General features: G+C 42.7%; 1 long non-coding RNA gene across 3 annotated transcripts; it reads left to right on the forward strand.

Annotated features, from left to right (window-relative positions):
• Nucleotides 1-22855: 22855 nt before the first annotated feature.
• Nucleotides 22856-104181, forward strand: LOC140735101 (uncharacterized). Of its 3 annotated transcripts, none has more exons than XR_012100688.1 (3): nucleotides 22856-23194; nucleotides 102437-102533; nucleotides 103902-104181. It is a non-coding gene; the product is annotated as an uncharacterized lncRNA (long non-coding RNA). The 3 variants fall into 3 exon arrangements; XR_012100689.1 differs by lacking the exon at nucleotides 22856-23194 and adding an exon at nucleotides 30775-30912; XR_012100690.1 differs by lacking the exon at nucleotides 22856-23194 and adding an exon at nucleotides 31409-32084.
• The last annotated feature ends 20237 nt before the right edge of the window (nucleotides 104182-124418 follow it).

Raw genomic sequence — 124418 nt, forward strand, 5'->3', positions numbered from 1 at the left:
TTTCTACTCCCATGAAGCTGCGACTGGTGAAGCACCCAGACAACAGTTATTGTATGCGCAGTCCCTTCCATCTCAACCACGGAAATGTGTGACTCCACCAGAGTTGTCATAGGTCGCTTGGTGGCCTCCCTCACTAGTCCCCTTCTTGTACAGTCACTCAGTTTCTGAGGATGGTCTGCTCTAGGCAGATTTACAGCTGTGCCAAAATTTTTTCTATTTCTTGATGATTGACATAAGTGTATTCCAAGGGATGTTCAGTGACTTGGAAATTTTCCTGTAACCATTTCCTGACTTGTGCTTTTCAATAACCTTTTCGGGGAATTCCTCTGAGTACTCTCTTGTCTTCATGATGTAGTTTTGCCAGGATACTGAGTCACTGGCAGTTGGACCTTCCAGATACAGGTGTATTTTTACTAGTCAATTGAAACATGTTGACTGCACACAGGTCTGCAAAAACAGATCTCCATTTAACTAATCATGTGACTTCTAAAACCAATTTGCTGCACTAGTGATGATTTGGTGTGTCATGTTAAAGGGAGGGGAATGAATACTTATGCAGTCAATTATTTTGTGTTTTATGTTTGTAATTAATTTAGTTAACTTTATAGAAATCTGTTTTCACTTTGACTGGAGACTCTTTCTGTTGATCAGTGTCAAAAAAGCCAAATGAAATCCACTGTGATACATTGTTGTAAAACAATATAACATGAAAACTTCTAAGGGGGTCAATACTTTTTATAGGCACCGTATATTAACCACCCCATTTCTCTCCAACCATTGAACAGCCCACTCTAGATGAAGTTTTGGACGTGTATCCAAGATACATTGGTACTATCAACTAGAGCTGAATAATTGATTCTAATCACTGCAGGTCTGAACATTTCCAGAGCAATTTGTTTAAGGTACATGTAATCTGGTGAAACCTATGCTTGCTCATGGCCCATTTTAATTTTTCATTGGTAGAAATGTACAGGAAGATCCTGTATTTTAATTCCACATTTTTGTTCAAGTGCATTTTGGGTGCTGGATGCATTTTAAAGGCTGAAGCTTCTTGTTCCCAGAGATTCGATTATCCTGGAATGACGTAGTGCAGTCTTAACCACTTTGGCAACTTAAGACCGTAAGATATAGGAGCAGAATTAGGCCATTTGGCCCATCAAGCCTGCTCCACCATTTCATTGTGACAGATCCATTTGCCTCTCAGCCCCAGTCTCCTGGCCTCTCCCTGTAACCCTTCATGCCCTCCCTAACATTGCGCCTCCCTTTCTCACCACCCACTCGGCCTGCAAATTAACCTTTAGGGAATCCTGCACGATGACTCCCGAGAATCTTTGCACCCCAGATTTTTTTTGATTTTCCCTCCATTTAGAAAACAGTCAACACTTTTATTTCTTCTACCAAAGTACACCACCATATCTGCAAATTAACCCTTTTGTACAGGTTGTATCTTCCCCAGAAGAGAATCCAATGATCCAGAAATTTAAACCCTTGCCTCCTGTGCCACTTGCTCAGCCATCCATTCCTCTGCCTTATTCTTACCCTCACTGGCATGTGTCACAGGCAACAATCCAGCGATCATTGCTCTGGAGGTCCTGCTTTTCAGCTTTCTACCCAGCTCTCTAAGATCTCTTTCTGGACCTCTTCGCCATTCCTATCCATGTCATTGGTGCCAATGTATGCCAAGACTTCTGGCTGCTCACCCTCCCCCTTTAGAATGCTGTGGATGTGATCAGAGACATCCCTGACCCGGGCACCTAGGAAACAGCATGCTGTCTGGGTGTCTATTGCGTCCACAGAATCTCATCTCTATTCCTCTATGGAATCTCCTATCACTGCTGCAGTCCTCTTCACCTGTCTTCTCTTCTGTGCCAGAGACCCATTTGTTGTGCCCCTCTCCCCAGTAGGTCATCCCCCTCAACATTATCCAAAACAGTATACTTGTGCCGTTCTCTCAATAATTAGGTGTGCTCTGCACTGTCTGCCCATTTACCTTACTTCTCCTGACAATCACCCAGTTACCTGCCTCTTGCATCCCTGGGGTGACTACCTCTCTGTAGTTCCTATCTATCATTTCCTTGGCCTCGCATTAGGGTTAGCTACAGCTGCAGTTCCTTAACACATTCTCTGAGGAGCTGCAGCCTGGTGCAGCAGGTGTAGATGTGGTTGTCTGGCAGGCTGTAGGTGACCTAGAATTCCCACTTCTTACACAGGGAACATAACACAACCCCAGCATCAGTCTCATTCCTCGAACTATGCCGTAACGTAAGAGGGAGAAGAAACTTAGCAGATACTTACCCTGCACTCACCTAAACCTGATAAGTCAAAGCCTCCCAACTCTACCACTGGCCCAGCCCAACAATGGCTGCTCTGCTTGACCCTGCCCTTTTGTAGTTCACCCTTCCTAATGAATCCCGTTCACTGGCTGGTCACTGTTCAAACTCCAAACACTGCAAAGCGCTGCTGTTTTAATCTTGCATCACAGTTGTGTGTGAAGTTGCCTCTTCTCGTGCTCCTGTTCACAGGCTGCAGTTCAAACTTGACTAATATTATGGTAATGATGTCAAAGAAAAAGGTATTTTGGCACCATTATTTATAAGTTTTTAACCTTTTTACATTACTCTATTTTTCAAAGTCAAAGTAAGTTTATTAGCACAGTACATATATGTCATCATTTACTATCCTGAGAATTTTGCGGGCATTTGCAGTAGATGAAATATACACAATAGAATTGATGACAAACTACTCAAAAAGGCAGACAAACAACCAATATACAAAAGACAACAAATTGTGCAATTACAAAAAAAAAAACAAAATAACGATAATGGATAAATTATATTGAGAACATGAGTTGTAGAGTCCTTGAAAGTGAGTCCATGGTTGTAGAATCAATTTATTGTTGGGATGTCTGAGGTTATGCACAGTGCTTTAGGATCCTGATGGTTGAAGAGTAATATCTGTTCCTGAACCCTGTGCTTTGGGACTTGAGGCTCCTGCACCTCCTTCCCGGCAGTGAGAAGGGACCATGGCCTGGATAGTGGGGAATGATGAATGCTGCTTTCCTGTGACAGCACTCCCTGCAGATGTGCTCGATGGTGGGGGTGGTTGGGCTTTACCTGTGGTAGATTGGGCTGTATCCACTATTTTTTGTAGACTTTTCCATTCAGGGGCTTCAGTGTTCCATATCTGGCCACTGGTATTTCCTCACCACAGTGGTCCCCAACCACCGGGCCGCTGACCAGTACCGGGCCGCAAAGCATGTGCTACTGGGCCACGAGGAAACAATGTGATTTGGCGATATGAAACGATATGAGTCAGCTGCGCCTTTCCTCATTCCCTGTCACGCCCACTGTTGAACTTGAATGCACGCAAGGTCATGATGCAGGTGAAGTCATTACCTACGCGAGGTCATCAGTCGCCTAAACGCAGTGATGTGATACCCTCACACCAGGGATCACTGGTTGGCTTCGGGTAACCGGCCACCTCGCGCGTCTGGTGGGAAGTGCCGTTGCTACTGACCTGGAGAGCGGACAGATGGGAGCCACCTCTAAACCTGTTTAGCACACCGAATGTTTGTGGGGAACTTGGTGCTAAAATATTCGCAGATGACCTAATTCGGGCTCAGGATTTCGTAAGTAGCAGAGCAGCTACCTCGCTGCAATCTACTGAAAGTCATCCCTCGAGCCAAACTTTTGTTGGCCGACAGATCCTACCGACCTACAAGGACGGGGTGGGCGGGGGAGGCGCCCTGTCGCAGTCCTCGCTCGGTCGCTTTCTCAGGACTGCAACAGCCGTGGCCCCGGCACAGGGACCTCCGGCCCTTACCATGTCCTCTCACTGGTGTATTGCAGTGACTTTGTGTGCATACAAGGAAAGTATGTGCTGTGTTCAATATTAAATTTGTTAGATAAACCCTTTTAGAAACAAAATTGAGTGTATTAGCCACTTATAAGTGACTTATAGTTGACTTAATCACCTATATTCTGGTCATGATTAACACCACCCCCCACACCCCCCCCCCCCCCCAAGTCGGCTGGTCCACAAAAATATTGTCAATATTAAACCAGTCGCGGTGGAAAAAAGGTTGGTGACCCCTGCCTTACCAGGCCATGATACCACCAGTCAATATAGTCTCCACTGTGCATCTGTAGAATTGTACAAAGTTTTGGATGACATAAAGAATTTTATGCTATTCCTTGAAAAAGGCTAATTAATGTTGCCATTAATTTTGCTGTAGATATTATACTTGTTACATTTACGTATTATTTCTTTCAATAATCTGTGTTCCCGGTAATATTTTCAGCTTCTGCCACGCGAACAGATGCACCTCAGTAAGAGATCTGTGTAATCGGTGCTCAAGTGTATGAAAATTAAAGGAATATGAATTAGAGTGAAGAATTTGCTCCTATTTTAACAATTGAGCTGAAGAAAAATGTATTTGTTTTTCCCAAATCAGATGAACAGCAGGATTTTCATCCAGAAGAGTATTTTTCCCTATTAACATTACAAATATAATTAGTATTCCCTTTAATTGGAACAGTCTGAGATCAACAGCAGAAATTAATAAAAACCTATACATGGAAAGTGACAGTTACTTTTGGTCTGTAGGTCATGAAGTTTACTTCCTGAACGATAACACTATTTCTGTTGCTATTCTTCAAAATTCTGTTAGAAGGCACATGTGTGGTTTAAATTTGCCATGTTGTTTCAGATTTGCCATTCAAAACTTTTGGGTCAAATAGGACGCTCTTCTGTGAAGCCTCGCATGACACTTTTCTGAGAAACCTGAACCTCAATTTCTGCATTCCTCGATGCAAATATTTTTAACTTGCGAGTATTTGGTTCCGGGGAAATTCAAGCAAACATAAGTAGAATTCTGTGTTCATCCCAGGCTACAGAGACAAAGGTGGTACTGTGTAACCTGGCAGAGTACAGTGACCTTGCTAGTATTGCAGAAAATTCAGCTTCAATGTAAGACCTTAATATATAGAACACCATCAGGCCATTCAGGCCATTGAATCTGCTCTGCCATTTCCCTCAGCCCCACAATCAATGCGTAGGACCACAATCTTGCAGAACTTAATGCTACTATATAAAATTGCAAGAAGCATGAGGTTGTTATTGTAGGTGATTTTAACTTTCCATATACTGACTGGGCCATATTGTAAAAGGGCTAGATGAGATGGAGTCTGTCAGATGTGATGGGGAAATTTTCCTTCATCAGCACAACGAGAGAGCATGCAATACTGAATCTGCTATTGGGGAATGAGACAGGGCAGGTGACAGAAGTCTGTGTAGGGGAACACTTTGCATCCAGTGACCACAATGCCATTAGTTTCAAAATAAATATGTAAAGGGACAGGTCTGGTCTGTGGGTTGAGATTCTAAATTGCCAGTTTTGATGGTATCAGAAAGGATCTGGCAAGTGTGGATCGGGACCGGCTGTTTCCTGGCAAAGCTGTACTTGGAAAGCGGGAGGCCTTCAAAAATGAAATATTGAGAGTACAAAGCTTGTGTGTGCCTGTCAGAATAAAAGATTAAGTTAACAAGCATAAGGAGCCTTGGTTTTCAAGAGATATTGAGGTCCTAGTTAAGGAAAAAAAGAGGTGCATAGCAGACATAGACAAGTAGGAAAAAAATGAGTTGTTAATGGAGTGCAAGAAATGCAGGAGAACACCTCAGGAAGGCTAAAAGCAGGCATGAGGTTGCTCTAGCAGACAAGGTGAAGGAGAATCCGTAGACATTCTACAGGTATGATGAGAGCAAAAGGATTGCTTGGGACAAAAATGGTCCTCTGGAAGACCAGAATGGTAATTCTTGTGTGGAGCCAAAACAGATGGGGGAGATTAAGCACATTCTTTGCATCTGTATTTATTCAGGACATGGATAACAGAGATTATAGAATGAGGCAAAGCAGCATCAACTTCATGGACCCTGTGCAGATTACAGAAGAGGAGGTGTTTCATACCCTGAGGAAAATCGGGTTAGATAAATCCCAAGGGCCTGACAAGGTGATCCCTTGAACCTTACAGGAAGCAAGTGCAGAAATAGCTGGGGCCCTAGCTGAGATATTTAAAACATCCTTGGTTACAGGAGAGGTACCAGAGGATTGGAGGATAGCTGATGTTGTTCTGCTGTTTGTAAAGAAAAAAGCTCTAAAAATAAACCAGAAAATTATAAGCTGGTGAGCCTGACATCGGTTGTGGAAAATTACTGGAAGGTATTCTAAGGGACGGGATCTATAAGTATTTGGATAGACATGGACTGATCAAGGATAGTCAGCATGGCTTTGTGCATGGTAGGTCATGTCTAGCCAATCTTAGGACACTGAGGTGTGTGGTAAAACAAGGGGATCTGGAAATACAGGTACATAATTTGTTGAAAGTGGTGGCACAGCTAGGGTCGTAAAGAAAGCTTTTGGCACGTTGACTTTCATAAATCAAAGTATTGAGTACAGAAGATGGGATGTTATGCTGAAGTAGTATAAGACATTAATGAGGCCCAACTTGGAGTATTGTGTGCAGTTTTAGTCTCCTACCTACAAGAAAGATGTAGGCAGGTTGAAAGAGTGCAGAGAAAATTTACAAGGTTGTTGCTGGGTCTGGAGGACCTGAATTATAAGGAAAGGGCTGTATTCTTTAGAACAGGGTTTCTCAATCGGAATTCCGTGGAAGACTGAGGTTCTGTGAGCAGTTGCTAGGGGTTCCATGAGAGATCCTGATTTTTTTTTTAAACAAAACATCGTTTTTTGAACTTTGCGCAACGCACAATGCTAGCGCTCACAGTGGTGGGCAGTGACCAAGCAGTCCTGTTAGCAGTCTCTTAGCCCAGTATGGCAGTGCGCAGTAGGGCCGTGTTTATTTGCTTGAGTCCATTCTCAGTTTTTGACATGAGATAGGGGAGGCCGCTGATAATTGAGCACTGTATTGCGCGGGGGGCGGTCAATCAGCTGATGAGGTTAAAGTGCATTTTCCAAGCATTGAACGGACTCCCCCAAACTTGGGCTGTGACGTCAGCCTCTCCCTTCCAAACTACCTCCCCCAACTTCCCCTTGCGTGCTGTGGACTGACTTCACTATTCAACGTTGTCAGTAATTTTTCATTTTAATTAAAATCAATTTATAACCTTTATTTAAATTAAATCTGCCAAGCCTACCTTTGGAAAAATTGAATCCCAGTTTTGCTTAAGCCAGTTATTTAACAGAAATTTATTATGTTTGCCCTATGAGTTTTTAAAATTTACAAAGGGAAAGAAAGAGTAATTTCAAGAAAAATAAACTAAGCTTAACTACCTTTTTTTTCAAGAAAGGTTGGCTAAAAATCCATTCTCTACTCAAAAGTGTTGACAATTATTTTTGGATTATATCTACAGTTTACCGAGGACAATAATGTACAGTAAGCTGTAGATATACTATTTTTTACACAGGGGTTCCTCGAGACCTGAAGTTTATTTTGAGGGTTCCTCCAGGGCAGAAAGGTTTAGAACTTAGAAGATTGAGAGGAGGTTTTATAGAGGTAGACGAAATTATTGAGGTATATAGATAGGGTGAATGCAAACAGGCTTTTTCCACTTTGGTTGGGTGGGACTGCAACCAGAGGTCATGGATTAAGGGTGAAAGGTGATAAGTTTAAGGGGAATATGAGGAGAAACTTCTTCACTCAGAGTTGTGAGAGTGTGGAATGAGCTGCCAGCACAAGTGATGCATGTGAGCTTGATTTCAACATTTAGGAGAAGTTTGGATAGGTACATGATAGTAGGGATTTGGCATGCTATGGTCCTGGTGCGGGTCGATGGGAGTTGGCAGTTAAAATGGTTTTTTTAGCATGGGTTAGATGGGCCAAAAGGCCTGTTTCTGTGTTGTACTTCTCCATGACTGATTCTAAACTATTTAATGAAAAAAATAGAGAAAAGAGAACAGGATGACTTGTCTGCTAGTTTTAATTTTATGTGACCTACAATATATTTATATCGCATTTTCTCCTGACATAAGGTCAGTTGGCCCATGAAGTTCTGTGCCAGCACTCAAAGCAATCTGATCAATATAATTTTTTATTCAGTTAACATAATTTTATACTTCCCTGTGCTTTTCACAACTTTTCCTTAATCTTTTCTATTCCATCTGGAAATAAAGTGTCTTAGTCTTGGATGTCCGTCAGTTGCTTAGTTGGTTTAAAAAAAAAATCCCATCAATTCCATTTCTTCACTTATGTCCATCGTCTCTCCCCGATTGTCCTACTACCCATCTATATTAGGAGTAATTTTACAGTAACCTGTTAATCCAACAACTAGCACATCTTTGGATTGTGGGTGGAAACCTGAATACCCAGGGCAGAAACCCCCTCCAAGGAAAATGTGCAAACTCTACACAGCTTGATTAAACTGGGGTCACTTGAACTATGAAGCACTAGAGTGAGGAGTGTGCAGAAAGGATTCAGGCTAAGCAAATGGGTGAGGGCAGGATGATGAAATATTACATAGTGCCTTTAGTAAATATTCACTCCCATTGGAAGTTTTCATAAAAACATAGAAAAACGACAGCAAAATACAGGCCCTTCGGCCCACAATGCTGTGCTGAACATGTGCTTACGTTACGGATGACCTAGGGTTACCCATTTTTCATGTTTTATTGTATCACAGTAGATTTAATTTTGCTTTTCTGGCACTGATCAACAGAAAAAGACTATTTCGTGTCAAAGTGAAACAGATCTCTACAAAGTGATCTGAATTAATTACAAATATAAAACAAAGTTGGCTGCATAAATATTCATCCCTTGACATCAATATTTCGTAGATGCACCTTCGGCAGAAATTACAGCCTTGAGTCTGTGTGGACAGGTCTCTATCAGATTTGCACATGTGGACACTGCAGTTTTTCCCCATTCTTCTTTACAAAACTGTTCAAGCTGTGTCAGATTGCATGGGGATCATGAGTGAACAGCCATTTTCAAGTCCAGCCACACATTCCCAATTGGATTGAGGTCTGGACTCTGACTTGGCCACTCCAGGACATTAATTTTGATGTTTTTAAGCCATTCCTGTATAGATGTGGCTTTATGCTTGGGGTTATTGTCTTGCTGGAAAACAAATCTTCTCTCAAGTTGCAGTTCTCTGGCACACTGCATCAGGTTTTCCCCCAGGATTTCCCTGCATTCACTTCACCCTCTCTTCACAAGCCTTCCAGGGCCTGCTGCAGTGAAGAATCCCCAATGTGTGGTGCAGCTACGGCCATGCTGTGTTCTTGATGGTATGGGGTGTTGGCTTACACCAATCATAGCACTTAGTCTGATGGCCAAAAAGCTCAATTTTGGTTTCATCAGACCATAGAACACTCCCTCTGACTTCAGAGTCTCCCACATACCTTCTGGCAAACTCTCGCCAAGATTTCATGTGAGTTTTTCCAACAGTGGCTTTCTCTTTGCCACTCTACCATAAAGCTGAACTGTTGAAGCACCCGGGCAGCAGCTGTTGTATGCACCATCTCTGCCATCTCAACCACTGAAGTTTGTAACTCCTCCAGAGCCTTCACAGGTCTCTTCGTGGCCTCCCTCACTTGTCCCCTTATTGAACGGTCACTCGGTTATTGAGGATGGCCTACTCTAGGCAGATTTACAGATGTGCCATATTTTTTCTATTTCTTGATCATTGACTTATCTGTACTCCAGGGGATAATCAGTGACTTGGAACTTTTCTTTTCTCCATCTCCTGATTTGTGTTTTTCAGAGTTGCTTGGAAGTGTTCTTGTCTTCATGGTGTACTTTTTGACAGGTTACTGACTCACCAGCAGTTGGACCTTACAGATAGAGGTGTATTTTTACTACAGTCAGTTGAAACACCTTGACTGCACAGAGGTCTCCAAAAACGGATCTCCATTTAAATAATTATGTGACTTCTAGAACCAATTTGCTGCACCAGTGATGATTTGGTGTGTCGTATTAAATGGGAAGGGTTAATATTTATGCAATCAATTATTTTGTGTCTTATATTTGTAATTAATTTAGATCGCTTGGTAGAGATCTCTTTTCACTTCGACAGAAGAGTCATTTTCTATTGATAAGGGTCAAAAAAGCCAAATTAAATTCACTGTGATTCAATATTATAAAACAATAAAACATGAAAACTTCCAAGGGGTGTGAATTCTTTTTATAGGCACTGTATCATTTTGTATGAAAAAAAATAGGTGAATTATGCAGTAATTTTGAGAGATTCAATGTTGATCAATGTTAAGAAAAACCAGAGTTTTCTTGTACATTACTTAATTAAAGGAAACATTCAGATATATCAAGCGGTTAGTAGAGATAATGGCTTTTATTTCAAGAGAAAATTAGTACAAGATTAAGAAACATCTTGCTTCAAGTATATAGGGTTTGGGAAACAGCATCTGGAATATTCTGTACAGATTTAGTCTCCCCCACACCTGTTTGTGACAGAAGGTATTGCACATTGATCCTGGGATGGCTTTTTTGGTGCATCAGGGTGAGTAGGCATACTAGGCCTCTGTTTTCTTGAGCTTAGAGGAATGAGAATTGATTTCACTGAAGCATCCAGAAATTCCTTAGGGCCTTTAATAAGGTACATGCAAAAGTTGATTCTCCTGGTTGTGTCTAGAACTAAAGGTCAGTCTCAAACAAAAAAGTCAGCCATTCAAGACAGAAATGATGGGAAATTGTTCATCCAGAGGGTATAAATTCACAATTCTCTGTCCAAAAGTGCTGAAGTGTATCAATTGCACAGTATACTTAAGATGGAGACTGATGGTTAATTGGATATTAAAGACATCAGGTGATATGGAAAATTGCACTGTGGTAAAAGATCAGCTGTATTCTAAAGGAATGACAGACCAGGCTGTGGTGAACTACATATACCTGTCTGGACACGCCCCCCTGCTGACTGCTCCTGTGGCTCCTCCCACGGACCCCGGTATAAAGGCGATTGGGGACACCGCCTCGGCCTCAGTCTCCAGGATGTAGTGTGGTGGTCAATTGCTGCTTGTTCTTTCTTCCAGCCAATAAAAGCCTATATCTCGCCTCACGTCTCCGAGAGTTATTGATGGTGCATCAATTTTATTGGCTGAAAGTTTTAAAACATGGAAAGTATTTTATGTCCGGAAAAATTAGACTTGGACCCCCAAGCTCCAGAAGCAGCTCTTGCCTTTGAACTCTGGCTTGCATGCTTCCAATCATACTTGGAAGCGATTCCAGTGACTGAGCCTGCCACAATGTACAAAATCCTCCTATCCAGAGTAAGTCCGAAAGTATTCTCCCTTATCAGAGACCTGCCAACCTACCAAGGGGCACTGGACGCCCTCAAAAGACAGTACCTGCGGCCAATGAACACCGTCTACGCAAGACATCACTTAGCGACGTGGCGACAGTGACCCGGCGAGTCGAGCGGGGAGTTTCTCCGAGCCCTGCAGACACTCGTGTGGGCATGCAACTGCAGAGGACTGACGGCGGAACAACATGCAGAGCTGCTAGTACGAGATGCCTTCGTTACGGGGATCAGGTCAGTGTACGTGTGCCAGCGGCTGCTGGAAAATGCCGATCTTACGTTACGCTTGGCGATCGAGACGGCCAACACACTGGAGGCTGCTCTGCACAACGCTGATGCTGTCCAGCCGCACGATCCCCTGCCGGTTCCATGGACGCTGCAGACCCCGCCGCCGCCAGTTCCCGCGAGCGAATTCACCACCGCCGCTGCCAGTTGCGAGTCCACGAACTCCCCGAACCCGACCACAGCTGCTGCCAGTTGCAAGTCCGCGTGGTGTTACTTCTGCGGACTCAAAAAGCACCCCCGAAAACGCTGCCCGGCCCGAGAAGCTACCTGCTCCAGCTGCGGGAAGAAGGGCCATTTTGCCAAGGTCTATAAGTCGGAACCACGAACGGGGTCGGGCAGCGCTGCGTGTGAGGCATGGGGGCCGCCATCTTGCCTGCCCACTTCGTGCGAGGCATGGGGGCAGTCATCTTTGTCGGTGCCGCCACGCCCCGCCTCCGACCCGCTGGTGCTTACCGGGCACCAAGACGGCGGTTCAACTCTGGCCTCCGTAACCCTCGACCAAAGCGCCCCACACCAGCTTGCAAGGTCAATGATGGACATCCTGGTGGAGGGGCACAGGACTAGCTGCCTGTTTGACACGGGCAGCACTGAGAGTTTTATTGACCCGGACACGGTGCAACGCTGCGGACTCGTGACACGGCTGGTAAGCCAGAGGGTCACCATGGCTTCTGGGTCGCATTCCACAGACATCCAGGGGGGTTGTGTAGCGACATTGGTGGTGCAGGGCACAGAATATCGGGACTTTGCGCTACTGGTCATGCCTCAACTGTGCGCGCCTGTGCTATTGGGGCTGGACTTCCAGAGCCATCTCGAAAGTGTGACTATGGCATATGAAGGGCCCCTCCCACCACTCTGTCAGGAATCCTCAGTTTTGTGGGACTTCGTCATATACCCCGTTACCGCACACACATACACACCGAACCACACATCCCACCCAGCACCATGCCAACAGCTGCGCTACTGACACCACTTGCAGCCTCTCCACCCTCAAGATCCCTCCCCCACCGCTGTTCGCCAACCTGACCCCCGACTGTAAACCTGTGGCAACTAAAAGCAGGAGGTACAGCGCTGGGGACAGGGCCTTCATTCAGTCGGAGGTGCAGCGGCTGCTCAGGGAGGGGATCATTGAGCCAAGCACAAGTCCTTGGAGGGCCCAGGTGGTTGTTGTTCGGACCGGGCAGAAAATTAAGATGGTCGTGGACTATAGTCAAACCATCAATTGGTTCACGCAGCTTGACACGTACCCCCTACCCCGCATCGCAGATATGGTCAACCAGATAGCTCAGTACAAGGTGTACTCGACAATAGATTTGAAATCCTCTTATCAGCAGCTCCCCATCCACCCAGAGGACCGCCCCTACACCGCCTTCGAGGCGGGCGGCAGGCTCTATCACTTCCTGCGCGCCCCCTTCGGTGTCACAAATGGTGTCTCTGTCTTCCAGAGGGAAATGGACCGGATGGTGGACCAGTGCCAACTGAAGGCCACATTTCCCTATCTGGATAACATCACCATCTGTGGTCACGACTGGCTGGATCACAACGCCAACCTCCAACGATTTTTCCAAGTGGCCAAAGCCCTGAACCTTACTTACAACAGGGATAAGTGTGTGTTCGGAACCACCCGACTCGCTATCCTTGGGTATGTCGTGGAGAACGGGGTCATTGGCCCTGATCCTGACCGTATGCGCCCCCTGTTGGAACTCCCTCTTCCCACCACCCTCAAAGCCCTCAGACGGTGCCTGGGCTTCTTTTCCTATTACGCCCAATGGGTCCCCCATTACACAGACAAGGCCCGCCCCCTGGTCAAGTCTACCACTTTTCCCCTCTCTGCCGAGGTCCGCGCAGCCTTCAGCTGCATTAAAGGGGACATTGCCAAAGCAACGATGCATGCGGTGGACGAGACCATTCCCTTCCAAGTAGAGAGTGACGCCTCCGACTTCGCGCTGGCTGCTACCCTCAATCAGGCAGGCAGGCCAGTAGCATTCTTCTCTCGTACCCTTCAATGCCCTGAAATTCGGCACTCCGCGGTGGAGAAAGAAGCCCAGGCCATAGTGGAAGCTATTAGGCACTGGAGGCACTATCTCGCCGGCAAAAGGTTCACCTTGCTGACCGACCAGCGCTCAGTTGCGTTCATGTTCAGCAACCAACAGCGGGGCAAAATCAAAAATGATAAAATTTTGCGGTGGGAATAGAACTCTCCACCTACAACTATGATATCCTGTACCGGCCTGGAAGGCTCAATGAGCCCCCTGATGCCCTATCCCAAGGAGCTTGCGCCAGTGCGCAGCTCGACCAGCTATACGCCCTCCATGCAGATCTTTGCCACCCGGGGGTCACCCGATTTTACCATTTTGTGAAAGCCCGGAACCTGCCTTACTCCCTTGAGGACATCAGGATGATGACCAGGGACTGCCAAGTCTGCGCTGAGTGCAAACCGCACTTCTACCGTCCTGAAAAGGCGCAACTTATCAAGGCCACCCGCCCCTTTGAGCGACTGAGTGTTGACTTTAAGGGCCCCCTTCCCTCCACCGACCACAATGTCTACTTTCTCAACATTATCGACGAGTACTCGCGGTTCCCCTTTGCCATCCCCTGCCCCGACACCACTGCCACGTCTGTCATAAAAGCCCTGCGCCAGCTCTTCACTCTGTTCGGATATCCCTGCTATATCCACAGTGATAGAGGGTCCTCCTTTATGAGTGACGAGCTGCGCCAGTACCTGCTGGCTAGGGGCATTGCTACTAGTAGGACCACGAGTTACAATCCCAGGGGAATGGACAGGTGGAGAGGGAGAATGCCACAGTGTGGAAGGCCACACTTTTAGCCCTTATGTCAAAAAGGTTGCCGGTCTCTTGATGGCAGGAGGTCCTCCCCGAGGCACTCCACTCTATCCGCTCCCTGTTATGTACATCCACCAATGCCACCCCTCACGAGCGCCTATTTTCCTTTCCCAGGAAGTCTGCCACTGGGACCACCCTACCGGCTTGGCTGACATCCCCAGGGCCAGTGCTGCTCCGGAAACATGGGAGGAGCAATAAATACTCCCCGCTGGTCGAGAGGGTTCACCTACTACATGTGAACCCCCAGTATGCCTACGTGGTCTTACCTGATGGGCGGGAGGACACGGTCTCCGTCCGCGGCCTGGCGCCCGCAGGAGCAACAGACCACTACCCCGAACACTCCACAGTAACTATGAACCCTGTACCCGAGGTGACACTGCGCACACCGAGCCCTACACAGACTCCTCACGACACTCCTATACCGGGCGTCTCGTACGCGTATATACCAGGCGCCTCGCACACGCATGAGGGATCACTGACGCCTAGTGGGCTGACACCTCCAGTCAGGCTGGAACCAGCACAACCACCGTCTCCGGTGCAATCATCACCGACACCTGTGCAATCACCACCGGTGCTACGTAGATCGCAGCAACAGATTCGACCACCTGATAGACTTAACCTGTAAATATACTTGTAAGAAACTTCACCCCATGGGGACTCTCTTTTAAAACAAAGGGGGGTGAATGTGGTGAACTACATATACCTGTCTGGACACGCCCCCACTGCTGACTGCTCCTGTGGCTCCTCCCACTGACTGTGGCTCCTCCCACAGACCCCGGTATAAAGGCGATTGGGGACACCGCCTCGGCCTCAGTCTCCAGGATGTAGTATGGTGGTCAATTGCTGCTTGTTCTTTCTTCCAGCCAATAAAAGCCTATATCTCGCCTCACATCTCCGAGAGTTATTGATGGTGCATCACAGGCATAAGAGGCCAAATGTTCTACTCCTGTTGCTGTGTTTTATATTCTTGTGTTCCTTCTGGTTTGAAGGCATTCAACCTCGGCTCACTTTCTGTCCTGTCAGTATAGTCAGATTCGGGACCCATCTTGTAGGTAAGAGTCCCATCCCTTCAGCTTCCTCCTATTTTTTATTTGATCTGGGTTTTTTTCTGTCTCATTTCTCTTTTTTACCTGTTTTATAATTTGCAACGATTTCTCAACTGTGATGTGGTCAATAAGTAGATCTTGACAAGTTTCAGCACTGTTCATATACCTACACAATAATAAACTCTTTCAATGTAGTATGCAATGTGTCAAGAACAGTAGGTGGATGGAGTTACAGAGGATTCTGGTTAATTGGTCCATCAGTTAATCAAGGTAACTGCTTATTTGGGACAACACTTAAAATCTTATCAAGAAAATGGTTGAGATTCCTTTTGTTTATTTGGGACACTATGCCTCCTAATTTGTTTAACAGACTGTTGCCAAACAATTTCTAACTCATGTCAGTCGTGTGACATGTGTGGCTGTTAGATGCTACACTGTGCTTAGAGTGAACAGTTTTTAAATAGCATCATTTGCGTGTGTTTGTGTTCAAAGAGCAGTGATTTTTATCACTGATAGTTGGCGAGAAATAAGCTGTAAGACAATTTTGAATTAATTTGCTCACTGCGGTTTCAAGCATTCGGGCTTGAAGATGATAGAAACATCTGGGAGTGAAAATGAAACTATTTCACTACCTCAAGTTATGAACTACAAAAAATTTGAAGGTATCAGCAATCATCTTGAATGTTACAATGAAAATGAAGATCTGGGGATGCAATATAAAGCATTGTATGAAGGCAGCCCATTATCTGCACATGGTGGTTGTGCTAATTTTGTTCATCTGCAGTCAATCGAAAGAAGATAGCAGTGTGCTGGTTGTCCATCATACCTGATGATGACAGTAGAGCTGGTGAGGGAGAGTTTTTAAAATGGAAAAGCTGTTGCACGAGGAGAGTTCCGCTCTCTTGACCTGGGAAGTCTGGGTCTAGTGGTGCAAGTAGCCATTACAAACTAGAGTCTTCACTGGTTGCAGTGGATAACCATGACTTATTATGTGCCTTATCATGCCTTTCACTCTCCACGAAGAGCTGCAGAACTGCCTTCTTGGCCATTGGATCTCACTGTTGATCTCATCTGCTCTGTCTGCCAGAGCTGACTTCACAAGCTAGGACAGGCATGTCCCTATTTCACCGGAGTCTTAGAGCCTTAGAAATGCACAGCACAGAATTGGGCCTTCAGCCCATCTATTCTATGCCAAACTGTTTAAGCTACCTACTGTGATCGACCTCCACTGGGACCATAGCCCTCCATACCCCCCTAACATCCATGTACCTATCCAAACTCCTCTGAAAAATAGAAATCAGGTTTGTATGCACCACTTATGCTAGCAGCTCATTCCACACTCTCATGACTCTCTGCGTGAAGAAGATTCCCCTCATGTTCCCCTTAAACTTTTCACTTTTCACCCTTAATCTATGACCTCTGGTTTAAGTCCCATCCAACCTCAGTGGGAAAAGGCAGCTTGCATTTACCCTATCTATACCCCTCATAATTTTGTACACCTGTATCAAATCTCTCAATCTTCCACATTCCAAGGAATAAAGTTCTAGCCTATTCAATCTTTCCTTGACCTGGCAACATCCTTGTAAATTTGCTCTCTATTCTTTCAACCGTATTTACATCTTTCCTGTAGGTAGGTGAGCAGAACTACACACAGTACTCCAAATTAGGCCTCACCAACATCTTGTACAACTTCAACATAACATCTCATATCCTGTGTTCAGTGTTTTCATTTATGAAGGCCAGTGTGCCAAAAGCTTTCTTTACAACCCTGTGACACCACTTTCACTGAATCACGGGCCAGTATTCCCTGATCCCTTTGTTCTACCGCACTCCTCAGTGCCCTGCTATTCACTGTGCAAGACCTACTCTGATTGGTCCTACCAAAATGCAGCAACCCAAACTTGTCTGCATTAAATTCCATGTGTCGTTTCTCAGCCCATTTTTCCAGCTGATCGAGATCCTGCTGCAAGCCACGATAGTCTTCCTTGCTGCCCACTATGCCCCAATCTTGGTGTCGTCCACAAACCTGCTGATTCAGTTAACCACATTATCCTCCAGGTCGTTGATATAGATCACAAATATGAGTGTGCCGACTGCCCTCACCTGTTTCAGTCTGCCTATCAAAGTGGTGTATCGTGGTGTGGCCTGTGTTGCATGCAAACAGCTACTTGAAGCTACAGGTGAGAGCTGAGTGTCTGGTGGGGACCAAAAGGTGAGCAAGCTGCCCCAGAATGGATAAGCCCCTACAGTAGAGGTGCTGCTCCTCCCTTGAACACCTCACGCACGGCAGTGTTCTCCAGAGAAATTCCTCCGTCAACATCTATTAGGAACTAATACACAGTTTTATAGTGCTCTAGTAGAATAGATAGTGCTCTAATTTGTTCTGTATTTCATTTAAATCTACAATTTGTTACTCTGTTAAATGCTTATTCGTCATTTTTGTACCTTTTCAACTGTAGCTAATTGGGGCAGCTACCTGACTGGACCAAAATGTACTGGTCCTGACATCTCCCATGAATCAAATTCACTATGTTTTCCATGTAGGTGACACTCAGAGGAGGGAAGTGGTAAGGATGGAATGCTGACTATTATTAGTTTCATAGTCAACAAATTATTTTAATGTTTTTAATGGTTTCTCCTACTCTAATTGGCAAGGTCATTGGACGAGAAAGACAGTTGCACTTGAATATACAAGAACAAAGAGTAGGTAGGAGGATGGGGAGATATCATAATAGAGTGCAAGAAGGGAGAGGGGTTGTGCCAAAAGATATTAACCCCAACCCTTACAATGATACTACACTCGGACGCTCTCAGCAGGAAATCGCATTAAAAGCACCAACTGGTAAACAGCTAATAACTCAAATGAGACTGTGGAAAAGCTGTGGAGGTTAACCCTCCAGAAAATTGTTTTTCTGTCAGATTAAGTAACCCTGTTGTCACTTTCTTCAGGTTGCAGTATTTCACAAAAAAAAGCGTAGTCAAGATTTCCTTCATATCTTGGCAATTACTTTGGCTGACACCCTGCTAAATGGCGTTCACAGCCTGGTTTTAATCATGAGCTGAGAGTTCACATGCCACACATACAAAAACAATTGAACAGAAAACATCTGGAACTTCTGTGCACTTCATCATCTGACACACTAAATTATCCCAATGGGAGTACCTTCAGCATTAAGCTTACATATCCATCATAAAGTACGACTGCATTTGTGGCAACTGTTTGTATACTCTCTGCTTCCTTTCAGAATTGTTTTTTATTTGAATGAGCTAATGAGTATCAATCAACCAAATGGCATAATTTGGGAATATTAATCCTTCCACAGGTTTACAACATTTGCAGTAGTTTGTTTCATCTGTGGGGTTATGATGGAGCAGTTGCAAAGCTGAATACTGTACACCCCATATTTAGTTTCTGCCATTTCAAAGCGATTGCCCTTAAATTGGCTACAAATTCAGCTTTGCACTTTGTGCATGTCTCTACACATTTCAGTTTTCCAACACTGTCTTAAGGACCAGAGTTATCTGCGAAAGATTTGAATTGGGGGTAGCCATACTATATATTTAAGTAGACAAAAACCCAGATTCAGCTGAAAGTACTGAATAAGGGCATCTTGTCAAATGGAGTTTACATGTTCTCCCTGTGAACACCCGAGCTTCTGGTTTTCTTTCACATCCCAGTGATCTGTGGATTAATAAGCTAATTGACCACTTTAAATTGCCTTTAGTGTGTAGGTGAGTGGTAGAATTTCAGAGGTGCCTTTGGGATGTGGGATTAATGTAATATTAGGGTAACTGAGTGGCTGATGGACCTGTTTCCGTGCAGTTCCTCCATGTGCTTCCATAACTCTGCTTTTCAGCTGCCGATACTTAGCTCTTAGGCCACATAATGTCTCTACAGTCATGGCCGTTTCAACATTGACATGCTCTGCTTTAGCTTTTGGAACTGAGTATGTTGTGTAATTTGTTTTGCGGCAGCATAGACTGCAAGACATTAAAACTGCTACAAATAAAAATAAATAGTTCAAAAGATGAATAACAGATAGTGTTCATGATTTCATGGACAATTCAGAAATTTGATAGCAGAGTGGAAGAAGCTGTTCTAAAACTGTTTAGTATGGATCCTCAGATTCCTGTTCCCTAATGGTAGGGACATGAAGACAGCTTGTCCTGGAGGATGAAAGTCCTTGGTGATGGATGCTTCTTGAGGTACTGCCTCTTGAAGATGCCTTTGATGGTGTGAAGGGTTGTGTGCAAGATGGAACTGGCAGTCTACAATCTTCTGCAGATTTTTTCAGTCCTGTCCAATGGAGGCTCCATGCCAGGATGTGATATCCAGATCCTAGTGTCCGGTTATTGACACAGCAAACAGCCTATAAATAGTTATGAATTGAAAATACTCACACAAAATCCTGAGATGGAGGCTGGATGAAGGTGTGGTTTCAAGAAGGCGCTCTTCCATGGGGTAGACCACTAGAGGGAGCCCAACTCTACTATTTTATCAACACAAGTGCTTGTACGCAGATCAAAACATTTAGTTATGTAAACAATGGGTTTCCACTTTACAATTGGCTCTTCTCTTCGTCTGAGCACTGTCTCCACGATGAGTTTCTGTAGAAATTAGTATTTCATACACCTACTTGAGTGTTCTCGCACAATGGGATAACCAGTTGCAGGAGTGATTGGAACTGAGCGCAAACCTATATTTGCCGGTGAAAAATGCAGGTAACCTTTACTCACTCGGCATTTCTCTGTTCACTGAACCATATTCGCATCCAAGCACTTTAAAATTCTTTTTCTCAAATGCCTCCAAGAGCTCATCCCTCCTGGACTCGCGAGCACCAAGACACCTCTACTTGAGCTCTGATCTGCCCAATATCCCTGATGCCAATCCACCATTTATGGACATGCTTTAAACTTTAGGATTCAATGACTCAGCGTTTCAGTATCTCCATCTTGATGATATGCCACAACATCTGCCACTTTGATTAAGCTTCTTGTACTTAGTCCTGTGGTTTTGTGTATATTGAAACACTTACGATACTCGAAAACTGCAGATAAATAAAAGTTGCTGCTGCTGTTGAAATGGATTGCTCTTGTCAAATAAGAAATTGCCATTACCTTGTGCAAATGATAGACTGCATAAAATACATAACATTTTATAAGACAAGTATTGTTGGGTGTAATTTTCCTTTTAGTCATAATAGGCTAATTTGCAATTACCATTGCAAGTGACTGATTCATTAGTACATTAAGATGCAGCCCATTGTTAATTTAAATTCAGTTATGCAATGGATAAAAGTAGTAATTGAAATAAACGAAACTATGCTCGAGAATTTTACTGTAATTTGACTTTAAATGATGCAGCAGTATGAAGTAAATGACTTTAAATCAACAGAACTAAGCTGTTTATCGACTGGTGTTTCATAGCTAATACGATAGCTTCTTTAACATGTTAAGCGTATGCCTTTTGATCAATGATGATATCTAAGGGCCAGAAATACTAAATGTTGTGAAGGGGGATATTTCGTGCTCACAATGTAGTAACAAGGGTTTGTTCAAACTGGAACAATATAAATATTATGCATTTGCTTTATATCTTGGGAGCTCCCAAGGGACAAAATAACTATCAAAAGTCCTTTTAAAATGCAATCCTTGTCATCATATATGGAAATAGAACAGAGTTAGGGACCAAGTCAGTGAAATTGCTCAGAATTTCTTTGAATAATCCATAAAATTATGTACAAGTAAGTGTGTTAAAGCAGCACAATTAAAAAGCTGTGCACTTGTGCTGTTTTAACTCGGTGCCTGGAATGAACTAAATCCTGGCATTTCCTGTATAACCGCTGCTTTCGCCAGGTAACACCTGGTCAGATTTCTGAAATTATGTGAAACTGAGAAATAGTCCATTGTGGGAAGAGTCAGTTACATTCCCAAGGGTCTGAAATGCACAGAGCTGCATGTTGGGTTACAACTCTGGTAGATATACTTCGTCAACTGAATTTACCAGATGTTAATCTCCTAACCACCGTTTCCTAAACTGGGGACACAGCACTTTCTGTCCTGTTCCTGGTCCCAATCCACGTAGGTCCTGACCTAAATTTTGACTCTTTTTCAAAGACATATGCTAGTTTTCACACCCCAACTACAAAACAAGAGTGCCTTGGAAAGACTGCTGATTTTCATCGCACATTATTATTCTCATAAGAGAAAGATTTTTAATGAAAAAGGATCAAGTGCTTTCTTGGCATTTGTGACAAATGAATTCTCAGGCTTCCAGGCAGGTACAGGTATCAACTTTAACCAACGTTTTGGTGATAAACTCTGCCATCTTCTTCAGGGATGATTCCTAGACGTATCTAGTCCAATGGTATACGAGGGATGATTGTTAAGGTCATGGACTAAGGTAGAAGGAGTCAATTTTAGAAAGCCTAGCACATTTATTTTTCAACATAGTCCCCTCCTACATGCACATGCAGGTCAACTCTTTGAATGATTATGTAGAAAGTTTGAAGTTAATAACTCATCAGGGGTGATTGATAAGTTTGTGGCCTAAGGTAGAAGGAGATGGGTTATTAACTTCAAACTTTATACGTAATCACTCAAAGAGTTGACCTACACATGCATGTAATGAGAGCTTCATCTCCTTCTACCTAAGGCCACGAACTTATCAATCACCCCTTGTATATACCCCTGTTGTCCATCCCTCCTGATTGGTCAGTCCTCATCCTATCAGGTTTCCACTGTCCCACCTTGGTCAAAATCGTTACCTGTACCCAGCTGGAAGCCCGTGAAGAGCTGATAGATTTTAATGCTTCATTAGAATTTTTAAAATTCCTGTCACTGTTAAGATCTTCATGGATATTTGTTGTTTTTCATTCCAGAAAAACATTCCTCATTCGAATGATTGTCATGCTTTTACTGTTGTAGGCACAATAATGTCAAGAACTGCACTTAACAGCTAAAAAGAAAAAAGTTTTAGGAAAGTTCTGGTCAACTAAAAATAAAAGCACTTAATTCCCTAAGAAAGAAAGGCTGGCTGGTGTTTATGTTACAGCAAAATATTGAACACATGCCTGATTTCAATGAGAGGACTGTTCGACTTTTTTTATGCTTCCTCCCTCCAAATCTAATGACAGTTTATTAACTTTAATCATCAAAGTGAAACAAGCAAACCCAGACAGGGAACAGGCCAATGAATGTTTATCTGCTGTTTTCAAGTGCAGGTCATGGAAGGAAAATGCAAATACTATAGCTTCTGAAGCTGCAGCTAAATAGTGGTATGAGTCATATTGTTAATGATATCAAACTAACAGGAGTGACACCCAGGGATGAGGGTATTAGAGGCGGCGCGCGTGTCTAACATTCAGTGTGGGTGATTGCCTTGCATTTTTTTGTTGTGATCGCAAGACCCGAGTGGAGATCGGTGGTGTAGAATACTGCAAGTCTGATTCACTGCTTCATTGGTGAGACCAATGGCAGGGGAGCTGCACTGCCTCTGTTGTTGCACGGACAAGGTTCTTCTGCCTCAGGATTGCCAGAGCTGGCTGTGTTCCGCAGGATTCTGCGCTGGGCTGGGGACTGGGCCCACCCATGGGTGCTGCACTCCAGTGTTCACTCAGTGAAGACAAAGCTGGATCGTCATCTTCTGCAGCTGCACTTGTCTGAGATGAGGAACTGCTATGGGCTTGTTCTGCAGAAACGTGGCTCCTGGAGAAAATCCAAGCACCAGCGATCTACAGGCCACAACACTCAGGGACGGTCTGTATTATGTTTTTCTGCTATCGTGGTTATAGCTGTGTTCTGTGTGCGACTGTTGGTTCTGTGTTTTGCAGCTTGGCCCCAGATGAACACTTCGTTTGACTGTATTCATGTGAATGGTTGAGTGGCAATTAAGCTTGAACTTGAAGTACTTGCAAGTTTTAAAATATCCAAGAGCTTTGAGCAGCTTTATTTACATTGAATGAAGAGAAATCTTTTTCACGTTAATGTATCTTTATTTCATTCATGGTTTGGATGGAATGTTTTACAAGGAGGTATTAAATTCACTTGGTTGACAACCTAAATTTGATTACCAATTTTATATCAATACAATTATTAATGTTGTTCTCACAATTAATGGGGCCCAAGTTTGTTTTCAACCACAGCTCAACAACTTGAAAATATTCATCACAATTATGGTAAGTGCTGGGAAATTAGGTACAGGCATTTGGATCTGGGATTTAGTTTGGTCATAAACTGTTCATCTGGTAGATTAACTGGGTAGAATTAGTCAGCCAAGGTCCAACTCGAATGACCCAAAGCTTTTTTAGTGGGGGTGTAATAAACTCTTAATGGCTTGTGAGTTTAATTAGATAAATTATTGGGGTATGTATGCTACCATTTAACATCTCTGCTGGCAAAAGAAGGGAATGTTGTTTGATTCAGACAAGAAGCATATTGTCCAGAATTCAATTTTCTGGTACTGTTCTTTTCCAGCAGGACATATGAATGTTGATTCTGTTTATGGTGGAGAACAATGATTTGGAAAGCAAATCGTGCCTCTGGAGAAATATGAGTATCCCTGGTTACACACATTTCCAGTCAGTCACAACCCTAATGGCATCATTCCTTGGACAATGTTCCTTTAACCTTCCCTGACTGGAAAATTACTTTATCTGATTCTAAAGCAGACTTGTCATTATATACTCAAGAGTGACAATGTTTTAATCTCACTACTTTCTTTGATGCAGAGTGTTATAAAGGGAACTTCCTTGAGCAGGTCTCTGTCTAACACTGTGAATATGATTCTAGTCATTCTGCATTGATTCTCCCCAAACACTCTTCTCATTCCCGACCTCCCCCAGGCAACACCTGCAATTTCACAGCCATGTACCACAAGTCCTCTCAGTTCCTTGGCTCCAGTCTATACCCCCACCAAGTTCTGATCATTCACTCCCCCACTGGCCCCAGAGCTGTGAATTTTCTTGACCACTAGGCTGTGAACCCTGCACCACTGCAGAGAAGCTGCAGATAGTTCCCAGAGTTGGCCCAGATGGAGCAGATCTGGAAACTGTCTGCAGTGATCCAGTATGAGGATAAATGGTGAAAATCCATGCAAATGGACACAACACCTTGGAATTTTCAACTGTGGGGCCTAGGATCAGAATGGTCACGAACCCAACATGAACCTGTGCAGGTGCCAATGAATTTCTACAGGTTATTCCTAATTTTAAAAGATTAATTCAGTATGATTTCCAGGAAGAAAGAAACACAAAACAGCAGATGCTGGAATCTGGAGCAACGTACAACAAGCTAGAGGAACATAGACAATATCTGTGGACTGCAATGAACAGTCGATGATTAGGGTCAAGGCCCTTCATCTGGACTGAAAGTTAGAGGGTTAAAAGCCAATATAAGGAAGTGATGGAAAGGGGTGGAGAAAGAACTGGCATTTGATAGATGGATCCAGGTGCAGGACGTTTGATAGGCAGATGGAGAAGGGAAGAGTGGAAATGGGGACAGAGGCTGGGAGTTGACAGGTAGAGGCAATAAAGAGTTGCAAATGATGGAATAGGAAGGTGGGACATAACATCAAATAAGGGAAGGGTGTTGGGCTGGTGGGAACAGCGGAGGCTGTGGACCCAGTAGGGGGAGTGTGTAGGGCATGGGCAGCTGGAAGAGCAGAAAGAAATAGAATGATAGGGGTGTGGGAAGAACTGGGTAGATCAGGAGGAGAGAGAAAAGGGACAGAGGACTAGGGGTTTACCTGAGTTTCAGGAACTTTGTGGAGGCATGCTAAAGCACAGTTTCTCAGTATTCCCTTACCTCCACATTTAATGTTTAAATATGAAAGACTGAAATATTTTAAAAATGAAATAGTTATGAAACAAGATTTTGTCTGGCACTTCCTTATTACAGAATTATAAATTTCCAACGGAAATTTACAGTTGAGATTTACATCAGATTAACTGTTAGATAATATATGCAGAGAAATGTAATGTTCTTTCATAAGATTCACTTTGATTTTGGGGGGTCAGTACAAATTGGCAATTTTCATTTCACCATGAATTATAAACTCCCTTAGCTTTCATTATTATCACAAGTGGAGATTATCTAGCGCACGTTTTTAAAGGCTCGAGTCAGGCCAAGAAAATGAGCTGAAAAATGAAAGTCAACTATGTCAAAGAATCGAGAGAGGGCATGAAAAGAAGATAAGCTATAGTCACAGAAGATATTTCTTTGATTTGGGCTACTCAAACATGAAGCGAAGAAAAAATATATATAGTTTAGGAAGCAACATGTTAAAGAGCTTTGGAGAGGACAGTGGGGTTTGAGATGATGTCGACAAAATACATGAGATCTGTGGAATTTTATTTTGAGTGGAAGGTGAATGGGGAAGATGAAAGGTTGGCTGTAGAGAGGAACTACAGGAGTGTTATGTTTGCTAGCAGATGGATGACTAGAACTGCTGTGTACCAGATGATCTTAAATCAGCATCCCTTGTCCTTGAGAGAGTAAAGTTGGGAGAATGATCAGGGTGGGAGAGAGAATGTTTTACAGGGGTCAAAGGTGAACTTGGTATTTTAATGTTTATCGTGAGTTGACATCAGATTTGGTTGAACTAATACCAATGTGTCTGATAGCCTTTGCTTCAACACCATCAATGTGTGTGTCATGCATAAAACAGTTTTCTTTGGCAATACTAATTTTACAACAAACAATTAGTTGTAAAGTCTTCCGTAATTCATCTACACGCAAGAGAGAAATTATAAAACCCAAATTACTGTTACAATGTACAGTTCATAACAGTCAGTGTTGAAGTATGTTGATGAGGGTAGCAAACAGGTTACATATATCTGAAAATGCAAATGAAGCAAATAACAAGAAAAACAATATCTGAACAGAGGAAATGACATTCCATAGCAGAACAGCTCAGAGATGTCACATGCAGACAGCTGCATTATGCAATTACTCTGAAAGGGAAAAAAAATTACAATATGCAGCAGAAAAGGAAATAAGAGAAGTTGCTTGTTAACATGAATCACTGAAACCGGTTTATCAGATAAATTCCATAAAAATAAAACCATTTTACTGTTTGCTCCATGCAAGCAAAAAGTGTGTTTGCACCCCCTCAGCCACTAACATTGTTTTTCAGGGACTGTCTTGAGGAGCATCACTATGGTGCCTGTCATGGGAGAAAGAATGAGGGGAAAAGATGATGGGGTTGCATCTTATGGAAGACAGCCTCAAAATTCAGCCTCTGGGGAATATGTTTAAAACAAAACTGTTCTATAATCATTGTCAGGAACCTATGGTGATCAACAGCACATGGTTAACCAAGAGGTTGTTTCATCAAGTGAAGTAGGGAACCACTATGTAAATTTCCAGGGTGCATGAAGGTGGCTCATTCGATGTCGTACATTTGGATTGCCAGAAAAGATTTAGTGAGCTGTCGGTGAAAGATCTCTACACAAGTGCTCATGCTGATGGGGACAATATATTGGGATGGATGTGTTTGTTGCTAACTAGCAGAAAGCTGAGAGTTGGACTAAGTGAGTCATTTTGTGCTGATGACAAATAACAAAGGGAATGCCAGAGGGATCAGTGCCTATCGTTAAGTAGTTGATAATTTGGATGAAGGGAACGACTGAAATGCTGTTGGCACACAAAAAGCATGCAGAAAGGCATGGATCAGTTAAGTGAGGGGATAAGAAATTAGCCCATAGAGTATAATGGAGGGAAGTGTGAGCTTATCGGCATTGGCATAAAGAAAGAAAAAAAACAAAGTATTAGATAAATGGAGTGTGATACGAAAGGGTCTGAGTGAATCAGTATGGTTTATTTTTCACTGACATTAGTCATGAAATTTGTCCTTTTTCCCCTCTCTCCATAGCAGTGCAGTGCAGTCATAACAAATGACTAAGTTATAATAAAACTAAATAACAAATGGGCAAGTAAATAAATAGTGCGAAAGAGAAGTAAAAAGGTGACTTTTGTGGGTTTGTGGACTGTTCAGAAATCTGATGGCAAAGAGGAAGAAGCTGTTCCTGAAAAGTTGAATGTGGATCTTCAGGCTCATGTATCTCCTCTCCAGTGGTATTAATGAGGAGAGGGCATCAAGATGATGAGGGGGAATAGGGATAATCCCGAGAGTTATAGACCAGTGAGTCTAACATCAATGGTGAGCAAATTATTGGAGAGAATTCTTAGAGATGGGATTTTAAAGCATTTGGAGAAGCATAGTCTGATTAGGTATAGTTCCGTGAGTGGCAGGTTGTGCCACGTGAGTCTGACTGAATTCTTTGAGGAAGAGATAAAGCAAATTGATGAAGTTAGAGCAGTGGATGTGGTGTATATAGGCTTCAGTAAAATATTTGACAAGGATCCTCACAGTAGGCTCATTCATTCTGAAAGTCAGACAGCATGGGATCCAGGGAAACTTGGCTGTATGGATTGAGAATTGGCTTGCCCAGGGAAGACGGGGTGGTTTTAGATGGATCATATTCTACCTGGAGGTTAGTGACCAGTGGTGTTCCATGATGTTCTGTTCTGGGTCTTCTTTGTAAATTTTATAAGTGACTTAGATGAAGAAATGGATAGGTTGGTTAGTAAGCTTGCAGATGACATAGAGGTTGGTGGTGTTGTGGATAGTATAGAAGGAATTATTGTAGGTTACAATGGGATACTGATAGGATGCAGAGCTCAGCTGAGAACTGGCAGATGAACTTCAGTCCAGAAAAGTGTGAAGTGTTACACTTTGAAAAGTTTGACCTGATGCTAGAGTACAATGTTATTGGCAGTGTGGAGGAACAGAGGGATCCTGGGATCCACATCTATAAATCCCACAATGTTGCCGCACAGTTGATAGGATGGTTACGATGTTTTGTCCTTCAGTAGTTGGGGGATTAAGTTCAAGTGTCCTGGGGTACTGATGTGGCTCTATATAATGTAAGATATAGGAGCAAAATTAGGCTATTTGACCTATCGAGTCTGCTCCACCATTTCATTGTGACTGATCCAATTTTCCTCTCAGCCCCAATTTCCTGCCTTCTCCCTGTATCCCTTCATGTCCTGACCAGTCAAGAATCTATCAACCTCCACCTTAAACATATATAAAGACTGGGCCTCCACAGCTGCCTGTGGCAAAGAATTCCAGAGATTCACCACTCTCTGGCTAAAGCTTGGTGAGATCACATTCAGAATGTTGTGTTCCGTTCTGGTCATTTTTAAGAAGGAAGTAGAACATTTAGAGAGAGTGAAGAGGATTTTTGCCAGGATGCTAAATGGATCAGAGAACATGTCTTATGAGGAAAAGTTTAGCAAGCTAGGGCTTTTCTCTTTGGAGTGAAAGAGGATGAGAGGAGACTTGATAGAGGTGTATAAAATAATAAAAGCCATAGATTGAGTGGACAAGCAGTGCCTTTTTCCCAAATTGCCGATAGATAACTTGAGGGGACATACTTTAAAGTGCTTTGCAAATATAGCAGGGATGTCAGAGGTAATTTTTTAATTAGGAGTGGTAAGTGCATAGAACACACTGCCAGGAGTAGAAGTGTTAGATTGTTTTTGTGTTTAGCACATTTCCATCAGCAAATGACTTCAGCCACCAATCTTCAAATCTGAATATAAATTGTAGATTAAATTTAAATGCAGCTGTGAACAATAGGAACCTAAAAGCCTTGAATCGCAGACCAGACAATGCTGATTAAAATTATTTTAGATATCCATGGTGTGGGTGTGAATCGGAAGGTGCGAAGTTTTGTGTGTAGTTTCAAAGAAAGCATTGTGGATATGTTGTAAATATTGAATTGTCCTTTGACGTTTAGTACATAAAATTTTGAGCCCCACGTTGGGCCAGCCAGACCTTTTGACCAAAAGGGCCTCAATAGGATGCTTGTTGTATCTTGCTTTGTTGAATAAAGATGTTGTTTCATATCTACTGGTACTTTTCTCCAGTGACTTCATTCACGCAACAACAGGGGTAGAGAAAGATACATTAGGAACATTTTAAGAGTCTTTTAGATAGGCACATAGATGAAGGAAAAATTGAGGGCTATGTGGAAGGGACAGGTTAGATTAATCTGGGTGGAGGTTAAAGGTCAGCCCAACATTGCTGGCTGAAGTGCCTGTAATGTGCTGTGCTGCACTATATTCTAAGTCACAAGTATTGGAAGAGAACATGAATGTGATTGAGGCCAAGACTGGATCAGCCCTGGTCTTATTAAATAGAAAAGCAGGCTCAGTGAGTCATCTGGCCTTCTCCTGCTCTTGTTTCTTATGTTCTCATGTCCATAATGATCCTTAATCCCCAAGGTGTAGACCAGTTGGCCCCAGAGAAACTGCAGCACCATAAGGTTGCCATTCATGAAAACTCCCAGCCATTTCTCCAAAGAGACAGAGCAGGAGTCTTCTACAGATGCACTAACCATGCACCCTGTTCAACAACATTCACAGCATAATCTTAATTTTCTCAAGCAGCTTTTGCAAATTCTGTGAATGATCACCTAGTGGAAGCGTGCCCAGGGAAGATATGATTATCCTGACCTCAGTACGAGCATTGTTGATACCTTGGGATGTACTGACATGACTTTCTCCTGTCATTATGTTTTTTTTTCTCAGTATTTTGATAGGCTCATGGTGCATGGTGTTTATCTCAGTGTCTCCTGGGAAAGCTGATAAGAAATGTAATTGAAGCTGCCTGTGTTTTCTGTGGCCCCCACATCGTGCTATTGTATCTTTATGCATTTTTGGCAACCTCTCCAGAATATGACAGAGGCACTCTACACACTCACAGAAACACTTATTTGTCTAGAAACTGCCAGGATTTCCCTCTATGTTCTGAAGTTTAAACATTGGGAATTTGCTAAAGAGAAATTCTTGTCACAATGACGTTTTAAAACTTAGAAAGTGTCTAGTGGCTAAAGCACTACAAAGGATGTGGGCTGAAGGACACTATTCATAACAATGTTTTATTGATTAAGTTCAGGGAAGGAACTTCATGTTGCTAAATGATGGGGCTCAATGAGTCAGTAACTGAAATCAGATGGAATAGTTACAAGAAAAATACAAATGCAAGTGGTTCTACAGGACAAAGGATTTCCCCTTTGTATTGAATTTTTGCCCAAATTCTACAATCCCATTCTCTTAGCATAATAATTTACCATAGATCTCATCTCCCTGCCTGACCTGAAAACCTGGGAGCTGCCTGCATACCCCATATGTTGCTTGGAACGTTCGTGTATGTCCTGTTTGAAAATGCAGAGAGTTCACCGACCACCCATGAGAAAGCAGTGAAACGTTAACAGCAAAGAAACCATTTTATTTCCTCCAGCAGCTGTTCAGAAAGAACTGAAGGCACTCACCCTGCCAGACGGGAGGCAGGCCAGTCATTCTGTTATGGCTGGAAGTTGCAGCCATGGCTACATTTCACTTCAGAATACTCGTAAAGTGAACCAAAAGCAAAGCCTTGCAAATGCTGGAGGGGAGAGATAAAAAGGGTAAGAGGCTAATGCTGCCAGTGGGTTTGGAGGACTCTGCAAGCATAGAGATGATAGAATCTGTTGATAGAATGATAGAATTCCAAAACATTAAGCTAATTCATTGGAAAACAAGAGAGCCGAGAGATGCAAGTCTTAGTTTGTGTTTTACTCTAAATGAGGTGTACACATACCACGTGGTAGCATCATGATGTATGTAATTCATTTATTTTTACCTATAACCCCTAAAGAATTAATTAAACAAGCAAAGAATGCTTAATCAATAACATGTTTAAAAGATTACTCAAATGTTACTGAAATATTAAATACATAACAGTCCTCCCTGCTTAGCTATAAACTACAACTCAACACAGAATGCATCTCGACTATATACACACTATACAATATAATACAACTATTATACAAACATCCACAATGTAGAAAGTTTTAAATTGTCCCATTCAGACCTAAAGAATAGGACAATTTAAAAAGTAACTATGCTGTCCTATTCGGAGTTTTTAATTACTCTTGTGGGATAACGTCTTTCCTGAAAGGGGGATCATTCTACTTGGCAGAGGAAACTTGTGGCTGTGAAAACAATCTCAGGTTCTGGGGCCACTCGATAGTAGTTGTAGAAGTTGACTCTGTGACTGCAGGAAGTGGTACTGACAGCTCTGGATACTTTTGTTCTTCTTCCTTTTTCTGCTTCGAGTTTGTGCATCTTTTTCTTGGGAAGATCCATTTAGTTCACTGGAGTATTCTCTTATTAATCCTTCTATTGCTCCCTTTACAATCTGATCTCGCCTCTTGGTTTCCTCATCCACAATATCATCTGATGAATCTTCTGTTTTCACATTTCCTTTGGTTCCTCTCCTTTTGGCCTTCCATTCATCCAGCTGGGCTTTGATCTTTGCATCTACTTTCACAAGCAGCTTTTTGTCTCCCACTTCAAAGTCACGCAATAACTTTAATGCACGCAGAGTAGATTCTGGTTCTTTATACCCACAAAAGCCAAATGTTTATAACTTTCCGGAAGATCCTTGAACTCTCTTCCATCTTAAAACCAAGCCACACCTCACAAGTAACTGCCTGATTAACATATCAGAAACTTTCTCAGATACGTTGCCTACAAAAATTGATCTGGTCAAGATGGCGCCAGCATACAAGTTCCTTCAGTCAACACCTTCCAGATGGTAAACAATTTTTTTTACTTCTCTTACGTCTGTTTTTCACTTTAAATATGTTTCTGGGACTGTTAGTGCCTATGATTTACAGCTTGGAGATTGAGAGATCCAGCACTTTGCTGGCTCTGAGTAGATTCTGGGAAGTAAGTGTGTACTTGGGTGTACATTGACAGGCAGGCAAGCCTCTCTGCTTTGTGTGCTGCCCCTCTCTGTTCTTGAATGTCAATGATAGTGTAGGATGGTATTGTGGTTCTCTGTTTATGGACTGTGGACTTTTTTCAGACTTGTGTTTTTTATATTGTGTGGTTTTTCTCACCAGATCCTTTTCCATTTTCTTGTGCGAGGGGAGGATGTTTGGGGGTTAATGTTCTGTTAGTTTTTTTTTGTGTTGGGGGGTTGGTTTGTGGGGTCAATGTTCCTGTTCTGTTTTGTGTGTGGGATGGGTTTTTTGAGGTGCTAATGATTGGGATGTATGGGGGTAGGGGTGGTTGATGTTTCTCTCTGAATGACTTTCATGTTCTTTCTTTGTTTCGTAGCTATTTGGAGAAGCCAAATTTCTGAGTTGTATATGGATGCATGCTTTGATAATAAGTGAACCTTTGAACCTTTAGTCAGACCACTGCTTTCATCTCTTTCACAATTCCTCTGAGCAGAATAATAACTTCCTTGGTCCAATATGCTTTCCAACTAGGGCACAGAGTTTGGCACCAACACCTGCTTGTCCTCTGTTGAGCAGCAGTTCATGGTGTACAGCATGGAGACAGTTCTGGTATCACCCAGTACCTTTCTTAACTCACTTTCAGCTGACTCTGTTGCAGGGGATGTGGCATGCAAATGGTGGAAGGATCTCCAATCACATTGTAGTTGTCTCAGCCACTCATGTCTCTACACAATGCTGGCCCTCATGTTTTTACCACATACAAGGCTTGTTTTACTGTTACACTTGTTTCACTGTTACAAATGTCATTCCCACAGGAGTTATTTTATCTCTAGTATAAGTTCTTAGTTGGATATCTGCAGACTTCATTTCCATATCTTTTAAATTCTGTTCAAACTAATTCTGTGAAGGAGCCAAGCTAGTGTCCAATTCTGTTTTAATTAATTTGCCGTTCACTTCTGGTGTAAGCCATATTGCTAGTTTTCACATTGGAAATCTCAAGGCTACATAGTCTTCTGTCACTCAACGTTTCAGATTTTTCATCAACAGCGTGCAGATTAGTACGCTTTTTTGAAACTGCAGCTTGACTTTTTAGCTCTTTCTCTTCTCTGTGCAGTCCATTTACTTTTGTCTGCACAACATACTCTTTGTACGCGTCCTACTTTGTTGCATTTCTACAGGTTTCACTTTTAAACCTGCATTGGTCTGGTGTATGTGAGCCCCTGCCAACAGTATCACAATTTGTTCAGCCAGGGAGGCCTCCATCTTGGTGCTGCAATTTTGTTCATGATAACTTTCATTCCTGACTGCAACTCGATTGTGCCTCTGTTTGCTGTTTCCATTGGTACAGCAATTTCAATTGTTCTTTTAAATGTAAGCTGTGCTTCAGTGTAAGATTCCACAAAGTAAACAATCTCTCACAGCATCATTCAGACCATCATTGAACTGACAATGCTCAGAAAATCTCTTCAATTCAGCCATACATGCTGAAATGGATTCCTCATCTTTTTGATTCCACTTTTGAAACCTAAAGCACTCTGCAATCAACAATGTTTTGGTTCTAAATGTTCCTGCATGACCTTCATGATATCAACAAAGCTAATTTCTGCTGGTTTGTTTGGAGCAGTCAAACTCTAAAGCAAACTGCATGCCTTTAAACCCAATGCATTCAGCAAAATGGGTACTCATTTCTTAATTGGTATTTCATTTGCTTCAAAACACTGTTCAGTTAGCTCAGTATAAATGAGCCGGTTTCCTATTGAGCAATCACACATGTTTATCTTTTGGATGTAGCCGACAATCTCTGTTTTTCTTTTATGATTATTATCACCATTTATGAACATGTGAGGTCTTTTGTTTTCTATCTCTGTTTTTAAACTTGATCATGTCTTCCCTTTTGAAGAGAATGTGCTGCGCTGCTTTTTAAAACTCAAACTTTTCACTGTGCTTCAGGAGCCATCTTGGGTTTGTTTTAAAAATATCTTGTCACTGCTGTTACGTTTTGTACCTCCAACACATTAAACTAATACAAAGGAAAACAGGAGAGCTGAGAGATGCGAGTCTTAGTTCATACTGTATTTACTTTAAGTAAAGCGCACACGTATCACGTGGTGGCATTATGATGTATGCAATTCACATATGTTCAAATATAATCCATAATGAATTACTTAGCCAAACGAAGAATGCTTAATCAACAACATATTTACAAGATTACTCAAATAACACTGAAAACCAAATGCACAATATTAAACACTCCAAGGCTTTGAGATACTGTCCACGTACCCAAAGTATACAGAAGGATGAGACTCCTTACTGGCTGCTAAACATTGAGGACTTGTTCGTCAAACACTTTTTTCTATAGATGACCAGATGCTTTGCTGGCATATTGGAGATACAGTTACTGACAGGTGAATCTCAAAATATACAGAATTGTCCACACTTTCAAGGAGTTTTATTATCCATGTTGTAGAGCAAGTTCAGGTTGGTAAAGGACCTTTGTTTTACAGATATTTAGTGTAAGGTTCATTCTCCTGTATGCTTCAATCAATGGGCTTGAGGTTCAGCCTCTGAATGTGCACCAGTGTGCAAACAATGCACGGTGATCAAGTTGGAGCTCCCTTTGTTTGAAAGTGGAGAGAACAGAAGTTTCTGAGTTCTGGGTGTCATTGCAATAGCCAAAGTTTATTGTATATCCCTTATTTGAGGAAAATGCTGGTGAGCCACTTTCATGAACCATCTGATGAAGGTATTGCCACAGTAACACTGGGGATAGATTTCCATGATTTAGAATTAACAAAGACTCAAGATTGTTTATTGCCATTCTTCAGTACAGATATGTAAAGGAAAATGAAACGAATCTTACTCTGGATCCTATGCAGCATAAAATATCACTAAGTATAAATAACAATAAAAACACAATAAATATAAATACATAAGATTAACTTATATACAGTACACAGACTGTATGTACATAAAGTGACGCTAGGTCCAGAAGTATCTGGTCATAAATGGACTAATGAGAAGTGAAAATTAGTGATGGTGGGGAGGGTTAATGTGTGGAGGTGTTGACCAGCCTTACTGCTTGGGGAAGTAACTGTTTTTGAAACTGGTGGTCCTGGTGTGAATGCTGTGTAGCCTCTTCCCTGATGGGAATGAGACAGAGAGTCCATTTGTAGTTTGGGTGGGATCCTTCACGATATTGCTGGCCAGTTTTTGGCACCTTTCTGTATATATGTCCTTGATCATAGGTAGGTTGGTGCCTGTGATGTTTTGAGCAGTTTTAACTACCCATTCTAGAGCCCTCCTGCCCACTTCAGTGCAGTCTCTGTAACACACAGTGATGCAGCGTTTTAGGACTCTCTCAGCCTTGCATTGGTAGAAAGTTGTGTGTATTGATGTGCATAGCCCAGCTCCCTTTAGCCTCCTTGGAAAGCAGAGACAATGGAGAAATTTCTTGACTGTGGAGGATGTGTTCTAGGATGTGCAGTTCATAAGACCCTAAGGCCTTAAGGTATAGGAGCATAATTAGGCCATTTGGTCCATCGAGACTGATCCACCATTTCATCATGGCTGATCCAGTTTCCTTCTCAGCCCCAATCTCCTGTCTTCTCCCCGTATCTCTTCAGCCTTGACTAATCAAGAATCTATCATCCCCTAACTTAAATATACCCAATTACTTGGTCTCCATGGATGTCTGTGCAAGGAATTCCACAGATTCTCCACTCTCTGGCTAAAGAAATTCCTCATCTCCATTCTAAATGGATGTCCTTCTATTCTGAGGCTGTGTCCTCAGGTCTTAGACTCCCCCAACATTGGAAACATCTCCACATCCACTCTGTCGAGGCCTTTCAACATTCAATAGATTCCAATGAAGTCATTCCTTCCTCCCTGCCAGTGCCAGGCGTTTGAAACTGCTCACAGTTTCCACAGCTGTGTGGCCAATGTGAAGATGAGTGTGAGTGGTGCCAGTTTTCCTGAAGTCGATAACCGTCTCCTTTGTCTTGTTGACATTGAGGAAGAGGTTATTTGCCTGGCACCAGGCCCTGAGCTCTTCTACTTCCTCTCTGTAAACCTTCGTATCACTGTAGGCGATGGGCCCCACCATTGTCACATCATCGGCAAACTTAACAATGTGATTTCCAGAGCAAGATGACCCGTGGCTTGGTGGGAACATATGGATAAAGCATTTGCATGCATCCAAAATTTCTTATCTTTCCTGGTGACCAAGGTCACAAGTTTTGGAGGTGCTGTCAGAGTGGCCTGGATGAGCATCAACAGTGCAGTTTGTAATGGGCGCACGCTGCTAGTACTGAATAGGGAATCAATCAGGTCAGTGTCCTTTTTCTTAATGACATAAAGCTTTCTGAATCATGTCCCATTCACTCTACGTGTTACTCTACTCCAGTGGAATGACTGTAAAAAAAAAGGGTTGAAGTTAATACAGCTCAGCCTGACTCTGTACAGGGAAGAAGAGAAAAAGTTCTTGTAGAACTCAATGGAAATTCAATCACTTCATAATGAATGACTGCAGATGTGGCTGAATGGCGGAGGAGTTAATTTCTCAGCTGGTGCTGTGTTGAGATTATGGACCACAATGCCAGCTTCAGATCAGTTTGTCTTCCTGCTTGCACAGAGGTAAAAGACAGAATTCTAGAAACAAATCCAGGAAAGAAAAGTCAAAAGCAGGAAGAGAATGTTGCCCAATTTTTAATGCAAAAATTATAACACTTATGCAGAAAGAAGGTTGGTTTATCAACCACATTGTCTAATTCAGTAATCAAAGTGACAATAATCACAATATTATCCTGAGTTTTTTAATGTGTCACCTCACAAAGATTTTCTTTAAGTTATTTATTCCTGAAGCAGTCTCATTCTGCGGTGTTAACACACATGCAACCAGAAAACTGATCACTCCTTTGGGCATAATCATAGAAATATGTCTTGCAGTGTACTTTACTACATTATGCCTATTAATTCTAAACTCATAAACATGCTTTCTCTCATGGAACCACCCTTCCAGCTATTTACTTTCACAGGAAGCTCTTTGTGCAAAAGCAAATGAAAAACGTTTCACAATTCCAAAAGAAATGTGCTCAAAATTCAGTAATGCAGCCGTTGCTTTTATCATCTCTGCCTTTTGGTGTAAATGTGCTGAAGAGCATAGTGCTTACACAGATAGAGATTGTCTACCATTAAAGACTTTTAGAATCAAAATATTTGCCCAAGGGCACTGAAACATGATGATAATCATATGTCATGACTGTCAAGTTGTTAAGGTGCAGGAAAATGAGGTTGTTGACAACATTTTCAGATGGTGTGACGCTAATCTTTCTGTGGTTAGGAAGATTTGGTGCTAAGGAGTATTGACTGACACATTATCCTTCTTCTCTATTGTCCAATGAACAAGATGCTGGAGGATTTCAACAGGTCAGGCGGCATCCACAGAGGGAAATGGGCAGCTGACCTTTCGGGATGAGATCCTTCACCTTGATTGAAAGATAGAGGGGAGGTAGCCAGTGTGAAAGTGAAGGAAGAAGTTGATGCACTTAACAAGTGGATCCAGGTGAAGCGACAACTGGCCCTTTATCTTTCAGTCCAAGTAAATGGTCCCAATTCAAAATGTCAGCTGTCCATTTCCCTTCACAGATACTGCCTGACTTTCCGAGCTCCTCTGGCAGGTTGTGTATTGCTCCAGATACCAGCATCTGTAGTCCATTCCACCATCACTGAGCCTGCTACCACCTAGTTCCACCCAGATACCAGCATCTGTAGTCCATTCCACCATCACTGAGCCTGCTACCACCTAGTTCCACCCAGATACCAGCATCTGTAGTCCATTCCACCATCACTGAGCCTGCTACCACCTAGTTCCACCCAGATACCAGCATCTGTAGTCTTGCGTGCCTCTATTCCACCATCATTGGGTCTGTAATCTGGTTCCACCCAGATGCCAGCATCTGTAGTCTTGTGTGCCTCCATTTCACCATCACTGGATCTGTGATCACCTGGTTCCACCCAGATACATTGTCACAACTACAGATTCAGCAGCACAGTACGGCGATTGTGCTTGTGAATATGCACGTGTCAGAATATTATTATTAAATCGTGGTAGTATTTAACTCCATACTTGTCATCATAGTGCTTGTTGAGACTTGGACAGAGCACAGCAATGCTCACAGCCTGTTTGTTTTTGGCCTTCCCTGAGAAATTGGACTTTCCAGTCAACTGACTCTGAAGACTAGTGGTATTTGTTTAATGTTTAGACGTTCTTTTCAGCCACAGTGTAGGCTTCATTTTCCATTTGAGAGTTTTAGTTAATGGCCCTGTTTGGCCTAGCGTTTATTGTTTTATTTTCCCTTTAACACTGTTCGTATTAAAGTCTGTGAACTATCAACCTGCTTCAGTGTCTCTCTCTCCGCATTTAGGCCAGATCCGAACCCGGTACAAGCATCTGTAGTCTTGTGTGCCTCTATTCCACCTTCACTGGGTCAGTGATCACCTGCTTCCACCCAGCTGCAGCCAGAGAAGGACCAGCCATGGTTTCTCAGTATGTATTTTTGGAGCCCCCATGGATCTATTACTTCTCAGCTGTACACTACTCCTTGGCAACCTCGTCTGAGAGCACCACATCAGTTTCTGGACGTACTCTGATTCTGCAAATCCACCACACTGCTGTGTCTCTTGGCCTTGTCGCGGTCTCTGAATTCTCTGGGCAAGCAGCAGGATCTTCCAGCTAAGTATCAGCAAGGAAGTCCATTCTCTTTGGTCACCATGACAAATGCTGTCTCTTGCCATCATTCCTGGGCACTAAGGCAGACTTAGAAATGTACAGAGAGATGTTCCTTTCTCTCTTGCTGCATTCCTAATCATAAATAACTCTAGAAATCCTATAACGTAGCTGTGTTAATTTTCTATAAGCCACACAGTGTGGAAAATACAGATCTTTGCATTGATAGTGAGTCTCCAAAGATCTGGATGAACATATTCCGTTACACAGTGACTTTATGCACAGGGTTAACCCATTCATTTTGGTTGTGAATCCAGCTGTACAAGGCAATAGATTTCCATTGTTTTTGGTTCTTTAATGGAAGAAGTCCTTAACATGCATTATCTTATGTGGCTCAGTTAGAGGTTAAATGGCTGGATTGTAGTGCTGACCACCAATGTAAAATCCTATTGTACTAACTCAATCTGGTAAATGATTAAGCAATCCTCAGTCCTAATGTACTATCCATTTGCTTTTTTCACCACATGGAAAGAGTAATATAACAACTGCCAGCAAAAGTGGTAGATACAGGTTTGATTGCAACACTTTAAGAGAAATTGGGATACTGATCGATGGGAAGGGGCAGAATAACAGTTCAACATGGATTAGATGGACCGGTGCTGTGGTGCTGTACGACTCCATGACTCTATTACTGAAAATCTAAACGATTGGAAAAGCTGGAAATCAGAAATACAAACCTTATCTCGTGGATGAATGGTTCTGGCTTTCCATTTGGATGAGGGTGGGGACAGCAGGGAGAATACGCATCTAATCTACAACCTTATAGGATTAAGAGGAGCTCAGATTTATGTCCATGGATTCAAGTAAAATGGAGAATTTCATTTAACCATGTCTGTGTCAGGTCACCCTGTTTCTTCACTTATTGTCCAATCCACTAACTCAAATCAGTTGGTGGACTGGACAATAAGGGATTCATCTTTGAGTCTGAATGAATACGCCACAGTTGTCACTGACTTCAACAAGACCTGTGTGGACGAGTGGGTGCCTCTGAGAACATATCAGACATACACAAACTAAAAGCCATGGATGAACCAGGAGATACATAGTCTGCTGAAGGCTAGATCTATGGCATTCAAGACCGGTGGTCCAGAGCTATACAAGAAGGTCCAGGTACAACCTATGAAAGTCTATTTTAAGGGGAAAAAAAAAACAATTCTGACTGAGGTTAGAGGTAGAGTCAGATGCATGCCAGCTCTGGCAGGGTTTGCAGGCCATTATTTCCTACAAACCAAAACCTCACGTCTTGAGTGGCAATGATGTCTCACTCCCAGATGATTTCTATGCACACTTCGAAAGGGAGAATAAAGCTACACCTGTGCGAATCCCTGCAGCATCTGGTAACCCTGTGATTGCTGTCTCAGAGGCCGATGTCAGAACATTGGTAAACCTTCACACAGTGTCAGACCCTGATGGTGTACCCGGCAGGGCTCTGAAAACCTGTGCCAACCGACTGACGGGAGTTCAAGAACATCTTCAATCTCTTCCTGCTGCAGTCGGAAGTTCCGACCTGCTTCAAAAGATCAACAATCATACCAGTGTCCAAGAAAAGCAGGGTGAGTTGCCTCAACAACTATCACCCAGTGGCACTCACATCTATTGTGACAAAGTGCTTTGAGAGGTTAATCATGGCTAGACTCAACTCCGGCCTAAGCAAGGACCTGGACCACTGCAATTTACCGATCGCCTCAGCGGGATTACAGCAGATGGAATCTCTTTGGCTCTCCACGAGGCCTTGGATCATGTGGACAATAGTAATACCTATATCAGGCTGCTATTTATTGAATACAGTTCAACACAATCATACCCTCAGTTCTAATTAACAAACTGAAAGTGTTAGTAAGATGGCAGCATTCTCAGGCACAGCAGCTACTCTCAGTCCAACCAAAGATGCTTTTGTTCATCTTGTAAGTCTTTTACAATCACAAGTCACTGCTGGATACTAAGAAGAGCAAGTACTCCAGGACTATCCCATCAGCAAGTTGCTCAATAGCAATGAAACTGGACTTATTCAAAGGTACATTTAATGTCAGAGAAATGTATACAATATACACCCTGAAATTCTTTTTCTTTGCAACCATCCACCAAAACAGAGTGCCCCAAAGAATGAATGACAGTTAAATGTTAGAACCCCTGCTTCCCCCTCCTATGCATAAGCAGCAGAAAAGCAATGATCTGCTCTCCCCCACCAGCAAAAAGAGCATCGGTACCCACCACCCACCACCAAGCACTCAAGTGTGCAGCAAAGCATCAATAAAGACACAGACTTGCAGCACCCCAAAGACTACTCGTTCACCCAGTAGTTTGACATACCTAATAAGGGGAAAAATTGGTGTCTCCGTTTCACAGCGAGAGGGGAGACGTAACAAACAACTCACTGATTTATGATGTTAAAAGTCTGTTTTGTCTTTTTCTGAGCTCTATGCCCAAAGAACTCGGGTCTCTTCCATTTCCAATGACACACCAATTTCCTGCAGAGGCACAGACCTCGAGACCGCCCACCTCCAGAGCCACGAAATCCCGAAACTCCAAAGCTGAGCTAATCTTCTAGGCCTCATCGTTGGCACGTCGAATAACTAGGCCTCATCGTTGGCAGGTCGAATAACTGCCAGTCGTGAGACCCCGGGAGCAAGTCCCATTCCCGCAAAGAAGCAAAGTTCAACTCCAAGTTCTTCAAAAGAACCCTGAAAGGGAAAAATAGAGATACTAAAGATAGAAATAGAGCTGTTTCGGAAGATGCAAGCAAAGGAGTCGCTGTTAGTGCCATTGTCTTCTAAGCTCCACCTCTTTTAATTCTGTACTGTTTTTATGTTGTCACCTGGACTCCTATACTGTTGTGCCGAGAAGGTATGAGGTCAAAAAAAAGGTGTGAGTAATTGTCTTGGGCGATTTTATTGTGATTGCAAGACCCTTTTGGACATTGGTAACATAGAATATTGTGAGTCCGATTCACTGGTTCAATGGTGAGACCGACAACGTTGGAGTTGTGTAGCCTTGGTTGTGGCAAGGACTAAGCCTAGACCGAGGCTGTGGTGTCACTTAGAGGAGGAGACTCTGAGGTGATGTTGTCATCTGGTGTTTACTAGGTGGAAGAACAAGCTGAATTAGGACAATCTAGTCATGCCACACAGGGACTTGGGATATTTTTTTTTTCATTTTGTGACTATGTTTTTTCTGAACTGGTAACCATCTGTGCTATTTGCACCGCATACTATGTGCTTTTGGTATTGTGTTTTGCACCTCGGCCCCGGAGGAATGCTGTTTCATTTGACTATATTCAAGTAAGTTTAACGATACTTAGAATTGAACTTGAACTTGAAAACCTAGCCCACTGTAACCGCCCTCTGCAATTGGATCCCTCACTCCTCTCCAGGAGACCAATCAGTGCAGATCAGAAGTAACATCTCCTTCTCTCTGACAATAAACATTCGTGCACCTCAAGGATACATGCTTAACCCACTGCTCTACTCTCCCTACACCCAGATGGTGATGAGGAGGTGGACAGGAGTGAGACAAATCAGCTGTTGAGTGGTGTCACAGCAACGTCTTTGCACTCAATGTCAGTAGAACTAAAGGAATTCTTTGTAGACTTCAGGAAGAAGTCCTCATCAAGGGGATCAGAAGTTATTTATTTTATGAACAAACAACTGGACTACACTATCTTTCAATTCAATATTAAACCCAGTCCCTGTCTGTTTTTTCCTGACCTGGATCCTGATGGTAGGACTGCAGCCTGAAAGGTTCACGTATTTTCTCTCTCCATCAACTAATGTTTCCTTTTCTGAATAACTCCAGCATTTTCTGTATTATTAACAATTCCCAGAGCATGCAGCAGAGTTATCCCTGGTTTCCAGGACAGTATCTGTTCATCAGTCAGCATTAAAGTAGTGAATGTTACATTCCTGTTTATTCTGCATTAATTGATTGGTGTGTTTCACAATACAACAGTAACCACACGGAGGCTGTAAAATGCCCTCTCAAGTGTAAGAGCATAATCTAGGATTAAGGGATATAGCAAATATTAACTCCAGCAACCAATCTTTAGACCTAAACGTGGATTGTAGATTAAATTTAAAATGCAGCCTTGGACAACAGTTTCCTGGAGCCGTGGACCCCAGTTAATTAAAAACCAGACAATGCTGATTAACATTCATTTGGGTGGCTGGAGTGTGGGTGTGAAGAAAGAGGAGGGAAAATTATATGTAATTCAAAGGAAGCACTGTAGATACATTGTAACTATAGAATTGTCCTATGATCTTTAGCATGTAAAATATCATGTAATATTGGGTGGAACAAGCTTCTTCCTCTGAGAGTCTCTCATTCTGTTGCATAAAACACTTCTGGATCCACTAGCTTCAGTGTCTCTCCAGTAACATTAATTTGGGGGCTCATCCGGGATTTGTCCCCAGGACTGCTCACCAATTTTGGTGTTACAGCACCAAAATTGACAGTACAGTAGTTCTGTATAAATGCCACAAGACCTGAGTAACTCAGATACTGGGCATTTTCAAAATTCCTTCACTCCACTCAACCACAATTCCTGTTGATGTATGGCTCCCATTACGATGACCTAAACTGAGGTTCCAAATGGGAATAATCCAGTACTTGATGTAAGGTGACACCTAGTGCCCCATCTGGACAACCCATGCTGTTCCTCATTCACAGGGAATCCTGTAAACACCAGCTGACATGAGTCCTAGGTCATCTTTGACTTGCATAAACTGGGATTTGAGCTTACTTATGTGTTTGTGGATGGTATTAATCTGGTATTCCTTCAGGATCCTGGCAATTCTTCCAGAAACTTCCAGAAACTTGCAGATGGTACAAAGCTAGGTGGAGTGGTAGGTAGTGCTGAGGAAGCAATGCAATTGCAACAGGACTTAGAAAAATTGGAAGAATGGGCAAAAAAGTAGCAGATGGAATACAGTACTGGGAAATGACTGATAATACATTTTGATAAAATGAACAATAGTCCAGACTACTATTTAAATGGAAAGAATGTTTAAACATCAGAGGTGCAGAGGACGTAGGTGTCCTCGTGCAAGGCTCCTAGAAGGTTAATTTACAGGTTAAATCTGTGATGAAGAAGGCAAATGCAATGTTGGCATTTATTTCAAGGGGAATAGAATATAAAAGCAAGGAGATAATGCTGAGCCTTTGTAAGAAACTAGTCAGGCCATACTTGGAGTATTGTCAACAGTTTTGGGCTCCATATCTCAGAAAGGATATGTTATCATTGGAGGGAGTCCAGAGGTGATTCATGAGGATGATTCATGGAATGAAAGGGAATGAGGAGTGTTGGGCAGCTTTGGGCCTGTACTCACTGGAATTTAGAAGAGTGCATGGGAATCCCTTTGAAACCTACTGAATGTTGAAAGTACTAGATAGGGTGGATCTGGAGAGGATGTTTCCTATGGTGGGGGGGGGGTATCTAGAATGAGAAGGCACAGCCTCAAAATTGAGGGGCAACCTTTTAGAACAGAGGTAAGGAAGAATTTTTTTAGCCAGAGAGTAGTGAATCTGTGGAATGCTCTGCCACAGACTGCGGTATATTTAAGGCGGAAGTTGATCGTTTCCTGGTTGGTCGGGACCTCAAAGGATATGGAGAGAAGGCAGGTGTATGGGGTCGAGTGGGATCTGGGATCAGCCATGATGGAATGGTGGAGCAAATGCGATGGGCTGAATGGCCTAATTCTGTTCCTATGTCTTATGGTCTTATGATTCCTTTAATTACGTATGATTTTCACACCTCCTTCTTCGCAACCCCACAGCAGACCTCCAAATGAAGGTTAAATCAGCATTGTTTGGTCTTCCAAACCACTGTGGCTCATAGCTCTTAGGAACCCATCGTCCGTCCAGATATGCATTTAAAATTTAATCCACAGTCCATTTTCAGATCTGAAGATTGGTGGCTGAAGTTAGTTGCTGAAGTTAATGTTTTGTTATACTGTATACCCTAAGTCCAGAATATGTTATAACAATCATAAGGGGAATGAAACTTACAGATAAATGCAGGAGTTCCAGGGTGAACAGCTACCCTGAAACTGCAAGCAAGTCAGGTACTCAGGCACACAGACAACCAAAATTTTCCATGCCTGCTGCCAGATTCCAGCCAATGTATCTGTCTATATACTATGTCACTGCAATCAACACTCCACTCTAAATCTAACACCTCTTCATGTGCTTTTAGTTTAAAGTTCCACACCTGCTTATGTTACTTAGTTTGACTGGACCCTGACTTCAGTCCAGTTTATGTTGCTCTCTGCCTAATACTTCTGCTTTTCCAGTACAATTAACAGAGACCCATAAACTAAGTCCTGGTTACCTTGTTCATCTTAGAGGCCACATACTTAATTCAGATTAGTTTGAACCTAAGTCGTGGCTTGTGCGTGGCCTGGTACACGCGCACACGCGTAATCCTCCATCCTACCCTAACACAGACATAAATGCAGTAATGAAGCATGAAGGTAAACAAAAAAACAGGATCCCTCATTTACAGGCCAGATGAGTCAGAGCCTGGAATCTGAGGCCTCTTTAGTGTCTCCGTGAGAGGGAGTTGCCCATGTGTGTGTTTGATTTCTGCTGCCATCTTTTGCTCTGTGAGTGATAGGAGGACAGGCTGTTTGTTGTTGACAGTCAGGAGTCTCTCCTGGGAAGGAAACCAGGCATATGGAATAAAGGCAGGAAGTACTGGGTTGGACAATGCAACTGAAATCAAGAGTCTTTATTTAAATTGGAGAATTATTCTGACTTTGCGCATGCTCATAAACATTTCTTACTGATTTAAGTTACAAATTACTTCAAAATACTTTAATATGAGTCCTCAGCCCTGCCTGCAAAGAGGCTCCATTAATAATGATCATGAGACCTGATTTGACAATTTTATTTACTACTGCAAGCCCTTTATTGTCATGTGATGGGTGTCGGGGGGAGGAAATACAGTCACTGCTGGATGGCCAAAGATTAAATTAAAGGAAGTGATCTGATTACAGATTTCTCCTGATAAAATAGGAAATAGTCATCTTAACATATTATGTATTGTAGTCATTGTGTCTGTAAATGTCTCCTTAAGAGCCATTGATGACTTTGGAGGCTTTGAAATTGGTTATTTTTATGCCACAAATATTATGAGCAGATAACCGTCAATAGAGCACTTCCTTTTGTTTAACCTCTGGCACTCCTGCCTGTGCCTGCAGTAGAGGGCACTGTCTCACATTTCAGAGCCTGTCTGAGCCTACAAGGAAATTGGGAGAGGTCAACAAACCTCATCGTATTGGAGGTCACACAATGACAGTGGAGGCAAGTGAGTGGCAGTTTGTATGGTGCTGCAGTTGCTGCTGGAACATGGTAAATTTAAATCAGTAAATTGGTTTACCAGGGGTACAATGGAAAACTTTGTTTTGCCTACCATCCATACAGATCATTTCATCATAGCAGGGTGCTGAGGGGAAGAAAGAGAAAAGTATGTATTTAATATTTCAGTAATATTGTAAATATGTTGTTTGATTTGACATTCTTTATAATTTAGAGGTTCACAACTATTTTTATGCCATGGACCAATTCCATTAAGTAAAGGGTCCGTGGACCCCAGGTTGCACACCCCTCATATAATTCATTAGAGATTATATGTAAAAGTATACACATTACACCATCACGTCATATGTGTGCGCCTCACTAAAACTGAACCTAAAAAGCATGCACATTATCCCCAGCTCGGTGTTTTTCTTTCAATTAGTTTTAAGTTTTGGATTTACAAATCAGCAAAAAGCAGTTACTGAATGCAGAATGTAGTGTGGCCATTACGGAGAAAGTGCAGTGTAGGCAGCAATAGGGAGCAGGGTCACAATGAGGTTGATTGTGAAGTGTCCAAGAGTCCATCTTATGTTGCCTGGGGACTGTTCAATTATCTTTCAACACCGGGGTTGACGCTGCCCTTGAACCTGCTGGTGCATGCTTTCAGGCATCTTCTGCCCAATGGAAAGAGGCAGTAGAGAGTGTGAGGGATCTTTGATTACATTGACTACTTTACTGAGGCAGCAAGGCTGATCCCAACCTCCATTCCACCTGCGCGTGAAATGTGCACATGCTCAGTGACTATGTGTGTTTCTATGTTCTGTGTAAATAAGAGTAAGTTTTCAACAGCTCCAAAATTAAAGGGCAGAACAGGTAGAGAAAATGGGATTAGAATCTGCGAAATATAATCAGAACTTTTTTTCCAAGCTACGTACATAAAAGGCTGGAGGAAGTAAACAGGTCATCTGTATCAATGGAAGAAAATAAGCAGTCGATGTTTTGGGCAGAGTCTGGGGAATGATCTTGGCCTGAAACATCGCCTGTTTGTTTCCTTCCACTGATGCTGCCTGACCTGTTGAGTGCCTCCAGAATTTTGTGTGTTGCTCCTGATTTCCAGCATCCGCAGAAATTCTCGGTTCTCCTTCCTAAGTTATGTGTAAGAACAAGGAAAGATTCACCACAGGGTCCACTTATGGGGTGTTATGTTTTGTAACTCTAGAAACTAATCCAAAAATAAAAGTACGGGAGCCTGGGAGAAAGTGCATGCGTAGCTTTACTTTTGTGAGACACACACATAAGACGTGGTGGCATAATGACATTTCCATTCACATACTTTTAGATATAACCCATAATGAATTGTGTAACCAAACAAAGAATGTTTAATCAAAAAAAATTTACAATACTTCTCAAATATTACTGAAATATTAAATATACTTAATGGGGCATGTAATACGAGGGGTGATTGATAACTTCGTGGCCTAAGGTAGAAGGAGTCAATTTTAGAAACCTAGCACATTTATTTTTCAACATAGTCCCCTCCTACATTTACACACTTAGTCCAGCGGTCGTGGAGCATACGGATCTTGGACCTCCAGAAAGTGTCCACAGCAGGAGTGATTGATAAATTTGTGGCCTAAGGTAGAAGGAGATGAGTTATACAGCTCTTGTTACATGCACATGCAGGTCAACTCTTTGAGTGATTATGCAGAAAGTTTGAAGTTAATAACTCATCTCCTTCTACCTCGGGCCACAAACTTATCAATCACCCCGATGAGTTATTAACCAAACTTTCTGCATAATCACACAAAGAGTTGAACTGCATGTGCATGTAACGAGAGCTGTATAATCCATCACCTTCTACCTTAGGCCATGAACTTATCAATCACCCCTGCTGTGGACACTTTCTGGAGGTCCAAGATCCATATGCTCCACGACCACTGGACTAAGTGTGTAAATATAGGAGGGGACTATGTTGAAAAATAAATGTGCTAGGTTTTCTAAATTTGACTCCTTTTACCTTAGGCCACAAACTTATCATTCACCCCTTGTAAAATAAAAGTAGGGAGCACCTAATTCATGGTGATCATATATAAAATAAAAAGGATATGTCAAAGGCAAGTGAACAGATCTAAGAAAAACTGATTTTGAGGGGATGAGACTAAAATGGGAAATGAAATGCTCAGCAGTATTGGCAAACATTGTGGGAGAACACTGGAACGAACCTACAATATTTCCTCTAAACATCTTACAAGATTTATTATTTGTCACTGAGGATGAATTGGAAAGTGTTGTGAGTGTGATTGAACTCACTGAGAGACACTGAAGCTGGTGATATTGAAGTCTTTATTCATGATAACAAGCAAGCATTCTGCTGGAAGCACTCTCAGTAGAGGCTCACAGACCCCAAAATACATCACATTTTTATTCCTTTAAGATCAAAGGTAACAGTAGATAGTTCCAATGACATCATTCACTTCAATGCTTTGGGTTGACAATGCTTCTTTTGAATTGTATACCTACAGTGGAAATCACCTGTGTATGTTCAAATACCTTGGCAGGGACATTTCTCTGAATTTATGTACAATGGTGCAAATTACTTAATCCCATAGTTGCCTAAATTGCAGGGCAGCTAACATCCCCACTGTTGTAATGTTTGGCTGTTGGAAATGCAATCTCTTAGTCTGTGAGCCAATTTAATTTCAAGTAACTGCTTTTAATTTACAATAAGAACTGAAGACAAGTTCTCACTTGAATTATTATCTACTATACTCACATAACTCCAGAATACTTCCGAGCACTAGAACAGGGAGGAAACAAGATCAGATGTCTGGGGAGGTTAAGAAATGACTCAGAAATTAGGCAATATGGTTGTTTTTTCTGGTCCAGTGCTAGGTAACCCAGACCTCAAATTACTGAGCGGTTGGGGTTTTGTTTTCACAGCCTGGAAAATACTTAGTGACCACTTTATTAGGAACATCCTGTGTCTTATGATTGGGTGACAGGGTGGAGTTACCTCTCTACCAAAGGAGGTGTAAGGTGCTCCTTCCCTCTGCTGTAGGTCATCCTCAGGCAAGGCATAGCACCTGCTTAGCCCCCCACCCTCTGATCAAGGTCACACGAATCCCCAGGAGCAGGTGGCAGGTGGTCGTATGAGCAGCCAGTGTATATCACAAGTCCTGGTTATGGGACCACTGGCGCCATGCAGACATTCTCTGAAGAGTATTGATAATGGCTGGGGTCACCCATCTTGTAAAGACACTGCCTAGAAGAGGGAATGGCAAACCACTGTAGTAGAAGAATTTTCCAAGAACATTCATGTTCACAGACAGATGGAAAACCATGATCGCCCATGTAATATGCTAATGATGATGATTATGTACCTCATAAAGGGGCCACTGAGGATTTATTCGTGGTCTTCTGTTTGACATTTGGTGTGTTCATAGATGCTCTTCTGTTGTAACGCATGATTATTTGAGTTAAAGTTGCCTTCCTGTCAATTTGAACCAGTCTAGCTATTCTTCTCTGACCTCTCTCATCAACAAAGCATTCTCACCCCCAGAAACGCCGCTCACTGGATTTTTTTTTCGTTTTTCACACCACTCTCTGTAAACTGTAGAGACTGTTGTGCATAAAAATCCCAGAAGATCAACAGCTTATTGGGACACTCAAACCACCCCATCTGACACCAACAGTCATTCAACAGTCAAAGTCACTAAGATCACATTTCTTCCCCATTTTGATGTATGGTCTAAATGACAACTGAACCTCTTAACCATGTCTGCATGTTTTTATACATTGAGTGGGTGCTGCAAGTTTGCATTAACAAGCAGGTGTACAAGTGCACCTAATAAATGGATCACTAAGTGGAGGTGAAATCGAGCTCTTCCACTAAATGGAAGAATGAACTTTGGCTTCCAGTAGGAAATAAATACAGGTGTTTCTTTAGTTGCTTATATCAACAATATGACGGGAGAAGAAACAAAAGATTTCTTGCTAGGCCTCACTGGAAAGCACACTCTTTCTCTTGGGTTTTCCAGGAGTTAGGATGTTGATGGGAATGACACTCTACTAAAGCATCTATGCCACTGATCTTATCCCTGGGATCTGCCAGTTTTTCTAGTCATGTACTAAGGGAGGCAGGCTTTCCTCTTGTTGATGGAGAAAGGCCACAGGAATTTCCAGGGTGCTTTCCCAAAAGGCTCTGTGACCTCTAGTGAACTGGAAGCTTATCCGAAACTATCCCATTGGAATTCAAACAACAAACAGCATTCAGCCTCCAAACTTCAGGATCAAATCCGTCAAGTCAAAGGGATCCATGTGTCATCTCTCTCTCTCTCTCTCTCTCTCTCTCTGCTTTATACACACACTTAGCAGATGACATGTGTATTGTTCAACAGAGCTGGGAGTTCATAATGCATGTTTCTCTGGGCCCCCTCAGAGTTGCAGTGCTCCCAAGCGTAAAACAGGCTGTGAGCTACAGATGTGTTTTTATCAGAGTGCCAGCTGGTGACTTTGTTGCAAACATTAACAGAGAAGCATTCCAGTCTCTCAGCACACAGAGAGCCTGTGACAACAGCAATATGATCCTCCACGTTAAAACTTCGTATCTAGGAGCATGCCATAGTACTTTCACTGCCGAGTAATTCTTAGTGTCAGCGGTTTTTAAAGATTAGAGAAGGTGGTTGGATGACTGCCTGGAGACAAGGATGGTCATTATGGGACTGTCAGATGAACTCTGACAGGACATGTGCTGGCTGAGGCCTAGGTGCCCATCAGGCTTACCAGGAGAAGAAGAATAAAGTGCTCAAATGTCACCTCTGGTTTCTGGTGCTCGTAGTCAGCATCTATTACATCACCTGGTGGTCAGTCATTTTATTTCCACTCTATATGTCTGTACACGGCCTCCTCCACTGCCAGGTTGAGGTGAAGCATAAATGAGAGGAACAATTCCTCATATTCCATTTAAGCAGTGTCCAATCTGGCGGCAGGAACATCAAATTCTCAAACTTCTAGAAACTGCTTTCCGTCTGTCCATTTCCCCCTTGTTATTTTTCCCTCTCCTCCTGATTCAACTTGCCCCATCAGCCTATTTCTTTCTCCTCTCCATCTGCTCCTCTCCTGTTAGCTACGCTCGGTAGCTCCTTTATTCCATGAACTGCCTTCTTCTCCTCATGTTCCATCACCTGCAGCCCTTTCTCACTTGTTCCTATCACCTCCCAGCTTCTAACAGCATTCCCGTTCCTGCCCTCCCTCATCTGCCAATCACACACCTCATATGGATCCACCTATCTCATTCAGAATCAGAATCAAGTTTATTATCACCGGCATGAGTCATGAAATGTGTTAACTCAGCAGCAGTTCAATGCAATACATAATATTGAAGAAGAAAAACAAATAAATAAATATGTAAATCAATTACAGTATAAGTATATTGATTAGATTAAAAATCGTGTAAAAAAGAAGTAATATATATTTAAAAAGTGAGGTAGTGTTCATGGGTTCAATATCCATTTAGGAATCAGATGGCAGAGGGGGAAGAAGCTGTTCCTGAATCGCTGAGTGTGAACAATCTCTTGCTCTATGCTTTCTCTCCACCTTTTAATACGATTTCCCCAGCCCAGATGAACGACCTCAACCCAAGATGTCAACTGTTCATTTCCCTCCATACATACTGCCTGATCCACTGAGTTTCTCTAGCACCATTTGTGCACTGAGCCGGCACTGCAGCCCCTTGTGTCACCTGTTACACCCTTCACGGATGCACTTGGCAGACAGAATTTCAGCTGCAAGAGGGGAACATAGGGGGGAAGATACCCCAAAGAGAAAGGGTCAGCTTGGCAGTGGAGTACAGAGGTCAGGATGATCTGAAGATTGCAGGCTGTGTTAGTTTGCACAGCTGAAACTCTTTCACCAGGCAGGCTCAGCTGGAAGAAATTAAACTCAGCTCTCCATTCTCTTCATTTCTGAACAGTTCCTGACTGTTGTAAAGTGCAGAAGAAGTCAGGAATTGATGCAGGCAGATATTTGTAGGAAGAATTTCCAGAGGTAGGGAAATATGATGAAGATTACACTTTAAATGGTGATACATTTCAGAATAGGGAAATCAACATTTATATCCATCAACATAAGGACATAGGTCTTTAAACTTTTGGAGACAAAGAAGGTGCCCAGACTGGGCCAGAATTTCAAGTTGAAACACAATGATATAGAGATAAAGCCTGGGGGACACAAGGGACTAAAGATGGTGGAATGTGGAGCAATCAACAATCTGCTGAAGGCACTCAGAAGGTCCTGTTGTAGGGCTTTGACTGAAACATCAACAATACTGTACCTTCCCACCAATCCCCACCACAACAAGTGCTGCTCAACCCCTTGAGTTTCAAAGAATATAGAACATAGTACAACAGAATACAAGTCATTCGGTCTACGATGTTGTGACAATCTTTCAATCTACTTCAAAATCATAGCCTTCCATCATTGTTTCATCCATGGTTTCTTGAATGTTCTAATGTATCTGCCTTTACCACCACTCCTGGTGATGTGTTCCGTGCACCCACTACTCTCTGCATAAAGGACTTAGTTCTGATTCTCCAATCACTTTAAAATAATGTCCTTTTATATTAACTGTTTCCACCCTAGGACAAGATGTTAGCTGTCCACTCTATCAATGCTTCTTATCATCTTATACAGTACACTTCTATCAAGTCTCTTCTCATCTTCCTTTGCTGCAAAGAAAAAAGCCCAAGCTTGCTCAACATTTCTTCATAAGAGATATTCTCTAATCTAGACAGTACTCTTGTAAATCTTCTCTGCACCCTCTATGAAGCTTCAAGTTCTTCCTATAACGAGGCGACCAGAACTAAACACAATATCCAATTGTGGCCTAACAAAAGTTTTATCAAGGTGCAGCATTGCCTTGCAGTTGTTGAACTCAATCCCCTGAGTAAGGAAATCCAACAAACCCAACACCAGTTAACAACCCTATTAATTTGTGCAGCAACTTTGAGGGATCTGTAGATGTGGACCCCAAGATCCCTCTGTTTCTCCATACTGCTAAGAATCCTGCCATTAGCCCTGTACTCTGCTTTTAGGTTTGACCTTCCAAAATGTATCACCTCACACTTCCCTGGATTGAACAGCATCTGCCACTTCTCAGCCCAGTTCTGCATCTTATCAGTATCCTGTTGTAACCTACAATATTCTTCTAAATTATCCACAACACCACCAACCTCTATGTCATCTGCAACCTTACTAACCCACCCATCCACTCCCTCATCTAAGTCATTTACAGTATAAAATCACAAAGAGCAGGAGACCCAAAACAGATCCTTGTGGAACTCTACAGGTTATTGACCTCTAGGTAGAATACACTCCACCTAAAGCCTTCTATGGGCGAGCCAATTCTGAATCCACACAGCCAAGTTTCTCTCGATCCCATGCTGTCTGACTTTCGGAGTGAATGAGCCTACTATGAGGAACCTTGCCAAATATTTTACTGAAGCCCATATACACCACATTCACTGTTCTAACTTCATCAATTTGGTTTATCACTTCCTCAAAGAATTCAATCAGACTATGTTGCATGACTTGCCACTCACAAAACCATGCTGACTATGCTTAATTAGACTAGCTTCTCCAAATGCTTGTAAATCCTGCCTCTAAGGATTCTCTCTGATAATTTGCTCACCACTGATGTTAGACTCACTGGTCTATAGCCCTAATGACTTTCCTGGAAAAGAAAAAAACATTTTCCACCCTCCACTCTTCTGGTGCAACTGTGGTCAGTGAGAAGCAAAAATCATCACCAAAGCTGCAGTAAATCTTCCATCATTTCCTCTAGCACCATGGAATATATCCTGTCCTGCCCAGAGCCTGAGAACTTACCTCTCCTAAAAGTTCTTCCAGCAGATTGTTTGTTACTATTTCCCATAATCCTTTAAATTTCATTTACGAGGCAACTATGGGGGGGGCGGTATTTGTAGCTCTCTATATATATTCCATCATAGTTACCTTGAGCCACAATGATTCTAGAAAATGAATCCAAATCTTTACTTAGGAAAAATAATCTTTTTTGGAGATTTGAATAGACAATAGGTGCAGAAGTAGACCATTCGGCCCTTTGAGCCTGCACCACCATTTTGAGATCATGGCTGATCATCTACTATCAATACCCGGTTCCTGCCTTGTCCCCATATTCCTTGATTCCCCTATCCATAAGATACCTATCTAGCTCCTTCTTGAAAGCATCCAGAGAATTGGCCTCCACTACCTTCCGAGGCAGTGCATTCCAGACCCCCACAACTCTCTGGGAGAAGAAGTTTTTCTTTAACTCTGTCCTAAATGACCTACCCCTTATTCTCAAACCATGCCCTCTGGTACTGGACTCTCCCAGCATCTGGAACATATTTCCTGCCTCTATCTTGTCCAATCCCTTAATAATCTTATATGTTTCAATCAGATCCCCTCTCAATCTCCTTAATTCCAGCGTGTACAAGCCCAGTCTCTCTAACCTCTCTGCGTAAGACAGTCCAGACATCCCAGGAATTAACCTCGTGAATCTATGCTGCACTTCCTCTACAGCCAGAATGTCCTTCCTTAACCCTGGAGACCAAAACTGTACACAATACTCCAGGTGTGGTCTCACCAGGGCTCTGTACAAATGCAAGAGGATTTCCTTGCTCTTGTACTCAATTCCCTTTGTAATAAAGGCCAACATTCCATTAGCCTTCTTCACTGCCTGCTGCACTTGCTCATTCACCTTCAGTGACTGATGAACAAGGACTCCCAGATCTCTTTGTATTTCTCCCTTACCTAACTCTACACCATTCAGATAATAATCTGCCTTCCTGTTCTTACTCCCAAAGTGGATAACCTCACACTTATTCACATTAAACGTCATCTGCCAAGTATCTGCCCACTCACCCAGCCTATCCAAGTCACCCTGAATTCTCCTAACATCCTCATCACATGTCACACTGCCACCCAGCTTAGTATCATCATGTCTTTGACAAGACCCCTCTCCAATGTTAGGTTGACTTACAGCCAAGGTGCCAGTGATTTGTCCTCGCGGGTGCACTGGATTCACCCACACCTATCTCAGTGACATGGTTGGCAAGGTCTACATCCTGATGAAGTCACAATAGAGTCATAAATTATGAAAGCAGACCATTCAGCTCATTGAGTCCACACCAGTCCTCGAGTACCCATTCACAGTAATCTCCTTCTTTATTTCCAACAATTACGCTCCAGATTCTACCATGCACCTACACTCTGGGGGCAAGTTTCAGTGGTCAATTACCTTGTCAAAATGCAAGTCTTTAGGAATTGGGAGTGGAACATTTGAAGAAATGATGAGGTCACAGGGAGAACATGTAAACTCCATGTAGATCTAGCTTGGCACTGAAGTGGAGATTACCTCCTTTGGCTTGAATAATTCCTATGTGCCCTGGTAAACTAAAGGGATTGAACTCTCAAGGCATTGGCTGTCCTTTGTTCTAATGCTAAGATTAGAAAATGACAGCAATCAATTATCTTGTACTTATTCCTGACTGCATAAACGCTTGTGGAAAATAACACTGATACAGCATCAGCTATTGAGATCCAAGAATAATGCTGGAAGTTTGATGGTTTTATTTTGGACAGCTTTATGCAAATGAAACCAAATTTAAACCTATCCAATGGGGAAAAGTCTTGAAAGAGTGCATGTGGAGAGGATGTTTCCTATGGTGGGGGGGGGGGGGGGGAGTTCACACCAGAGGACACAGCCTCAGAATAGAGGGGCGTATTTTTAGAACTGAGATGAGGAGGAATTTCTTTAGCCATAGAGTGGTGAGTTTGTGGATTTGCTTGCCACAGGCCGCTGTGAAGGCCAGGTCTTGATGTATATTTAAGGCAGAGGTTGATAGATTCTTGATTGATAGATGAAGGAATACAGAAAGAAGGCAGGAGATTGGGAATGAGAGGAAAAATGGATCAGCCATGATGAAATGGCAGAGCAGACTCGATGGGCCAAATGGCATAACTCTGCTCCTGTAGTCTTATGGTTTTATGAAATGTGTGTGTTTTGGCCCCTGAAGTTCTTAACAGAGAACTCCTCTATCTGTCTAACCCATGTCCTCTCTCACAATTAGTTCCATGAAAATTGTCATTATGAGTGAACAGATTGTATAATCGAGGTCAAAAACATTTAATGAAAAATGTCAACTATTTTTTCCAATGAAGCATCACAGACCTTAAAGATTGGCTGGATCCCTTTCCACACTTGCTGCCTTTTTCCAGCAGCCTCTGTTTTTGTTTCAGCCGATTTCGTTACCTGGGACACATCATGACTGACAACATTTCTTCTGAACCAGAACTTAACGTGCACTTTGGAAGGACAGCCATCAATTTTGTCCCATCAACAAAACAGACACGGAAAGAACAACAAACCTATTATGGGCCAAAAAGCGAAAAATGGAAAGAATCAGCCAGTCAGTCAGCACCTGTGTAGGTAAAAGCCACATTTTTGGTCAAGAGACAACCAAGAGAAAATTTGCAGAGGCTGGAAATCTGAACAACACACACAAGCTCCGTCGAGCTTGTTGTAAATATTGTTGCTTGAAACAAAAATAGAGGGTATATGATCCATGAACTAGACTAGGGGCAACAAGAAGAGAAGGAATCAAGGTTGGAAACGATGTATGTGAGAATGGAATGGCAGTGAATTGAATGATCTTTATTATCATTATACATAGATACAATGAAACTCTGTTTAGCTTCCTCTTAGGCAATTAAATAAAGCGGTAGATAAAAACAGACAGTAATAAAAAAAAACAGTATTAAATAGATAAGTAGCAGAAAATAAGTTGCAGCAGCACCAGAATGTCACAGTAATGCACAAAGTGCCGTTAGTGCAAGTATTTGAGTCCTTGTGTGTGCATGTGTGTGCTCACAGTTTCAGTCATTGTTCTGTGGGAGTGGTGTGATGGAGGCCACAGCTCTGGGGTGGGTAGAAGCTGTTCCTCAGTCTATTTGTTCTGGCTTTTAGTGTCTTGAGCCTTTTGCTGGACGGCAGTGGGTCAAACGTACAAAGTTACCCATAAAACCAAGAGACAGAGTGGAGTGGAACCCTTCCTGCCGAATGGTTTCTGCCGAAACATCAACTGCTTTTTTCCATAGACGCTGCCTGGCCTGCTGAGTTCCTCCAGCATTTTGTGTGTGTTTTAAGGTCAAAAGCATGCCTCAGGACTGAAAGGGAGGAGGAAAGGTTGCTAGTTTACAGCAGTATGCAGGGGAGGGGGGGAGGTAGGACAAAGGCAATAAGTGGTAGGTGGAACCTGATGGGGAAGGGATGATGGACAAATGGAGCCTGTGAAGGATAGGGGAGAAACAGGGTGGGGGAACAGGAAAGGCGAACATAGAAGAAAAACATTGTATAGGTTGGTGCGTGTATATGGGAGGGGAATTCTGGGGTTATGGGGTAACTGAAATTGGAAAAATAAATTATCATACCATTAGGTTGTAAGCTACAGGTGGAATTGGAGATGCTGTTCTTCCAATTTATCCAAAATAGTGGACAGACAGAGGACAAGGCAAGAGAATAGACAGATCAGTGTTGGACTGGGAAGAAGAGGTAAATTGACACAGCCTACTTCGGATTACAAATAGCTCATACACCATTCCCCATCTAGCTCCTGCCCATGGGAATCCAATACCAAAAACAAGTGAACTATAGCTATGGACTTGCCACCATGATGATCAGTTAAGGTACAGTTGACCCTCCTTATCCGCGAATTCCACATCCGCGAATTCAACCAACCGCGAATCGTGAAAACCCAGAAGTGCTCTTCCAGCACTTGTTGTTCAAGCATGTACAGACTTTTTTTTCTTGTCATTATTCCCTAAACAATGCAGTATAACAAGTATTTTACATAGCATTTACATTGTATTAGGTATTATAAGTAATCAAGAGATGATTTAAAGTATACGGCAGGATGTTCGTGGGTTATTGTGGATCGGGATCGAAAAAAATCAGAAACTCTCTTACTAAGTAAGTCGGAACAGGTATACCCGGTATTATTTAACGTCAGTTAGTCAAACGTTTGCATTAGTATATAATATATATTTTACCTTTCTATGCATATAAAAACACTTAAGAATGTATGATTCAGCACCGGGCTCGGGAAGTTCCCGAGTTCGATCTAGTGACAGATCGCTATCGAGTACACTCTCCACTGTGCTGGGTTGATGTGGAGGATCAAAAACCCAAAACCCCAAAACCCAATAATAAAACCACTGCGTTGCTTAGTAATAATTGTAGCTTTCATCAGGGCAGGGCCTTTCACACTTTATCCTTTAAAATTGTTCCGATCGTTGACCGACGTAGCCTAACGCTTTTCCATCAACCGATGGCGTTTCACCCCTTTCCGATCACTTTATTATTTACACTTTATTTTCAATTGTTATCATGATTATATTCGTGAACAGAAACACTGCAGATTCAGATCTCTGCCGCTGGGTCCTAATGTCCACCGCATTGAGACAGGCTGAATAAGGGACTTGAGCATCTGCGAATTTTGGTATCCGCGAGGGGTCCCGGAACCAATCCCTCGCGGATAAGGCGGGCCGACTGTACTCATAATATCAAGAGGCAGAGTGGAACCTTTTAGGAACAAAGGAGATGATACGCATTTAGAAACACAGGGTAAGGCTGGAGTGATTAATATATATCTGTGTTTATTTAGAGATAGGATGTGAGATGGTAGTAATGATAGATGGGAAAATTGTTGGGTAGGACGGAGGTTTGTGTACTTTGCTTTGTGACTCAGCACTTGGAAGAAAACCAGAGTTACAGCACCAGAGACTGGGTTTGAACCTGGGCCAGTGGAGCCGTACTGGCTGCACCTCTGTGCTACCAGATCCTTGTGGAGGTGAGGAGGAGGATTCACCAGCATGGTTCTGGGATGCAGGATTTTTGACACAAGGCTGGGTTGGGTTGGAGATGCTGAGGTTGCCGCCCATGGTGTGGGGTTGATGGAAGAGTACAAGGCCTGTGCTGACAGCTTTGAAGTTTGGGGAGAGATGTACAGGGCAGGTGCTTTGTGAGGAAGAACATTTTACTGCAGTGAGTCGAGCCTATGGATGTGTCACAAATGGAAATGATCAATGATGTCAAAAGGAATTTAGTGGAGCACTAGAGGGTAAATAACCTGCAGGTTAGTGGGGACTGAGGGAAAGGACTAATTGGATTGCTCTGTGAAGAGCCAAATAGTCTTTTTCTGTGCCTGAAAAAATATATATAGAATTGTTTCAAACGTAGCTAGTTAAAAAGAGCATACTCGCACCTGTTTAAAATTGAAGCCAATGAATAGTTTAGTAGTTGGATCCAGGCCTATGTTTGCAATTCTCCTGCCTAGAAAACTACCTAGTGTAACAAGAATTAGCCTTTGCTCTCTGAAGAACAAAGAACAGGTCACCAATAAATATGGCAAGGTCCTGACATTGGATATGATTATCAGGTAGTAAATAGTGAGCTGTTTGCCTAAAGGAGGAGGAAGGTTGGCCATTAGAGCCAAATGAACCCTTTCACATCTGCCCCACCAATCAGTGAGAGAAAGCCATCAGTTAGGTCTGTGAGCAGGTCGCTGGAGTCAAGTATTCAACCTGAGGGGATTTAACCTGCGGATGAAACATCTCTTTAGCTGTCAGATTTGATGACGTGGAACAACAGAACCAAAAACTTAAAGTAAATGTAGACTGTAACAGAAAAGCAGTAAAAATCTAGTTACAATCTCTCAGGAGTTAAATATTGTCTCTTTATTGTGCGGTTGGCACAGATTAAAACATGTCTGACCTTGGTCTAACAAAGTGCTAGGGTGTGGTAGGCAATTAAAACAGCCTTTAGTAAGGCTAGGAGCCTTCAACATTTATTACAGCTCTGAATTTAACAAGGAATTCAAGGAGTGGTATGCAAATACTCAAAACATTTCCTCAGAATGTAACCTGCCTTTGTTCTAAGCTGAAGTACTGGGGTAGTCTGGTTTTGCAACAGGATCCCCAAGACAAAAACATGTTGAAATTTGCTGTACATGGAGGTTAAGCTAGCTTATATATTATATTTCCCCATTCATTATTACTAATATTGCCAATTTAATCCCGCTGTGCTGCTTGTGTCAACTACTTTCTCACTGGTACCTCATCCTGATCCCTGCCAACATACTTCCACCTCTTGCTCTGCTCCAGCGTCATTTCACAACACTGGTGTTGTTCTCTGTGAATTAATCACACATGCAGTTACTGTATAACATCAGTTCTAGTTGAAATTGTTAATCAGGGTGGGCACACTACCCTCACACCATCACGAAGGTTGGTTATAAACTCCCCATCACGTGAGCAAAGCAGCTGCCAGACATTTTGCGATGGGTGTACGTTCTCGCTGGCCTCAAGAGGCTTATTTAAAGCAAGCTGCACCTCTTCAAAGCACTGTTCCATTTCCAGCTTTTGTCTTATCCAAACAAAGGGGCAGAAGGGAAACATAGGTCTACAGAGTTAAGCCTGTTTATTGACCCTTGGTTTGGGCCAGCATTTTCATACCACTGACTTTGAAATGCTGTTGGAGACAGTCGAAGGAAAGAGTCTTCATTTATCAGCTACATACAAAAATTTTTGGCCTCTGTTTAGTGAATCAATCTATGTGGGAAAATACATGGTAGATCATATATTGTGCTGTAGGTTTTCTATGTTTCTATCACCTCAGACCTGTGGAATGCACGATCCATGTCACCTGGGAACTTTATAATACTTGCTGTGTTTGGCAGTCATGGGTAGACAAGGTGTCATCAGCTGGACAGGCTCGAGCTCTGGGTTTCAGAGCTAGCGCCACTGCTGATGTCACTGTGGTCCACTTACGAGGCGGAGAGTTTTGTGGATCACACATTTCAGAAGGTTGGGATCGCACAGCTCAAGACAGGACAGGCAGAGAGGGACAGGGTGATGCCAGACAGGAACGAGACCAGGCAGGTGGTTCAGGAGATCTCTGAGAGCATCTTGATCATTAATTGATCTGAGTTCTGAGACCAATTGGGAGAGATTCTTCTAGGGAGTGCAGCAAAAACTATGATCATATCTGTACAAGGAAAAAGGACGCAACATCAATAAGTTTAGAGATTCCTTTGCTCGGGGAGCAGACAGTTTCTCTCTTATTCCCATGTGCAGTAAGATATAGGTGGTCTGGTTAGTTGGTTATGTAATGACAAATGGAATATAATCCTGAGAAATTTGGGAAATGTTTTGGGGGATTTTCAGCAAAAACAAAAGAATGGTAGAATATTGAGGGATGGAAGGTTCACAGATCTTTGCAGGCAATTGGACAAGTCAACAAGGTAATTAAAATGATATACAGAGTCCATGCCTTTGTTAGCTGAGGCAAAGAATTTGAGAGCAGAAGGCCCATACTAGACTTGTATACAATTTGCCAGGAGGTCCAGTAGTGCAAGTGGTAGAAATGCTTCCCCACAGTTCTGCTGGGCTGGGTTCAATCCTGACCTCGGGTGTTGTCAGTGTGGAGTTATTCCAGGTCTCTGGTTTCCTCCGACATCCCAAAGCAATGCTGGCTGGGAGGTTAATTAGATACTCTAAATTTCCCCCCTCCCGTGTAGATGAGTGATAAAATCTAGGGAGGAGTTGGTGTGAATGTGGAGAGAATAACGTGGGACAGGTGTTTACAGGTGAAATGGGTACCTGACAGTCGTGCTGACTCAGGGAGCCAAAGGACATGTTTCCATGCCATATGACTCTGTGAAACCTTCTAATCATAGCTGCAGAATCTCATACAGTTCTGGTCAAGTTACAGGAAAGATCTGATCACAAAGGAGAGGGTGTGGAGGAGATTTGTAAGGATGTAGCCAGGATGTGGGAATAGTACATAACAGTACCTAAGTGTCAAGACCATAAGCTACATGAGCAGAATTAGACCCATTGGCCCATCAAGTCTGCTCTGCCATTTTATCATGGCTGATCCAATTTTCCTCTCAGCCCCAATCACCCGCCTTCTCTTTGTATCTCTTCATGCCCTGACCAATCAAGAATCTACCAACCTCTGCCTTAAATATACATAAAGGCTTGACCTCCACAGCCACCACAGCACACACTCCACAGCAAGGAATCCCACAGATTCACCACTTCCTAGCTAAAAAAAAAATTTCTCCTCATCTCCACTATAAAAGGACCCTCTTTTTTCTGATCCTAGACTCTCCCACCATAGGAAACATCCTCTCCACATCCACTCTATCAAGGTTTTTCACCATACAATATGTTTCAATTAAGTCACACCTCATTCTTATAAATTCCAGTGAAAACAGGCCCAGAGCTATCAAACACACTTCATCTGATGAGCCATTCGATCCTGGAATCATTTCCGTGAATCTAATTTGAACCCACTGCAGTTTCAGTGCATCCTTTCTAAGATAAGGGGCCAAAAACTGCTCACAATACTCCAAGTGAGGCCTCACCAGTGCTTTATAAAGTCTCAACGTTATGTCCTTGTTTTTATATTCTAATCCTCTTGAAATGAATGTTAGCATCACATTTGCCTTCCGCACTACAGACTCAACCTGCATATTAACCTTTAGGGAATCCTGCTCAAGGCTTCCCAAGTCCCTTTACGCCTCAGATTTTTGAATTTTTTTCTCTGTTTAGAAAATATTATACTCTTATTTCTTCTATCAAGGTGTATGACTGTCCACTTCCTGACACTCTATTCCATCTGCCATTTCTTTGCCCATTCTCCTAATCTGCCTAAGTCCTTCTGTTGGCTCTCCACCTCATCAAAACGACCTTCCCCTCCACAAACTTTGCAACAAAGCCATCAATTCTGTCATCCAAGTCACTGACATATAGCTTGAAAAGAAGCAGTCCCAATATAGACCCCTTTGGAACACCACGTCACTGGCAGCCAACCATAAAAGGCTCCCTTTATTCCTGCTCTTTGTCTCCTGCCAATCAGCTACTGCTGATAGGAGCAGGACTAGGCCATCTTGCCACTCAAACCTGCTCCACCAATCTAAGAAAGGATAAGACCCAAGGAAAGACAAGATAGGATTGTTCTCTCTGGTACAGTAAAGGCTGAGTAGAGGCTTTTTTATGCTGCATAAAATCAACAAGGGCTTAGAGTAAACCATAAAGATCTATTTCCCCTAGTGGGTTTAAAGTCATGGTGGCAGGATTTAAGGACCGGTGAGGTAAAGTACTTTAAAGTATTTTAAAGTTCTGGGGCTGGAACTCACTGAGAGGGTGGTACTGGTTAATACCCTCATCACCTTTGAACATTAACACACACAAAATGCAGGAGGGACTCAGCGGGCCAGGCAGCAACTATGGAAAAGAACATAGTCGATGTTTCAGACTGAGACCTTTCATCAGGGCTGGAGAAAAAAAAGATGAGGGGTTAGAGTTAGAAGGTGGGAGGAGTGGAGGAAGAATCACAAGGTGATAGGTGAAACCAGGAGGGAGAGTGGTGAAGTAAAGAGCTGGGAAGTTGATTGGTGAAAGGGATACAGGGCTGGAAAGGGGGACTCAGAGAGTACAGAAGGCCATGAAAGAAATAAAAGGGGATAGGAGCACAAGAGGGAGGTGATGGGCAGGCAGGGAGATAAGGTGAGAGAGGCAAATGGGAATGGGGAATGGCGGGGGGGGGGGTCGCAGGGTATACAGTGCTTGGATGTGCCAAATAGTCTAATTCTGATCCTGTGTCTTATGACCTTAAAGAGCTATGACTTGCAGAGCTAAGGACCTGGTGCTTGAAGATGGGATAAGGTGGGCTGTGTTGTAAGTCTTCTATGATACTAGGGATGTTACAAGAATCTTCTTTATTGAGAAATATGATCTGCAATTTATGGGTTTTGAACAGATAAAGCAATATAAAGTTGTCAATCTAAAACAGAAGTGTAAAGGCAAGCAATCTGGAAGCCACAGTACATTTATCCGAATAGCTGCATGGGATTTCTCCTTCAATTAGTCACTTCACTGCCTCCAGACGCCAGGGTTTGCTTGTGGGTCCAGCCCTGAGTAGTCATTCTGCAATTTGTGCTTAAAATAGGATCACGATCCTAACTGCACAATGGGAGCCCAACTTTAACATGTCAGGTAGTTCCCACTAGCTTCCAGTGACACCTTTGCCATGTCTGAGAAATCCATGGTTAAGGTAGCAGCAGGCGTCAGCAGTCTACATGTAACTGTAAAGTTTTGCCGACTAATTGAAACATCGAGCTTCCACTTTGTATTGGTCTAGTGGAGTTTCAATCAGAGCTTGTTTCTGACATGAGAAGGAATCATTTCAAGAACCCCTGGGAGAAATGGAAACATGTGTGACTACAGACAGACATACTTTATTGATCCCAGGGGAAATTGGGTTTCATTACAGCCGCACCAACCAAGAATAGTGTAGAAATATAGCAATATAAAACCATAAATAATTAAATAATAATAAGTTAATCATGCCAAGTGGAAATAAGTCCAGGACCAGCCTATTGGCTCAGTGTCTGACACTCCGAGGGAGGAGTTGTAAAATTTGATGGCCACAGGCAGGAATGACTTCCTATGACACTCAGTGTTACATCTCAGTGGAATGAGTCTCAGGCTGAATGTACTCCTGTGCCGAACCAGTACATTATGGAGTGGATGGGAGTCATTTTCCTAGATGGCATGCAACTTGGACAGCATCCTCTTTTCAGACACCACCGTCAGAGAGTCCAGTTCCACCCCAACAAATTCACTGGCCTTACGAATGAGTTTGTTGATTCTGTTGGTGTCTGCTACCCTCAGCCTGCTGCCCCAGCACACAACAGCAAACATGATAGCACTGGCCACCACAGACTCGTAGAACATCCTCAGCATCGTCTGGCAGATGTTAAAGGACCTCAGTCTCCTCAGGAAATAGAGATGGCTCTGATCCTTCTTGTAGACAGCCTCAGTGTTCTTTGACCAGTCCAGTTTATTGTCAATTCGTATCCCCAGGTATTTGTAATCTTCCATCATGTCCACACTAACCCCTTGGATGGAAACAGGGGTCACCGGTGCCTTAGCCCTCCTCAGGTCCACCACCAGCTCCTTAGTCTTTCTCACATTAAGCTGCAGATGATTCTGCTCACACCATGTGACAAAGTTTCCCACCATAGCCCTGTACTCAGCCTCATCTCCCTTGCTGATGCATCCAACTATGGCAGAGTCATCAGAAAACTTCTGAAGATGGCAAGACTCTGTGTAGTAGTTGAAGTACGAGCTGTAGATGGTGAAGAGAAAGGGAGACAGGACAGTCCCCTGTGGAGCCCCAGTACTGCTGACCACTCTGGCTGACACACAGTGTCACTATAACTTAGAATGAAAAAAGAGACTTAAATTATATATTGTCTTGCAAGACCTCGGGAAGATCCAAAACTGTTTTTTCCCTAATTAATTAGTTTTTGTTTTGCAGGAAGCATTTAAAGCTTCCTGCTTCTTTTGAAATTATTTGTTTTGAACTGAAAAAAATATAGCATCACCTACCTATTCTGGTTAAGGTATAATATTCACACTTTCTGTTATATTTTCTCTTTATGAATCTGCAACTACAAAAATATATCATTGCTGATTTTCTGACTAACTCTTCAATTCCAATAATTCTTCAGCTTTCAATACCAGTTCCTAGAATCAGTTTTCTTTGGTTTTACTCATCCAACTGGATTGTCTAAGTTTGAATACACAACCAAGTAGTCACAGTCCCTCAGTATGAATGTTGACCCATTAAGTTCACGAACATCCCAACTTGTAACTATTCGATGTGCCAAGTCACATAACCCCATTGTGTTGTGTTTGCTAATGCAGGCAAGAAGTCTCTTGGCCCTGGCCACTTTGCAAAGCAGACCTCCTTGCAGGCAGAGCTGCTGAGGGCTAGCAGCCTGTAATCTGCAACACTGTTTGCCAAGCCGTACATCCAACTTCAAGCTGATTGCTGCTTCCAATTTAGAGTCACAGAGTAATAGGAGACTACGGCACAGAAACAGGCTCTTTAGACCACCTTTGGTCCATTCACGTTAAGAACTGGGGGCTGGTTCTTGTTTACAACAAAAAGCTGAGTGGAGAGTATTAAACTTTATCACAAACATCTCTGACCTTTGGAAAGGGCAAGCTGCTCTGTGAGACAGCCGGGTGCTGCAATAAGTCTCTTGAGTCCTGGAAACTGAATATTCATCACAAATGATGATGTCATTTGGAATAAATGTTTAGAGTAAAAATGTCGTAATTCTACTTCTTCTTGAAGTTAAATCGTAGAGATACTGTGTTTGTCAAAATTCTGAAGTCTAAATCACCACAGCTGGGAATACAATGACTACAGAGGGATACAGAGTTAATCTTTCTAGCTTCTTATTTTCCATCAGAACATTCAGAAATGTTAGCTCTCTTTCTCTGATTACAGGTGCTGGCATATTTGCTGAATATTTCCCGAGTTTATAGTTTTAATGTGTTTTTCAAGGCCTCTGTTTCATCGTGAACAAAGTCACCAGAGAGACACTCAGGCTAGAGGATACGGAAGTATTTTATTCAACAAAAATGAGCAACAGGCATCATATCGAGACACTCTTGGAGGAAGAAGCCTCCTGAACCCAAATATTACATAACATTTTAGTTCCTAATGATCAAAGGTAGCAGCAGGACAATTCTATATATGTAACCCTCTCTCCGGGCTCGTATGCAAACTGGGCTCGTTAGCTGACTCCGCTAATAGCCACGTGACTCAGCGGTGAGAAGGCCACCTTTCATAAACAATATACGTCTAGGGCTGGTATGATGTGGGGTTCAACCAAACAGAAATGTCGTGATGTTCTGATTAAAGAAACCTCAATCTGAGCAAATGCTGTGTAAATACTCCCCATCTACAATTATCAGTTGGCAAGAAATAACAGATTGTATGCAGGATAAAATTATAAAAGTGTGTTTACCAATTTCAGTTTTATCAAACAGTTATTAAGAGAAGGAAAAGAATGAAAAGAAAAAATAAAAGGGCTCATTACAGTTAAACCAATCAAAATGTGCACATGACCATTGGAGCTCGTCTCTTCCAACACTGGGTATAACTGTTACTCACTGCGCCAAACCCATGGTCTGCATGAAAGCACACGCTGTAGTCCAAACATCCCTCGATATCCATCTCAAACAAACTGGCTCTGTCAGGAGTATTGGCCCTCATCCTCATAGACATTCATCTGCACAAAGCAGAACAAGGTTAATTCAAAACAAGGTTAATTCCTGGGATGTCCGGACAGTCTTACGCAGAGAGGTTAGAGAGACTGGGCTTGTACACGCTGGAATTAAGGAGATTGAGAGGGGATCTGATTGCAACATATAAGATTATTAAGGGATTGGACAAGATAGAGGCAGGAAATATGTTCCAGATGCTGGGAGAGTCCAGTACCAGAGGGCATGGTTTGAGAATAAGGGGTAGGTCATTTAGGACAGAGTTAAGGAAAAACTTCTTCTCCCAGAGAGTTGTGGGGGTCTGGAATGCACTGCCTCGGAAGGCAGTGGAGGCCAATTCTCTGGATGCTTTCAAGGAGCTAGATAGGTATCTTATGGATAGGGGAATCAAGGGATATGGGGACAAGGCAGGAACCGGGTATTGATAGTAGATGATCAGCCATGATCTCAAAATGGCGGTGCAGGCTCGAAGGGCCGAATGGTCTACTTCTGTACCTATTGTCTATTGTCTATTGTCAAAGCACTTCTTGCAAAGGGGATTCTCCTTCCCATGGCATTCTATGGCATCTTCCCTTCTGTCCTGCTCCACACCTCCTGCAAGAAGACCCAAAACCAGACTACTGTCCATCACCAATCTCTCTCTGCCCCACGGTCTCTAGAATCTTCTCCAAATTCTGATTGGTTGACAAAACATTCCTACGTTGAACAGCAGGGCTCCTTATCTTTAGCTGAAACCAAAACATTCTGCCAGCTGGCCACACTGCTTTTGCAGAAATCTGCTAAAATGAAACACCTGTAGCATAGCAGTAGAAATCTTAACCAGGGCATTGCATAAAGTTACACAGTACCTACAATATTTCCTTGGAATTACATATAGTTTTCACACACTAATTTTTCACACACACACTCCAGACACACAAAATGAATGTTATTCAGTATTGTCTGGTTTGCAATCAACTACAGCCCACATCTCCAGGAAAACTATTTGTTCAGCGCTGCATTTTAAATTCAATCTACAATCTACATTCATGTCTGCAAATTGGTTGCTGGTGAGATTAATATTTGCTATATACCCTAACACGCCCAAGTAGTCCCTCCTCTTGGCCCTCCTGGACAAAAATATCCACTTCTCACAACTCCTCCGTCTCCGCCGCATCTGCTCTCAGGATGAGGCTTTTTATTCCAGGATGAAGGAGATGTCTTCCTTTTTTAAACAAAGGGGCTTCCCTTCTTCCACCATCAACTCTGCTCTCAAAGGCATCTCTCCCACTTCCCGCACATCTGCCCTCACCCCATCCACCCGCCACCCCACTTGGGATAGGGTCCCCTTGGCTTCAACTACCACCCCACCAGCCTCCAGGTCCAACATATTAACTTCTGCCACCTCCAACGGGATCCCACTACCAAGCTCATCTTTCCCTTCCCCCCCCACTTTCTGCTTTCCGCCAGGATCGCTTCTTATGCGACTCCCTTGTCCACTCGTCCCCCCCATCCCTTCCCACCAATCTCCCTCCTGCTACACCTGCCCTTACACTTCCTCCCTCACCACCATTCAGGGCCCCAGGTGAGTCCTTCCAGGTGAGGCGACACTTCACCTGTGAGTCGGCTGGTGTGGTATACTGCGTCCGGTGCTCCCGGTGTGGCCTTTTATATATTGGTGAGACCCGACGCAGACTGGGAGACTGTTTCGCTGAACACCTACGCTCAGTCTGCCAGAGAAAGCAGGATCTCCCAGTGGCCACACATTTTAATTCCACGCTCCATTCCCATTCTGATATGTCTATCCATGGCCTCCTCTATTGTCAAGATGAAGCCACACTCAAGTTGGAGGAACAACACCTTATATAATGGCTGGGTAGCCTCCAACCTGATAGCATGAACATTGACTTCTCTAACTTCCGTTAATGCCCCTCCTCCCCTTCTTACCCCATCCCTGACAATATTTAGTTGTTTGTTTTTTTTACTCTCTCTCTGCCCATCACTCTGCCTGTTCTCCATCTCCCTCTGGTGCTCCCCCCTCCCCCTTTCTTTCTCCCGAGGCCTCCCATCCCATGATCCTTTCCCTTCTCCAGCTCTGTATCACTTTCGCCAATCACCTTTCCAGCTCTTAGCTTCATCCCACCCCCTCCGGTCTTTTCCTATCATTTCGCATTTCCCCCTCCCCCCACTACTTTCAAATCTCTTAGTATCTTTCCTTTCAGTTAGTCCTGACAAAGGGTCTCGGCCCGAAATGTCGACAGTGCTTCTCCTTATAGATGCTGCCTGGCCTGCTGTGTTCCACCAGCATTTTGTGTGTGTTGGTTGGACAAAAATAAATTTGTTCCAGGAAAGGCCAAACTATAAGGAGGATCTAATCAAATAGGGCAGCAAAAAGGCTTTGTACTTAAGAACCCCTTCCCAATTATCTATCTTATCCCTATGTGCATCACGTCTACTCTATCATCCCTAATGGCTACCTACAAGTCTCTAAGCAGAGATTGTTCCAGAAATTTGACCAACTGTCTTTAAAATGCTGCTTCGTCGTTCGTATGCCTGTTGCCTCCTTCCCTGCTGGCCGTTTGCAGGTTGATCACATTCTTTATCTTCACCCTGTCATTCTCTGCTAGCTAGAACTCTGCAGTGGCTTTCAGGCTCACAGGCCCTCTCATTGATGTACAGGCGGGGTTGGGGTGGTCTCTATTTGAATGCATGCAAGAACCTCACCCAGGTGGTACCCCATTCCAGACTGTCCTTTTGATCACTGGTTCAACCACAGAAAGGTCCCAGCTCATTTGTACTCACTCGCCACTCAGGCTGGGCTGACTGCCTTCAGACACTGTGTGTAACTTATTTTCTTTCTCAGTCTGCCACGCCGTTGAAATTGTGGAACCTGATGTCTCTCCTGTAACTTGGATCCCTTCCCATCTATCTCCCCCAAATGTTTCTCTATACTGAGCTCTACAACTAATCATCTGCCTCATCTGCCTTCAGCCTTCATTACAGAGTACAGTTCCTGTTACACTTTAACATGCTGTTCATGGCTTGCAGTCACGTTTTCTTGGTGTCCTCTGCATTCACATTTGTTGTGGGTCTGTTTCCATCCGGTGTGGTCAGGTTTGATGCAATCGGCTGGTGTTCATCACTTCGGTTCTCTGCAGTAACACTTTTACTGGGTACATGCAATCTCTCGCTGTGTCTGTGTGGTTGACAAGAAGGTGAGTCAAATGCTTTAATCTGAGTCCAGTGCGTCCACTGGATACGTTGCTGAATCTGCACACAAACACAAGTGCTGGTTGTCAAAAGTACCATCTGTAGTCCTATCCATCCAGAGGCTTACCTGTCTTTTCGGGCAGTTCCCTCACCATGACTTGGTCACCTGTCTGTGGGAGGACTACCTCTGGCTCTCTCTAATCCACAATATGTCACTGCTGCTCTGCTCGATCCTTCAATGTGTTACCCTGGTTACAGTTGTCCTTCATATCTCCATGAAATCCTACTAAATTGGAAGTTGTACTTTATTCCTGTACACTTATAATTTCTGTTGCTTCTTATTCTGCTGCTGCCCTCCTCACACTGATGTCTGTCCACTCGTTCCCTTTCTGCTCTTACTATCCCCTTTCTGGTGAGCCTTTACTTCAATCACTGCCACCGCCTTAGGCAGCTGCACTACTTCTAACTGCTCCTGACTGTGCTTGGGCCCAACCCTTGGGACCTCCTGACATGACTCCAACACATCGCCATGTCTGTCCTCCCTGCTTGGGGCTGCTGCCTCTCTGAGGGCCATGTTAGCTGATCTGCGGGTCACTCACGTTCACTGTTCCTGTTTTGTCCATGTTATTTCTCCTTTTCCTGGGACAATGATAGCACCTGCCTTACTCAGTGTGTCTATCCCCATCATTGTTTGGGCACACCCAAAAATTTACAGGAAGCTGAACTCCCTCAATCTCAAAAACCTGGGGCTGACTTCTCTCTGCCCACATTGTTTCACCTCCTGCACTGGTAATGGAAATTTCCTCTCCATTCGTGGGCAAGGGTAGATCGGTTACTGAAACCAACAACCCTGTGTCTACTAACATTTCACATTGCTGGCCCCCTAATAAACCTTTTGTGTTGTTACGTACCCGTGACACGTGACAGTGGTACCCTTGTCACGTGACTGGGGTTGAAGCTATATTGGACTTGAGGTAATGGTCTTGTGATGGTGGAGTGACGTCATTTTCCCACCAGTAGAGATCATGTGACAGGTTTTTTTTAAGGGTATAAGAGGAGGACCCCTCCCTGTGAAGTGGGGCAGTTCGTGGCTGGATTTGCCAAGTTGACTTCATGCCACTGCGAGATTTAATGTGATGACACAGTTTAGTTGAAAGATGAAGTTTTATCTAATGCCTAAAGTTTAAAAGGTCATTGCCAGCAGTTTCTTTACAATACTGCTAGTGGAGAGTGAAGATCGGAGTTCGGGAGTTAAAGATCGAGGAGAATCGAATTTCGACGGTGAAACAGGTTCGACCTTGTTTGATCCTTATTCAGAAGGATTTCGTTGACTATTCTCGTGTTAATCCCTGGGAAGTACCAGAAAGGATTGAGAATGGTGATAAAGGAAAGGTCAGTGCCTTTAAGCCGTTACGTTTCATAAAATTCTTCGTGGGAAGAGTTCGACTTTGGAAACTGAAGAAAAACGATGTGGAAGAGAATTTAAATTGCCTTAAAAAGTCTCTCCTTTTAAATGGACTGTGAGCATTTTGAACTTTTGGCAATATCACTTTAAAGAACTGTTTTTGCAACATCGCTTTAAGAACGGTTTGAGCTGCATCGCTTTAAGAACTGTTAAGCTGCCGCACAGCAGCTGATTTCCGGTTACGTTAGTGTTTGTTTACTTTTGGGGGGTTTGTTTTCAGTGTTTAATAAACATGGTATTTGTTATAAAAACCCTTGCCTAACTCACATATATTTATTGTTGCCTGAATACGTAACAGTATACATCTGTGGATGACCACAACTGGCAATAGAGGCTACAGTCAGCCGTTTGACCATCATTTGGAGGCTACCCAGACGGAATATAAGGTGTTGCTCCTCCAACCTGAGAGTGGCTTCATCCTGACAGCAGAGGAGGCCGTGGATTAACATGTCACGAAAGGAATGGGAAATGGAAATAAAATGGGTGGCCAATGGGAAATGCTGCATTTTGTGTTGGACAGAGCAAAGGTTGCTGAACAAAGCGATCGCCCAATCTATGTCACGTAGAGGAGGTACACCGATATACAGGAAGCCACACTGGGAGCACCAGCTAGAGTCGATGACCCCAACAGACTCACAGTTAAGTGCCGTCTCACCTGGAAGGACTGTTTGGGGCCCTGAATGGTACTGAGGGAAGAGGTGTAGCACTTGTTCCACTTGCAAGGATAAATGCTAGGAGGGAGATCAGTGGGGAGGGATGAATGGACAAGGGAGTTGCATAGGGAGCAATCCCTGTGGCAAGCAGAAAGTTGAGGGAGAGAGATGTGCTTGGTGGTGGGATCCCATTGGAGATGGCGGAAATTACAGAAAATTATGTGCTGGACGCAGAGGCTAGTGGGGTGGTAGGTGAGGACAAGAGGATCCCTATCCTTGGGGTAGTGAGGAAGAGGCTGGGGTGAGAGGAGATGTGTATGAATGAAAGAGATGCAGTTGAGGCCAGAATTGATGGTGGAGGAAGGGAAGTCCCTTTCTTTGAAAAAAGAGGACGCTCAGATGATCTGGAATGAAAAGCCTCATCCTGAGAGCAGGTGTGGTGGAGGTGGAGGAACTGAGAGAAGGGGATGGCATTCATACAAATGACAGGCTGTGAGAGTCAGTGGGTTTATAAAATATAACAGTAGATAGACTATCTCCAGAGATGGAGACAGAGAAATCAAGAAAGTGGGGGTAGGAAGTTGCTGAAAATGGACCAAGTAAAATTGAAGACAGGGTGGAAGTTAGAGACAAATTTGATGAAATAGACAAACCCAGCATGGGTGCGGGAAGCAACACCAATACAGTCATTGATGTAGCATAGGAAGAGTTGGAGCGCAATGCAGATGAAGGCTTAGAATGTGGACTGTTCCATGGAGCTAATAAAAAAGGCAGGCATAGCTGAGTTCAGTGAAACCCTCTCTCACTGCTCCTGCTCTGTGGTCTCTGCTGCTCTCCGACTCGTCAACATGTGCTCACCCAGACCCGCTACCACTTTCTTGGGGAACTGTCTTCACTGCCATCTTGTGTCACATGGCTTCCAGATCTGCTTTCAGGTTTCTCAGTGGCTCTGGACACCTCCATACCAGTGACACTTACACTGGTTTCAGTGATCTCGAATGGACTCAGGACCCCAGTTCCAATGACCTCAGACACCTGCAGACTAGTAATTGTGCAACCCCTAACTCCGACTCCATCATTGACCTAGGACTCACAATACCTTCAGGCTGAGTCTTCAGGCACTGCCACTGGAACCCCAGTCTCCCCTTCCCCAATCACCACTCCGCAATCCCGTGTCTCTCAGGCCCCACTGTAGGCTCTTGGGTACGTGGAGCCTCCATCTTTTCGCTCCTCAGACACTACCAACCCTCTTCTCACCTCTGATCCCAGCTCTCATCTGTGCCAGGTCTTCACCATCCCCTCTGAGCTTCCCTTCTCTGAGGCAGAACGTTCCGTCCTCAGTAAGGGCCTCACCTTTGTCACCCTGTGCCTGCATATGTGAGTTCTGCACCTGTCATGATACTGAGCTCTTCTTCCACCACCTCTTCTCTGGGCCTACTTCTTTGGCAAGGACTCTCCAGCCAGCTCTGATGATCCCTTCTCCCTTCTACAATCCTCCTCTTCTTCCTGGACACCCCATTTGGTCTTCTGCCTGCTCTGGATCTTTTTATCGCTAACTGCCGACAAGACATCAACTGTCTCCACTTTAACACTCCTCTCCATAATTCTAACATCAGACCCTCTGAACACACTGCTCTGGATTCTCTCCACACTAATCCCAACTGCACCATCAAAGCCATAGGTAACGGGGGTGCTTTAGTAGTCTGGTGGACTGACCTCTACCTTGCTGAGGCCAAAAGGGAACTCTCAGACACCTCCGCTTACTTATCCCTTGAACAGGACCCCACTAAGGAGCACCAGGCCATTGTCTCCCACACCATCATCAATCTCATTGACTCTGGGGATCTCCCATCCACTGACACCAACCTCACAGCTCCCTTAAGCTTCACTTTCTGTTTCTATCTCCTCACCAATTAACTTCCCAGCTCTTTATTTCACCCCTCCCCCTCCCAGATTCACCTATCAGTGTTGGGGCCTCTTCTTTTTACACTGTATATCGATGATTTAGATTATGGATTAAATGGTTTTGTGGCCAAGTTTGTGGATGACACCAAGATAGGTGGAGGAGCAGGAAGTGTTGAAGAAACGGAAAGGTTGCAGAGAGACTTGGTCAGTTTAGGAGAGTAGGCAAAGAAATGGCAGATGAGATACAATGTTGAGAAATGTACGGTTGTACATTTTGGAAGAAGAAACAATCCGACAGATTATTATTTAGATGGGGAGAAAATTCAAAAATCAGAAGTGCTAAGGGACTTGGGGTCCTATTGCAAGATACCCTAAAGGTTAACCACCAGGTTGGATTGTCATTAAGGAAAGCGAATGCTATGTTGGCATTCATTTCAAGAGGAATATTGTATAAGAGTAAGGAGGTGTTGATGAGGCTCTATGGGGCACTGGTGAGACTCCATTTGGAATACTGTGTGCAGTTTTGTGCCCCCTATCTTAGAAAGGATGTGCTGATGTTGGAGCGAGTTCAGAGAGGATTCACGAGGATGATTCCTGGAATGCAGGGACTAACATATGAGGAGTGTTGTTGGCTCTTGGACTGTATGCATTAGAGTATAGAAGAGTGAGAGGGGATCTCATAGAAACATTTTGAATGTTGAAAGGGTTGGACAGAGTAGATGTGGCAAGGCTGTTTCCCTTGGTGGGTGAGTCCAGGACAAGAGGTTACAGTCTTAGACTTAGAGGGTACCTATTTAAAACAGTGATGAGGAGAAATTTTTTTAGCCAGAGGATCATGGATTTATGGAATTTGTTGCCACACACAGCTGTGGAGGCCCAATCATTGAGGGTTTTTAAGGAGGAAATTGATAGGTATCTATTTAGTCAGGGTATCATGGGATATGGGAAAAAAGCTGGAAATTGGAACTGGATGGGAGAATAGTTTAGCACATGGTGGAGTGGCAGAACGGACTCGATGGCCTGCTTCTGCTCCTTTGTCTTGTGATCTTGTGATCACCTGCCACCTTGTATTTCTTTCACCCCTCACCCACCTTATTACTCTGAATTCTCCCACTCCTTTCCAGTCCTGAAGAATGGTCTCAGCCCAAAGCTTGGACTGTTTGCTGTTTGCCATAGATGCTGCCCGACCTGCTGAATTCCTCCAGCATTTTGTGTGTGTTGCTTTGGGTTTCCAGTATCTTCCGATTATCTCTTGTTTCTGCTGCTTTACGGTTTCCCTGAACGAGTGTACACGCAGCCCACCAGCATCCTAAGTGATCAGTAACCACCCTTCACAACTGGCAGCCCTGTTTCACCAAATTAACACAAAAATGTCTGGTCTTTTACATAAGCACACATGCGCATATACTTCACTAGTTCTATTCCTACCAGTTCATCTCTTTGCCATGTTTGGGATACTTTGTGATCCAGTGGTCACTGACCTGAACAGAACCAAGTGTGAGTGCTAATTTTAAAAAGACTCACCCACTTAGACTGCTGAGATTGCTGGCCACGTGATGGGTCACAAATATATCCTGGACGAGCCCACAACTGTTGTATCTTGAACAAAGTCATCAGAGAGACACTTGTGTGTGAAGAGACTCCCCGACTCAATACTACATGACATTGTTTTATGCTAAAAATCAAAGGTAACAGCAGGGCAATTTCTATAGTTACAATGTATCTACAATGCTTCCTTTGTATTACATATGGTTTTCACACTCTTCCTTCTACGCACCCACACCCAAAATGGATGTTAACCGGCTTTGGCTGGTTTGCAGTCGACTCCAGTCCGCAGCTCCGAGAAAACTGTTGCTCAGGGCTGCATCTTAAATTCAACCTACAATCACCGTTCATGTCTGAAGATTGGTTGTTGGTGAAGTTAATATTTGCTATGTACACTAACTCCGGAATATGTCCTTACATTTTATGAAATGTAAAAGGAAGCTGCATTGTTTGACGAGTTTCCAGCCAATGTTATCTGGGCTATTTTATCTATGATATCTGATAGGAAATAGCTTGTACAAACTGAACCCAAATCTGGCGGGTGGGGCGGTAAGCCCCTCACAATTTCCTTTTTAACTTACTCACTTTCCTAAGTGTTAAGATAAAAAGGTGAGTAGTTCAGAAGGTGTCACATACACACACTATGAGTGTTTTTATTTTACAGCAGTGAGCACTTTAAACATCTATACATCATGAGCATAGGATATTTATATCTGTTATTAAAGACTTGCATGATTCTCACTTGGTGAATTTGTAAATAGTGGCCTCTACTATATTCAGTTCTACGGAGAGACAAGTCTTGCTGATCTTATTGAATGCTGAGAAGTATTTATTACAAGTTATTGGCATCATCAGGCACACCACAATCATTATGCAGTTAAAGCAACATATACAAAATACTGAAGGAACTCAATAGGCCAGGTAGCAACCATGGAAATTAATAAACAGTCAACATTTTGGGCCAAGACCCTTCTTCAGGACTGGGAAGGAAGGGGGAAGATACCAGAATAAAATGGTGGGGGAAGGAAAGGAGGATAGCTAGAAGATGATAGGTGAAGCCAGGTAGGAAAGATAAAGGCTGGAGATCTGATAGGAGAGGAGAGCGGACAATAAGAGAAAGGGAAGGAGGAGGGGGCCCAGATGGAGGTGATAGGCAGGTGAGAAGAGGTAAGAGGCCAGATTGAAGAATAGGAGAAGAGGGGAGGGGGACAGAATTTTTTCACCAGAAAGAGAAATTGATATTCATGCTATCAGGAGGCTACCTAGATGGAATGTAAGGTGTTGTTCCGCTAATCTGATGGCAGCCTCATCTTAGCACAAGAGGAGGCCTTGGACTGACATTCAGCTAAATGTGTTAAGTACAGAATTCTATAAGTTTGTAACTTAAAGTAAGTTCTTTACATACTTAATAATAATTTTAGAGCTTAAACGTTCTGTAATGCCTACAAAATCTGCCACATGATGCCAAGATGGGACTCGGCAATTATTGTACCATCTGATAGCAGGATCGTATACCTAACAGCTACTACTCTAATTACTGTCAGCCAGGCATCTAAGGAATGTCACCAATGCAGAAATTCGAGAAAGAGTATTTACAGAGATTGAAAAGGAAAAGAAAGAAATATATCAATTTGCACGGTTTCGGTTTTATGAGGGAAATAGGACACGACACTGTGCTGAATGGCTTCCTTCTTTGCAGTATCAAGCACTGAATAGGGACAGTCCAGCGCTGCTTGTTAAAGATCATGTCTCACAAATTTGATTGAGTGTTTTGAGTATGTGACTAAGAGAAATAACAGAGGCCAAGAAGTAGATATTGTTTATATGCACTATAGCAAGGCTTTTGAGACAGTAGACTGGTCTTGAAAGATAGAGCACTTGGGATTCAGGATGTGTTAGCAAATTGGACACAAAATTGGCTTGGTGGCAGGAGACAATGGGTGGCAGTGGAGGGGTGTTTTCAAACTGATGATCTGTAATCAATCAGTGGTGAAATGCAGTGATCAATGTTGGGCCCTTTATCGGTAGTCACACTGCATATTATATCTTCATGATTTGATAGAGAATATAGCTGGCGTGATTACAAAACTGGCAGATGCTGCTAAAATAAGAGGTATAGTGGACAGTGAAGAAGGTTGTCTAAGGTTACAGGAGCACCTAGATCAATTGGGAAAGTGGGAAATGAAATGGCCAATGGAATTTAACACAGTTAAGTGAGAAAGGATGCATGTTAGTCAGTTAAACCAGGCCAGAATATACAGAGAGGATGGCAGAGCCCTGGGGAATGTTGTTGAACAATGAGACTTTGGAGTACAAGTACATAGTTCCTTGGAAGTGGTGACTCATGTGGATAGAGTGGTGAAGAAGGCACATGGTTTGCTTGTTTTCATTGGCCAAGGCATTGTGCATAGGAATTGGGATGCTGTCTTACTATTGTACAAATGGTTGGGTTGGCCACTCTTGGAATATTCTGTTCAGTTCTGGTCTCTATTGTAGAATGAAGCCAAAGAGCATGCAGAAATATTCATAGAACGTTCCCTGGTCTGTTCCTGCTCCTGGACCAAAGGAAGTTAAGGGGTGATAGAGATCTACAATGTTACAAGGGGCATAGATAGGGTAGATAATCACAGTTTTTGTCCCTAGGCAGGGGAGTCTAAAACTAGAAGGAATAAGAGGGGAAAGATTCAAAGAGGATCTGAGGGGTAAGTTTTCATACAGACCTTGGTGACAAGCTGCCAGAGGAGGTGGTAGAGATGGGTAAAATCACAATATTTAAAACACTGTATAGTGCATTTAAATTGGTACATGAATAGGAAAGGTATAGAGGAGTGGGCCAAATGCAGGGAAATAGGAGCTGCAGAAGGCACCTTGGTTAGCATGGACAGCTTGGGCTGAAAGTCCTGTTTTTGAGCTGTATACTTATGTATCTATGACCGTAAACATTCCAGAACTTTAAGAATTGCCAGACTGCGGGTACTAACAGTCAAAGAGGAACAAAATATAACTGACTGAAGAGCCCTGAATATAATAATAGCTTCTTTACTAGCAAAAGAAAGCTACGGATTCATTGATACCATAGTCTGAAAATTGAATTTCAAGAGAATTTGAAGATACTTTTGCCTTGTGATACTCAGATAGTATTGTGAGATTTCAAGAAGTACTTTAGCTGTAAAGCCTTCAGCAGTGCATAGTTTTATTTTTAACATGAACTCATTCATAGGATCTCATTACTGGCAGGTTTGTCATTTATTGAGAGACTAGTTAAGAGTTAACCATATTGGTTTGTCTGAAGTCACACATTGCTCAGACAACAACCCCATTACTCCAGATTTGTGTAATTTCCCTCACCGCCAAGGTTGGTTTCACCAGAATCAATGGTTTACTCTTGGATATGCTAATCTGGCCATTTAACCACTCTGTTACAGTGCCACTGTGCAAGTCAATTCGCAAATATTCGAAGTAATTTTTCCAGCTTGATGGTATATTATGATATAAGAATAAAGATATGCATCTGCTGAAGTCTCATGGAAAATGCTGATGGATTCAGCTTTGCCTCAGAGCTAGAACAGGTAAATTATCTTAGATCATTATTTGCCTCTGCACGCCCCATATAAGTGTACACAATCTTTTCCAAGCTTTTAATGTTACATCTGAAAGACATCCAACAATTTTCAGCTAGAAATGAGAAGTTACTTAACAATATAAAACATAAATACATAAGAAATCGAAACAGGAGTAGGTCAAGCTCTATCTTGAAGATACTAAGTGACTGAGTATCCGCAGCCCCCTTGACTAAGTATAGAGTTCCAAAAATTTGTTACCTCCACCCTGAATGACTTTACTTGTGGCAGAGAGGTTCTACAAACTCCAGCCTAGAAAACATTAACTCAGCATTTACCCTTAAGTATTGTGTAGGATTTGTCAGAAATGAATATTCACTTTGATATAAACCAGGAGTCCCCATCCTGGGATCCACAGACCCTTTGCTTAATGGGATTGGTCCACGGCATGAAAAGGATTGGGAACCCTTGATATAACCCCAAGTCTTTAAATCATTAGGAGAAATATAGTTTTCACCTATTTGGCAATTTGCAAATTGACAGACAACAAAAATATTTTTTGGAGACCCTACTTATACTTTAACATCAAGGTTTGTGTTCCCATAATGATAAGATTTAAGCAATTAGTCTGCAGATTATGCGCTTGCTATGGTGAAAGTGATGCACTGAGGAGCACCTGTTACTGGAGGAGTGCAGGCTTTGGTTATCAATGTGCAGAGAAACATTGAGGGCTATCAGTCCGTGTTAGAGAGCTGGGTATTTTAAGAAAGGCCTGTGCTACTGGAGATTAACTGGAATTTACAGGAAAATCCCAAAAGAAGTTTACGGTAAGCAGAAGCATGTGGAGGGAAAGCAAGAAGATCTGAAATACTCTGGCAATCATTGAGATCTCTACGTATTGTAATCCAGAGTCACAGTGTAATACACAAATACAAGAGATTCTGCTGCTGCTGGAAATTTTGAGCAATGCTGGAGGAGTGCAGAAAGTCAGGCAGCATCTATGGAGAGGGAATAAACAGTTGATCTTTCATCAGGACGGGAAAGGAAGGGGACAGAAGCTCAGATAAGAAGGTGGGGGTACAAGCTGGCAGGTGATAGGTGAGACCATGTGAGTGGGAAGGCAGGTAGGTGGGGGGGGCGGGAGAAGAAGTAAGAAGCTAGGAGGGGATAGGTGGACGAGTTAAAGAGCTGTAGAACAAGGGCTCTAATAGGAGAGGACAGTGGACCATGTGAGAAAGGGAGGAGTGGGACAAGAGCGATGTGATGGACGGGTGAGGAGAAGAGAAGTGGTGAGAGGGTAACCAGAATGAGCAATGAATAAAATGGGGAGGGAGGGGGTAGAAATTAGTGGAAGTTAGAGAAATCAATTTTCAGGCCATCAGTTTGGAGGCTACCCAAATGTAGTAAGAAGTGTTGCTCCTCCAGTAGGAGTTTGGCCTCACCTTGGTCATGGACAAGACATGTCAGAATGGGAATATGAAGTCGAATTGAAATAGATAGCCATTGGGACATACTGACTTCTGCGGTGGACAGTGCCAAACGGCTTAACAAAGTTGTTCCCCAATTTGCGTCGGGTCTCACCGATATAGAGGACTCCTCACAGGGAGCACTGATTACAAAAGATGACTACAACAGACTTGCAGGTGAAGTGTCGCCTCACCTGGAAGGGCTGTTTGGGGCCTTGAATAGCGGTGAGAAGTGAGGCATAGGGGCAGATGTAGTACATTGAAGATCAATAGGGAAGGACGAATGGACAAGGGAGACACTTAAAGAGTGATCTCTATGAAAAGCAGAGAGGGTTGGTGGGGAGAGAGGAAAGGGGAGCAAGAGGAAGGGTTACTACAGCAAGATAAAAGGTCCTTAGATCAAACTCATCTTTGCAAACCATGGTGCCCCCAAGGTTGTCCCATTTGCACATGTTTGGCCCATTTTCCTCTAAACCCCCTCTGATCCATGTAGGCATACAAATGTCTTTTAAAGTATTTATTGTCAGCACACCATTTGTTGAAATTGACTAGGACTCCCCTAATAAAATAAGTAAATTTCAGAAGAAATCGAGTGACTGGATGAGGATTATAAATAAACTGTGTATAAAGGCAAGCTCGCTGATTAAGAGCCATGTAATCACTGTCTGATTGGCTAAGAAATTACCCAATAATCTTAACTCTCTAGCTAATTCAGCTTTAGTAACATTGGCCTAGAAATTTAATTAAGTGTGCATGTTTCTAGTGTGTTACAGGATTAAGTTGCTGAACCTAATCAGCAATATATAGCCTGTGTACCCCACACCATGGCATTGGATATCATGCTCCCATGTACGTAATGTACTTCCTTACTGCCCATTATGCCACGGGCGTTCAGGGCAGTAATGAAGGTCTCTGGTAGTATTCAAGGCTTCCTTCATTGTGTTGGTAGCTTGGTTTTCACTACTGTCAGTCATGCAAGTCCCAGGTGGAGACTCTGGAATACTGCTGCATTCAGATATAGAAGGATCCTTCATTGCTGTTTCTGTAATCATTTTGTTTTACCAATCAGGATTATTCACCCTGAGCTGAACCACCCAACCTGGAGGACCGGTGAACCACTCTTAGTCTGGCCTCTACCCTTTGACCTGTTTAGCATGGGTGACCCTACCAAGAGCCAAAGCATAAAGCCCTGACTCCAGCCAACATAGCTCTCCGGGTCATTGAGGCACACAAGCCTCCAAACCACGACAGGGTTGTGGACCTCTTGGAGGATGTACATGAAGTTCTCCATCATCGGTGACCCACCCACCCCCCCCCCCAACCCAATACATGCTCTGTTTTCACTGCTGCCATCAGGAAGCAGGTACAAGAGCCTCAGGACTTCCACCAGGTTCATGAGCAGTTACTGCCCCTCAACCATCTTGAACCAAAAGGATAACTTCACCTGTTCATGCATTGAAAAGTTCCCACAACCAATGGACTCAGTTTCAAAGACTCTTCATCTCATGTTCTCGATATTTATTGCTTATTTATTTATTATTATAGTTTCTCCATTTTGCATAGTTTGTTGTCCTCTGTATTCTGGATGAATGTTCTAGTTGGGTGGTCATTCATTGATTCTGTTATGGTTATTATTCTATAGATTTGCTGAGTGTGCCCACAGGAAATGAATCTCAGGGTTGTATATGGTGACATATATGTACTTTGATAATAAAATTTACTTTTAACTTTGAATTCTGCACAAAAGATGCTGAGTACATCAGTAATAATACAACATATTTTTGCTGCCACATTGGACCACAGATAGGTTACATGGAAATGGTGAAAGCCACAAACAAGAAAACATATCCTGACAGAAGAAATCAGGACCTCTTGTGTGCAATCAAAGGCATACATCTTACCAGTGTCTTGGTTAGGCGTCTGTTACAGACGGCACCAATAGGCTCGGTGTACTGACGGACCAGCTCTCTGATTTCCTTTCCAAAGTGAAGCCCTTTCTCTTTTTCATTTGTGGGCAGAGATGAGCCTCCTGTGGTTCAAATCATTGCTAAAGAGGCTGGGCTCCTATCTGCGTGTGAGCCTCAGATCTTTTTCACAACAGTTCACCTCGAGCAGCCGAGTGGCATCCAGCAGTGGCTGCAATTGATCACGGTCATCTTGGGAGTTCCGCACATGAGCACGGGTTTCTTCATGGCCCATGCACTATTTGTAAAGTGTGGTTATCATATTGAACCTCACAAAAAATTGATAATTGCATTGCTTACACACGTGTGCTTTGCAGATGATTCTGGTTAAAGTATTTTATTTCAAGAGTCTTATGCACCCAACCCAACTACAAACAATGGTATGCTGTCATGATGCACTTTGTGCATTTTGGAAGCACTTTGGACTTTGTGCATCAGCATATTTCAAATGTCCTTGGTTCCACTCCTTGTTGTGTGATCATTTTGTCTTAGACTGTTTAAGCAAGCAGATGAGATGCCACTTCAGCACATATATTTAAACAACCTTGAATTTTTAGGCAAAAGCCTTTTGAATAGTACAAATCAGGAGTTTAGGAAGGAAATGGTAAGGATAACGAAATAGTAGATTTGAAATAGTGCAAATCAGGACAAAAACCTTTCGATATTCATCATCATAAGAATGAGGGGGAAAAGGCATTACCTCTGGCCCCACACCTACACTGTCCATGATAGTCCAGGTACTGCTGTACATGAATTTGAGAGTTTGGCATTCATTGTCATGAAATAACTGGCAAATTGCTGTCCCAATAATAATTTCAACACAAAGTTTAGCTTTACCTGCACAAAGCATATGAGTTATATATATGACAATGGCCCAGTTTATAAAAAAGTTTTGTAAATAAAATTGAATTACCTAAGCAAATCAGAGTGACTTTAGAGATCCTTGAAGTTTGCAGATATTTTAAATGAGTTTATGAAAATCTGTGTAATAACTATTTCAGAATCGTTGATCCTGACCTTAGAGGCGGTGGTGTGTATAGAAGATAAAAGGTTGCTGAAGACTCTGGCAATGTGATGCACACAGGGACCTTGCCAATCTTAAGAATTTGTCTCATCGGCAGTATTTTGTTTGCTATTGTTCCTGTCCAGGAGAAGCCAAATGTAGAGCCAGCCCACTGGCTGTGGGGCTCCTCCATCAGCAGCTCACAGACAATGATCCTCAGGTCAGAGCAGATAAGTGGCTGGGGCTGTGGGTAGAGGATGCAAGTAGTCGGGACTGGGAAGTCTTATGGATCTCTATGGGTTCTTACTCTTCCTGGCCCACTGAGAGTGTTTAATAGAGCAACTTGGTCCTGACTCCCTTTCACACCCAAATTTCCCAAATAGCGGAGACTCCCACAGAAGGTGCTGACTTATTGGACCCACATAAATGAGGGAGTGATTTGTGCAAAACACATCTCTCTATCAATAATTATCTAAGACGTATATGTAAAGAATGAATGATAACATGTATGTTTGTCCCAAAGATATGCCTTCTTCAATCCCATACTTGCTCGGTTAGAAAGGGTTGTTGTCATATGTCTTCTATATTTGCCTTTTCATTGGTCCACTTAACAAAAAGATGGATGCCAGAAGTGACAGGATGATCCACAACTAATGTCATCTCATAGGCTACTCACAACAACCCTGGAACATCTGGGCAGCAAAGGTGCATACATTAGGATGCTCTTTATCGTTTATAGCTCAGCACTTAATACCATCATTCCCTCAAAACTAATCAATAAGTTCCAAGACCTTGGCCTCAATACCTCCCTGTGCAATTGGATTCTTGGACTTCCTCACTTGTAGATCCCAGTAAGTTTGGATTGACACCTCCTCCACAATCTCCATCAGCACAGGAGCACTACAAGGCTGTGTGCTTAGCCCCCAGCTCTGCTTGCTTTGCACCTATGACTGTGTGGCTAAGCACAGCTCCAACACTCTATCAATTCGCATTTCCCCTCTCCCTCCTACTTTCAAATCTCTTACTATCTTTCCTTTCAGTTAGTCCTGACGAAGGGTCTCAGCCCGAAACGTCGACAGCACTTCTCCCTATAGATGCTGCCTGGCCTGCTGTGTTCCACCAGCATTTTGTGTGTGTTGCTCCAACACCAAGGTCCAGTTTGCTGATGACACAACTGTTGTGGGCTGTATCAAAGGTGGTCATAAATCAGCATACAGGAGGGAGACTGAAAATTTAGCTGAGTGGTGTTATAACAACAACCCCTCACTCATTGTCAGTGAGGCCAAGGAATTGATTGTGGACTTCAGGAGAGGGAAAACTGAAGTCTATGAGCCTGTCCTCATTGGAGGATCAGAGGTAGAGACGGTTAGCAATTGTAAATTCCTGTGTGAAACTATTTCAGAAGACCTGTCCTAGACCCAGCATGTAAATGTAATTACAAAGAAATTACAGCAGTGCCTCTACTTCCTTAGGAGTCTGCGGAGATTTGGCATGTCTTTGAAAACTCTGACAAACTTCTATAGATGTGTGGTGGAGAGTATGTTGACTAGTTGCATCATGGCCTGGTATGGAAACACCCATGACTTTGAGCAGAAAATCCTACAAAATGTAGTGGATTTTGCCCAGTACCTCACATGTAAATCCCTCCCAACCATTGAGCACATTTACATGAGACGCTGTTATAGGAAAGCAGCATCCATCATCAGCGATCCCCACCACCCAGGCCATGCCCTTTTCTCACTGCTGCCATCAGGTAGAAGGTGCAGGAGCCTCAGGACTCACACCACCAGGTACAAGAACAGTTACTACACTTCAACCTTTGGCTCTTGAACAAAAGGGGATAAATATATTCACTTGCCCCACAACCACTTATCTTATTTTAAGGACTTTTTAATCTTGTTATTTCGTGTTCTTGTTATTTATTGCTATTTATTTATATTTGCATTTGCACAATTTGTTGTCTTCTGGCTGATCTTTCATTTATCCTATTGTAGTTACTATTCTATAGATTTACTGAGCACATCCACAATAAATGAATCTCAGGGTTGTTTGTGGTGACATATACGTACTCTGCTAATAAAATTTAATAAAACTTTGACAGGAGTGTACCAAAAACTCAATGATCAGACATCCTCGATGCCAGTGTCACCCTGGAGGTCATTGAAATAATGTTCCTTAATGGAACTCAGCCCTCCTCCCCTGCTGTCTCCAAACCCACAGCAGTCAGAGGCTTTCTGAAGGAACATTAGACCTGAACTGAGGCTGCCTGGATTCAGTACTCCTAGGTCCTGGTGTCCTAGTGTTATAGTAGAGGACATTACCCAGAAATTTCTGTCTTGAATTTCCAGTTCAACGACAACTCTAAGATCTTATCTCACCAGTATAACAACCAATAATCCAAAAGTGTATTTCCTCAAGGAAACTTTGTGTTGTGCAATTGTGATATGATTTATAATCATCAGAGGAGACCTGCAGAGGATTACATTTGTGCATTAAGACTTGAGAAAGGTGTAATTGTAAGGAGTCATAGGGAAATACAGTACAGAAACAGATTCTTAAACCCTCTGTCTGAGTCTATACCAACCATCTAACACCCATTTACGCTAATCCTGCATTAACCCCCTTTCCTTTCATTCTCCCACCTACCCAATCACTCTACTATTTACCTACACGGTCAAGGAAATTTGCGCTGGTGAATTTACCTACTGACCTGCAAGACTTTGCAATGTGTCAGAGAGTCATAGAAAAGAGACACAGAAACAGACCTTTTGGCCTGTCCGTTTTATTTATTTATCTATCTATTATGTATCTAAGTATTTATTGATTGATTCATTGATTGATTGAGATACAGTGCGGAACAGGCCCTTCCAGCCCCTCGAGCTGTGCTCCCCAGCAACCCCTGATTTAACCCTGGCCTAATCATAGGACAATTTACAATGACCAGTTAACCTACCTACCAATAGGTCTTTTGGACTGTGGGAAGAAACCGGAGCAACCAGAGAAAACGTGTAGTCACGGGGAGAATGTACAAACTCCCTACATGCAGCAGTGGGAAATGAACCCGGGACACCTGTACTGCAGAGTGTTGTGTTAACCACAACATTACCATGCTGCCTTATTTAAACTGCCTAGTACTATCGACCTGCACCCTGGACCACAGGCCTCCATACACCTGCCACCCACGTACCTATCCAAGCTTCTCTTAAATGTTGAAATGGAGTTTGCATGCACCACTTGCTCCACTTGGCCATGGTTGGGAACCAGAGCAGCCAAAGGAAATATCTTTGGGATATGGGAAGAAACCCAGGATAAAACTGATGTGGTCATGGGGAGGGCAGGCAAACTTCTTACAGACAGTGCCCAAGGTCAGGACTGAACCCAAGTCTCGGGGCCTGTGAGCAGCAGCTCTACTAGATGTGTCACTGCGCCACTCATAAAACAATCTGGAACAGTAGAAAGAAATGATAAATAATGCAAAACAAATGAAAAGCAAAGACTGAAATTTAAATGCTGACACTATTTTCTTGGATTCTTAAGTAAAGAGGACTGAGAAGCTTTTCTAACAGAATGTTGTAATAATAATAAAATATCAAAGATAAAATATTTTAATGCAATAAAAATACACTTATTTTATAAACTGGGAAAGGCAATATAACACTCAAAACCTTACAGAATGTTTTTCTACAGAACCTTGTACATTTATCAGCAGAAATTTTAATAACGAGATTATTAAGTTTTAAAATGAGGTTATTGAGTCACAAAAAATCCACAATGTGGGGACTAACACTGTGAGATCAACCCTGTTCCAATGCAAATTAGAAAGCACAAGATAATAACAGGAAACGTTGACACAAGAAAGATATCTACAGCTAAAAACGTCAACTGAAGTTTTATATCTTCTTCCTGTTCTATTTAAAAGTGAGCTCAAATAGAAACCCAGCCAAACATACAGAATAAATGGGCAAAGGGGAATTCCACCACTGAGTCTGATGTTCCCCCCCCCCCCCCAAGCAGGTTAACAATAATTAACTGGAATTGCTCATTTTAGTCAAGTTCAAAGTGAAATTAAGAACATATCAATCACACCTTTAAACAAGTGGTAACCCAACCTCAATGACTCAACTTTTTCTGATTAAGCTGCTTATTTTGGTAGCTCAGCTAAGTAAAGTAGTAAGTGGGTTACTCTACTGTGCATATTTTCCACCCCCAAAAAAGGGTCTGTGAATACTCCTCCTCCTCCATCAGCCAGCTATTTACTGTCTAAAACAATATTTTCCCCATTCTGCAGAAAGTATATTCATCCTGTGCTCCAGCACTAAAGTGAAAAGGTTTTTCGTTTCATCTAAAGAGCCTCCTCAATTCTTACAATGGTTGGTAAAATTTTGCAATAACTTTGGCTTTCCAGATGCTAAATAAAGGACTTCTCAAACACACCCAAGGTAATTCGCAGAAATGTGAAGAACAGTGCCTTCCAGTAAATTGAAATTAATTGATTCCTGCAAAGGGACGTTAAACAGTTGTTCTGCAGCAGCCGTTGAACATTTTGCTTCAGACCATAGTGATAGGACATTTGCTTACACAGGACGTCCAAAGGGTTGTGAGCTTCTGAATAAACCAAACACACTCAGAATTTTTTCCATGTTCTTTGTGTTATGGTGCAAGATGAAAGGGAATTGGGCAAGACTGGGATTGGAGCTGAATCCTAGGGTTTCAGTGCAGTGACATACAGAGCCATTGGGGGTGAGTGAGAGGAGTCATTTGGGTTGAAGGTTGGCACTGGGGCCAGGAGGAGGGTCAGCTACTCAGGTCAGGTGGAAGGCATGGGCTGGGTCAGTGGCTAGGGAGCAAGATTGTTAGAGACAAGCAATAAGATCAGGACTTGGGTCAACAAACTGATGGACATGAGAAGGGAGTGTGTGGATAAGATAGAAGAGCAGATTGAGAGCCAGCTATCTACAAACATTTGTACTTTACTTAAAGGGATCCCACCTGAATTCCATTCCCAGTGCCAGCGAGGTATGTACTCAAGCAATGAAATCTATGAAGGTCTGCATGAGTGGTCTATTGGCCCTTATAGACAATCATGAATGAAGGGCATACTATTGAAGGACTTGCCAGATATCCAGAGTTTATCGGGAAACGGGAGGAAAATTATGATCGTCATGTAATTCCCAGTATTTCCATAGTTTATCATTGCATTTGATTTTTCATTGAAACTGGAACTGATTAATGTAGCAGACAAAAATGTGGCACAATTCATTTTTTAGGCACAAATTTTGTCCTCTCTAAGGAGAAATTTCAGCATGGTAATTTGTTCATTATTGAGAATAAAATGTCTTATGATTTGCCTTCTTTTAAGTGAGCTAAATTCATACCATTCCTAAGACTAACAACTAATAGGACAATATATAGGTAATATATATAATATATATTTATTACAAAAAATAAGAGACATTTTGGGAATCAAAGTTGGCGGTGAAAACATCAGTAATTTCAGATATGCAGATGACATGTATGAAGGAAGAACTACAAAACTTAATTGATATAGTTGTTGAAGAAAGTGCAAAAATGGGTCTATCTATCAATTGCAAAAAGACAGAATGTATGGTGATATCCAAAAAGAAGGAGAATCCTATCTGCAGGCTGAGAATAAACGGGGAAGACATAAAACAAGTACAGAACTTTTGCTACTTAGGAAGCTGGGTGACATCAGATGGCAGGTGCGACATGGACATCAAAAGAAGAATAGGGACGGCAAAAGACATCTTTACGAGAATGAAAAGTATACTGACCAACACTAAACTAGGCATGACAACCCATCTCAGAGTACTGAAATGTTACGTTTATCCAGTTATGTTATATGGCTCAGAATGTTGGACAATATCTAGTAGCATGAGGAAATGAATTGAAGAAGCAGAGATGTGGTTTTTGAGGAGAATGCAAAGAATATCGTGGACGAAATGAATATCTAACAAGAATGTCATGAACAGAGTAAGCATAAGAAGAGAAATAATATATGAGATCATGAAACAGCAACGTAACTTCATTGGACATGTGATTAGGAAAGAGGAGTTAGAATGCTCGGTAATTATGGGAAAGATTGAAGGGAAGAAAGCAAGAGGAAGGCAAAGACAAATGATGATGGAGACAGCAGCCAGAGAACTGGAAATGAATACCAAAGAACCGTTCCACTTGACCCGAAACAGGAGTGTGTGGGCCATGGCAGTCAAAGCTCAAACTGGGCATGGCACCTGATGATGATGATGGTATAGGTAGCACATAAAGAAAACAGAATAGAATTTGATTTTTTGCTTGAAAAATGACAACTGAAATCTGAATCTGATATCATAAACCAAAATAAAACAATCACAAAAGCTTGAAGGCAGAATTGGCTAAAATTGATGAGGGGAACTGATTAAAAAGTAAGGCAGTAAATAAACAACATCAGATATTTAAAGAGGTGCATAATGATTCTGTGCAAATATATACTGTATATATTCTACTGAAAAATACATACAAATTCTATGAAAATTATCATCCAAAACATGGCTAATTAAGGGTTTCAAGTTTGTTATCGAATTGAAGGATTTCCCAGAAAATTGGGAAATCTTTAGAGCATATAAAAGAACAGAAAATGTAATAAAGTGGATAGAATCAGAGGGATCAGAAGTGGAGAGAGTGAGCAGCTTCAAGTTCCTGGGTGTTAAGATCTCTGAGGATCTAACCTGGTCCCAACATATTGATGTAGTCATAAAGAAGGCAAGACAGCGGCTATATTTTATTAGGAGTTTCAAGCGATTTGGCATGTTAACAAATACACTCAAAAACTTCTATAGTTGTACCGTGAAGAGCATTCTGACAGGCTGCATCATTGTCTGGTATGGAGGGGCTACTGCACAGGACTGAAAGAAGCTGCAGCAGATTGTAAATCTAGTCACCCCATCTTGGGCACTAGCCTACAAAGTACCCAGGACACCTTTAGGGAGAGGTGTCTCAAAAAGCCAGTGTCCATTATTAAAGACCTCGGGCACCCAGAGCATGCCCTTTTCTCACTGTTACCATCAGGTAGGAGATACAGAAGCCTGAAGGCACACACTCAGCGATTCAGGAACAGCTTCTTCCCCTCTGCCATCTGATTCCTAAATGGACTTCAAAGCTTTGGACACCTCCTCACCTTTTTAATATACAATATTAAAAATTAATACACCTCACCTGTGCCACATGCAAGTGAGGCAAGGAACAGAAAGATTATGAAGATTAATACGTGGCTGAGAGGATGGTGCAGGAGGGAGGGCTTCAGGTTTGTAGATAATTGGGCTTTGTTCCAGGGAAGGTGGGATCTGTTCCGAAGAGACGGTTTACACCTGAACTGGAGCGGTACTAACATTCTTGCAGGGAAGTTTGCTAGTGCTTCTTGGGGGGGGTTTAAACTAAATTTGCAGGGGGCGGGGATCCAGAATGTGAGAGAGGATAGCGAGAGGAAGAATAAAGGACAGGTGGGGACTACACGGTTCCGGAATATTAAGTGTGTAGTAGAGAAAGGTGAGGCGGAACAAGTGATAAGGAGGACACATGTACAGAGGGATGATCTGACGGAACATGGAGTTAAATGTGTTGAAAGAATAAGTAAATATAGGAAGGACAACAAAATTCTAGGGGCGTATAGCCCGATGGGAGTTCGGGGAGCTGGGTTAAGCACAATAGGCAGCGATTCAAACAGAGAGAGGAGAAATGGGCTAAAAATTCTATATCTGAACGCACGAAGTGTCAGAAATAAGGCAGATGAGCTTGAAGCCCAGGTGTGAATGGGTAACTATGATGTTGTTGGGATAACGGAGACATGGCTGCAGGGAGATCAGACCCGGGAAATGAATGTACTAGGGTATATGTGCTATCGTAGGGACAGAAATGTGGGCAGAGGGGATGGGGTGGCCCTGTTGGTGAGGAATGAGATTCAGTCCTTTGCAAGGGGGGACATAGGGTCAGGAGAAGTAGAGTCTGTGTGGATAGAACTGAGGAACAGTAAGGGCAAAAGGACCCAAATGGGTGTTGTCTACAGGCCACCAAACAGTAGCATGGATATTGGGTGCAAGTTGAATAGGGAGTTAACATTGGCATGTGGCAAAGGTAATGTCACAGTAGTTATGGGGGATTTCAACATGCAGGTGAACTGGGAGAATCAGGTTGGTACTGGACCACAGGATAGGGAGTTTGTAGAGTGCCTACGGGATGCATTCTTGGAACAGCTTGTACGAGAGCCGACCAGGGACAAGACTATTCTGGATTTAGTGTTATGTAATGAACAGGATTTGATAAGCGATCTTGCAGTAAAGGAGCCATTAGGAGGTAGTGATCATAATATGATAAGTTTTTATCTGCAATTTGAGAAGGATAAGGGCAGCTCAGAGGTGTCAGTGTTGCAGCTGAACAGGGGAAACTATGGAGCCATGAGGGAGGAGCTGGCCAACGTTAACTGGACAGATATCCTAGCAGAAAAGACAGTGGAACAGCAATGGCAGGTATTCTTGGGAATAATGCACAAGGTGCAAAATCAGTTCATCCCCCGGAGAAGGAAGGATTCAAAGGGAGGAAAGGGGCCACAGTGGTTGACAAAGGAAGTCAGAGATTGCATAGCATTAAAAAAAAGTAAGTATGACAGAGCTAAGGTGAGTGGGAGGACAGATGATTGGGAAGTTTTTAAGGAACAACAGAACTTAACTAAGAAGACAATACAGGGAGAAAAAATGACGTACAAACGCAAGCTAGCCAGGAATATAAAGGAAGATAGCAAAAGCTTTTTTAGGTATGTGAAGAGAAAGAAGATAGTTAAGAACAATGTTGGGCCCTTGAAGAATGAATTGGGTGAAATTGTTATGGGAAACAGAGAAATGGCAGAAGAATTTAATGAGTACTTTAGATCTGTTTTCACTAAGGAAGACGCAAGCAATCTCCCAGATGTATGGATGGGCCAAGGACATAGGGTAACAGAGGAAATGAAACAGATTGACATTCGGAAGGAAACGGTGATGAGAAGACTGATGGGACTGAAGGCTGACAAATCCCCAGGTCCAGATGGTCTGCATCTTAGGGTACTAAAGGAGGTGGCCCTGGAAATTGCGGATGCATTGGTAATCATTTTCCAATGTTCCTTAGATTCAGGATCAGTTCCTGAGGATTGGAGAATGGCTATGTTATCCCACTTTTTAAGAAAGGAGGGAGGGAGAAAACAGAGAACTATCGACCTGTCAGTCTGACATCGGTGGTGGGGAAGATGCTAGAGTCCATTATTAAGGATGAAATAGTGGCATATCTAGATAGCAGTGATAGGATTGGGCCAAGCCAGCATGAATTTACCAAGGGTAAATCATGCTTGATTAATCTGTTGGAGTTTTTCGAGGATGTAACCAGGAAGTTAGACGGGGGAGATCCAGTGGATGTAGTGTACCTCGATTTTCAGAAGGCATTTGATAAGGTCCCACATAGGAGATTGGTGGGTAAAATCAAAGCTCAGGGCATCGGGGGGAAGACATTGATATGGATAGAAAACTGCTTGGCAGATAGAAAGCAAAGGGTAGCGGTGAATGGGTGTTTCTCGGAATGGCAGGTGGTGACTAGTGGGATGCCACAGGGCTTGGTAATGGGACCACAGCTGTTTACGATTTACGTCAATGATTTAGATGAAGGCATTGAGAATAACATCAGCAAATTTGCTGATGGTACTAAGCTGGGTGGCAGTGTGACATGTGATGAGGATGTTAGGAGAATTCAGGGTGACTTGGATAGGCTGGGTGAGTGGGCAGATACTTGGCAGATGACGTTTAATGTGAATAAGTGTGAGGTTATCCACTTTGGGAGTAAGAACAGGAAGGCAGATTATTATCTGAATGGTGTAGAGTTAGGTAAGGGAGAAATACAAAGAGATCTGGGAGTCCTTGTTCATCAGTCACTGAAGGTGAATGAGCAAGTGCAGCAGGCAGTGAAGAAGGCTAATGGAATGTTGGCCTTTATTACAAAGGGAATTGAGTACAAGAGCAAGGAAATCCTCTTGCATTTGTACAGAGCCCTGGTGAGACCACACCTGGAGTATTGTGTACAGTTTTGGTCTCCAGGGTTAAGGAAGGACATCCTGGCTGTAGAGGAAGTGCAGCGTAGATTCACAAGGTTAATTCCTGGGATGTCTGGACTGTCTTACGCAGAGAGGTTAGAGAGACTGGGCTTGTACACGCTGGAATTAAGGAGATTGAGAGGGGATCTGATTGAAACATATAAGATTACTAAGGGATTGGACAAGATAGAGGCAGGAAATATGTTCCAGATGCTGGGAGAGTCCAGTACCAAAGGGCATGGTTTGAGAATAAGGGGTAGGTCATTTAGGACAGAGTTAAGGAAAAACTTCTTCTCCCAGAGAGTTGTGGGGGTCTGGAATGCACTGCCTCGGAAGGTAGTGGAGGCCAGTTCTCTGGATGCTTTCAAGAAGGAGCTAGATAGGTATCTTATGGATAGGGGAATCAAGGGATATGGGGACAAGGCGGGAACCGGGTATTGATAGTAGATGATCAGCCATGATCTCAAAATGGCGGTGCAGGCTCGAAGGGCCGACTGGTCTACTTCTGCACCTATTGTCTGTTGTCTATAATATTTCTGTTTTTGCACATTTTTTAATAATCTGTTCAAAATACGTAATTGATTTACTTATTTACTTATTATTATGTTTTTTTCTCTATCTCTCTGCTAGACTATGTATTGCATTGAACTGCTGCTGCTAAGTTAACAAATTTCACGTCACTTGCCGGTGATAATAAACCTGATTCTGATACCGATTATAGGAATTATAAAAGGAGATAGTTAATGCCTTACAAAAATTGATAAAGGCATTGAGTAATTAAGGTAAATGTTGGTCATTCAGAACATAAGAATGGGAAATTAATAATGGAACTTTGAACTAATGTTTTGTATCTATCTAAATGATAGAAAGGTCAGCAGCATCCCAGAAACAGATAAAACCAAGGGGCAAAATGGGAGGTAGGAACTTTAATAAGTGACTTTCATTGGGGAAACAGTATTAGAAAAAAACAACAGGACCACAGATTGACAGATCCCCTGGCCAAAGTGATATTTTTGTCTTAATAAGTGGCTGCCAAAATTGTGTGGTATTGGCTATAATCTTCAAAATACCTCATATTCTGGGAGATTCCAATTGTTGGACACGTGACAAATGTACAATTTCAGTTCTAGAAAGGTGAGAGATTGAAAACCTAAGGTTTGTCATTCAGAAAATGGTGCCATTCAATATTCAGGAAATAGTAACAACATATTTTAAAATTGTAATATAATTGTTTAATGATAGGGGTATTGTGCTTGACATAATGAACATAATGAACAGGTTGGATAATGAGAACTTGTAGAAGTACTTTATTTGGATTTTCTGAAGGCAAGTGCTACATAAAGATTTCTGCAGGCACAAGGTAAGAGCTTAGGCAATGGGAGTCAATAACTTCTATTTTCTTGTTTCCTGATGTAATTATTTTGTCACATTGTTGCTCTGTTGATGGAGAGAAATTTAATTTAATTTTAGAGGGTTTCCCTGTTATTTATTTGTCTTTATTAAAATATTTTTTCAATCTTCCACAATAAGCATTAATTAAATTGTAGATTTACTGAGTTGGGTAAGTGGCTGAGTGAATGTCTTCTGCATAAAATCAATTTGATCAAACATCTTCAGCAGTCTCCATTATATCAAAATCATTGGATCATTCCATCATCTTCCAGCCCTCAGCTTCAAGCTGGAAAGTACCCTTCTTTCCTGAAAACAACTGAACAACAGTGACAAATAACTGGGTCCAGTTGTCGATTTTAACTGATGTTTTGATGACATACTCCGCCATCTTCATCGGGGATGAATCTTCATTCCTGATCAGCCCTGATGAAGATGGTGGGGTTTGTCATTAAAACATCAGTTAAAATTGACACCTGGACCCATCTGGAAGCCCGAGAAGAGCCTATGTGTCATATAAGCCGGGAATACATGAGATCCTTTTTCTGTAACAAACAATTTACAACACTACACTGGTGGAAAGGGGAAATCATACTGGACAGTTGGAGTAGCTAATTCCAGTTGAAACAAATAATTACAAAAGTGACCCAAACATTAATTTATTTTTGTTCCAGTTCTGTGCTATCAACAAAGTTGGCCAAATTGTATTTTCTTTAGGATGATCCAGCTAAACTTAATGCAGTTTGATTAGCTACACTGTTACCATCATCAATCCAGCTGCATTGACTGCATTGGAGATAACTGCAATGCATCTGAACATCATCATCCAGACTGCGTACATCAGAGTCCGCACACCATACAACACAATCTTGATCCTGCACAGTAACAGGTCTACACCACGGTCCTACCATCTATTATTGTCTGCTCACCATGGCTCTAATAGTAGCATCTGCACACCATGGTCTTACAATGCATGGTCATGTCTGAACACTGTGATTCTTGTAACGGAATCTGTACACAATCTTCTGGACAATGAATAAAATCTGCACAGTGATCCTGAACCTATAGCGTACCCATTACTCTGTATACCGTGATTCCATACACCATGTTGATAACATAATCTACTCTGCTAAACCATGACTCCAATAATGTATAGTGTCCATGAACCCTGGAGTATACAGACCTATTGGTACTCCATTATCGATATATAACAAAACCCAAAAATGCTGAAAGCACTTATTATCATTGGCCTGGAATGTTAATTCTGTTTCTCTCTCCACAGATGCTGTTTGACCTGCTGAGTGTTTCTGTCATATTCTGTCTTTACTTCACATTTCGAGCATCTGCAGTTTTATGATTTCCAATTATGTGTCTATGCACCACAGTTCACTATGATCCCAAAGTTTCTCAGTATATCTCTACACCTTGGTAAATTGTTTTACTATTGTCGTATGTACCAAGATACAGCAAAAGACAAGCTTTTCATGCCATCCATAGAGATATTTTAGTACATTGAGGAAAACAAAAACCGAATGCAGAATTCAGTGATACAGTTACAGAGAAAGTGCAAAGCAGGCTGATAGGTCCTAGGCCAAACCCAGATAGATTGTGACGTCAAGAGTCCATCTTATCGTACTAGTGGACTGTTCAGTTAACAGAGCCTAATAATTTCTAATTTTAATGTCCGGGAGTGACTGGCTGGGGCATGAAAATTAGCTGGGATTAGTTTCCAGCACATGTGAGCCAGAAAAAATAGGAATGTTTCTGCTCAGCTCCTTAAGAGTTCCCAGTTCTACACCCCATAGTAACATCCCACCTATCCCAACATGGACTCAGATTAATCAACTCCATGACGATAGTGGTTAATTTGCTCACCCCCACTCCCAGGGGTGGAATCCCCCATCCCAGCTCCACTAAGCATCAGGAACCTTTTCTTGCTTTTGGCCCAACAGCACCAGATTTTTTCCTGCCTAACTCGAAGTCATCTGAGCTGACTGCCAAACAATGCACAATATGTTTGTAGTTTGCAGGATAACCTAAACTTACAGCTCCCATCAAAAACATGCGTATACAAAATCCGCCCGGCGGATAAACAGGAAGTGCTTGCTGCCACAGTGGATCTACAGTAGTGCCTAAAAGAAGTTCTGTGAGGAATTTCTCCTGGTCGTTAGGATATTAGGCCATAAGATATAGGAGCAGAATTAGGCCACTTGGCCCATGGCTGACTTATTATCCCTCTCAAACTCATTCTCCGGCCTTATCCCTTTGATGCCCTGAGCAAACAAGAACCTCCACTTTAAATATATCCATAACTTGTTCTCTACATTTGTCTGTAGCAATGAATGCTATAGATTCATCACCCTCTGGCTAAAGAAATTCCTCCTCATCTCTGTTCTAAATGGATGTCCCTCTGAGGTTTTGCCCTCCAGTCCTAGACCCCCCCCCCCCCCCACTGTAGGAAACATCTTCTCCAAATCCACTCTATCTAAACCCTTCAATATTTGATAGGCCTCAATAAGATCCCCCCCCCCCCCATTCTTCTAAACTCCAGCAAGTGCAGGCTTAAAAGTATCAAACGCTCTTCATACATTAACCTTTTCTTTCCTAGATTCATTCTCGTGAACCTCCTCTGCATCTTCTCCAATGGCAGCACATTTTTTCTTAGATAAAGGGCCCAAAACTGCTCACAATCCTCCCAAGTGTGGTCTGACCCATGCCTTATAAAGCCTCAGCATTACATCGTTACTTTTTATATTCTAGTCCTCTCAAAATGAATAATAAAATTGTATTTGCCTTTCTTGCCACCGACTCAGCCTGCAAGTTAACCTTTAGGGAGTCTTGCACAAGGACTCCCAAATCCCTCAACACCTCTGATTTTTGAATTTTCTCTCCATTTAGAAAATAGTGCACACCTGCAAGAAAATGAATTTCAAAGCAGAATATAGCAATGTACTGTATAGATACTTTGATGATAAATTTACTTTGAACTTTGAACAATATTGCTAGCCCAGTTTATGTTGTTTTAATATGTGTTGCTGTGCCTGGAGACATAGGAGAGGAAAAGAAAGTGTGGTAAATTACCTGAATGCAATCTTTAAGACAAAATAGTTGATTTCTACTTCCCTTATTAAAGCTCATCTGATAATAAATCCTGAACCCAGTAACACTACCAGTCACAAATGGTTAGGTTACAAATGAACAAATTGGGAAATCTTATTTGTCTTGCTTTGCATCTCAACACGAACCTCGCAAGTATTTCCCCATCTTACAATATATGCATTTGACTCATTGTACTGCCTCATTGAGACTAAATAATTATTTTTTAAATGTAAAAAAAACTGAGCTTTCTGCCTTCTGGTTTTGGTTCCTCCACACTCCCCACCCCCCCCCCTCCCCCCAGATTATAGCACAGCTTGATCTCACAAAACAATTGGCCAGTGAAGATGGAAGATCCCCTCAGAATCCCCTCCCTTGTTTTACCCTTTTGCTTATACAGAAATGCCTCCATTGTCAAAAGCAAGATCAGATAAGGCCCTAAAACGCAGTGGAAATTTTTTGATTTGCATTTTAAAGATTTTACAATAATATGATTGACATTTAATAGCTATGTGGCCCCTGACTTTTTCTGTATCATGTATTCAGATTTAGAACCTGCAGTTTCAGGGGAATTTGGTGGGATATTGACAAGAAGCAACCTACATCAGGAGTTCCACTGACAACACAAGTGAATCTGCAGATGCTGGAAATAAATTAAAAACACAAAATGCTGGCAAAACTCAGCAGGCCAGACAGCATCTATAGGAGGAGGTAGTGATGAAGTTTCGGGCCAAAACCCTTCATCAGGAGTTGCCGTCTGGCCTGCTGAGTTCTGCTAGCATTCTGTGTTTTTTATTTATATCAGGAGTTGCACTGATCATTCTCTGAGATTATAGCACGTGTATTAACATTGCTGTAAAATTGCAAGCTGCTAATGTTGTTGACAACTTTGTGGAAATCCAGCATTCCACCGACTTGAAAGATACCATCTTAAGTGTCTTATTTCAGTCAGTGACCACATTTTTGTGAATCCTTACAGCATTTATTGTTGACAACAAATATAACAAATGCAGTTTCCCATGACATTTCTTCATTACGTTCAGTAAAACAGGCAGTGGCTGCAGTCATAAGATAATAGAAAATCAAAGAGAGGTGGGAGGATGCAGTTGTCTGGGAGCCAAATGCCTTTTGGAAGCAAACTTAATTTGAGGTGGCAAATTCTCAATGTTGCCCTGACAAGTATGAATGAATAGACTGCGTAACTTTGTGAAAGTACACTGAGTTTCATTTTTAGTAATGATACAGAAATTAAACCACTTTACTCAGCACTGAGTGAAATTTTACCCACAGTTAAGTTTCAGTTCTGTTCAAACCCGTGAAACAACAGATATTTCCTTATGAGGGTCATTTTACTGAAGAACATCCTGTAACACTGTTTATTTTTTGGGAGGGGACTCTCTTTTGCCATTATTACAATAACAGAGGATAGGTTTGAACTCGTGTTTGCTAATCTGGGGAAAGATGTAGTAAGGATTGTAAAGTAGACCATTAGTCATTCAAGACTCTAATCATTCAAATATTTTTTATTTAGAGGATATGATTAAAAGTGGTTTGGATATCACATGCTCTCATTTATAGATTAAAAATACATTAATGTGTGCTCACATGATGAATGAATAAAGGGAAGAAACAGTCATGTTAAGTTGTAGTACTGTGGGAAGGAAACTGTACACTAGGATTTTTTTTTAATATCTTCACATTTTCAAAGGCTGACTATTTACTTGCCTGTTCAATGACACATCAATGAGTCAAATAACCCCACCTATCATCTTGTAAGATCAACAGACCCAAGATCTTAAAGGGCAATTGGATTGGGAAAATATTTGGTTCACTGATGTTTATAAACAGAACACACGCACATCATTGGCTCAGTTGTACACAGGATCAGCTGATCAGCTGGTTCTAACTTGCAGAGAGTGTCATGTAACCCCTCACCCTTGTCAAACAGCAATAAAGCCCAGTGAAATGTGGTCTCCTTGAAGGAAGGGTAGTCCTAGCTCAATATGGCCCTTCATCGGTGCCAGATCAGCAAGCATTACCTAGAACTTTGATGACACAAACAAGTATCGCTCACACTGGTATTGCTCCCACACTTTTCCTATGCTACATCGATGCACCCATGCAGAGCTCGTCGATTTCATAAACTTTGCCTCCAACTTCCACCCTGCCCTCAGTTCACCTGGCCCATTTCCGACACCTCCCTCCCCTTTCTCGATCTCTCTGACTCTGTCTCTGTCTCTGGAGACAGCTTATCTACGGATGTCTATTATAAACCCACGGACTCTCACAGCTACCTAGACTATGCACTTCTCACCCTGTTACTTGTAAGAACACCACCCCCTTCTCTCAATTCCTCTGCCTCTGCCACATCTGCTCTCATGATGAGGCATTTCATTCAAGAACTAAGGAGATGTCCTCCTTCTTCAAAGAAAAGGGACTCCCTTCCTCCACCATGAATGCTGCCTTCAGCCACATCTCTTCCATTTCACGTGTGTCTGCTCTTACCCCATCCTTCTGCCACCCCAACAGGGATAGGGTTCCTCTTGTCCTCACCTACCACCCCCACCAGCCTCCGCATCCAGTACATAATTCTCTATAACTTCCATCATCTCCAGCACGATCCCCCCAACAAGCACGCCTTACCCTCCCCACCCCACTTTCTGTCATCCACAGGGATCGCTCCCTACATGACTCCCTTGTCCGTTCATCCTTCCCCACTTATCTCCCTCCTGGCACTTATCCTTGCAAGCGGAACAAGTGCTTCACCTGCCCCTATACCTCCTCCCTCACTACCATTCAGGGCTGCAAACAATCCTTCTAGGTGAGGCGACACCTTACCTGTGAGTCCATTGGGGTCATCTACTGCATCCGGTGCTCTTGGTGTGGCCTCTTGTGTGTCGGTGAGACCCGATGCAGACTGGGAGAAGGTTCCACCAAGCACCAACACTCTGTCTGCCAGAACAAGTGGGATCTCCCAGTGGCTGCCCATTTTAATTCCACTTCTCGTTCCCATTCCAATATCTCTATCCATGGCCTTCTCGACTGTCGTAATGAGGCCACACTTAGGTTGAAGGAACAACATCTATATTCTGTTTGGGTAGCCTCCAACCTGATGGCATGAACATCGATTTCTCAAACTTCTGTTAATGCACCCTCCTTCTTCACCATTCCTAATTCCCTCACTCACCTTAACTCCTGATCTGCTTGTCACCTCCCTCTGGTGCTGCTCCCCCATTTCTTTTTTCCATGGTCTCTCTGGTCAGATTCCCTCCTTCTCCAGCCCTGTATCTCTTTTACCTATCAACTTTCCAGCTCTTTACTTCACCCCTCCACCGTCCAGTTTCACATATTATTATTTTGTGGTTCATCCTCACCTCCCCCCACTTCCTGACTCTGACTTCTCATCTTTTTTTTTTGTTTCACTTGTTTATCTGGAGGTCAAGGTCAGTCACATTTTAGTACAATGTGACTCGATCTGCAAGACCCGGGCCGGGTTTTATTGAAGTTCAAAGTTCAAAGCACATTTATTATCCAAAGTATGTATACGTTATACAATCTTATGATTTGTCTCCTTATACAGGCAGCCACAAAACAAAGAAACCCCAAAAGAACCCTTTAAAAAAAGACCATCAAATACCCATCGTGCAGACAGAAAAGAAATTATGCAAACAATAAAAGTAAGTTTAACAATATCGATTATAATATACAAGTATAATTGTAATTATATATTATTGGTTTGTTAAGGTTGTCATAGTGACGGGAGGTAGTTGGGATAAGCTCCCACTATCTGGGACGTGTCCTCTGCTATTTACTTCGCTATGTGATGAACTGAGGGTGAGGCTGTGGGCCTGCTCTGGGCTTCATCTCTGAGGACTCACTTCCGTCATAAATCCTATTTACTCCTTTTATTGCTTGCATGATTTTTTTTTTCTCTCTGCACATTGGGTTTTTTTTCAAATGGGTTCTTTAGGATTTCTTGTTTTGTGGCTGCCTGTAAGGAAATGAATATCAAGGTTGTATAATGTATCCATACTTTGATAATAAATGTACCTTGAACTCTGAGCTTTGAACAACCAAGTCCAACTCCTGGCCATATGTGGCAGAGCCTTTAGTTTCACCATGAGGTATAAATGCATTACTTTGTGAAATGCAACGTGTTGTTTACGTACGTGGTTCTCTGTGTCCGCTACATGTAACCTTTCAGAGAACTGGAGAGCCATAAACAAAGCAAGTAACATATCTCTGGAAGTTAGTGCACATGTGCTTGAGACCTCATGGTCTACAGTGAAACCTGGAGACACACGACTATACGTGTTGAAATCTGGAGGAACAAGCAGTCTGCCGGAAGAACTCAAACACGAGGAAATCTGCAGATGCTGGAAGAACTCAGTGGGTTGAGCAGTATCTCTTGGAGAAAAGGATTTGCCAGCTTTCTGGGTCAAGAACCTGCATTTGGACTCAGCGATGTAGCTCTATATGATGCAATGTTTCAAGAACTGCCCACCACATTTACGGCCCCCTCCCTCACCACGAGCCTTCCCCAACCCTCTGCTAAAGAATTGCTCGCTGTTGCACGTTGCTTATATTTTTACTTAGAGTTCTCTAAGTCTGAGGAGTCCTGCCGGTGCTGGTGGGGACATTACAGCTCAGCGCTGCATAGGGCAGCATGGTAGCATAGTGGTTAGCACAACGCTCTACAGTACCAGCGAACTGGGTTCAATTCCCACCACTGCCTGTAAGGAGTTTGTACGTTCTCCCCGTGACCAGGTGGCATGCTCCAAAGGCGTACTGCGCGTAGGTTAATTAGTCAGTGTAAATTGTACCGTGATTAGGCTAGGGTAGCTGGGCGGTGCAGCTCGAAGGGCCAGAAGGGCCTTCTCTGCTCTGTATCTCAATAAAATATTCAACCAGTGGGGAACGCTTGCAGAGGGAGGAAGGTTCAGCAAATGAACTTGCTGCGCGTATCTTCAGCAATAGAGGCTTAACTTATTGCACTGTCTTCAGTACCAGCACTCACAAGCACATTTCTTCCACTCTGCCACCAGATTTCTGATCACAAGCAAGAGAAAATCTGCAGATGCTGGAAATCCGAGCAACACACACAAAATGCGGCAGGAACTCAGGCAGGATCGATGGAAAAGAGTACAGTCAACGTTTCGGGCTGAGACCCTTCAGCAGGTGGTCTTTGAACCTGTGAACACTGCTTTTTGCATCAGCTATTTGTTTTTGTAACTTATGGTAATTTTTATGTCTTGCACTGTACTGCTGCTGCAACAGAACAGATTTTGGCATATCTCAGTGAAATAAAACTGATTCTGAATCTGATTCTAACATTCAGATCACTGGTGATCGACACTAACCCCATTTGCCCACACTAGGATGGGGCATTCTCTGCCTTGCCTGGTGCTGAAAATAAGCCTCAAACTATATTTGCAAACAATGGGAAAACAAAGTCTTGTACAAGCGATCACTGATTATAATAATGGTAATAGAACAGGTTGGTCATTTTAACTTAAATAGCAGGAAATGAAATTTTATTCATGTAATTCAATCATTTGAGCTATTTTTGTTTTGGCTTGTAGCACACAAAGTAAATAATTGGAGTATTAACCTCTACCTATCTAAAGGTTGCCTCCAAGAGGACCACAACCTTGTTGTGTTTGGAGGCTCGCAAAGTGACCCAGAGAGCAATGCTGGCTGGGCTCAGGGCTTTATGCTTTAACTCTCGGTAGGGTCACCCATGCTAAACTGGTCAAAGGGTAGAGGCCAGGCTATGAGTGGTCCAGCAGTGCTCCACTTTTGAGGGTTCAGCTCAGGGCTAACAATTCTGACTTGTATAACAAAATTGTTATGGAAAAAGCAATGAAGAGTCCCTGTGCACCTGAGTGTGATGGTATTCCTGAGTCTCCACCTGGAACTTAAGTGACAGACAGTAGTGAAAACCAAATGGAAGCTACTGATATAATGAAGGAAGCCCTGAAAACCACCAGAAATAATAGACAATAGACAATAGGTGCAGAAGTAGACTATTCGGCCCTTCGAGCCTGCACCGCCATTTTGAGATCATGGCTGATCATCTACTATCAATACCCGGTTCCTGCCTTGTCCCCATATCCCTTGATTCCCCTATCCATAAGATACCTATCTAGCTCCTTGAAAGCATCCAGAGAATTGGCCTCCACTGCCTTCCGAGGCAGTGCATTCCAGACCCCCACAACTCTCTGGGAGAAGAAGTTTTTCTTTAACTCTGTCCTAAATAACCTACCCCTTATTCTCAAACCATGCCCTCTGGTACTGGACTCTCCCAGCATCTGGAACATATTTCCTGCCTCTATCTTGTCCAATCCCTTAATAATCTTATGTGTTGCAATCAGATCCCCTCTCAATCTCCTTAATTCCAGCATGTACAAGCCCAGTCTCTCTAACCTCTCTGCGTAAGACAGTCCGGACATCCCAGGAATTAACCTTGTGAATCTATGCTGCACTTCCTCTACAGCCAGGATGTCCTTCCTTAACCCTGGGGACCAAAACTGTACCCAATACTCCAGGTGTGGTCTCACCAGGGCCCTGTACAAATGCAAGAGGATTTCCTTGCTCTTGTACTCAATTCCCTTTGTAATAAAGGCCAACATTACATTAGCCTTCTTCACTGCCTGCTGCACTTGCTCATTCACCTTCAGTGACTGATGAACCACAGATAGAGGACCTTCATTGCTGACCTAAGTGCCAGCAGTAAAACGGAGAGTAAACAGGTACCACTAAAAAACAGAATTCATCAGAACATGAGGAGTAGATCTAGTCTCAGCCATTTGACCCCTCAGGACTGAACTGGATTATGCTGACCTTCTCACACAAGCACTATTTTCCTTCTCCGTATCCACACCTTTTGATTCCCCTAATAAACAGAAACCTACCAGTCTTGAAGGAATCTTATGACTGAGGCTTCACAGCCAGGGTAAAGAAGTTGAAAAATTCACCAGCATCTGAATGAAGCCTTTCTTCAACGTGGTCCTAAATGGCCTTCCCCTTGTTTCGAGGCACTGCTCAACATGGGGGAAACATTCTCCTCATCAATTTTGACAAGTCCTCTGGAATTCAATTGCTCAACAGGGTCACCTCTCATTCTCTTAAACTCTGAAAAAGCATGTCTCGATCCTCCTACAACAAACACAGCACCCAAGACCTGTCTGGTGAAACTTCACTGCACTCAGTCTGTAGCTTCCATTTTAGGTAAGGAGACCAAAACTGTCGCAATACTTCAAGTGTGGTCTCACCTCCCACCCTCCAAAATTCAGGCACTGCACTGGAAGCAGCTGCTCCTAAGCAACTTATTATTTTTCCCTTTACTGAGACAGCTTGTAGATTTGCAGTAATCTTTGTCCAGAGGGGCGAAAACAAGCTGCAACAATCGAACGAAATCTGCTTTGATGTTTGAAATTCCCATGCCCTGAGCTCCTTTCTGGAGGTCTCTGACCTTAATGAGATTTAATTGAAGTTTATTGGATGCAACGTTTTGGATGAATATTCAATTCTGTGCACAATTAAATGGATATTACTTAAATTCCTCTAGTAGTTTTAAATGTTAATCTGGTTAACCTGCAGTCTGAGTGTTTAAGTTGGTCTCGGTTGAAAGCTTTGTCCTTTTCAGTTGCTTTATGCTGCCGATGAGTTCGATAAAGCATATTTAAACATGTGAACTCCAGTAGTATATTGAATAAGCAAACTGAAACAATGTTCCATCAGCTGTTTTATTCACTCAAGGTGTTCTAGGAACAGAGTGCTGGACAGCTGCCAGCAAGCTGTCAACCTGGTAATGACAAGGAGAGGCCAAGTACATCTATTAGATTGGGGGGGGGGGGAGCCGTGGGTTGAACTGCATCCCTTTTATTAATGTGGAAAACTAATTCTTTATGTTTTGGCAGGGTAGAAAATGTTGGCAGCTACCATAATTATGTTTGGAGTCATGGACTCAGAGCGCAGAAACAGGCCCTTCAGCCCACTGAGTCGGTGCTAACTATCAACTACCCATCTACACTACATCTAACATTAATCTAATTTTTAAAAAATTCTCCTCACATTCTCATCACCTTCCCCGAGATTCTACCTCTCACCAACACAAAAGCACAGGAAACAGGAGCAGGCATAGGCTACCAGGACCTCAAGCCTGCTCCATCATTCAATATGACCATGGCTGATTGAGACTGACCTCAGCTCCTGTGGTAGACGTTCCCAGGGTAGAAATGTCTAAATCCAGAGAGCATGCACTGAGGGTGAGACGGGGTAGGTTCAAAGAGGATGTAAGGGGTAAGTGTTTTACTCGGAGTGGTGGATGCCTGGAATGCACTGACTGGTATGGTGGTAGAGGCAAATATATTAGAGGGTTTTAAGAGAGAGAGAGTCAATGACAATGTTGAGTGAAATGGGGTTGGCAAAGGAACTGGGACTTGAGAAGTTTCATGGGATGTAAGACTTGTGAGCTAAAGGCAGGAGTTCTGGAGAAGAACAGTGGTAGCAAGAGGGAAGACCAACAATAAATTAGGAGAGCTGAGGAATTCTGGACTAGGACAGAGAGGACTGAATTAAGTTGGTTGGCATCTGTCTGGCTTGAAGGACAATGGGTCGTGGTGATCATCATCACAAGCCAGGGCAGAAGGTATGGAGATCCTGAGATGCCCAGTCATCAAGATCTCCCTGTCAGCCTCACCAGTGTAGTCCAAAGGAAAGGTTATGAAGTAATACATTTGGTACCGGATTGGCTGAAGGAGCTGCCGGAAGGATGTTCAATGATATCCAGCCGCCTTAGGGGCTCCACTCTGGATGTGCTGTCCGGGTTTACTCCTGTGGCCTTCATCTCTCCTGAAGCTACCCACAAGGCAGTGGGGCTATTTACCATAGTTGGCGAATTAAGTAGAAACATTAATTTTAGATGTATTAAGCTAAATAGGCAATATTGAACTTTGTAACTTTTGAAAACAAATTGAGTTAAATGCACAGGATAGTCATATGAATAGAGTGGGGCAATTTGGTAACTAGTATTCAATAATTGTATAAGTATATCAATGTTGAACAGATCACGGTTTATTGGCCATCTTCCAGACCTGTGGCCTTTGTGGACAGTCTGAGACACAGTAAACTGCATTTGCAAAGAGCAAACTTCTGGAGGAACCCAGCAGGTCAAGCTGCACCCGTTGAGGGAAAGGAGTGGATAATGTTTCAGGCTGAAACCTTACATCAGGACTCATAAGACCTTCCATCACATTATCTCATCATACCTTCAGGAAATGTCTTTGTTGTCACACAGCAATATTGTAATTAACTTGGGATCCAGATACTCTTCACATACGCAACGGTGGAGTGTGAGAGGAAAATATCTGGTTTGTTAGTCCACAAGGCAGTCAAACCACATTGGAAAATAAGCCCCAAGCATCATTCCATGATGCTGTGAAAACTTGGTTATTGTGTATTCTAAATGTATTTAACTGTCTTGACTCTATGCCCTTTAAAGACCCTGGATAATATCATACTACGGAATTCAACTTTAAAACCTCTATGAGTTAACATCAGCCATTTTAGTGGCTGAGTGTTCCACAGCTTTAATCACTCCAAAAGTCTTTACCAACCATTACTGAGTTGCTTGGTTCTATGCCCTCAACTAAGACTCTCTGGCCAGAGGAGAGAAATAGTTTCTACCATATTTCCTTTATAAATCCTACAAACCTCAGCCAAGCCACTTCTTAACTTCCTAGCTGAGTCATTTTGTCCAAATCCAAAATATCCTTTCCATGTGGTAATGCCCAGGGCTATACCTCATCGTCCAAATAAGGCATAACTAGGGCTTAATATATTATAGCAAGTTTTCTTCACCTTAATAAATTATTTCCAGGTTCTCTGAAGATAACGGCTTCTTGATTTTTCTTATTGGACCATAACACTTTGAGTAATCCTTAAATCTTACTTGACACTCTCTCCCCCCACTGACCTTAGCTTTCACCATTTAAAGTTACTCAGATCTATCAGATTTTAGTCCTTATATTTACTAGTCTTGAATCCATCTGCTGCATTTTACTCCCTCATTTAATCTATCAACATCTCTGTAATTTTATGGTTCAATCTGCACTGCTTGCTATGCTACCTGTCTATGTGCTAGTCAGAAACCTAGATATAAGACTCTATTGTGTTATTGAAGTCATTAATCATTAATAAATACTGTGAACAGTGAGGACACAGCTAGGTCCTTGTGGGCCATCACTACTCACTTCTCTCCCATCTGTGTACGTATATTTAACCCTACTTTCTACTTATGGCCACCTCCTAACTAGGTCAATAATTTCCATTCAATTCCATGAGATTTAGTTTTAACTCTCGGGGAGCTGCAGGTGAAGGGAGAATTGTGTGTTGTTGACAATCAGATGGTGGGAGAAACCCAGTGGAGACAGAAACTGCTCTTGTTCAACCAGAGCCAAGGAATTGTGTCCAAGTGTTTAAGGGGAAAATGCTGTAAGTCATATGTACAGTCAAACAATTGGCTCTCCAGAGTGGAAAACAACAAAATATAAAAATTAATAGTGACAGAAGCAGACAACATGATCCGTGTTAGCAAGCAAGGCTCCAGAATTTGTCAGGGAATGTATATATTCACAAGAATCCGTCACGAGGACCATCACTGTATGGTCTAACGAGGCAATCTTTTTGCTTCAGGACTGTTCTGACGTGGAGAAGACGCAGACCTTGAGGAATCTGCCTCATCTGTCACTGACTACGGCTGTGTGTAAATGACATCAACACCTCAAGGACGGCCATCTCACGGCCCAACCAGAAGCCCAGGCTGAACACAGAGGTGCACTCCCTGTTAAAAGCCTGGGCTGTGACCTTCAAATCTGGAGATGGAACAGCTCTCGGAACAGGCAAGAGGAACCTTATTTGAGACATCAAGAGAGCAAAGACCATATACTCAAAAAAATTCAGGAGCACCTATTCGATAACAATCGGCAGTATATGTGGATGGGCATTACTGACTACGTAAGGAAAAACTGTGTCGACTGTAACAGTGACACCTCCCTTCTCAACGCCCTAAACAACTTTTACATGCGCTTTGAAGCATGCAACACAACGCCAGCCACGAAAGCTACCCAGGTGAGCAGACACTGTCTGTTAGTATACACGAGAGGTCTGTGCAGAGCGTGAACCCCCCCGTAAGGTTGTCGGCCCAAACAACTTCCCAGGCAGGGAACTCAGGGAGTGTACACAACAGTTCACTGATGTCTTCACAGGCACCTTCAACACTTCACTCATCTGGGCTGCTATTCCCATATGCTTCAAATCAGCCACCATATCCCCGTACCAAAGCACTCTGCAGCTTCGGAACTAAATGACTATCGCCCGGTGACATTGACACCAATCGTCGTGAAGTGTTTTGAATGGCTGGTGATGACACATATCAAAAACTCCAGTCCTGCCGTACTGGACACTCGCCAATATGCTTACCAACAGAACCGCTCGACAGCAGTTGCCAAAGCATCTGTCATACACCTGGCTCTGTCACACCTAGAAAACAAGGACATTTACGTCAGAATGCTGTTTCTGGATTTCAGTTCGGTATTGAACGCTATTGTCCCACAGACTTTGCTGAACAAACTCCCACTCCTCAGTTGACATATGCCATTGTACAACCTGGTGTTAGACTTCATGTTCAACAGACGTCAAATTGTCAGGCTGCACAATCGTTCCTCCTTCTTCATCGTCCTCGACACAGGTGGTCCCCAGGGCTGTGTGCTGGGCCCACTGCTATACCCACGAATGCACAGCCAAACACTGAGCAACTACATTGTCAAGTTCGCCAGTGACACCACAGTGGTGGGGCTTATTAACAACACAAGCAGAGTGCCGACAGAAAGGAGGTGGAAGAGCTCGAGGCCTGGTGCTAGGCAAAAAAATCACCTCTTACTCAATGTCAATAAGACAAAGGAGGTGGTTATCGACTTCAGGAGAGCTCGTACCACTCACACTCATCTTCACTGGAGGCACAGCAGTGGAAACTGCGAGCAGTTTCAAGCTCCTGGAAGTGCACATCTCACACGTCTCATGGTCCAAGAATACATCCTCCACATTTAAGGAAGCTCACCAAGTGAGACAAGTACCAATGGCTGCAAGCCGCAGCTGCAGAGTCAGCTAAAAAGACAACTTATACCATAAACAGTATAATGCTACAGGCACATCATACGTGATGACAGCAGTGTGGTGGCAGGGAATTCAATAGTCTGCACCCTGGGGGGAAGAGCTGTTTCCCATCCTAACTGTTCTCGTCATAATTCTATGGTGCCTCCAGCCTAATAGTAAGGGGTCAAAGAGATTGTTGGACAGATGAGAGGGATCATTGACAATGCTAATGGCCCTGTGTACACAGCGCTCCACATAAATATCTCTGATGGGTGGAAGAGAGACCCTCTCAACAGTCCTCAAAATTCTTTGTTGTCAGATGCCTTGCAATTCCTATACTAGTGACACTCTTGAATGTGGTCCTGTAAAATTGGTTAGAATGGTGGTGGGGAGGATCTTCACACACTTTGACCTCCTCAGGAATTGGAGATGCTGCTGAGCTTTCTTCACCAAAGAAGCAGTGTTGAGGGACCAGGTGAGATCTTCTCTACTGAAAATTTGCTGCTCCTAACTCTTTCCACAGAGGATCTGTTCATGTGCAATGAGGTGTGTCCTGAAGAGTGACAGTAAGCCATTTTGAATCTTGAACTCTGAATGTAATTAGCAGGAACAGAACTTGGTATGAAGAGTGGAAGAATGATTTGTTGTGATCGGAGTCGGTGACATAAATAAAGAAGATTTTTCTATGGGAGTATCAGGCACTAAATTAAGATTTGGGAATGATTATAGACAGTGGGGCGCAGGGCTATTTTTTGTCTTTTCCTAATATGGTGGGTGGTGCACTTCCCACCAGGAATGTGCATCTGCTTCCTGCAGGCCATATTGGGAGCGTCATTGGTAGTTTGAAGTTACAGGGCTAGAATAGGGGCCAAATTCTGCAATCTCTGTCTAGGAGGTGAGGATTCTGTCACAATCATCGGATAATGTTACTGAGCAATTTTAGGGTCCGGAAGTAAACCAGTTAGATCCATTTAGGAAATATAAATAAAATAGCCACCCAAGTTGGAAAGATATAAACAGATACTCTGAGATCAGCTGTTTCATTACTGACATTTGTAGGTCTGGATGTTTGGACAGGAGGTTTGTGAAGTCACAACATAACATTGACTGCCAAGAATGCAAATAGTTTAACCAAGTGTTGACGTTCACGTTCCAATAGCAACTCTAAAAACTTCATTATCATAGCCCGCTGTTCACTGGGAAGAAATTAATCTCAAACTGAAAGGATGTCACGCAGAGGCATTAATCTGAGCAGCACAAATACATTTGTAACACAGACAGGCCCCCAAGGGAGGTCAGTGTCTTGGTGTTGCGATATTGATACCACAAGTGTTTCAGCTGAGTTCCAGCGGGATAAAAACACACCACAATGCAGGTCACGTTGGCATCACTGTTGTGTGGACTGTGGAGCCCAAGAACATTCATTTCTCCTCACGAAGTGTGAATGTAATTTCACACCTTAAAAGCTATCAGTGTGACCAAGAGTGAAAAATATATTGTAAAGCAGACAGTTATTCAGAAGGGCAAGCCTATTAGGTCCTCTTCTTCTGGTGCAGAGCAACAATTCAACGCTTTTGTTGATAAAGGTCATCTAATTTTTCGAAATACAAAGTACATTTTATTAATGATGACAACCATAACCATTCAAAATCAATGTAGCTCCTTTAAAATACTAATTTTCATTATAGCTGTTTGCTAGAATTTGAGTGTTGTGCACTGTACCTTTGACCTTCCTTTGTCCTGGGGATGAAACTTGTCTTTTCTTTGTTTATGTGATAGAATTCAAGTTATTTGTGGTCAAGTGTGATTTTAAGGCTGCTCCCCAGTTTTAGGAGAAATTTTCAGTGGTTTGTTTTTTTTTCTCCCTTGACATATCACTTCATATTAATGGTGAAATTAATTCAATGTTCTAGCCTGAGAGTGAGAATGTATATTTCAGCACCTGGATATTGATCTGTGAGTAACTATTTAAAAGTTCGAAATACAAAGTTCAAAGTAAATTTATCATCAAACTGCACAGACGTCACCACACACAACCCTGAGATTCATTTTCTTGTGGGCATTCATGGTAAATACAAGAAACATAGTAGAATCAATGGAAGATCACCCCCAACACGGCGGGCAAATAATCAATGTGCAAAAGGCAACAAACTGGGTAAATGCAAAATGAAAAAAATTATAATAAATAAGCAATAAATATGAGAATATGAGATGATCAGTCCTTGAAAGTGAGTCCACTGGTTGTGAGAAAAGAGTGCAGTTGGTTGAGGTTCAAGAACCTGATGGTTGAGGGTAACAGCTGGTGGTGTGAATCCTGAGGTTCATGTACCTTCTTCCTAAGGGCAGCAGCAAGAAGACAGCATGACCTGGATGGTGGGGTTCCTTGTGATAAATACTGCTTTCCTATGACAGTGCTCCGTGGGATGTGCTCATGAATGATGAGGGCTTTACCTGTGATAGACTGGGCCATATCCACTACTTTTTGTAGGATTTTCCATTCAAGGGCATTGGTTTTTCCATACAAGGCCATGATGCATCCAGTCAATATATTCTCCACCACACATCTATAGAAGTTTGTCAAAGTTTTAGATGATATGCCAAATCTACAGAAATTCCTAAGGAAGTAGAGGTACTGCCATGCTTTCTTCGTTATGGTATTTTGGTGCTGGGCCCAGGACAGGTCCTCTGAAATAATAACACAGAGAAATTTAAAGTTGCTGACCCCTTCCACCTCTGATCTCCTGATGGGAACTGGCTCATGGACCTCTAGCTTTTTCCTCGTGTAGTCAGCTCTTTGGTCTTGCTGACATTGAGTGAGAGTTTGTGGCACCACTCAGATAGATTCTCAATCTCCCTCCTACATGTTGATTTGTCTCTACCTTTGTTTTGAACAATGACAGTGGTGTCGTTAGCAAATGTAAAAATGGCATTGGACCTGTGCTTTGTCTCACAGTGATAAGTATAAATTGAATAGAGCAAGGGGCTAACCATGCAGCCTTGTCATGCTCCTGTGCTGATGGAGATCTTGGAGGCCAATCCAAACCGACTGGGGTCTGCAAGTGAGGAAATCGAGGATTCAATGCATAAGGAGATATTGAGGCCAAGGTCTTGAAGCTTATTAATTAGTTTTGGGGGGATGATAGTATTGAATTCTGAGATATATTCAATGAAGAGTATCCTGATGTATGCACCTTCACTGCCCAGATGTCCCAGGGTTGCGTGAAGAGCCAATGAAATGACATCAGCTGTTGACCTGTTGTGACGGTAGGCAAATTGGAATGGATCCAAGTCACATCTCAGCCAGGAGTTGACATTTTTGATCACCAACCTCTCAAAGCACCTCATCACTGTGGGTGTAAGTGCTACTGGATGATAGTCATTGAAGCAAGTTACCGCATTCTTCTCAGACACCAGTATAATTGAACCCTCCTGAAGCAGGTAGGTACTTCAGACTGCAGAGGTGAAAGGTTACAGAGATCGGTGAACCCTCCAGCCATTTGATATCACTGGTCTTTAGTACAATCGCCGGGAGCCATGTCTGGACTGGATGCTTCCTATGGATTCATCCTCATTAAGTATGCTCTCACATGAGAGCACGTCAGCCTCCGAGACTGAAATCACAGTCTACATACTATTTAAAACTACACTGTCACATCAGCGTTGCTTCCTCACGTAACTTTTGTATTTCCCTTCTAGTGTCTAAGACCAATCCTTTCAGCCTTGACTCCTCATTGAAGACATCATAGGTGTCAAGAACTTTTATATGACACCAGCTGTAGGTCAGCAAGCAATATTGTTCCTGTGCACGAAAATGTGGGTTAAAGTTCCACTCCAGAGATGTGCGCAAAAATGTATTCCTTTTCCAACTGAAGGAGTGCTGCACTGTCAGATATGTAATCTTTCAGATGCAGCAGTATGTCAAGGCCTTGTCTGTTCTTGCAGGTGGACATACATGATTCTTCATATTATTTCAAAGAGCAAGATAGCTGTTTGTCTGACTTCGATACTGCCTTTACTTGCTCTAGAATCTGGTCAGCAATGAATGTGGGATTCTGCTGTGGCCCCTCTTGGTGGCTGACTTTCACACCTTCTTTCCTTCCTGCGACATTGCCTCTGACCATGGCCTGAGAGGCCACAGCTGTAACAAGTCATTGTCTTTACCCTTCTATGCCACCCTTCAATTACCCTTCTATGCTAGCTGCGTTCTGGTTGCTGGCATGAAAACAAGTCCTCTGTGTCCTTGCAGCAGCCAAATCCACTACAGCCATGTTACAATTTCACTTCCCTCTCTTTTGATCTGTCCCCCCAGTCCATGAAACTGTTGCGGAGTAGGTGGATCACACACTCATCCCCAGGACTGAAACTTACTGACTGCTGAGATCCCTTCCTTGAGCATTTTCAGCAGAACTGGATCACCCCTCCCCATATTGCCCAGTCCTGAGTATTTCTCATAGGCCTGGTATTTTTACTTTGCAATGTCCATTGGAGGCTCATTGGCCTCTGAACAACTATTATTACCACTCCCCAGTTACTCTCACCTCCTCCAAGTTGCTGACTTACTTCTTCCCTGAAGTTTCAATAATCTCTCCTCATTACTGGCATTCTCACTAGTTGCTCACTGTTCCATCCTGAGTCCTTGGGGTCATTCTGTCCCACAAATTTCCAGAGCATTTAGCTTTAACAAATGTCTTTGGGATGCATCTGGTGGATTTCGATCGTTTCCGCTAATTTATGGCAAAATTCTGCATTTTCCGCGTGCAACTCTAAGCGAGGGCAATTCAGAATAGAGTGCTCCGCATTTCCCCTGGAGTGAAAGGCTTGTGGATGGTGTTGATGTGTGTGAGTCGCTGGTTGGGATCGTTGGGGTTTTGAGCCTGCTGTTGCCTGGTCTCTGTAGGTGCCATTTGGACAGGCAGTACTGGGTACAACCTCTCCTGTTCGTGGGGTACTTTACCGCTTGTCACATTCTTGGTTCAGTGCTTTCCAGTTTACCTCATCAGCTTCCTCAGTCATTATTCCCATGGCTCACTCTCTCTCTCTCTCATCTCTCTCTCTCTCTCTCACTCTCCCTCCTCTCTCCCTCTCATCTCTCTCCTCTCTCTCTCATCTCTCTCTCTCTCTCTCTCCATCTCTCTCTCTCTCTCTCTCTCTCTCTCTCTCTCTCTCTCTCTCTCTCTCTCTTCTCTCATCACAGACTTTAATACGAACAGTGTTAAAGGGAAAATAAAACAATAAATGCTAGGCCAAACAGGGCCATTGACTAAAACTCCCAAAAGGAAAATGAAGCCTACACTGCGGCTGAAAAGAACGTCTAAAGATTAAACGAATACCGCTAATCTTCAGAGTCAGTTTCTGAAAGTCCAATATCTCAGGAAAGGCCGAATGCAAAACAGCAGCGAAGCGTTGCTCTGCTCTGTCCAAGTCTTGACAAGCACTACGACGACAAGTATGAGTTAAAAACTATCACAATTAAATAATAATTAGCTGACATGTGCAAATTCACAAGCGCAATTGCCGTATCTACTGCGCTGCCGAATCCGTGGTTGTCTCTCTCACACACACACACACACCACACAACCACACACACACACACACACACACACACACACACACACACACACACACACACACACACACACACACACACACACACACACACACACACACACACACACACACCACACACACACACACACACACACACACACACACCATTGGGTTATGAACATATCCAAGCCCCCAAATACTGTGATTGTGATGAAGCTCACTGGAGACACACTGGAGTTGTGCATATGAAAATCTTTATTCATCACAACAGACTTTTTCTTGGAGACACTCTTGGCAGAGGCCCCAAACTCAATGGCATCACCTCTTATACCTCTAAGATCAAGGTATAACCATATAACAATTACAGCACGGAAGCAGGCCATCTCGGCCCTTCTAGTCCATGCCGAACAATTACTCTCACCTAGTCCCACTGACGCACAATATAACCATATGACAATAATAGGTGATTCAATACAATGGTAATAGGTAATAATAGGTGATTCAATACAATGGTAATAGGTAATAATAGGTGATTCAATACAATGTCAATAGGTACAATATCATTGTTCACTTCAATACTTTGGGTTGACAAATGGTTCCTTTGAGCTACATATGTACAGTGGGAGACACCTCAGAATGTTTAGGTACCTTTGCTAATTACAAGCTTCCTGAATTTACATATTTACAATGGCATAACTTACTTAAACCAACAGTTGCCTGGATGCAGGGCAGGGCAATTAACACAAACCTATTGTTTTAACATTTGGCTAATGCATATGCAACCTCAGGCTACCTCCACACTACGCCGGATAAATCTGTAACTGAAGCTTTTTCTCTTCGTTTTTACCCTCTGTCCACACTAAAACGGCGTTTTCGTCCCCCGAAACCGGAGCTTTTCAGAAATGCTTCCCAGGGTGGGTATTTTTGAAAAAGCTGCTCGGGCAGATCAGTGTGGACGGGGTAACCGGAGACTTCTGAAAACGCTGTCAGACGGCAGCACAGTATTTCATTGTTTTCTTGAACGCAACCTAACAATTTCAAAACAGACGGCAACAAGACTGAAGCCAAAAAAGTTAGAAATGTACTCACCAAATACTTTGACCCATAACTTACTGAATAAATAAGTATACTGTACTCACTTTCCCTGTTTTCTGTCCTTGCTCGTATGAAGGTGGTTTACCTATTTATGCAAGTACTTCTCTGACAATAGATGTGTAACAGCCTAATGTAACATTGTATGGAAATACAAGATAATGCTGATGCAGACATGTTTTACACACTTAACAAGGTGCTTTATTAATGCAACAGAGTTAGTCAGTTTTTCAATGTTCGTCGTCAGCCAGGTTATACAGTCCATGAACTCCCTGTTGGTTGCCTCATACGCTTCTTGTGCGACAGCCAGCAGCTGCCCGTCGTTTAAGTTTTTCTAGTCTGTAACTGAACAAACACGCACTGTCTTTCACGGCGAGATTCAACACCAAACATGCCGCTAGTTTTTGGTAGATGTGTCCTGCGCATGCGCAGTAGGAGGAGATTCGACGAGATCTCCGTTTTAATGTGGATGGAGATATTTTCAAAAATGCATAATGTGGACGCCTATTGTTTTTACGCAAAACCGGCGTTTTCAAAATTATCCGGTCTAGAGTGGATGTAGCCTCAGTCTGTGGACCAGCCGATGTCTTTAACTTCAATTTACTGCTTGCAGTTTACAACAAGAGCTGGTTCTTGCTTGAATTATTATCTGCTATAATCACAAAGCTCCAGAATACTCCCTAGCATGCGCTCCTCTTGGCCCATGGACGGAAATCGGCCACAGGCAAGGCAAACTTTAATGAGGATCTAAATGTTTGGCAGCAAAAATACCATTTGCTTTGGATTCCTTCCCCGATTAGTAACCTATCATGTCCCTGTGTGAATCTACGTCTGCACCATCATTCCTAACTGGCGATCTACAAGACTGAGGAGAGGTGGCAATAAAAAGTTCCAGAAATTTGAAAACACATCCTCTTGTTGGAAAAATTAGTTTCCTTGATTTCAGTCAGTCTTTAAAATGCAGCTTTGTCATTTACGTGCTTGTTGCCTCCTTCCCTGCAGGCCCACTGCAGTCTACTCACCTCCCTACCTCACTCCTTTGTTGGCTGATAACTAAAACTTAACAGTGGCCCTCAGTGCACGGGGAAACCAGCAAGGTAACTTTTTTCAGGTTCACAGGCAACAGCTCACTTTCCATGCCATGACAGTGGATTGTCAAAATAATCTGACAGCAAGTCTCTTTGATCGACCTACAGCGGGTTTGGGGTGGTCTCTACTTTGAATGGCTCCAAGGACCTCACCATGGTAGCAATTGTCATTTCAATCACTGGTCCGACCACTGAAAGAGCCCTGCTTATTTTATTCACTCCCATTCAGGCAGGGCTGGCTCATAGGTGGCCATTCTTCACACAACGTTCTTCGACTCATATTTTAGTCATTTTATCTTGAAGATTGAACATTCTGCCAACATATTAAATTACTTTGGAATAAAGGTTTGTTCTGGGAGGTAGATAATTAGTTATATAGATCAGAATAGAAAGATATTGGGAAAATAGACAGGAAGGGATCCAAGTTATAGCAGAGACATCAAGTTCCACAACCTTGATGGCAACGCAGACAGAGAGAGAGAGAAGACATTACACAAAGCATCTGAAGGCAGCCACCCCAGCCAGTGCTCCTGGGTGAGGTCCTCGCGGCATTCAAAATTGAGATCACCCCAAACCCTCCAGTGGGGAAGAAGGCAACAAGCACACAAATAACGAAGCTGGCTGAAACTGAAGAGACAAATGTGCCCAAGAAGAGGATGTGATCAAATTTCTGAAATGTTATATTGCCATCTCTGCTTAGTCTTGTAGATCGCCAGCTAGGGATGATAGTGCTGATGTAGATTCACAAAGGGGCATGATATGTTAGTAATTGGGGAAGGGATCCAAAGTAAAGGGCATTTTCGCTGCCCTACTTAACGAGATCTTCCTTAAAGTTTGCCCTTCCTGGGACAGATTTATGTCAAGAGACCAAGAGGAGGGTAACTTAGGGAGTATTCTGGAGTTATGTGAATATAGCAAATATTAACTCAAGCATGAACCAGTCTTCAGTTCTTATTGTAAATTGCAAGCAGTAAATTGAAGTTAAAAGCACAGACTCCCACAGACTAAGAGATTGCATATGCATCAGCCAAACATTAAGAAAATGGGGTTGTGTTCATTACCCTGTCAAATCTAGGCAACTAGAGGTTTAAGTAATTTGTACCATTGTAAATAAATTCAGGGAAACCTTCAGTTAGCAAAGGTATCTGAACATTCAGAGGTGTCTCCCACTGTAAATATGTAGTTCAAAGAAACCCATTTTTCAACCTAAAGTATGAAAGGCAACAATTTCATTGTAACTACCGTATTTAAATTACAGTGCCTTGAAAAAGTATTCAGCCTCCACAATCATTTTCACATTTTACCGTCTCATTTTAGAAATTTAAAATATATTGAAGCCGGATCTTTGAGCTAATCTACAAAACATGTCAAATCAAAATCAAAATTCCAAACTCTATCAACAATTTAGTAAATATTAAAAACCAAAATTGTGAGGCTCATAAAGTATTCATCCACTTTGTAATTACTGCACTAACTTTTCTCAGGTGCAATACTATATATTACCTTACCAACTCACCCAATTTGTTTCTTTTTGAAGTTATAAGAATAAATACACCCTCTCTCTATAAGGTCCAACAGTATGGTAGACTTTCAACAGACCAAACCAAAGTGAAGACAAAAGAGAATTCAAGACAATTCAAGGAAATGATAATAGAGAAGAGCAAATCTGGGGAAGGGTACAAGACCATCTCAAAGGCACCAAATATACAGTACCTCAGAACTTGGAGCAGACCATGTGAAAAAGTGGGAAAAAATAGAAACCACCACACTGCCTGCGTCAGACCACCCCTCTATACTTAATTGCTGGAGAAGAATGGCACTTGTAATAGAGGCTGAGTGATTCTGAGTGAGCTGCAGAAGTCCTTGGCTGCAACTGGAGATGAAGTTCATGGAAGAGTGGCAAGCAAGAAGCCCTGGCTGAAAAAAAAGAATATCGTTGCCCGTAAAGAATTTACAAAGTATTACTTAGAAAATACTGTAAAGATGTGGAAGAACTCTTGAGGTCAGGTGAGTCTAAATTGGAACTTCTTGGCCTCAGCACTAAGTGGTGGGTGTAACATAAATCTAATGCTGTGCACCAGCCTTGGCAGCACCATCCCTACTGTAAACATCATGCAGTGGGGATGCTTTTCAACAGCAGGGTCGGGAGAACTGTTCAGGAATGGTGGGAAGATAAATGCTGCTAAATACAGAGAGATCTGGATAAAAGCCCGTGAGCCTCTTCCAGGAAGCTTAAATTGGGGAGGAAGTTCATCTTTCAGCAGGACAATGACCCAAAGCTTACTGCCAGAGCAACCACTGTGTGTCTTCAGATGAATTAAAATTGATGTCCTTGAGTGGCCCAGTCAGAGTCCCTACCTTAACCTGATCCAGTATCTCCGGCAACACCTCAAGATTGCTATCTACCACCACTCCCCAGCTAACACGGCACAGCCTGAGCAATTTTTCAAGGAAGAATGGGAAATTTTTTCACTATCACATTATGCAAAGCTAAGAGACAAGAATACAAGACTACTGGCTGTAATAGCTGTGAGAGATTGTTCAACTAAGTACTGAGCAAAGGCGATGAATACTTTTGAAACGGTGGCACTTCAGATTTAGAATTTTTTGTTTGTCATGCTTTACAATTTTTCCTGGCTTTTTTGGGGGGGTCTACTGTGAAAAAGGGAGCATGTGATTCACAAATAAAAATCCTCAGTTAAATTGATCTAAACCCCTGGTTCCAATCGGGAAGGAGGTACAGAAGCCTTGAGGCATGCATCAGCGATTCAGGAACAGCTTCTCCCCCCCCCACCATTTGATTTCTAAATGGACATTGAATTCATAAACACATCACTATTCGTTTTATTTCTGTTTTTGCTCTACTTAATTTAATTTAACTATTTAATATACATATATACTTATTGTAATACAGTATTTTTTATATTTATCATGTATTGCATTGTACTGCTGTCACAAAGTTAATATATTTCAGGACACGTGCGGGTGATATTAAACTTGATTATGATTCTGATCTCCAGTCCTAGCCAACATTTATTCCTCTATCAACATGTGAATAGTTATTTGATTATGTTGCTGTTTCTGGGATCTTACTGTGTTCAAATTGGCTGCTCCATTCAACATTACAGTGCTTGTCCCTCTGTAAAATATGTATAATTGGCTGGAAATTGCTACGGGATCTCCTGAAAGGATCTTTTCAACAGGTCCAAATAACCAAATTTCATATCAGGGCATGCTGCATGAGCTACTTGGCTGTAGCTAACATGACAGTTGATCCCAACCTTATCCCATCCTGTTAAGATTTATGTGGAATTGACAGGATTGAAAATCACAGTTGATTTTTCTCTTCGTCTCAGACGTGGAGGTAATTATCACAACTCACTAGTATCTGGACACATATCCAACGGAATGCAGTCCAGGAGTTGATGTAAGGGTGTCCTTGCTTTTTTTTTATCTCTCATTTGGCAGATTTGTTGATTTATTAAGCATTAACAGACTCCTCTGCTTGCATCACTCTGCTTTGCCTATTGGTTGTTTCAGCAAGCAGATATTATCAGTTTTAGTTAGTCTTTAACATCTGACCAGAAAGATCTGTTTTTAACTAGAAAATAAGCCACTTTCAATATTCCCTTGCTCAAGGCGAAAGGAATTGTGTCCCGTCTTTCTACTGCAGACTTATCAATAATATTTCTCACAACCTTCCAGAATCATTATTCTATCCTCCCCAAAATCTTGTGCCAGGATAAAGTTTCAAGTACGTTGTGTGACCAGGAAAATGAGTCAATGCAAAAGGAATTGAGTGAGATGTAGAATGTTGGCTCAGGGACCGCCCAGTTTACGCTGTTGCCCATGGTCACTATCCATTGTGATTAGTTCAAATGACACATGTAAAACTTCAACTGTACACCTTAGTCCTGCCGAACAGCTTAATAGAATTCCATCTTAGTACAAATGAAGAGAAATCTTAGGCAGGGGGCAGCCTTTATGATGGAATAAGGATCAGAATTACTACTTATTGCCCCATCAAGTACTTACAAAGAACAATAGCCCTCATGGCCTCAGTCTGATTAGTAATCAGCAAGTCACTCATTGAGATTCATGTCAAGCTTTGTGCTTTCTACAAATAATCTAGTATGCAGAAGGAACACGCTGTAGCAATCGGCTTCAGTTTGGGCAGGTTAAGCTAACTTCTGCCTCAAAAAGGCCATTTTGTTTGCATCAGAAAGGATGTGGCAGTATGACTGAGATATTTTGAATAACTGGCATTCAGTAACTGCCAAACCCCATCACAGACTGATGTAATGAATGAAAGGCAGTTTCGCTCTCAGTGAGGTAAGCTTCCTGATCATGTGAGCCAATAAATGGGGCCGTTTTACTGTGAAAATCAGTAACCAATTGGGAGCACAGTCCTGTGATAACAGGGTGGAAATATCAAACTGATGGCATCTCATCCAAGATTACTTCAGTAAATGGTATAGACATCTTGGCATCATCTGCATTTAGGCCATCACAAATGACCCTGCTTTGTGAAAATGGCAACATATTTACACTGTGTGATTACCAACTGATAACTGTTTTTACTTTGGAAAGACGGAGTAAGTTAGCCCTAGTGTGTGCATATCAATGCTTTTCCTCAGTTCACATCAATAAAACTTCTTCCTCTCTCTTTGATACCCTTGGAAGGCTGTGAACTCCAGTCATTCCTGTTCTGAGGACCACACACATCCACGTGGGGCAGCACGGTGGTGTAGTGGCTAGTGCAATGTCTTACTGTGGCAACAATCATCATTCAGGGTTCAAGGAGTTAGTATGCTCTTCCCGTGACTAAATGGGTCTCCCCCCATATTCCAGAGATGAACGGGTAAGTAAGCTGTGGGCGTGCCATATTGGCAACACCTGCAGGCTGACCCCAGCACATCCTCGGTCCGCGTTGGTCGTAGACGCAAATGACGTGTTTCGCTGTACGTGTCGATGTTTCAATGTGCATGTGACATATAAAGCTAATCCTCTTGATAACCTTCTATATATTATACACAATGTTTCACTATCTGAATGCTCTTAATTATTTTGGGATGACCTGCGGTCATAAACAGCACTATAAAATACATTGCTTTATTTCTTAAAAGTTAAACAATTGAGGGTGGGGGCAGATTAAGTGAGGGAACCTGTGAAGTCAATGGGAATTCCCTGCGCTGTGAGCAGCTATAAATTACAAGGCAAGTTTGCCAAATCGGGCATTAAAGTATGAAGATTCCTCAGATTAATTTAATCTTTAAGGGGATGGATTATCAGCCTCATGTTAAATAGATGTCCAAGCTGGAATATGAAAACACAGGAAACAAATATTAATCTAAATAAAAAATGAAGTAATTTCTTTTACATATACAGTGGCATGCAAAAGTCTGGGCACCCCTGGTCAAAATTTCTGTTACTGTGAATAGCTAAGTGAGTAAAAGATGACCTGATTTCCAAAAGGCATAAAGTTAAAGATGACACTTTTCTTTAATATTTTAAGCAAGATTACTTTTTTATTTCCATCTTTTACAGTTTCAAAATAACAAAAAAGGAAAAGGGCCCAAAGCAAAAGTTTGGGCACCCTGCATGATCAGTACTTAGTAACACCCCCTTTGGCAAGTTTCACAGCTTGTAAACGCTTTCTGTAGCCAGCTAAGAGTCTTT

Source organism: Hemitrygon akajei, chromosome 11 (assembly GCF_048418815.1).
Source record: "Hemitrygon akajei chromosome 11, sHemAka1.3, whole genome shotgun sequence".
In the NCBI taxonomy this organism is placed as follows: domain Eukaryota; kingdom Metazoa; phylum Chordata; class Chondrichthyes; order Myliobatiformes; family Dasyatidae; genus Hemitrygon; species Hemitrygon akajei.